The 119413-nt window shown below is 32.5% G+C and overlaps 4 protein-coding genes and 1 long non-coding RNA gene across 5 annotated transcripts; 2 read left to right on the plus strand and 3 right to left on the minus strand.

Annotated features, from left to right (window-relative positions):
• Window positions 1-14578: 14578 nt before the first annotated feature.
• On the minus strand, window positions 14579-25123 carry LOC127739442 (neutral and basic amino acid transport protein rBAT-like). Its single transcript, XM_052251212.1, has 10 exons — window positions 24584-25123; window positions 24139-24324; window positions 23091-23233; window positions 20831-20956; window positions 18747-18866; window positions 17947-18059; window positions 16746-16935; window positions 16102-16284; window positions 15641-15766; window positions 14579-15148 (listed from the first exon to the last, which is right to left on the minus strand). The coding sequence occupies exons 1-10, from the start codon at window positions 25011-25013 to the stop codon at window positions 14801-14803; spliced, it is 1965 nt and encodes a 654-aa protein (XP_052107172.1). The 5' UTR covers window positions 25014-25123; the 3' UTR covers window positions 14579-14800.
• A 21827-nt stretch (window positions 25124-46950) lies between these two features.
• LOC127698173 (nucleic acid dioxygenase ALKBH1-like) lies at window positions 46951-56722 on the minus strand. Its single transcript, XM_052201525.1, has 6 exons — window positions 56589-56722; window positions 51342-51438; window positions 50116-50278; window positions 49363-49444; window positions 48177-48370; window positions 46951-47637 (listed from the first exon to the last, which is right to left on the minus strand). The coding sequence occupies exons 1-6, from the start codon at window positions 56694-56696 to the stop codon at window positions 47124-47126; spliced, it is 1158 nt and encodes a 385-aa protein (XP_052057485.1). The 5' UTR covers window positions 56697-56722; the 3' UTR covers window positions 46951-47123.
• Window positions 56723-69300: 12578 nt separating this feature from the next.
• Window positions 69301-84990, minus strand: LOC127698199 (mediator of RNA polymerase II transcription subunit 29-like). Its single transcript, XM_052201554.1, has 4 exons — window positions 84851-84990; window positions 76526-76584; window positions 74142-74226; window positions 69301-69589 (listed from the first exon to the last, which is right to left on the minus strand). The coding sequence occupies exons 1-4, from the start codon at window positions 84977-84979 to the stop codon at window positions 69380-69382; spliced, it is 483 nt and encodes a 160-aa protein (XP_052057514.1). The 5' UTR covers window positions 84980-84990; the 3' UTR covers window positions 69301-69379.
• Window positions 84991-89198: 4208 nt separating this feature from the next.
• LOC127739451 (RNA polymerase II-associated factor 1 homolog) lies at window positions 89199-117425 on the plus strand. Its single transcript, XM_052251235.1, has 13 exons — window positions 89199-89319; window positions 101232-101324; window positions 102225-102346; window positions 106684-106750; window positions 107623-107724; window positions 108450-108555; window positions 109635-109703; window positions 109968-110071; window positions 111234-111350; window positions 111756-111881; window positions 113098-113200; window positions 114507-114564; window positions 116731-117425. Exons 1-13 carry the CDS (start codon window positions 89255-89257, stop codon window positions 116970-116972), a joined length of 1374 nt encoding a protein of 457 aa, XP_052107195.1. The 5' UTR covers window positions 89199-89254; the 3' UTR covers window positions 116973-117425.
• On the plus strand, window positions 96344-98810 carry LOC127698212 (uncharacterized). The gene is made up of 2 exons (XR_007980753.1): window positions 96344-96790; window positions 97846-98810. It is a non-coding gene; the product is annotated as an uncharacterized LOC127698212 (long non-coding RNA).
• Window positions 117426-119413: the final 1988 nt, after the last annotated feature.

A 119413-nucleotide genomic window follows, 5' to 3' on the forward strand; every position in this document is an offset into this window, starting at 1 on the left:
GGATATAAAAGCACCTAATCCAACTCCGATCACCTTCTTCAAACCATTGAATTCCGACCTCAAAGAAGAGAAGTTGAATGTTAGTCTAGAGAGTCTGGCATCTAAGAGTGAAAAGAAAGATGAAAACTTATCTAACAATCTCAAAATAAATAAAAAAGAAACAGAACCAAAGAAAGACAATGGAGACGCTTTTCCGAAAATTACGGATTCTGTTGAAGATTCAGAAACAACTATGAGAGGTGTAACTGTTTCACTGCAAACAGATGACTACTTGTATTATAATAATGACACGGGTACAAGACCTATTACTAGTCAAAGTAGTCGTCCTGTGAAATATCAAACGGTGAAGGTAATAACACCAACAACCAATAAATTACCTCAAGTGCACGAAAGGAGATCGTTCGCACATCGAGAGACACCAAGAACTTCAAGGAAAGCCTTTCCAAGTTTTCGAAACTCCCATAACAACATTCACGATAATGTAACACGAGCTGTTTCAAAGCAAAAACTTGGAAAGTTGTCAACAAGTCTGCCTCTACTACCGAACACGAAATGAAGCAGCGATTTGACAGTTTAACTGACTTTAAAGAGGCATATTTTGATGATGGAGAAAATAATAATTGTGTTTATGACAGGGATGTAATCGTGGATTTTTAATTAAGCGATGGAGCATGCAAACACTATTCTTCTAAAAATAATTGCACCATAGAACATCATGTAGAGACTGTAGGTAGTAGAGCCTTGATATATTTTATTCATCTTATAAGTGATTATACGATCCCAAACCGTATGTTGTTTTCACTTAAATCGTTAGTCGTAATTAGGATGCGTTGATGTTTCAATATCAGATTTATTTATTTATGCATATACTTAAGGGACGATCATTTAAATTTTTTAGGGTGAGGCAGGAGAATATTTCGCGGACGGAATATTCATGTTAACCTGGTGCTATGCCGGTTTATCCATTTCGTACGACAGAGCCGCTCGAAAAATTTTGCACGACAGAGACGTTTGAAGATTCGTTTTCTCTTTTATATACAATCATTTCCTGCATTTAGCTAGGCTCCTGGCTAGAATATGCAATTCCAAAATTCGCCTCTTCCAGTCCTTCCCCAAGAAAATCAGAAGGTGTGCGAGGAGGAGACGATTTTCCTCTCTACAGTAGTAGTGTAGTCTTTGTTCTGAAACAAGGAGGAAGGAGTTTCCAAACGGAGGTCAAGGAGCTCAAATGTTTCGCATTCAAAACAAATGTTGCTGTCAGGAATATTATACGAGTAGTTAATTGTACAAAGACATCCTTTGAAATATATGACATTTTTTAGCTGCTTGAATTGTCTTATATTATTGACGTCACAACATTCCTGGCACCACATTGTTGGAATGTGATGTATTTGAACTATTTTGGAATCCCCTTTCACTCCTCCATCTTTGTTCCAGGACAAGGACTATTTTGGAATCTCCTTTCACTCCTCCATCTTTGTTCCAGGACAAGGACTATTCTGGAATCTCCTTTCACTCCTCCATCTTTGTTCCAGGACAAGGACTATTTTGGAATCTCCTTTCACTCCTCCATCTTTGTTCCAGTACAAGGACTATTTTGGAATCTCCTTTCACTCCTCCATCTTTGTTCCAGGACAAGGACTATTCTGGAATCTCCTTTCATTCCTCCATCTTTGTTCCAGGACAAGGACTATTTTGGAATCTCCTTTCACTCCTCCATCTTTGTTCCAGGACAAGGACTATTCTGGAATCTCCTTTCACTCCTCCATCTTTGTTCCAGGACAAGGACTATTCTGCTGCTCCCCACACACATGGTCTCGCGTTTTTTTTATCGTTATGTACCTTCATGGTTTGTTCAGATTTTCTAGCTGTACTTTGACTCATTAGATCTTTAAGTTACTTTAGTATACAATCTTGATTATTAAAAACCACAGTTTATCATCGTTTTATATTTGAATCAACATTACCAAAACTGTGTATGTGCTCTTACGTTCGTTGGCTGTTATAGCAGTCCAGAACCGTCTGATCAATAAGGGTAATTATGGGATTTACGGAATAGAGAATAATAGGCAAAACAAATAAAGATTAAAAAAAAAATAGCCGAAAAGATAACAAAGTGGTGCTAAAATAGAGAAAAATGAAAACAAAGATGCTAAAGAATAGAGAAATATGGCATTTAAACATTAACGACTACAAAAGTGAAGATACCCCCATGTAGGCCTTGACCATGGAATTTTATTAAGTATGAAATTGAATGTAATTAATCTATTTACTGCAAGAAGTACATTGTATTTGATTTACTAAAGTAAATATTTTGATTATCTTATATTATGGCATACGACGTAGAATGTATTAAATGACTATTTTTTCACTGAAACTCTTGTAATACTGTAACAACACTTCATAGCTTTTAACCACATTTACATTGTTTGCCAATTAACAGTAAATAAAAAAGTTAGTTCTGTAATAAGTGTTTCGGCCTTTTTTAATATTAGTAAATGTAAACTGTATTGAACGAAGATGTTTGGAACTGTGGAAGAAATTGATTTTTATCTTTAAATATATTGAAAAAATTGTGAATCTGAGACAATAGTAGAAAAGAAGTAGGCCTATATCATTTGTCTTATTTTGTTCCTTAATTTAACTCTTAGTACTTTGGATCTTTTAATGAAGAATGCATAGTTGGCAATCATTTACTGCATAAATTTGGCACAAAAAAGGACCAAATAATGGTTAAAAAATAATGGTACTATGTATATCGTGCGATCTATAAAGAACTACGAAGAACCTATATGATTAACTACTGTAAATATTTTCAGCGTTCATGTTCAGTACAGGATGGAACAAAGAGGTGTATTATATTGATGTGTTGAGACAGTAAGTCCAAGCATGGAAAATTAGGACGAGTTAAAATTCAGTTTTCAGAATTAACTCGCAGAAATGATTGAATTATTTAGTAACTGTAGGGACCTGAATCGTTAGGTTTTCTTTATTCACACAACTTAATCAAATAAATCTATAAAAAAAACATCAATTCTTATAATTATGGATTAAATGAGACATTGACCAATCAACACAATGCTAGAAAAGTGTCCACTGCTCTCCATACCAGCATCCTTTACAATGATTTCATACTGGTTGTAACACACTTCTTGGATAAAACATCCAGCGCTCACTCCAGTTCTAATATAATTTAGAGATTAACCGAACTGGTACTACATATAACCATAATACTTTCCAGTTCAGTTGAGAATGCAGCGAAGAGGAACTTGAATCATTTTAGACTATCTCTACTTAGCACCCTGTCATCAAATACACTTTTGTCTGTTTATAGATATAAGAAGATGTGGTATGAGTGCCAATGAGACAAATCTCCATCCAAGTCACAATTTGTAAAAGTAAACCATTATAGGTCAAAGTACGGCATTCAACACGGAGCCTTGGCTCACACCGAAGAGCAAGCTACAAAGGGCCTCAAAAATGACTAGTGTAAAACCATTCAAACAGGAAAACCAACGGTCTAATCTATATAAAAAACGAGAAATGAGAAACACTTACGAACCACATCAACAAACGACAACCACTGAACACCAGGTTCCTGACTTAGGAAAGGTGCAAACAAATGCAGCGGGTTTAAACGTTTTAATAGGTGCCAACCTTCGCCCTACATGAAACAATAGTGTAGCATCACAACATAGAAAGACACACTATAAAATATCATTTGAAATGGCTTAACTCAATCAAACAACATATTAACAAAAACAAGTGAACATACACTGAACGAATAAATATGATCTATGACACAATGTAAATACAAAATTGATAAAACAAGGGGTTAGTTGTAAAACAATATCAAAAAGACAACCATAACCTTTGACAAAATGATGCCAAATAAAATAACGTACACAGGTAAATAAAAATAATTTTGTTGTAAGGTATACATGGAGTACGGAAATAATTTTTACAAAATAAATAATTTTGTTTTTCCTAGTACCTCCTGTTTATGCCTCCTTTAAATTATCTGCAAACATTAAAGCAACCGAATAGATACTTCTGTTTACTACAAATCCACTGATGTTCACTGTAAAACAGATTTCAGTTTGTCATCTTACGAAAATGTCATACCACTACTTCGTAGTGACAAAAACACGACCATATCGTACTGGCCTATCTCATACATAAGATTACCACTCGCGAGACTCTCCTGCTAAATTTCAAACCTATTGATACCGAAATCCCTATTTTGATCAAGGCAATTCTAATTGCAGCAATTCGTGGGGTGTGGGTCTTTGAATGACAATTTAAGTCCAACCGTATGCAATGTTGAAGCAGCCTATAGGGGGAAGAGACACTGTAGAAGTCGAATGCAATACATACAATTGTAATTACTGAAAATGGAATACTTAGAAGCTCCTTCCATATAATATCACTGTTAAACCTGAGACTACTATAACACTATGTTATAGTATGTGTTATAGTAGTCTCAGGTTAAACTAGATTCAGGTACTAGTATAGGCCATATAGATATGATTGTCAAAGGTTTAATTTTTATTTTTTATTCATCATACTGGCTTCATTTCTCCGTTCTAAAATGCATAACATATATTATCAAAAATTGTTTTCTATAACTCCATATCGATAATTCTTTATAGAACAAGTTTTATTTAAACGACAGTGTATTTTGTTTAGAGTATTAATGTTGAAGTTTTTATGGCATTCTTTCTTTTACATCTGGTTTATTTGCTTTCAAGGTATTCTCCAAATTTGTTTTACATAATGATATGCGCTATCCACAAATTTGATAAACCATAATCTCGATATAGATGCATTATTAACTGATGTGCAGTAAGGGGCTGTTATTTTCATCGGTGTCTACGTGTTTACTATCAATTATTCAATAATGGCTTTTTTCACTATCGACTCGATCCGAAAATGGGGTTAATAACGTCACACATGTATATGCCGTGCACAAGCTCTACCTTGTCCAAATGGTGTAACTTTGCACCAATACTTTCCATCATTATTGAGAAGTCAGTTAAAACAGGTATTTTTCCAGATGACTGGAAAACTGCCCATGTCTCACTTGTATATAAAAATGGTCAAAAATATAATCCTGAAAACTACCGCCCTATATACCTCACATGTATTTTAGGCGAGTGACATTTTTCAAAAAGACGCTTAGTTAAAGACTTTAATGCATCCATCTAACAGTAACACACGGCTGTATTATATGTCATTCGAAAGCTAATTATCTGTTTTTTTTTCTGTTTTGCCCGATCGTAAAAAAATCGTACGGTGCAATTTTCGTTAAATCAAGGTCAAAGGCCAAGAATAAACATTCCAAATTTTTGCAATTATTAAACAAAATGCAATTTTCTAGTTATTTTACGATAAAATTTACCAAAAGATCATATGAACCTTATTGAACAGGATACAGTCATTCCAAAACAACACACATTAAGAGGTTAATTGCGCAATATTTCCCGAAAATTGCAATTCTTAGCAAATCCACCAAGAATGAGAAAAATACTCTAAAAGCAATATATGTCTTGGGGGATCGATATTTGTATGCTCAAAAATCAAATAAATGTATGGTTTTGTTGTCAAGAAATATTTTTTCATATAAATTTTAAGATGCGATTGATATACATAATGTTCTTGGAACAGCTTCTATTGAAGTGTATGCAAATGGCGATAATATTGCTTTTCTATGTTTAGATAGCACATCGCTAATTGTCAATATCAAGGAGGACAATAATTGTCAATAATAAAAGAACGGATATTTAAAGTTCAAAAACAAATATACGAGCTAATTGAGGTAAAAATATGTTTTTTTCGAAGTCGAACTTATTTACCTTTTGCAGTCGTGTTGAAATGCAAACATGCTTTTGCGACTAAATCGGTAGCAACATTGAAATAAGTTAACAGCATTCGGAAACACTTTGTTGTTTTGCGTGATAAAAACGAACCAGAAAAAATGCTGCTGCTTTTTTTAAAACGTTTAGACATGTTAAATGTGTTCAGAAGTTTAATCTCGTTTTATTTCGAATTAATAGGTTCAATATTCGAATTAATAGGTTCCATATTCGAATGAAATCTGTTTTGAATGATTTCACCAAAAGCTTTTAAAACAAAAATGCAGATAATTGTGTATGTAACGAAATTATTAGTAGTTGTGTTATAAAATATACGAAAGGTTGAAAATGAAATAATTCACTTCTTTATGTAGTGTTAATTGTTACATTTCTCTGTTGTGTTTTGTGGACTGTTGTTTGGCTGTTGAATTTTTTTAACAATTGGTCATGGTGTTATCTTAGTTTCTTTGGTTTATGGTTTGAAATTGTTCCCTTGGTATCATTTTACTTTAAAGACAATTAATTGCAGTAGTGACCTGACAGTAAAGTAAAGAGGACTAAACGCAATAAAAAAATATCTGCGAAAATACCGGTAAGTTAAATTGCTCACGGGGATATATAACCAATTCGTAATCATGATAGATTCAACCACAATTTTTAAAATTTTAATCACTAAAAGAGAGGCGAAAGATATCAAATGGACATTCAAAGTCATAAGTTGAAAAAAAAACTGACAAAGCAGGGGCAAAAAAAACGAAAAAAAACACCAGAAGACAAACAACAGTATACAAAACACAACATATAAAATCAAAAACTGAGCAACACAGACCTTACCAAACACTTGGTGTGAACTCATGTGATCTGGAAGGGTAAGTAGATCCTGCTCCTCATGTGGAACCAGTCGAGTGTCTCATGTAAGTACTGCCTGTTGATAGGTCTTATTCGGAAGGTCACATTCGATGCAAAGAGGACAGGATGGTAGTTACGACAATGGGAACATATCCGTCGTCATCTGTGAGTCAGCTATTCCATAAAGGTCAACCAACTAGTCATGGCGTCCATAACATTTTCGAAGGGATGATTTCAGCTTTACAATTTGAATTCTAGTTTAATAGCTTCCTCTATCAAGGAAATCATGAACGTAAATGCAAGCTCTGGAATATCGTATCAACTTGGAAGATATATACTCTATATGCAGGCGCTGATGAAATGTTGCTTCAAAGAAATGGAAAGTTCTCAATTGGGAAACTGATGTCACTCTTTTGTCATATAGGTTTGTTCTCAACCGACCCTCATTGTTAATTTCGAGATGTAAGCCAAGATATGGGACAGATTCAACTATATCTGTTGTATCCTTTTTTCAAGTTCGATGGGATATATACGTTCAAAATAGTGAGAGGACATCATCTATATAGTGGAAAGAGAAGTTGAAAGATAACGATATCTTCTTTTCTTTCTTCATTAGAAGCTCTTGTATACATAAAGGCAGCCTCATATAGATAAAGGAACGAGTCATTAAAGCTATTCTGGAAGTCTAGTTGTAATTAGAGTTATTGCTAGTTCATTGAATTTGTTAAACCAAATTATTCTTTTTTCAATTTTGTGCGTTCGAACTTTTGTTCTTGATTTACCTTCATCGGGAACGCTCATAACCAAAGTGACGAAAGCAAAGGGTGTAAAACTTCTTATAAACGTGCGGAGTAATAGCATAACAAATATATTTGAGGTCAACTATGTTTAAGGGATGTGGGACTTAACTTTCTAAAATAGAGAATTAAAGAAAGATAAGATAAAGAATGAATTCGAAGTCAATGTAACTGCAACATGTCTTGATACTTGACAATTACGTATTATTATAAGGTTTCTTACTAAGAACAAGCATACAGATCATTACAATGTCTAGTATATGATAATTCTAACACCCTTTTCTGTCGTCGATGCATGTATGCATTTAAACAATGAACAATGCAGTTTAAGCAGCCAGAAGACAAGTTTTCTAATTTGTAGAAGTGAATTCTTTGAAATTTCACTTTTCATTAATTGATTTTATATTTATTTGTTTCTGTATTTTTAATACATTTTTTTATAGTTGACATTATATAAATAAAAAGTCTTTTAACTATAAAAATGTTTATGATTAAATTACAAATTAAACAATATGAAAAGTCAATTTTTTCTTTCAGTCTAGCAGTCAATGCACATTGACATATCGAAGTTTCGCCACCTTAATCATGTTAATTACGAGCAATATAATTTTTTTCTGTAAATATTTTCACATTTTTTTAGAATTTTATTTTTTCAATGTTAACTTGACTACATACTATGTTTAAACGGAAGAAGTGATAAAAAGCTGTGTTTCGGCAGATGGCGGTATTTTGTGCAAACGTATGAGTTGTTATGATTTGCTGTTTGATTAGAAGTAAGTTTTGAATGATACATAATTTAGCCGTGTGTTAGGTGGGCGCATTAAAAATGTTATTTCATGGTGGTTAAACACATCCTGTAACATGCAGATAATTACATCTTGTATCCCTATAACATGGATTTCGCAGAGGTCGATCCTGTGAAACACAGTTACTTCAATTTATAGATGATGTTTTGGTTAACCGTTAGGGAATATCTGTTTCACAGGTGACGACGGGTATGTTCCAATTGTCATAACTACAACCCCGTCCTTCCTTTCCCCGAATGTGACCTACCGAATTAATTATCACCAAGTTTGTACTTGCATGAGCAACACGACGGGTAATTCATGTGCAGCAGGATCTGCGTATCCTTCCGGAGCACCTGAGATCACCCCCGGATTTTGGTGGGGTTCGTGTTGCTCAGTCTTTAGTTTTCTATGTTGTGTTTTGTGTACCGTTGTTTGTCTTTCAGTCTTTTTCTTTTTTTGCCATGGCGTTGTCAGTTTATTTTCGACTTATAAGTTTGAATGTCCCTTTGGTATCTTTCGCCTCTCTTTCACTTAACATGGAAAACGGTAAACAAACATATATTTTGGTCATGTATTTCTCAAAAGCATTTGATAATGTTTCACATTATCTTCTCATTAACAAACTTCCCCATTACGGGAAACAGGGGTATTACATTTCTAGATACAAAATTTCTTAATCAGTTGTTCGACGTAGAGAAGGAAATCTGAGTGTGTAAGTCGAATTAGGGGTTCCACAGGGGTCAGTTCTTGAACCAAAATCTTTTCCGTACGACATAAACGATCATGATTCCAACTGGTATTACATCTACCATGCGTTTATTTGCAAATAATCAAATTATGATGCATCTACATTACAAAAAGATCTTGAAAAATTGACACCATGGGAAACTACGTGGAAAATTGCATTCTACCAAGATAAGTGTACTGTTATTTCAGTCACCAGAAATAAAAACCAAGCACATATAACTACACATTTCACAATCGCAACAGCAACAAATCTGGGGTAACCATCAGCTCTAACCTTAAATGTGTCATTACTTGCATTATATTTTATTTCCGTTCACTTATTTTTTCAATTAAAAATTAGTCATATTAATTATTTTATTCATGAAATGAATACACAAAAAAAGCCGGACACACAATTCACTAACACCCCAAAGTTTTTTTTACTGAAAACCCTTGACGATAGACTTTACAAGTGGATCTTAAAAATGCACAACTTAAAAAAAAAAAAATTTTGTGTGTATTATCTAGGGTAATTTCGTCTTTAACCTTTTTCGTTTCCGCACTCAAACTAAGTTTTCTTCATCCGAATTTTATGAAACTCATACACAATGCTAAGAACCAAAACTTGCAGGCAGAGTTCGAATTTGGGCAGTGAGTCACTTACCGTTCTAGAGTTATGCCCCTTTATAACTTGGAAAATTGCATTTTTTTCGTTTCCGCACTCTTACTTAAGTTTGCCTCATCCAATATTTTATAAAACTCATACACAATGCTAAGAACCACAACACGCAGACAGAGTTTAAATTTGGCAGTATATACGGTTCTAGAGTTATGCCCCTTTATAACATGGAAAATTGCAATTTTTTCGTTTCCGCACTCTAACAAGTTTTCCTCATACGAATATTTTGAAACTCATAAACAAGGATAATAACCGAAACTTGCAGGCAGAGTTCGAATTTGGACAGTGAGTCATTAACCGTTCTAGAGTTATGCCTTTTTTTAACATGAAAAAAATGCAATGCTTGAGCGGGGCAATCGTGTCCTCAAACACGTTCTTTTTTTTCTTTCTTTTTTAACTTTCTAAAATTCACCCTCACAACCGATCAGACAATAATTTTAAGTTGACAAAAGGCATAAAAGTACATTACATGATGCTTAATAGCTAGTAGATACATATGTCTTAAAATACAACTGTCATGTAAGAATGATAATAATGCTATGTGGATAAATTTGTCGGTTTTCAAGAGTTAAATTGACAGCGCGTCATCCCTACAATGACTTCCATTTTCGCGATTGAAAAAAAATAGGTGTCGTTATGGGTAGATAATTTTGACGAAGTAGAATCCTGACTGGATGGAATCCTTGAAGAACAACATGAGTATGTTACCCGTGACCGTCTACACGAAAAACATGATTTTTCTCGTTATTTTTTGTACAGCTGATTAACAAAAAAAAACAACCGATAAGCCATCCTTTAATTATTTTTTTTCTCTTTTCTTTGACCTGAAAGAAGAAGAGTTTCAGATTAAAACTCTATCTTTGAATTCATTTTAGCTCATCTGACCCAAAGGCTTTAAGGGCCACTGTGGGCCTTTCTCGTCACTTGGCGTCCGTCGTCGTCCGTTCACTTTTACAAAAATCTTCTCTGAAACTTATGAGCCAAATATAACCAAACTTGGCCACATTCATTACTGGGGTATCTAGTTTAAGATGTGTCCGATAGAACACCGGGGTAAAATGCAAGTTTTGTCTATTTCCCATGAACACTGAGATGGAGAAAATTTGACAAGAGCAAAAAAGTCCAGAATGTTGAGATCTAACTACTGTCTATTTACATAAAAAAATGTCAGACGAGTTCTTGCCCTTAAATGAAGAATTTTATCATTTTTTTTTACGTTTGTCCTTTTATCTTGAAAATTATAATAGACAGATAGAAACTACTTTAAAGAAGAAAATTGACCAGCAAAATTTTCCAAACTATTAGATTAAAACTTTGATGGTTTGGATAAAAAATGTGACCCCTGTTTTGAGAAAACATGTCTTTCTCACTGGCAATTTCAGTGATACATTTTTCCAGTAACACAAGGAACCACGACTGTCGAGGAGTATGGGGAGCTACCAAAAGAGGCAAACATACCTCGTTCTTCACTTCCAATAAAACTTTTGGAGCCAGAATTACTGAAGGAAAGGCATATGCAAACATCCCTTCCAAGAAACGGCAAACACGTCTTTGTTTGGGATCCTTAGTATTGTGAATTATCTCTAGACTATCGAACGATGCCGACTCCATTCCGAGATCATCACAAGAGTTTGCCCCCGGTATAAGCGTTCTGCATGACAGTCAACTTTATCTGGGATATGGGCTGCATGAAGATCAGTATCCTATTCGAGACACAACTGAAACTTCTCAAAAAATAAAGAATAGGCTGGGCGATGCCCCTCTTTGTTTTTTTATGTAAACCACTGCTGTAGAATTGGGACTAGAAAATTCCGACGCTTAACCAACAAGAGCTTTCCAAACTGCTTTCAATCCCAGCCAATGTATGTGTTTCTTGTGATAATGAACTGGATACTGTTCTGAAATATGACCCGAACCTAAATTTCCCCCAATCCCAAGTGTGTCAACAACATCGGAGAATGTTGAGTTTAACTGAAAAGGGTATCCTGTGAGGTTGCCAAAGCAGAAGTCAGGTGATACAACTGTAAAGGGCCCATATACAACAGCGCATGAGGTAGTATGACTAAGTAAGACAACAGAAGTCCTAACAGTTGCAAATGAAGATTTGCTGGAGCCGCATGTTTTTCCCTATTTAGTCTAAATAATTTCATGAATATGATTGAAATGTTCTTCTGAGGGGAGAACTAACCCCTTTTGAAAATCGAACAGTGCCCCCAGATATGAAATCCATATTCAAATCTAACATCATTCACAGAACCATTTGTTGCTGAACTGCTGTGCTTGGCCGTTGACCGTTGAAAAAAATGCTTTTTTTTATTAATCATAAATCATTAATCATTTACACACACATACATAAAATTATATATGCATTTCATGGTTTCTCAACCCTGTATTGCTGTATTAACCTTCTTGAAAACTCTTGGAACAATGTCGTGCGAAAAGGTATAGCTCTGAACTGATGATGAATTTGGTTGACCCAAAACCATTAGGATTTTCTGTGGAATTGAGAGCATTTTTCAATTTAAGACTTGAGGTCAAATATCCTTTTTACATAGCCTGAATTATGGATCTTAATGTTTCCATTCTGAAGCGCGAGTTTTGTAGATGAGCATTGATTTGTTTCAGGTTTTGAATTTAAGACTAGAGGTCAAAAATTCCTTTTGCAGAGCATAAATTATGATCTGAATGTTTCCATCCTGAAGCAAATTTTTAAGATGACTTGTAACTTGGATGGAGAGTTGTCTCATTGGCACTCATACCACATCTTCCAATATCTACTCATCACAATATTTCTTAAGCTCATTTACTTTAAAAAGAATGATGGTAAGAACTTTAGAAAGATGCTTAACCGAACATCATGACAACCCGGCACAAGTGGTAATAAAATGCTTCGCTGAGCGCAGCCAGATACGACCGCAGAGGTATAACCCTGAACAGTTGGGGCAAGTTTGAACACAATATTCAAGCTTGATACTGTCTGAATTTGGATTGTGATCAAATTTTGACATAATATATGTTTTTGACACAAAATAAATGTGGTCAAAGATATTAAAAATTTGAAATGGGACATTTAATTTACCTAGAATGGTCTGATATCCAAAATCTAACAACATGGTTAGATTCAGCATATAAAAAAACACAAAAAAAATAATTTTAGTTGAAATCAAACGAAGTTTAATTTTAGACCCTTCAAACCTTAATATGGACTAATTTGAAAACAGGGCCCAAAATAAAAACTCTAAATGCACAATAAGATTCAGCATATTATACAGCCGCAATAATTCAGTTTTTGATGAAATCAAACAAAGTTTAATTTTGGACCCTTTTGACCTCAATGTAGACCAATTTAAAAATGGGGCCCAATATCCAAAAAAGTAATACAAGGTTAGAACCCCCAGAAATTAAAAACTTTAAATTAATCCCATTGAAATTGGTTAAAAGATTTGTATTTATTTTCAATTGAAGATTTCTTGCTATTGTGCAATACTGGCCAATTGAAGATTTCTTGCTATTGTGCAATACTGTGCAATTGAAGATTTCTTGCTATTGCGCAATACTGTGCAGTTGAAGATTTCTTGCTGTTGCACGATACTGTGCAATTGGGGATATCTTGCTATTGCGCAATTCTGTGCAATTGAAGATTTCTTGCAATTGCCCAATACTGTGCAATTGAAGATTTCTTGCTATTGCCCAATACAGTGCAATTGAAGATTTCTTGCTATTGCTCAATACTGTGCTATTGTGCAATACTGTGCTATTGCGCATTACTGTGAAATTGAAGATTTCTTACTACTGCGCAATACTGTGCTATTGTGCAATTGAAGATTTCTTGCCATTGGAATTTGCCCAATACTGTGTGTGGTATTGAACAATACTGTGCTATTGCGCAATACTGTGCAATCATTTGAAATTTCAAAAATTTTGAAGAAAAAAAATATGAACCCCCAAACTTTATAAACCCCCTCCCCCTTGGAGTAATTACCCCCAAAATTAATCCCAGCCTTCCCTTTGTGGTATGGAACCTTGTAGTACAATTTTAGAGAGATCCATAGACTTAAACACAAGTTACTGTCTGGAAACTAGAAAAATGCTTGTTTTTGGCCCCTTTTTTGCCCCTAATTCCTGAACCGTTGGGGCAATTACCCCTAAACTCAATCCCAGCCTTCCCTTTGTGATATGGAACCTTGTGGTACAATTTCTGAGAGATCTATACACTAACACACAAGTTATTGTCCGGGAACTACAAAAACGTTTGTTTTTGGCCCCTAATTCCTAAACTGTTGTTACCATAACCCCCAAAATCAATCCCAAACTTCCTTTTGTGGTATTGAACCTTCTGGTAAAATTTCTCAGAGATCCATTCCCTTAAACTAAAGTTATTGTCTGGAAACCAAATGTGTCTTCGGACGACTACGACATAGCATTATACGATGCAAAAAATTGTTTGCCGTCGTATAAAAAACTATATACCGGTAATCTAAACCTTCACATCATAATGCACATGTATTAAATTTCTAGTAAATGACTGCAGCTTCATGGTATACTACCATAACCAAAAGCTTTAACATGTGAATATTCTGATTTCACCATCAAATCCATAATTTAGCACACGATTTAAAAAGTTCATATCATGAATGAAGATGTGTACTAGATTTTAAATTATGAGGCCACAACTGCATGATTAACTATCTGGACCAAAAAACTTAATACCAGATACGGGACAGATGAACAGATCAGAAAACATAATGCCTCCAAACTATTGCAGTAGGGGCATTAAAAGACCATGAAGCAGGTTTGTGATTTTTTTTCTTCATATGGTCACGTGAAGATTTAAACTATTATTGGGCAAGCCTTTACTATATATAATAAAAAACAACGACAAAATAAGTTTTGTTATATATTATTAGACCACATCATCAAGCACAAAGCCATCATACATGACCATTATTTTTATGGTATAACAATTGTTAGATTTTCACAAGGACAAAGTCCAAAAAAATTCCTAAAAAAGATTTACATGTTTAAATATCTCTTTAAAAAAAAAAATTACTTCAGAAATTTTTGAAAAAATCAAATTTGAAGAAAAAAATGCTGTTAAAAGAGTTTCTAGTCAAATTTGTAGACATGAACATGTTTTGGGGCAATACTGACTGCCCTCTTGCTGAGGTCCATAGTTCCTTCTATAAGCGTGCCATCTGAATGGAAGACATGCATCAGTGTTTTAGGAATTTTAGCCTCTTTGAAGTTACTAGCAAAGTGTGAATCTCCAAGGTTTATGATTACTAGGTACCCAGAGAATCCTTCAGCTTTTCTAGTCATCCATAAAATGTCATTGTTGTCCTTCAAGATAGATACAACAGTCTTGCCAAACTGTATAGATTCATTACTGGCCAGTACAACTAATTGTTTGAAAGTGTTCATTATACTATATTCACTGTGGTATGCTTTGGCATGCTGAAAAATGAAAATCAAATATGCATTAACTTTAGGAGAAAATTTCATGATATGTCTACTAAATACATTTACACCAGGTACAAGGCATCAATTCAATATAAAATTTAATATGGATACTAATATGTTTCTCAAATAATATACATGTACTAGAGCACTAAATATCATTGTACAAAGACTACTTAATTTAAAGCTTTACTTAAAAAAAAAAATAAGGAGATGTTGTATGATTGCCAATAACACAAGTACATAAAAGGACAAAGATGTGAACAAATTCAGGTCACTATACAGCCTTTGGACAAACTAGCTATCACAAAATAATTTTCTTTTTTGTTTTCATTGTGTTAATATCAAGTAATACATCTCTTAGTTAAAAACACAAGTACAATAAATATATACGACCATGTTGTCACCTGTAGTAACTGAACATGACTTCATCAGAAAACACATACCCGCATAAAAATAAGAAAAATGTGTTATGATTGCCAGACTTACCTGTACATTGTTGGTTTTGTAGTTTGCTCCCAAAGGAATCCATGGCATGAATGTTGGATCAGTGAAACCAGCATTTGGTTGTTCACTACTCCACTGCATTGGCGTACGGAATTGATCTCTGTTTGTCTATAATAATACAAAAATTCTCAATCAATACAGAATTATTGGAATAAATAATCATAACAAAGGAAATTATAAAACTGCAAAATTTAAAGACATAATTCCATATGCCTTTCAAGACCATTACATTTAGAATAAACTTGCCCTATCAAAATATCAACAGTCCAAAACATTTTCAAGTTTGAGTTTTGAAAATAACAACAGTAACAATTGTAAAAATAAAACTGCACTTGTGTTTAGAGATAAGATAGCATTGTATTAAAATTTGTCTCATTTGATCAAATGTTTATTAACAATTCACCTACAATTTTTCATACACTATAATGGAGAATTCCCCCTACCTGTCCAGGTAATTTAGAAACTGGATCCTTGCTTGCTGCTGCTGGAACTCCATTCTTCATAGCAATTTCATCACCATAGTAAGATGATGAGACACCAGGAAGTAAAATCTGTACTGCTAACATAGCTTTCATATACTCATCACCAATCAGACTGGCAATTCTACCATGGTTTTCATTGTCCAACTAGAATAGAAATGTCAAAGAAGATATTTAATTTTTTTATCTTGATATTTTCATTTCTGTAATGTGCAAGCTTTTCTCTTGGGTAATGTATTCTTCATTACAATACATGTACATGTAGCTTTTATCATTCTTGATTTTTTTATTCACCATTAATATCTGATTATTGATCAAAAGATCTTCAATATCAATTCACTCACTCAAAATAAAAATAATGTTTCTCCTTAAATTTCCATTTTGTTTTAGCACTTTTTATATGTTCTGTGGATGATAACTTACACAACGTTAGCTTGATTTCGCAACTTTTCTTGTCCAATTGACCTATAAAGCTGTAATCTGTAGTGAGAGTTGATCCAATCAAAACTTATGACCAGGCAGTTAAAGTTTCAACTATGACATTTATAACTAGTTCTTTTGTTTTTGATAGCTTCCCTATACCCATATTGACATAAAATAAAACTAACCATCCAGATCTTCCTGTGAGCGTCGTCAACAGCAACTTCTTGTATCCTGTCTTTGAGATGAGTTGCAAGTCCATTCTTATTGTAATTTGTGATTGGCGACATTCTGACATAGGTAGCACCATTCTTGCCATTTGTTTCATAGTATTTCATAGTTGTGTTCATATCTGCATTAACAGTTACAATCAATGCCCTGTAATTTTAATTTATAAATTACTCAAAATTGTTAAATAAACCTTCTTTAATTGGGATCAACAAAGGTGCCTATCCATTTTGTACACCATCAGTAGGTGAAATTCTGTCATTTTTGGTCCTTTCTACTGGAGATTCAGACAGCTATTTCAATGGTGTTTTCTATTTCGATTGATTGTTGCTTGATTAACATCAACAGACTATTATTCATGCATAATCATTATGAATTATTCTTTTAAAAGGTACAGATACCCAACAAGTAACAAAGTAAAAGTTACATTAAACATTATGCACATTTATTTATTTTTACTAAAAAAAGACATACAAAAAGAAATACTGAATTTATGACAAACAAAACAGTATGATAGAAATAGGATATAAACATCAAATCCATATTGAAGTAAGAAAACATGGTAGTGCTGCACTTTGCTTCTCCATATCAATCCCAAATTCGCACCATTGCATTTCAGTTTAAAGATTTCAATTAATCTTTGCTTCTTTCTCCTGCTTTATAGCAACAATTTCTGTTTTTAAACATTTAATTTTATGACTCTCTCATGCAATTTTTGAAAGAAGTACTTTTTACAACTAAATAAATAACAAGTATGCTTTTGCAGTAACATTCATGCATCACAACTTTACAAGCAGTATACTACCTTCCTCCTTTGCAAGTGACTTTCCAATTTTTACTATTTTCTCTAATCAGATGTGATCATTCAAACAATTTGTGATATACCCCTGTTATTTCAAACTCTACTATATTAGAATTGGTATTTGTATCTGGCTTGGGACAGCCATATAATAAAAGAACATAACTGGGTAAAAAAAATAATTAAAAAATATTACTTCTTCAAATCTTTTTGAACCCCCCCTCCCCCTGTTGACAGAATAACCATAGACTTACATGAAGGGGTTTGAAATGAAGTCCTGCCAAGAAAATTAACAGGTTGATTACATTACATATTAGAATTTTCTTCAATTTAAAAAAAAACTAAGTGTAAAATTAGCCTACTTTTCCCTTCCTGGTTTATTAGCAGCAGCTTCCAATACAGCTCTCCATTCCTGTAGTAAGTCAAATGATTCAGGCTGGTGTGTTGTATGGTCATGTATCAGACTTTCATAACTCTGTTAAAATAAACATATACTTTATAGCCATACTGCGAAATTATTTTGTTTATTCGAGTAGGGAGAAACCACTACATATATGTATCCAAATGAAAATATGATTGTCTTGAAATCTTTAAAAACATTAAAAAACTTTGCTTCCAAATCCCATACTATTAACAATTACATTATTGTATTGATCTACAATCAATATAATTACTGTGGATCTGATCCTCTACTAACAAATGGTTAATCAGCAATTGTTATGTTCTACAACAGATTTTATTCTTATAAACTCATTGGTAATACCTACAATTTTTAACCAATCCACTAACAGGTTCATCATGAAGTGTTCTATTCTCCAACACTGACCGCCAGATACTGCAGACACTCTGGTAATACCTACCATATTACCAAGTGTAAAGTTTTTCCAGCAAATACTAATCTTACAGACCTGTCAATACCTACCCACTGGCTAGTTCATTACCAAGTGTCAAGTTTTCCATCAGATACTAATCTTACAGACCTGTCAATACCTAACCACTGGCTAGTTCATTACCAAGTGACAAGTTTTCCACCAAATACTAATCTTACAATCTGTTAATACCTATGTGTACCATCACAGATCCACTTCAATAGGTTAGTTCATTACCAAGTGTCAATTTTTCCATCAGATAATCTTACACTCTGATAATACATTGTACCTACCATAACAGATCCACTTCTACTGGCTGATTCATCACCAAGTGTAATGTTCTCTACAAGATATTCTGCATTTCTTACATGGAAACCATCAATTCCTTCTTTCAACCAGAAATTCAACACATCCTGAATAAATTAATTCAGTAATTATGTGGACTGAAATATTCTACTGCAAGATTTTAAATAGATACATCATACTTGATAAAAACTATAATGTTTTCCCCAATGGGAACCCAATGAAAGTTTTCCACAGTGCCATCTCTATCTGGTCAAGGTATTTCAACTTTTGTAAGTTCACTTGCCCCATCAAATGAATACAATAGCTATTGTTCTCTGTGTAGTTTATTCACTGGGACCTTTAAATTTCTTCTAAGAGAAATCTATCAGCATTGATTAATTTACCTGAGTCATGAAAAAAAAATTCTTATATATTTTTTATACTCATTAACTGCCTGTGATGATGTATTTATTCAAAATTGATAACTTATTATCATTTTTTTTCAATATAAACACTGATTTAATCATAGAATTTGATTTCTAAAAAAAGTTTAAGTAATGTTCCCATTGAAATTTGCATTTTTTTATTTTTTTTTAATTATAGAATACATTTAAGTAGGTCTTAATTTGAACATCATAATTTTAAAGTTTTTATTTAATGTCAAACACACAAAAAAACAAATTCTAAAGTTTTGTCAGAAATCAACTTTTATTAATGTTTGAATCACTGTTTACATTCAACAAATTGAAATATCTTATTAATATTGAATAAATACAACATCACATGCAGTTTTGAGTATAAAACATGTATTTTCGTCTATTTAGAAGATTTTTTTTACTCAGGTAAATTAATCAATGAGTGATAGATTTCTCTTACAAGAAATTTAAAGGTCCAAGAGAATAAACTACAGAGAGAACAATAGCTATTGTATTTATTCAATAGGACAGGTGAACTTATAAAAGTTTAAATACCTTGACCATATAGCAATGGCACTGTGGAAAACTTTCATTGGGTTTGCAATAATTTGTAAAATTTCTGTGGAAGAATATATGTGTTACACTATTGCACACACAGGAGACTTAGTTTTAGTATATAAGCATGCATTGATTCAATAATTTGCTTTACATTATAATCACTAGAAACTCCTTTCATATGACATTATCAAAGATCACATGCTTCACTCAAAACTTTTTTTAAAATATGTTTTTGGGTGAGGGTTGTGCTATGAATACCGGTAATATGTTTGCATGTGTGTGTCAAGTGGTTAAGATTTTGTGAAATTAAGCCATTTGAAAAAGATTATTGTCATTTCATGCATGTCAAAGCTGTATATACACAGGAAATCATTTAACCTTAATGATAATACTTTCACTTAATTTAATTATACCAAACATAACAAGATTCAGTGTAATATTACAAATTGAAATTTTTAAAATACCTTTGACTTTAGAGCCAATTTAGTCCAAATTATTCCTTCTGCTTAATTCCAATTTAAAGAAATATGAAATACTAAAAGAAATCCAAAGTGATTCAGCCCACACTGCTTTTGCTGGACTCTTACAGTGGGGGTTAAATTGCATCCTCCAGTACATGCATGCATATGCAAGAATAAGTAGCATATATACATGATCGGGGGAGGATTGGGTGCCGGAAATCATGTTGAAACCCAGTTTGAAATTCAGTGGTTGTCATTTGTTGTTGTATATCACAATTGCTTTTTGTTTTGTATATAGATCAGATCATTAGTTTTCTCATTGGTTTTGTTTTACATTTGTCATGTTGCGTACTTTTAGAGTTTGCTATGTAGCATATATATGGATATTGCTCTTTGTTGAAGGCTGTATGGTGACCTATAGTTGCTGACTTCTACATTATTTGCTCTCTGGTAAAGAGTTGTCTCATTTACAATCATACCACATCTTCTTATTCTTATATGTAAACAATGGCAAATCCAAGAGTGGTGTGGGATTTGAAGTTAAAGGTATTCTTTCTTAAAATGTTCTTGCATCTTTTGTATGAAAAATATGTGTAAAATAGTTTGATATTACAATGGTAGCATTTTCCCAAGAATTTCCATTTCAGAAAAACATACCTTCATTTCTTTTCTAACATCTTCGTTCATTAAGTTGAGATCGGGTTGTTCTTTGAGGAATGTATGGAGATAACACTCACCACGAAGGTCATCATACTCCCATGCACTTCCCCCATAAACACTCAACTGAAAAAAGTACCCTAATGAATTAATCAATGAAGTTGGGTTTTCTTCTAAATAAAATTCAAAAGCTCTATGACTCAGAATCAAATGAAAATGTCCAATAATAAACAGAATATCACTACTTCAGTGACGATAATCATTTTAAAACACTAACAAATTTCAATAAAAAATAAAATGCTCCGCAGGGCGCAGCTTGATACGACCGCAGAGGTCGAACCCTGAACAGTTGGGGCAAGTATGGACACAACATTCAAGCTTGATACAGCTCTGAATTTGGATTGTGATTAAATATTTGACACAGCATAGGTTTCTGACACAGAATGAATGTGGTCTAAGAACTTAAAAATTTTAAATTGGACATTCACCTATTATGGTCCAATATCCAAAATCTAAATACATGGTTAGATTCAGCATATCAAAGAACCCCAAGAATTCAATTTTTGATGAAATCAAACAAAGTTTAATTTTGGACCCTTTTGATCTCAATGTGGACAAAAATGATAACAGGGCCCAAAAATCAAAAATCTAAATACATGGTTAGATTCAGCATATCAAAGAACCCCATATATTCAATTTTTGTTGAAATCAAACAAAGTTGAATTTTGGACCCCGATTTGGACCAACTCGAAAACTGGGCCCATAATCAAAAATCTAAATACATGGTTAGATTCAGCATATCAAAAAACCCCATATATTCAATTTTTGTTGAAATCAAACTAAGTTTAATTTTGGACCCTTTGGACCTTTATGTAGACCAATTTGAAAACAGAACCAAAAATTAAGAATCTAAATACACGGTTAGATTCGGCATATCAAAGAACCCCAATAATTCAATTTTTGATGAAATCAAACAAAGTAAAATTTTGGACCCTTTGGACCTCAATGTGGACCAATTTAAAAACGGGGCCCAAAATCTAAAAACTTAATACACGGTTAGATTCAGCATATTAAAGAACCCCAAGAATTCAAGAATAAAACCCCATTGAAATTGATCAAGAAATAAGCAATTTATACGAAGTATCTTCTTTTGCACAATACTGAGCAATTGATTATTTCTTGCTATTGCGCAATACTGTACAATTGACAATTTCTTGCTATTGCGCAATATTGTGCTATTGGATATTTCTTGCTATTGCGCAATACTGTGCAATTGAAGATTTCTTGCTATTGCGCAATACTGTGCAATTGAAGATTTCTTGCTATTGTGCAATACTGTGCAATTGAAAATTTCTTGCTATTGCACAATACTTATTATATAATAATTTACACATCCTGTTTGGTGTGTATCTCCTACCATATCATTATTATTTGCTTTTAAATATAAATCAGAAATAACCAACTTAAAATGGAAAATTTTAAAAGAAAAAAAAAAAGGAAAAAAAGAAAAAAAAAAGAAAAAAAAAAAAATCCCCCCCCCCCAAAATTTTTTGAACCCCCTTATGATTCATCACCCCCAAACTCAATCTCAGCCTTCCCTTTGTGGTATGGTACCTTGCAGTACAATTTCAGAGAGATCCATACACTTGAACACAAGTTATTGTCTGGAAACTAGAAAAATGCTTATTTTTGGCCCCTTTTTGGCCCCCAATTCCTAAACGTTTCGGGCAATTACCCCCAAACTCAATTCCAGCTTTCCCTTTGTGATATGGAACCTTGTAGTACAATTTCAGAAATATCCAAACACTTACACACAAGTTATTGTCATGAAACTAGAAAAATGCTTGTTTTTTGCCCCTTTTTTGGCCCCTAATTCCTAACATTTTGAGGCAATTACCCCCAAAATCAATTACAGCCTTCCCTTTGTGATATGGAACCTTGTGGTACAATGTCAGAGAGATCCATACACTTACACACAAGTTATTGTCTGGAAGTTACAAAAATGCTTATTGTTGGCCCCTTTTTGGCCCCTAATTCCTTAACTGTTGGTACCATAACCCCCAAAATCAATCCCAACCTTCCTTTCATGGTATTGAACCTTATGGTAAAATTTCATGGAGATCCATTCACTTAAACTAATGTTAGAGTGCGAAAACCAATGTGTCTTCGGACGACGCCGGACGACGACGACGACAACGTCATACCAATATACGACCAAAAAATTTTCAATTTTTGCGGTCGTATAAAAACCTGTCCATACCCAATTGTTTGGCTTTTGTCCACCCTTTGTACATGGTCTCCAAACATAATAGTCTGTATAGGGATCTTGTTTGTTCTGACTAGACACAAACCAGGTGTGATTTCTACTGGTGTGATTTGGAATGAAATCAATAACAAGTCTCACTACAATGATACAGACAATTAATTACTTTTACTACATGTGGTGTAGATTTAAACTTCATATGCACATTAATAATTTATGTATAAGAAAAAGCAATACACACATATAGAAAACATTAGAATGCACCAATGGTAATTGTCTGGACTCTTCTTTCTTCACACAAATTAGTACATGTGCTTAAAAGAACTTTTTGGTACAGGTAGAAACCTAGAAACATGCTTATTGTTAGGTTTATCTGTTACCAAATACAGATCCTGTGTCGTACGTCTTAGTGCACACAGATTTGACAATAATTTGTTCTATTTTCTGTTTGAAGACATTTTGGGATCCCCAGGTATTGACGTATAATAATAATAATAATAATAAATTCTTTATATAAAGAGGGTAACCTCAGTTAGTTACAATAAACTAATCTTCCCTGAGGCCCTCAATAAATGATGCAAGCCTTCAATTTTTTTTTCTGAAGGCTGAAATTTCATTGGCAGATGTAATAATTACAGAAACAGAAAGAAGAACACAAGTGTTGTCAGATCCTTGTAATAAGCAACTGTAGAATCACAACTAAAGTGCACCAATTAAACAAATTTAACTGAGCTTTGTCTTCAAAGATAATAATATATGTTAACTGACCCACAAGTTTAAATAAATTTATACTGTAAACTGAATAGTCTTCATCAATCAGTTATTGGGGGAAATTACAACCACTTTCATGTGATGCAAGTGACATCATGATATTCAGTACATAATAATCTCAGTAGGATAAATAAATATGTTATTTATTATTACATCATCCTATATAACTTGACTACACTTGTGATATATACCAGATGTGAGAACACAAACTAGGACATTAAACCCCCCACCGACAGACAAATTGATAATCATTCATTTGATCACATGTACATACTTTTGTCTTTAGTCTCTTTTCTCAGTTTTCTGATGTCTGCTAGGGTTCCAAGACTTGGTTCAACATCTTTGTAATCCACAACATCCATACCATTGTCAACACCTCCACTCTTATAAAAAGAGTTGATGTACAATGTTTCCACTCCAAGATCTTTGAAATGTCCATCTCCCAGTTCTGAGATTATTCCTGTTTTAAATACATAAATGAATTGAACAACATAAAAATAATATTTAAAATGCATTATTACATGCATATAAAACAGTGGTGGATACAATATAAACATAAGCAACATAAAAAGAGTACAATAAGAGTCTAAAAATGTAAACATAAATCATTAAAAAAATTTAAAAAGTTGTTATTGTTAAGCATAATTTGGGGAGGTTGATTAGAATATTAATAAAAAAAAATAAACAGAAAATTCATTTAAATGATATTTGAATTTTACCTTGTAAATCTCCTACTCCTTCTCCCGGTTCAGCTTTTCCTGGCTTATTGGTGTCTTTGAATGATTTTGGGTAAACTTGGTAAGAAGCTTGTTTGTCATACCACTTGAGATCTGGTCTGTATGGACAACGTGGAGCTAGAACAATGATGACAATAGCAGCTGCCAGCATAGCAATCCATCCAACCCAGAAAAGGATGAACAAGATCACCCGTACTTTCTTCCAAAATGGGTCGTTGGCGTACTGAAGAAGCTCTTCTTTTCCCAATCCAGTGAACGATGCCCCACCAGAGCTCGAGGTCTCAACTTCCACCTTTACGTCTCCTCCATTTGTTAAAAATTTAGCTTTAGAATCGTTGAATTTTGGATCATCTGATTCATCTACTTCAGCTTTTAAATGGGCCTTTTCATCAACTGTACTTTCATCCGCCATAATTTGTGCTTTGTTAGTTAGTTTGCAGTGATTACCACGTCTGTTTCTTCGCAACACTCCTTGTTAGTTCTCCTTTTACGACCTTCAAGGATGATGCAATATAAGATTAAACTGGTTTATTCCGGTTGCGGCGGCGCACAGTCAATTTTAAAAGGGGTGATTATAATAAAAAAAGAATGTTTGTTTTATCTAACAAAATAGTTTATACAAATTATAGTCATGCAGAATTTTATACTTTTGTTATTATTCCAAACACGATAACAACAGAAACAATTATTATTGCTTGAAACTACCCCAATAAATAAAGGAAGAAACCAGATCACCCCAGAGAACAAATACCATAGCACCTGTTACAAACTAGGACAAAGTCGAAATACCGGGAAGTATGAAAAGGTTTAAAAACATTCTTAATAGATAACATAAACACTGAATCGACCTGAACAAACACCTATAAAGTTACCAATATCCTGTTTTATTGTTTGTTAGCATTCAACTGTAAAAGAAAACCAAGACAACTGTCGAGAGTATTTTTTATGTTTATTTTTTTTCTCGAGATTTTTTAAATAGTTTTATAGATACGGGTGAACTTAATCAGCGATTACTTAAGATCACAACACTATTACAGATCAGGAATATATACAAATAAATAAAAAAAAATATTTTATTGGCACAAACTCAATTACAATAATTGGCAACGGCCCATACAACTAGTATACAAGTGGTTATGATGCAACAATTAAACAATACTACTTAACATATTAATAGGCACATTTCGAACAATGAAATTTGCAGTTATATATATATTAATATACATAGGTTAATGTAGAATAGGCTACTGACATACATACATTGTATGTTATAGCTTCATAATGTTCATATTACTCATTTGTCAGGACATTTTTCCTTAATTCAAATGATTGATTAATAAAAGATGATATTAATCTAAGTGTTTTTCTACACTTGCTATTAAGTAGTAGTTTGATATATTCATTCTCAGTTTTGGATTGTTTGTCATAATTTTTAAAATTGGACAATTTTGATATAAGTACATCTCTTTGTGATTCATATTTTGTACAGTGCAAGATAAAATGTTTTTCGTCTTCTATATTATTATTATGACATAATTTGCACAACCTTTCTTCTCTGTTAACTCGCAGGTACCTGACTCTTTCAATTTCCAGATTGTGTGCACTTAGCCGGGTCCCGGTAAAGTGAGAAACGGAACAGAAACGAAACAGAGCGAAACGAAACGAAACATGGCGAAACGAAACAAAACACAGCGAAACGAAACGAAACACGACAAAACGAAACGAAACATGTAAATTGAGAAACGAAACACAACGAAACGAAACAAAATCTGTATTTTGAGGAACCACCTATAGAAAATCTTCCTGACATAGCCGAAGATCAGTGTGGGTTTAGAGGGCACTTTTGATTGATATCATCTAATCGTTTGCTTAAAAATCGTCAAAAAAACAACATTGGTGGTATGTTTATCTTTTTGGACAATTATGCCTCCCCCTTTCCTTAAACTCTGGATCTGTCTCTGCTTTTTTTTTTTATATGTATACAAAAGATTTCGTTTAATCCAAAGAGAACGTGTGATTAACGGTTTATTCGAACACACATTACACACTTGGATTAACTTCACTGATTGCCGCACTAGAAAGAACGCATTACATACCAGTTCTATTGCGCTTTGTATTTTTCTATGCTTTATAGTCCCACACATTGTTATCATTAATAATGTTATGATATATTAGTGTGTATAACTTTTCATTCGATCACGTCTGTTAATATCATTGTATATGCAATAATCTGCAAGGTTTTTATCATTTATTGTTTATGAGTTTGTGCCAAGAAAGGTATTTTATTCATGAATGAAACACTTACATGTACGTATCCCAAGTGAAATAACCATAGCCAAAATATGTAAATGTTATGGACACCTTGCCATACATAACTTTAGGTAGTAGGATCCAAATGTTCAAGTTGGATGCATTCACCCTATATGTGGCTACAACATTGTCAAGTCCGACCTGGGACGTCAAAAAGGGGGGGGGGGTTGACCACGTTGCGACCTGACGTCTCTTTTGAAAGTACATGTGACCTTTAAAATGTTTAAACCGAGAATCAAATCAGTTTAGAACTGAATAGTCTGCTTAAAAGTGACCTGGTGACCCGAGGCAATTTTTAATCGTGACCTTGTGATCTAAAGTGGTACTGGAGCACAGTCACTTTTCTCCTTTTATTCATACAATATTGTATGTTCGACTCGTCATGTTCTACTTTCTTTTTTAAACTTACGGTACCGAATATTGTGTTTTGTTATTCGCCATTTATCTTGATAGACGCGTGTTACTAGGTATAGTATCTACCACATTTTCAAAAGATAAGCTACGAAGTACATACGGCATCTCCATACAGTTGAAGTCGATGGTACCTGTTGTAAGTAGTTTAAAAGGTTAATATGAATTGAACTTGTATTAAACGAGATTATGTCTTGCCTGATTTGCAACAAAATGAAAGAAGAAGAATGTCATCATGGTCATGGACTGCCATAATAAAAAATCTTTGAAACTTAAAAACAAAGAAGAAACGAATAGAAACTAAAATATGTTATAGTGACGAGTTAGAAATGAACATATTGTGTAGACACCTATCTATTGTTGAAATTATACTATATGTTGCCTTCTAGATGTCCTTAGTTTGTTCTTGTCGTTTGGTTGCTGTCTTATTGACATGTAACCTACATTTCATACATTTTTAGTTCCGTTGAGTGTACTTTTGAATCGGTGCATGAAAAATCATAACAAAACTGGTTATTGTGTATAGATTAATTGTCTTTCTTTCCCTCAATAATTCTAGAAAGATGAACCAAATAGAGATGTACACAGACACTTGTTTCTATCAATATATAATACATATGAATAGTCGACCTTCCTGTACCTAAATTAAAAATATTAATATGAAAACAGAAAATAATGTTACACTTTTCAATCTTTAACTTCCCCTCCCTCCATTTTTTTTTACTGTATCAATTTTAAAGACATGTCGCTTCTAAACCAAATCTGATTGATCTGTAGCTTATCCCCCAAACCTGCTTTGATACAAACTTGAATATGTTCCTCATTAAATTCGATCCCAAAACTTAAAAGGCATACATATCTAAATAGTCGTAATTAATTCCATTGAGCACGAAACTATAATCCAAATCAGATTTTATTTATTTGGATATTCTAAAATACATTTCTTTTTCGGCAGAAATTACAAAAAAAAATATTATTATCTGGTTTGACTGGGAAACACTGGTTTCAGATGTACATTGTACACAAAATATTATAAAATATTTTATGTCCCACCCTTTGAGTGGAAAACATATCATGTTTTAGCATAAAATCGTCTATTTTGGAGTGAAAAAAATTAGATGATTTAAATAAATTAGATGTTTTTGATGGTCTTTTGGATTCTGTTGACAGTTTTGACTTTTCTACTCTAATTAAATGGTCGTTTGGTAGATCTGAATGCGAATTTTCTACTCTTTACACTACACCTCCACACAATCTTATCAAACAAAAGTTTTCTTATTTAATTAAATGGTCGTTTGGTAAATCTGAATGCAAATATATTTGCTGCAATTCATTTAAAGCCTTCTTCTCTAATGTGAAAGGTAAATATGCTAGATATACTTACTGGAGGTGGGATGAGATGATTGAAGCTGTTAATTTCCCCTTGATAATATTTATGTACGTTTTGGCAACAAAGTTTATCGACAGGTTGTAGGTATTCCAATGGACACTAATTGCGCCCCTTTAATAGCAGACTTGTTTTTGTACTGTTATGAATCATAGTTTATGACAACACTAAGTAAAGACCCGTCAAAATTGCATTTAACTGATAAATTCAACAACACTTACCTTTATCTTGATGATTTTTTTTCGTTAAAAAATCAAGAATTTTCTAAATATACTGCCGACATTTACGACAAAAGGGACGATTTTTTTGTTCCCGATTGTTATTTTTCCCTTTTTGGATGGTGATGTTCCATTGGCACCATCTTATGGTGTTTGAATTTCACAACTCGTTCGCTATGCCCGTGTCTGTTGTAACGTTTTTGATTTTAACGAACGTAATCTATGTATTACTGGTAAATTATTAAGCCAGGGATTTCGTTACCACAAATTACTTAAAACCTTTACTAAATTCTTCCATAGATATAAAGATTTGGTTTTGAAGTTCAAATGGGATAGCACATCCTAATTTTTATGGAAATGTTGTTTACCGTGCCCGGAAATTTAGAAACGATCCTGGTAAACTTGTCGATCCGTGAAATAAACTTATTCTAAAAGGTTACCAATTCAACACTGTAATTAGATCATTGAAAATTGTTTTATTTGTATCAATATTGATTTTGTTGTCGGTAAATTAAAAGCAAACTAAATACTATTGTTATATAATTCATATGCACATTCATGGATCTACAATCTGTCGATACCTGTATCTTGGCAATACACAAGGTCGTGTTTTTCCTCTGACTGTTTATGACGTCTGTACACTAAATCCATTGGATGTTGGATGTGTACAGATTGATAATTTAGTCTTAGATGCATGATTTTTTTATTACTTGTTAGTGGCTTTGAACTAGCTGCCAGTAACTTCGAGTACTCTCAGATCAGTACTTAGTGTCTTTTTGTTGTTGGGATATACAAGTACCCGGCCACGTCCACTCTGTGTTTTTGTTAGATGTATGTTATTTGTATCCATCTGATGAGTTAAGCCTTTTTCAACTGATTTTTATAGTTCGTTCTTATGTTGTACTGTTACACCACTATCCCAGGTTAGGGGGAGGTTGGGATCCCGCTAACATGTTTAACCCCGCCACATTCTGTATGAATGTGCCTGTCCCAATTCAGGAGCCTGCAATTCAGTGGTTGTCAATTGTTGAAGTGTTACATATTTGTTTTTCGTTCATATTTTGTATATAAATTAGGCCGTTAGTTTTCTCGTTTGAATTGTTTTACATTTGTACGTCATTTCGGGGCCTTTTATAGCTGACTATGCGATATGGGCTTTGCTTATTGTTGAATGCCGTACGGTGACCTATAGTTGTTAATTACTATGTCATTTGGTCACTTGTGGAGAGTTGCCTCATTGGCAATCATATCACATCTTCTTTTTTATATTCGCTACATGTACACTCGGTGATATTTTTAAAATTTTATATGGAATTACACTCCTTTCAAAACCGAGGGTCCGCCCCTAAATGTAAGAGTACTTTTGAACTGTGCAGTATATCTGAGGTAGTTAATACACACCTTTGCTATGCATTATCCAGATTATAGCACAGTAAGAACAAAGAGATTTTACTCATGTCATGTGTTAAGTATCCATAGGACAGTATGACTCGCTTAAAATATCAAATTTTCATGTTCATTGAATCGCAAATTATGGTTCAAATTCCTAATTTGGCATACATTTCAAAAAGAACATTTCATAATGAACATGTGTATAGTTTCAAGTTGACATGAACACAACTTCATTGTAATTTAATCTATCTTAACAAACAGAATAAACCTAGTATTGGACGAACGGACTGACGGACGGCAGCACAGACCAGAAAAGATTATGCCCCACTACCGTAGGCGGTACATAAAAATCCTAGTCACAAAGGTAAGAATGGCCAATTTTGTTTGAGGCTGATATTCAGACGATCCCCAGTAACAGCTATTCTAATTTCAATGTTCCCTAATTGTTGCACGTGACAAGAAACCGTTAGAACAGGCTCTGTAGCATAGTGATGCACCTAAGCCTCACATTTAACAAAACAAGTTGACTAATTGCAACTAATGCACGAAGATACCAATGTAAATGACGAGTAATTTTTTCAAAGTTGAATGGAATATTCGGTATCTTCGGCTGTGCACATATCTCGTCAGGAAGATTTTCTATAGGTGGTTCCTCAAAATACAGATTTTGTTTCATTTCGTTGTGTTTCGTTTCTCAATTTACATGTTTCGTTTCGTTTCGTCGTGTTTCGTTTCGTTTCGCTGTGTTTCGTTTCGTTTCGCTCTGTTTCGTTTCTGTTCCGTTTCTCACTTTACCGGGACCCCACTTAGCCTAAGTTTTGCCAAAGGTGCCCTATCTTTCAACATATTCAAATGATCAACATAGTGTGCACGTTTATTTGAAAAGCAATAATGTCGAAAAAAGGATAATTTTGATAATTCCGTAATATATGAATTCTGTTCCTGTAAAATTTGGTCATGAATTCGTTGTTTTATCTGAGCAAGCATAGGTTTAATAGGTACATGAAGAAAAGATGTTAAATACGAGAAACCCAGATTTTGGATACATTTCTTCATACTACTTGTCCATAGGTTGTTTTCTCTTGTTTTGATAAAAATGTAATGAGCTAAGATCTTGTCAGATGAGATTAAATGATCTAAGAATTTCATGGAAGACAACATAATTTTAGCTTTTAAGGGGAGTCTACCAAGCTCACTGCGACATGCATTGTTGGAAGTTTTACAGTGAACCCCAAGAATTTCTTTCATAAATTTTATATGAAACTTTTCTTCATTCTCAGTATTTTTTAGAATTGATTCAATACCCCAAACTTCACTTCCATATCATAAAATTGGAAGTACCATTGTATCAAAAAGTTTTTCTAAAAGTCTACATGAATTGTTCAGACTATCCGATTTCTTTATTTTGAATAGAGCTTTTCTAGCCTTTTCTATCAATAAATTGGAGGCAAGATTAAATTTACCATTGCATTTTAAAGTTATCCCAAGGTAACAATACTTATCAACTGTCTCAACATAAGATTTATTGATAGTAAAAAAGTTTTGAAATGATTTGCCGTTAGAACTAAATATTAAGATTTTTGATTTTGTAGAATTTAGTTCCAGCTTCCAATCTGTGCAGAACTGAGCTAGAGTGTCAAGACTACATTGTAGTCCTTCTGGACTACTTGACAATAGTACCAAGTCATCGGCATATAACAAACAATGAATCTTATCGTCACCAACTAGCACAGGGTCCGTGCTATTGTTTTTTAAATTTTCAACAATATTATTAATCAAAATATTAAATAGCATGCAAAGGGCTTAGAACATCGCCTTGTTTGACACCTCTATCAGATATAAAAGATGTACTTAAACCATCACTAAATTTTATTCTATTCTTTGTTTTGGTATACATTGAAAAAACTATGTTAAAAATTTTCTTTGGAATACCATGTGTTAATAGTATATGAAATAATCCAATTCTCCATACCGTATCAAAGGCTTTTTTTAAATCAATAAATGCAGCATAAACTTTCCTATGTTTAGTCTTGTATTGTTCAATAATCAATTTCAATGAAAAAATATGATCAGCTGTTCGATCATGTTCCATAAAACCAATTTGGGTTTTGCTTATCAAATTGTTGCATTGGGTAAATTTTAACAATCTGGCATGTATAATCTTGTTAAACACTTTTCCTAGGTTTGAACTGATAGAAATCCCTCGGTAATTTCCAGGGTCAGCCTTACTACCCTTTTTGTGAAGTGGAACAAGAAGACTCTCATTCCATATTTTTGGAACGATACCTTCATTAAAGACAAAATTGAATAGTTTAACAAGAGATTCCATGGTAGAATTTAACTGTACCATTTTTTACCATCTCATTAGAAATAAAATCGATGGATGGACTTTTACCATTTTTTAATGATTTGATATATATTGATATTGTTTATAGATAGATATACTCATCTAATGTGAAACTTTGAGTCGTACATGCATTATAAAAAGACACCTTATATACATATTTTTTTACCAAAAAATGAATTTATATATAATAGCTATATTACGATATTTCATGTAAATAGATTTGACAAATGTATAATGCATTACGACTGTGGTTTTTATCAAATCTTCAATTTATACTAACATATGATTCTGATCAGTAGTTTCAGATACTAAGTCTTATGGTCAGATCATGTTTTCGTACGTCATATGAATTCGTACTATGCATGCTTTTTCAATGGACGTCACAATGCATTCTTCCCATGAGACGAGGATATGATTTAATCAGTAATCTTATCAAATACTTTGTATGTAATCCGAATTTCACGACCTTATCGTATCATAGTTCCAGTGTCAATTTAATTAAAATATAGACTTCGATCGGATTTCGTTATACTCATATGTAGTATAAAGAAATTTTAATTAGATTGTTCCAGTGTCATCCCTACCACTCAGTTGCATAGTAAGTGCCCCCTCCCGAGGTCTGTAAAATAAACCTTGAAACTCCTAGAAGTGGATGATCTCAGTACGCCTTTTATCTTTTATCCATATACATGTATAAATCTATACACCTACGTAACGATAAAACAATAACCGAACTCATAAATAAATCTATGCACTGCAAGCAATGTTTCCTGATTAATCCAAGGAACACCCAAGTGGTGCCCTTGCTTGAGTAAAAAATAGTTAGCTTGAAGGAGGCACCTCTACTGGCCTTTATGTGTCAGACCACCAATTCAAAATCCCTATCTATTCAACCAAATTTTGCAAATTTCACAGCTTTCTAGTCCAAATAATTATGACGTCTTGAAAGCTATTTTATTTTTTTGCTTTGACGCCTTACTGCGCAGAAAAGCGTCAAAGAAAAAAAAAAATCCTTTCAAGACGTCATTATTATTTGGACTAACAGCTTTCTAAATACTTTACCTTAAGTTTAACTTCATAGAAACCAGGTATATCCTGAATTGTACAAGTATCATCTTTCTACATGCCACTTTTCAACATATGTTTAAAGTCTAACTTTGGGAAGACAAGTACTGCTAAAAATAACCCCTGGTTATCTGGAAATCTTAAATAAGTATACTATGGAGCGCATTAATAATCCTCAATTTTTAAAGCAAACTCATGGACAAGTAAATTTTGGCTCAAAATGGTCTACATATTTCTCATCAACAAAAGTTTCATTTCTTCAAATTTGTTGGTTAGTTTAAGTAAAAAATGACATCAAAATACACTATTTTTTGTCAGGGAAGGGCAACTTTTACATACATTCTAAATTGGAGTGGGTGAATTGATGGTCTGTTTTTTTATGAGCAACTATATATAATTGATTCAAAATCAAAAAAAAAATCACCTTTATTGAAATGAGAGAGTACTAGAAACAAGAGGCTCTCAAGAGCCTGAATTTCTCACCTGTAATTTTTTGCTTAAATCTTTCAATGATATATATTAATGAGTGGGTTAAAAATGCCATTTAAATGTTCTTTGTATCTGTCATATTTTCTTCAAAAGCAAAAAAAGGAATTTTACCCCTATGTTCCATTTTAGCCATAGTGGCTATGTTTCTTGACGTACAAGGAAATAAAATACAAAATTTATACAAGATATTCTGAAACTCATTCAGCCCAAGTTTGGCTGAAATTGATTCAGCAGTTTCAAAGGAGAAGATTTTTTTTAAAGTAAGCAAACTAGATTAGATGAACAAATTGTGAAAAATTGTCTTTAAAGGACAATAACTCCTTAAGGGGTCAATTGACAATTTTTGTCATATAAAATCTTATTTGTAGATCTTACTTTGCTAAACATTTTTGCTATTTACAGTTCATCTTTTTCTATAATAATATTCAAGATAATAACCAAAAACTGCAAAATTTCCTTAAAATCATCAATTCAGGGGCAATAACCTAAAAATCAGATACCTGATTTGGCTGATAATTTCAAGGCAGGTAGACCTTGACCTAATGAATACCATAACTTCTTGTCTGATTTGCTCTAAATGCTTTGGTTTTTGAGATATAAGTCAAAAACTGCATTTTACCCTATGTTCTATTTTTAGCCATGGCGGCCATGTTTTCTGAGGAAACAGAAAATAAAACACAAACTTTATTTTAGATAAGAATCATTCAGCTTAAGTTTGGTTTAATTTGGTTCAGTAGTTTCAGAGAAGAAGATTTTTTAAAGTAAGAAAACATGATAAACAACTTGTGTAAAATTTTCCTTAAAGGACAATTACTCCTTAAGGGGTCAATTGACAATTTTGGTCATATAAATTTATTTGTAGATCTTACTTTGCTGAACATTTTTTCTGTTTACAGTTTATCTTTATCTATAATAATATTCAAGATAATAACCCAAAACTGCAAAATTTCCTTATAATTACCAATTAAGTGGCAGCAACCCAACAATGGGTTGTTAGATTCATCTGAAAATTTCAGGGCTGATAGAACTTGACCTAATGAACATTTTTATCCTGTCAGATTTGCTCTAAATGCTTTGGTTTTTGAGATATAAACCAAAAACTGCATTTTACCCCTATGTTCTATTTTTAGCCATGACGGCCATGTTTTTTGACGAAACAGAAAACAAAACACAAACTTTATTCTAGATACCCTAAGGATCATTCAGCTTAAGTTTGGTTGGAATTTGTTCAGTAGTTTCAGAGAAGATGTTTGAAATAGTTTACACCGGACGGACGACGACGACGGACGCAAGTGATGGCAAAAGCTCACCGTTCCGAAAGAACGGTGAGTTAAAAAGCAGTCAATACATTTTTTTTGCAGCTGCTGTGTTAGTTTACCTTTCGAAGGCATTCGACTGCCTATACCTTATGATTGTTTTCTGTTGGAGTTCAAAGCATATGGTATGTCAGAAGATGCTCCCAATATTAAAGTAGATAGTTATTTATCTGATAGAAAACAATGTGTCAGGGTAGGTGTAGATTTTAGTTCTTAAAAAAATATGTAAAGGTGTCCCACTAGGATCTTCTCTGATTAACTGATAAATCAAAACTCTGAAACAGGAAAGTTAAGATCCAATCTAATTACAATATAGATATGCTCATAAGAGATAGATCTGATAATGTTAATCAGATCGGTGCAGATCTTATAAATTGGTTTTCTGATAATCAAATGAAAGCACATACAGGGAAAAATGCATATTCAGAACCTGTATTCAATTCGGATGAAACAAAATGAAATTGAATGTGAAAATGAAGCCAAACTCCGGGTGTGACAATTAATTATCAACTTTATTTGATGCTGATATTTCTGTTTTAAGTCGGAAAGCATCAAGGCAACTGAATGTATAAAAACGCATTGGAAAACATTTATCAAAATTGGGAGGTTAACTATTTATTTCTTATTCATTTATCATGTGTAATTTTAATTATTGTCCAGTAGTTTTGCATTTTTGTGGAGAATACTATACTAAAAACTGGAAAAAATAAAGGAAATGCTTATATAGCGCTTCATTTATATGACGACGGCACAAATACATTTGAAAATCTACTGATTTACCAATATTAAAAATTAGAAGATAAAAAGCTATGACTGTAGAAATGTCAATGTCCTCTGTATCTAAATGACATTATAACATTAGAAATGCTTCTTATTCGTTTAGAAGAGAGATGATATTGCAGAAATCCTCAAGGGAGAACAATTGCATATGACTAACATTCTCCAAGATACACTGGGGCCACACTCTGGAAAGAGTCGCCAAAATGAAACACGTAAACAAACGAATTTAAACCAGTTCAAAGGTCTATGTGTTCATTTTCTTTAGTTTCAGTGGACTCAACGGTAGCTACGGCACTGAAGGTCCTGAATAACTACACCAGGGCCTTTTAAAACCATGGCATTTTATGTCTTTCAAACTTGCCATCCGAGTTTACTAGGCATGATATATATTATCTCTTTACATGTTCTGAAATATGATATAACGTGAATAACATCTTTTAGTATACAAATCCTTACCTCATGGTACATGTACATAAATAAAGAAGAGACTGGCACTGACAATTCAGTAAAGATTAAATGAATTTTTGAAATGTCCCTGTTTTTTGTTTGTTTCATAAATTGCGATTGCTCTTAGATTGGTCTTCAATTTTTTTTTATTCAATTTCGTTTAAACAACACTTTAAAATATGAACCTTAAGAGCAGTTACCTTGTCTTATTTATCCTGCATTTTTTTAGGAGGCATATTTTATCGCAAATTTGTCAGTCCTGACTTTTTATTACAAATTTCCTTTTAGCCCCAGCCCGGGTTCTTAAAAATTATATGGTTGCTCCCTAATGCGGATTTCTCAGATACATGTTCTATTAGTAATATGTTATAAATTGATTTTGATTTAAAAAAATTAATAGTTAAATACATATGTACAGTTACGGTGAGTATGCATGATCCTACATCCTGTTGATACTGCATATTTACTTGTATTTTGGCATTGTACAAGGTCATGCGTTTCTCAGATTGTATATGACGTCTTTAAAGGGAAATCACACTATTTATACTACTAATAATAATTCATTGAAATTTTGCATGTAGACAGATCATACATATTAAGATATTTTAGGCGAAAAAAAAATTAAGGTCACCGATGTTGTTTTCGAGATATGACGTCATCAAAACCTAAAGAATAGCGTTATAACGAAATATAGAAATACCGCTCTAAATTGTTAGAAAAAGACAAACTTATTGAAAAACCATGTTTAACTGGAATAACAAAAACAGTCAAATGTAACTTATACCTTATGAACATTTATTTGTCTCGGTTTCCTTATTTTTGAAGGCATTTGAACATTTCCCGCCATTTTTAATTGCTATTTATAATAGATTTTTCTTGAAATAAAAAAAATCTACTAATGTTTTTCCCTTCAAACTTCTGCATAAGTTGCAGCTTCAGGGAAGATTTTAAAAGCATAAATAAAAAAGGGGGGTCACCGATGTTTTAAATCCGCTAAAACGGAAATAATCTTTATTATTGAATTTTGGCGGGAACTGTAACCTTTTAACGTTATAGAACGACGTTGCTGGCATAACAGCATTTCTTGCAACGCTTAGGTTGAATTAAACCTTTTCACTACAAAATATAATATCATTTTTGAACATTTTTTAAGGTATTTTGATTATTCATTGATATCTTTATCAATCTATCGAATCGTTAAACATAGATACAATACTGAACAGTTTATTATAAAGTAATTGTCAAAGTTGAAGTCATCTCATTTTTTAAACTTAAAAACTTTATGTATTACGTATATTTTATTAACGTTCGATTAATCGCTCAACGTTGGTATGTTATGAGAAATACAATGCATCTGATAATTTAGAGTTAATTGACAATGAAATACACATCGCCATATTGATATCAGGAACATATAATGTTCCCAGTTGATGTATTTAAAAAAATCTTTTAATTTGTCATAAACGGATCTAGTTTTTTTTCTTGTTCTGCTACATCTATCCGTGTTTCTGTGGAAATATCGATATATTTTATCTAACTCTAGTTTTTTGTCGAGCCTTCGACTTTAGTCGAAAAAGCGAGACATAGCGATCCTACATTCCGTCGTCGGCGTCGTCGTCGTCAGCGGCGTCGGCGTCGTCGTCGTCCACAAATATTCACTATGTGGTTAAAGTTTTTGAAGTTTTAATAACTTTCTTAAACTATCCTGGATTTCTACCAAACTTGGACAGAAGCTTGTTTATGATCATAAGATAGTATCCAGAAGTAAATTTTGTAAAAATAAAATTTTTTTTTTTCCATATTTGACTTATAAATGGACTTAGTTTTTCTGCCAGGAAACAATACATTTACTCTGTGGTTAGAGTTTTTAAATTTTTAATAACTTTCTTAAACTATCCTGGATTTGTACCAAACTTTGTCAGAAGCTTGTTTATGATCATAAGATAGTATCCAGAAGTAAATTTTGTAAAAAAAAATCTTTTTTTCCGTATTTTACTTATAAATTGACTTAGTTTTTCTGCCAGGAAACAATACATTCACTCTGTGGTTAAAGTTTTTAAGATTTCAATAACTTTCTTAAACTATCCTGGATATGTACCAAACTTGGACAGAAGCTTGTTTATGATCAAAAGCTTGTATCTCGAAAATTGTCAAAATTTTGTACCTGTTTATCCGTATTTTACTTATAAATGGACTTAGTTTTTCTTCCAGTTAACATTACATACAGTATGCAGTTAAAGTTTTTAAAACATTTATTAGATCCATAAACTATCCTAGATTTAAACCAAACTTGGACAGAAGCTTCTTATAATCAAAAGATAGTATCGAGAGGAATATTTTTATTGATTTTTTTCCTCATTTTTGTTGAGCCTGCGATTAACAGCAAAAGTAGGCGAGACACTGGGTTCCGTGGAACCCTTACGAAAGTTTTTTTATCAGATGACAAATGAGAGTGTAGATAACCTTTGATGTAGAATAAGAATTCGAGTTCCAGCTAAATTTAGAGATAAAGTTCCAGTTTTATTTTTAGTTCGAATGTTTATTCGAGTAAGAGTTCTAGTTAAAGCTCGAGTTCCACTTAGAAACTTCAGAGTTATACTGTAAGATAGAATAAATTCTGGTAAGAGTTAAAATTTTGTGATCTGAGATCGGATGAAATTAAAAGAAAGATTGCAGTTTCTATTTTCTGTTGGTGCACCTCTCTTTCTTGAATTGTATATTCTTTTATCACATTTATGTTTCAGTATGGTATAGCCTTTATACTTTTTTTGCCAAAACTGATTAATGATAGGTAATTTGAAAATAACTGATTGATTGTGTGTGCCACTTTCAGCACTCTGCTATATCATGTTGGCCGTTTTTTTTTTCTAAAGAACCAAGGTATCAAGAGTAAATCAGCTACCTTTGTATTAAACAAATGGTTGTCCTTTACAGTCATGATCGGAATCTGACAATCTCCCTATATCACTGTTTCTTGACAGGCAAGTGATCACATTGAGTGATCTTAACACGAACCTACATCTTAATTACTAGTCTTTGTTTTGTTTTTGTTTTCGTTTTTTTCTTGATTTTTGCAAAACTTTCAGTGGCAATTATTACATGAATATCAGCACAAATTTTTTTTCTATATGAGATGAATACTCTTTCACAAGACGGACCTTAATATGATGGTTACAGATTAGCACTCTGAAAGACATGCTAAAAAAAGTGTTACTAGTAATATCTCTTTTGTTTTACAATATTTTTTCATACAACTAAGAAATCTGCGAGATTAATAGTTATATTATATGAAAATTTAAACTTCATAGTAAAACAAAATGTTTTTCTAAAAAAAAAAAGTTGACCGGACGGATTTCACATTCGCCGATGTACGCTTTGATTATACTGAAATGATCGACAAAAAGTGTTATAAATATCTCTTTTGTTTTTAAATATTTTTTTTCTTCGTGAAACTAAGAAATCTGCGAGATAAACAAAATTGTTAATATATGAAAATATAAACTTTACAGTAAATAAAAAAAGTTTTTCTACAAAAAAAAAGTTGAGCTGACGGATTTCGCTACAAATAATAAAGACCAGATCAACAAAAAATGTTGATATTTCTCATATCTAACAATATTTTTCGGTGAAATTAATAAACCTTTAAGAAAAATAATTGTATAAATGGTATTGTATGTAAATACTAACTCAATAATAATAATAATGATAATAATATCTTTATTTAAAGAGAGTAACTCATTTGAATTAAACCCAATCGTAAGGTAATTCAAGACCATATCAAGACCACTTTCGGCTATTTTTTTGCCATACATTTTGTCCATTTCGAGTAGCATTTTCATTTTTTGCACTTGAATCAACACGTCATTTGCTTTCTCTTGCTTTAATAGTGAACGTCCCTTTGAGCGGGCCGCCATTTTAGAAATTAGCAACCTTTACGACGGACTCGAAACGGCGACGTCATAATACGGTCACGACACTATAACGGCGCCGAGAGCGATGCGTATAAACAATAGTGTGATTTCCCTTTAAACTAAATCTGTTGGATGTGTACTGATTGATACTTTAGATTGAGAGTAAATGATATTAAATAGTTGTAACTGGCTTTGAACTAGCTTTCAGTAACTGCGAGTATACTCTTACATTGGTGCTTTGTGTCTATTGTTTTTTGTGCTTCGTATATATGTGGTATACTGTTGTACTTTTTGAATTCATGGACTTTAATTTCGGTAAGAAATTAGAATCTATAGGACAAATATATCTATAATCGTCTATTGGTTAAAGAGAATTTGGAACAAATAAATCTATATGATCGTCTTTTGGTTCAACATAATCTGGGACAAATACATCTATGATTATCTATTTGTGCAAGAGAATCTGGGACAAAATACGTCTATGATCATCTATTGGTTCAAGAGAACCTGGGACAAATACATCTATGATTATCTATTGGTTCAAGAGAATCTGGGACAAATACATCTATGATCATCTATTGGTTCAAGAGAATCTGGGACAAAATACGTCTATGATCATCTATTGGTTCAAGAGAATCTGGGAAAAATACATCTATAATAATCTATTGGTTCAAACAGAATCTGGGACAAATACATCTATGATCATCTATTGGTTCAAATAAGAATACATGACGCCTTGTCTCCCATGTCATTTAATTGCTGGTCACTTTGGATTGTATTGTACATGTATTCATGCTTAATCATGATCTATGAAATTGGAATTTGTGCATATGAAGTATTTGAAAGTATATATTTAGTGCATTGATTTAGTGGCTAACCATCTACATCCTAGTTGGTGACTGTGATGCCTAAGGAAAGAATTGTAAAAATGGTATTTGAAAAAAGTGTTGGAAATCACTTTGATATAAATACAATGATTGTACCAAATTTTATGCAACTACTTGCACAATCATAAGATACTGATAAAATACTTTCATAATTATCAACTGTCCTAGTAGTACATTAATCCATAAATACCGAGACTACTACAGTGTTATAGTATTCTCAGATAAATAATTTTAATTTTCCAAAGAACTACAACATGTAAATGCAAGTGTATTTATTTACAATTAAGTGGCTCTTCAGCCATTCTTTTTTTAAATTAAGGGCAAATTGTGTCTCAAGTTGGTAGTACATGAATCAAATGGTGCTTTATACCTTCTGCATTACACATCATTGGTTTTATGATTTGCCTTCCATTCACTATTCTGCATTATCTTAAAATCCAGAGTGATCACAGCGACCAAGCTTGCCTGTCAAAAAAATGGGCAAACATCATCATTTTTTTTTTAATTTTCAAGATAACAGCTAAAACTTGAAATTTTCTAAAAATGGACATTTCCAGAGAAAAACTTCAAAATTGGTTGTCTAATTTTTCTGACAATGTCAGGTAGATAGATCTTGACATACAGAATTTGAACAAGTCAGTTTTGCTCTAAATGCTTTACGTTTTAAGATATAAGCTATAAAAAAAACTCAGTTTTACCCCCATGTTGTATTTTTTGCCATGGTGACCATGTTTTTCATTTAATAGAAATGATAATTGCTTATAGAAGTTAATGCCATTAATTATTACTGCCAAGTTTAAAAACATTTGGTTTCAGAGTGGAAGATTTTGTCAAAGATAATGATGAAATACACATCCTAATGAAAGACTCCAAGTAATGTTATTGATTGTATCACCTCACATGGTCCTCAGGGCCAGGTGAGGTGAAAAGTAAAAATAATAACTTCAAATAAACATTACAAAACTCTACTTTACATTTAACCTTAAACTAAAGTAATCTAAAGATTTCAAGGAGCCTGTGTGTGAGATGTTAATAAAAATTGTTTAACTAGAATAAAAGAATGACTAGAGGCCTAGTAGTTGAACAAAAGATGTTGAAAATTTGACTTTCCAAAGAGATTTAATGGGAACCAGTACCAACAATGCTGCAACGTTTGCCACACAATCAACTTTAAAATAAGGGTTGTTTCTTTAGTCTCCCAAGCATCCATCCTGTAAATTTTAAATGTTTTGCCTTGCATTAAATAATATTTGAAAATTGGCCAATCTGAAGGAAAACAAATGCCTCTGGTGGCCATGTTTTTAATTCAACCAGGACCAATCCTGCTAAGTTTGGATAAAACTGGCCATGTTTGAATTAGATTGGTGGTTTAAGAAATTAAAAAAAATACATAAATTTTCTAAAAAAAAAGTGATGACTTACACAGGCAATCAAACTTTTCCCCAAAATCATTTGGAGTTTACTTGTCCATTTAAACTTATAAAATATACTGTCCCATTGAATAAATACGATAGCTATTGTCATTTGGGAGTTCATTCAATGGGACATATAAATTTCTCCCTGAAAAAACAATCATTCATTGATTAATCTGTACAAAAAAATAACTCAGAGTGATGAAAAAATATGTACCAATACTGAATAATGACACATATTGTTAAAGCAAGACATCATAATTACCAAATTATGTCAATAATAGACTATTGAAGAACATATTGTAATTTCATTTGGACAGTACAAAAAAATTACGTGAAGAAGCTGAAGATTTCATTTAAGGTCATTAACCATGTCAAAAATCAAGGGGGAGGAATGGCTTTGTATTTTCACCCAAAATTTGGTAGCAATCCTGTGCTATATTTTTCTAAATTTTTATTTAAAGGGATAGGACCAATTTACCTAAGAATTTTGAATAACTCATAGGGTAAAAATGTGGAATTTGAATAAATATATATATTTAGAAGATTTATAAATAATTGTTCACATTTCCATAAAATCAAAATGGTATTAAGGGCTATATAATTCCTAAAGGGAAAGGGAAAATTTTTGTTTTGTCAAAATTTGGTAGCATCTGAATTTTTATTGGTTATTTTTATTCATTGAATTTTTTGTCCAAGTTACGATTTGTGGTAACAGTGAAAGACATGGTGATTGTGGCCATCAGATATACATGCATGTTTTAATTAAGGTAGATACAGTTCAAAGGGACATTACTTTCAACACGATAATAATGAATGTTCAATGTTCTGTTTTTGCCATTTTTTTATGATGATGTCCAGGGTGATATTCATTTGAAATTAAACAAAAACTCTTTATTAGAGAAGGTAAAAATGGCATATTTGAATTGTTTACATATATGTTTCTATGGGATTTAAAAGTTTAATGTAGGTGTATAATTTAAGATTTTTTGCATCTTTAACATGTGTTTATACTTAAACTATAGTATGGAGCTTCGAGATATTTGTAAACTTTTAAGTTAGACAAATTTTCACAAAACAGTTGATTATGGTAGGTACAAATACATGTGGATCTTTTTGTGCACAAGCATACATTCTGCCAAAAAAATTCCACTGCAAGATAAAAGATTGATCCTTTTAAAGCATTAATTTGCATTTCTGCCCCCGACAACAGTTTTTTTTGAAAAAATCCTAAAAACGGACAATAATCTTATTGAAAAGAGAAAGTCAGGTACATCTTTTTATGATCAGGTGTGTGTGAGTGGACCATTTTGTATTGAAAACATATAAAGCATAAATATTTGATACATCATTTGGATTCAGATTCCGTTGTTCTTATTTATTGAGGAGACATGTTGATATAATAACATTAAAAATTCACAGTACCAAGAAGTGAAGTACATGGGTCGAGTGAAATACCTTTCTAATGAGTCATAACAACAGAGTAGGTATGTTTGAATAACAAAAAAAGCTTTGTGCTCCTACAAATGTTAAAATTTGAAGTGTATTTCTTACTTGTATTCTATTTTATTTTCGTTCACACATTTTTCAAGTAAAATTTAGGCATATGAATTATTTTATTCACGAAATTTACTAATAACAAGAATGTGTCCATAGTACACAGATGCCCCAGTCGCACTATCATTTTCTATGTTCAGTTGACCGTGAAATTGGGGTCAAAACTCTAATTTGGCATTAAAATTAGAAAGACCATATCATAGGGAACATGTGTACTAAGTTTCAAGTTGATTGGACTTCAACTTCATCAAAAACTACCTTGACCAAAAACTTTAACCTGAAGCGGGACAGACGGACGGACAGATGAACAAACGAACGATGGACGCACAGACCGAAAAACATAATGCCCCTCTACTATCATAGGTGGGACATAAAAAAGAAAAAGTTGGACAAACCGTCCACTAACATCCCCTTAAATTTTTACTTAAAGCCCTTAATGCCAGAGTTACTTGTGAATCTTTTTTATGCATAACTTCAAAATGATGTCATTTTTTGTGTGTTATTAGTGAAATTGGTCTTCAACCTCTGAAAATTTTAGGTTGCACTTCAACTGTCATGTAAGGATTGTAATGATGCTATGTTGAATAAATAGCTGCACCATGAGCGCATAATACGCCCATCACTTTTTCAAAGAATAAAGTTCAATAACTTCTCAATGTCATATCAGAAATTTATGAAAAACTAAAGAGAGGTTATCTTAATAGATATAAACCAGTCACCAAAGTTTCATGAAAAAACTGCTCAAATCACTTTATTGTCTGAAAACTGGAAAATCACCCTTTTTTATGAATAAAATCCCATAACTCGGAAACGTAACATCTAAAATTTATAAAAATCGAAAGGGAGCTTACGTCAATAGATATAAACAATTCACCAAAGTTTCATGAAAACTGCTCAAAGCATTGTTGAGTTATTGTCAGAGAACTGGAAAATCCCCCTTTTTTTAATGAATAAAACCCCATAACTAGAAAAAGTAAAATCTAAAATTAATAAAAATTGAAAGGGAGCTCATGTCAATAGATATAAAAAATTCAACAAAGTTTCTTGCAAATTGGTGAAAAGTGTTTTTGAGTTATTGTCCGAAAACTGGAGAATCCCCCTTTTTGAATGAATAAAACCCCATAACTTGGAAGCGTAACATGTTGACGACGGACAACGGTATACTATAATACGTCCCGTAAACGGACGTATAAAAATTTATCGATTTTCAAGAGCTAAATTGACTGTGTCATCCCTACAATTGCATCCATTTTCACAATTGAAAAATCAGGTGGTGTAATGGGGAGATAATTTTAACAAAGTATAATCCAGACCTAAGTCTATGTGCATCTTCAACAATGGACATTCTCCAAAATTGTAGACTAGAATAGATTTCATGACAAAAATCTCTTTTTTTGTTGATCTTGTACTGCTGATAATTTTTTCTGTTTACAGTTTCTCTCTATCATCTTCAGTTTTTTCCCAAAACACAAAAGAAGGTAAAAAAAAATTATCATTTAAGGGCAATCACTCCTATAAATAGTTTATTAACTGTTTCTGCAAACTTTGACTTGTTTGTAGATCTTGTCTTGCTGATCATTTTTGTTGTTTTAAAGTTTCTATCTATCTTTTATATTTTTCAAGATAATAGGCAAAAACATCAAAAATTGCTAAAAACTGTCATTAAAGAGCAAGAAATCTAATAAAAAGTCGACTAACAATTTCTCTCTATCTATTATAGTTTTCAAGATAATAAGCAAAAATGAAAATAAATGGTAAAATTTGTCATTTAAGAGCAACAACTCTGATAAGAAATCTTCTAACAGTTTTGACTTAAATGGACAATAGGTCAATTCTGAACATTTTTGCTCATGTCAGATTTTTCTATCTATTGCAGTTTTAAAAATAATAGAAATAAGATATGGTCCAGAACTCTGGACTAAATCATCAGACCGAAACAAAATTCGAACTTGATCTATAACTTGTCATGATAAAACTATATACCGAATATCAAATCAATATCTTCAAGAACAAAGAAAAAAAGTGTGGAAAGCTGATTTGCCGGACTGACGGATGGACAGATGGACAGAGGGACAGACAGACGGAGTGCAAACCTAAAGTCCCCTTCCACTTCGTCAGTAGGGGACTAAAAACTTACATTTTGCCCCCTATGTTCTATTTTTAGCCACGTCAGCCATCTTGGTTGGAAGACGAGGTCATTGGACACATTTTTTAAACTAGATACCCCAATGATGATTGTGGCAAACTTTGGTAAAATTTGAGTTCAGAGGAGAAGATTTTTGTAAAAGTTAAAGGACTACGACTACGGACTACAACAGACGATGAACACCTAGTGATGGGAAAATCTCACACTGGACCTTTGGGCCAGGTGAGCTAAAAATTATACTATAATACAGCCAAAGAAAAATATCACACTTCCACAGGATCAATTTTTTTAAGCATACATTTGAAGTACTTATAAAATTTTCTTCTTCTTTAACAATACTGTAAGCATAATGTTTTGCCTGCCAGTGATAAGCAATCATGAAAGTTTTACTTTCTTCAATGAAAGTCAGACAAAAACGTTGATTTTTTTCCAGTTTTGACTTTTTTACTAATTTGTATCCAGTTTTATTTTTTTACTCTCAACACTACATGAAAAAACATTTTGATGGTCAGGAAACTGTTCATTTGGTTTTAGAACTTGTCTGACATTGACATTTATCCGTGTACAGTTCAAATAATCACAAAATAGTTGTTCATCTATAGAGAGATCTCTGCTAATTTCTGCAGAATCAGGCTGTCTGTCAAAAAGTCCAAAGACTGGATGTTTATCACAAGACTGTTCTTTTTCTTTGTAGCACATTCTCTTATCTATAACTTTATCACATGACTTTTTATCTTGTATTGAATTAGTTTGTTCACTGCATGACCCATTACATTTGTTGCATGTCAGTATACACTTTTCTATTCTGTTCATTTCAGCTTTCATAATTCTAGGCACAGCATGGTATACAAGTCTTGACTGTTCACTCATTATGCAGATATCACCACTGTGTAACATTATGGCTTCTGGTTTTGTTTCTTTGGTTAGACCTCCAATTAAAAATATGGCATCTTGGCCAAAACTGCAATCAAAAGTTTATTCATCAATTTCAACAAGTCTGATATAAATTATATCTTTTTTAAACTAATTACAGGAAAAATCTCTACAGGGGTTGAAATGCTAGTAGGGATAAAATGGTATAATCTTGATAAAATTGTAGCATTTGAAAAAACAGGATATAGTGTTTAATGAATGCATCAGCAATATGATTATAACCAGATCTTATGTGCTATCATTTACTGACATATATGGTCTGAAAATCTATCAGGGCTGAGTAAGGAGTCACAGAAAGGTGACCTTTAAAAAGTCTTTAGATTAAGATAAGATTCACCAGTAGCATTGTCTGTTATATCAAACATTCCAAACCCAAGGAAAAGTCAATAAAGCATGTTATAACTTACATAATCACCATGAAATGTTTAACTTCTTTGTTATGTAAACATTCTTTTATTAATGGCTATTTGAGTTAGTATTTGTCTAGTTAAATGTAAATTGTAAAATATTATGGATACAATTTTTTAAATAAAGGCAATTTTTCGTAATATTAAGTATTAAGCATACCTAATGGAAATCAATGGTGCATCATGGTCTAATTCTGAATGGTCAGTATGTCCTGCAAGTGTTGAATCCATGTGATAATAATTTACAATGGCAGCCTCTGGAGCATACAAAGGATAGCCTAATACTGATGCTATATATTTACAGAGTCTAGATAGGTCCACTGGAAATTCACTGTGTTTGTCTGTATAATATTTCTGTAATCAAAACTAGAAGAAATTTATCTTGTGATAAAAAAAACACTCCTACCATTCTAATTTTTGTTATAATAATGCATTCCTCAGAACAAAGGTAAAATGAATGAAATGTATTCAATAAACATTCAATTTGATAGTACCAAGAATATAACATACCTTTTTTATATGAGGAACTATTTCAATAACTGCAGGAGTTAATTGAGTATTTTGTACTAAATGGTTGCAATCCTTGAAATCCTATTTAACATTATTTTATACATGAATAAAAAAAAATAGAAATGGGCAATGGTAAATATGGAAAAGAAGTGGCATATTTTACAATGCATGTATTTTAATGAGACAGTGTTTTAATATTCAAGTTGTTAAATATTTAGGACTTTTAAGAAAATTTAAGTTACAGTACAAATGTTTACTCATGTTTTTTTTTTATGGATTGTGAGAATGACACACAGTGGAACAATCAGTTTATGTCTAATCTTATTATTCTAATGGGACGCTCTTTCACCTCATAAAAAAAGCTGTTTTCTATTTCCAATAAAATCTGGGGTACATGTACCCGACCATGTTGAAGTTACAACTGAATTTGCAATGTAAGTTGTATGTTGAATGACACTGAAGATCGAAAGTGACATTTTTTAGGGAGTTGCTTGTTGTGAATTTCATTAAATTGTTAAAAAAAGTAAATGTTTTTGCATTTCTATACTTTAAATCATGTAACACTGCTTAATTTAAAAACATTTTTGCTTCCTAAAATCAAAATGGCTGCCTTTCAAATACGTATAAAAGGTCTGCTTCGAACAAATTCCTTTTAGAATTGAAAGAATATTTTCATGCTCATTTTAACATAGGTAGGCATTATAAATGTGAAAATGTTAGACCTTGATCCCACTCAGTATAAAGATATTTACAAATATAATACCAAACTATGTTAGAATGAGCATAGAACATGATGAAAGAATTATTTCTTTATTCTTGTCATAATGGTCACTAACCTTGTTATCCCAGTCATAATGGTATCCTAGGGTGACCCATCTCAACTTCATCATCAAACTATCTTTGCTTGTTATATCCTTACTGCAATATGAAAATTATTATATCAATTAGGCTTACAAAAAAGAATTTGGTTTGAATAAAAGAAGTTCTACTAAACAGATTTTGTACACTATACTTTTTTATAAATATGACTTTATACAGAACAAGGCATTGCAGCAGTATAATTGATGTTCATAATAAACTTGTATGGCACCTGTAATATGTACATGTATAATACAATTACTGCAATATTAACTGTTATTTTTTTTTTATATATATTGTAATGTTAATTTTTCTACCAATGGGACAAACTGATGATATTCTTATAAGGCTATCAATACAGAGATGTCTTCTTTGCTTTGAACAATGGCATTAAACCAAATTCAGTAAAAACTTCTTCAATGCCAAATTGCATTTTCATTTTTATTACCATTCTATGATCTTATTATTAACCTTGATTCCTAAAAAAATAGTCATTCCATTTACATTTATCCCTATCTCTACTATTGTTGTACTATAAACTACTATGGATTCAGTTATTGAGGATATTTTGTATTTTTGTGGATACTTGTTTTCACGGTTTTAACAAATTCTGTATACAAACCAGTAGAAAATCTAGAGACTAGATGAACACTGAAATTTGTCATTCACCCAAACCAAATGAGTACCTCACCAATAAAAATTAATCATAGTCTGTACATTAATTGACAAACCTATGGTTAGCTTTACTGTACTGCCATACATCATGTTTATCTACTGAAGATAGCTGAGAATCAATATTGGTGATATTTGGTGCCAGTGGATAAGTTTTAATACATTCCTCCATCCAATAACGCTGACCTCCATCTTCAAATGGGTTCAAAATTATTAGGAATCCTACAAGTTACATAGAAAAGCCAGACAGTAAAATGTGTGATTAATTTTGCTGACACAAGATTTTTGCAAACTGATGATCTATAATAAACCCCTTTTAGCTCACCCGGCCGAAAGACCAGTGTGAGCTATTGCCATCACCTGGCATCCATTAACTTTTATACCAATCATCCCCTTAGAAACAATAATTGGAAGATAAAGTGTTGACACAAAGATATGTCTCACCTGATTGAAATTTTGATAGTACATGTACTATGCAAATGTTCAAATTCAAATGGCATCACTAAAACAGGTAGACTATCCAGAACTTTTAAGGTCAATAAACCATGACTGGGGAGGCAGGGCCATATAATCTCAAATGAAATGTGCTCATGCTTATACAACTGCATACTAAATATCACTTAAATCTCATTAGTGGACCCCCTTAAACTGACCTAATCACAAACTTTAACTATGTAAACTATGGAAAAGATGGGGACAAATAATCTCCATGGAAATGAGACGTGCCAATACTAAAACAACTCCATACGAAATATCATTGATTTACTCCTTTAAACTGACCTAAATTGACACATCCACTGAAAACAGCATGCATTAGTCTAGCACCTTTGTGACTTCACCAAGGTGAGACAAAAACTTTGCAACAATCATTCGAAGCATTTTTAATTTTCAAATATATGTGTGATGATCCAGCCTAACAACCAATCTAACAGGGCAACATTGTTCAGAATGTAAAGATCTACCAACTGTCCCTTTTGATCAAAATCGAAACAACTCCTTCTAGGAGCTATTGTCCTTAAATGACGATTTTTACCAGTACTTTGCATTTTTTGTGAAAGCTATAGTCATGATAGTAGATGGTTAGAAACATAAACAGAAAACTAAAGCAAAAAATATCTTCAAATAAGTCAAATGGCTGAAATTGTGGGGTCAACTCTTTACAGGAGTTATTGCCCTAAACTAATGATGTTTGGCCAAGTTTGGTGTTTTTCTTTACCCCATGATAACTGTGTATTCTTTGAATAATCAAAAATACATATATATATATATATATATATATACTAACCTGGGCAACTGTCAAGTGTGTACGCTTTCCATTGATCAACAGGTTTGAGTCCTTTTACAGCTGGATGATCTTGGACTTTAAGAGTAAATAAACTAACCTATCAATTGTTAAAAAAAAGGAAGTCAATGAGCAGTCACAATAAAGAGTATTGAGATAATTACTGTCATTAAATAAAACAACAGCTAACACCTAGAACAAGTTTGGCAAATGTCTGTGTATTTAAACAACACGAACAATCATCAAAATTATATGATCTATCTCTGTCTGTGGAATTACCTTTGATTTTGTTCTAGTTTTTACATTCTTCTTGCAATTATTTTCTTGAAAATTTTGGATTTTTATTTGTAAACATGGTTTGGCAATTCAGCAGACAGCTTATCAAAAAAATTGGCAAATAATATTGAACAGTGAATGGATCTTGTGTAACTTCACAATTTTCCTTTTGATGTTTATCTTTCTTTAACTGTTAGATATTGATAAATAAATCCTTTCTTTCATTCTCAGAATATAACAATCAATTTTGACCAAAGAATTTAAGTGACTTCTTATCACAGTTATTTTATATAGATGGTACATGTATGTCAGTGTAATTTATTATAAAAGTTAAATAGTAATTTTGAATTTTGATTTGAGATTATTGGTCTGTTTACTGAAACTGAGGTCAAGGATATATTCTAAATTTTGACCTATGCTTTTTATCTTCAGAAACAGATATTGATAAACAGATAAAAGGATTTTTCCAAACTGTAACTTGAAACTTGACAAACAAGTGCAATATAAATGTGCATGTACATGTATATGGGTAAAGTAATAAAGCAATATCTTATAATTATAGCTTTCTTCATTTAAAGATTTGAAATAAAGCTTCATATATATGTAATACAGATCTGCAGTCTTTTTATACGCCCGTTTACGGGACGTATTATGGTATACCGTTGTCCGTCCGTCTATCCGTCCGTCTGTCTGTCGTCAACATGTCGGACATTCACTCAAAAATGCCCTAACCAATTTGCATAAAACTTTGGTGGATTGTTTATATCTATTGACGTGAGCTCCATTTCGTTTTTTATAAAATTTAGATTTTACTTTTCCGAGTTATGGGGTTTTATTCATTAATAAAATGCTCCGCAGGGCGCAGCTTGATACGACCGCAGAGGTCGAACCCTGAACAGTTGGGGGAAGTATGGACACAACATTCAAGCTTGATACAGCTTTGGATTTGGATTGTGATTAAATATTTGACACAGCATAGGTTTCTAACACAGATTGAATGTGGTCTAAGAACTTAAAAATTTTAAATTGGACATTCACCTATTATGGTCCAATATCCAAAATCTAAATACATGGTTAGATTCAGCATATCAAAGAACCCCAATAATTCAATTTTTGTTAAAATCAAACTAAGTTTAATTTTGGACCCTTTGGACCTTAATGTAGACCAATTTGAAAACGGAACCAAAAATTAAGAATCTAAATACACAGTTAGATTCGGCATATCAAAGAACCCCAATAATTCAATTTTTGATGAAATCAAACAAAGTTTAATTTTGGACCCTTTTGACCTCAATGTGGACAAAGTTGATAACGGGGCCCAAAAATAAAAAATCTAAATACATGGTTAGATTCAGCATATCAAAGAACCCCATATATTCAATTTTTGTTGAAATCAAACAAAGTTTAATTTTGGACCCCGATTTGGACCAACTTGAAAACTGGGCCCATATTCAAAAATCTAAATACATGTTTAGATTCAGCATATCAAAGAACCCTAAGAATTCATTTTTTGTTAAAATCAAACTAAGTTTAATTTTGGACCCTTTGGACCTTAATGTAGACCAATTTGAAAACGGAACCAAAAATTAAGAATCTAAATACACAGTTAGATTCGGCATATCAAAGAACCCCAATAATTCAATTTTTGATGAAATCAAACAAAGTTTAATTTTGGACCCTTTGGACCTCAATGTGGACCAATTTAAAAACGGGGCCCAAAATCCAAAAACTAAATACACGGTTAGATTCAGCATATTAAAGAACCCCATGAAATCAAGAATAAAACCCCATTGAAATTGGTCAAGAAATAAGCAATTTATAGGAAGTATCTTCTTTTGCACAATCCTGTGCTATTAAATATTTCTTGCTATTGCGCAATACTGTACAATTGACAATTTCTTGCTATTGCGCAATATTGTGCTATTGGATATTTCTTGCTATTGCACAATACTGTGCAATTGAAGATTTCTTGCTATTGCGCAATACTGTGCAATTGAAGATTTCTTGCTATTGTGCAATACTGTGCAATTGAAAATTTCTTGCTATTGCACAATACTTATTATATAATAATTTACACATCCTGTTTGGTGTGTATCTCCTACCATATCATTATTATTTGATTTTAAATATAAATCAGAAATAACCAACTTAAAATGGAAAATTTTAAAAGAAACAAAAAAGGAAAAAAAGAAAAAAAATGAAAAAAAAATAAATCCCCTCCCAAAATTTTTTGAACCCCCATTATGATTCATCACCCCCAAACTCAATCCCAGCCTTCCCTTTGTGGTATGGTACCTTGCAGTACAATTTCAGAGAGATCCATACACTTGAACACAAGTTATTGTCTGGAAACTAGAAAAAAATGTGTTTTTTGGCCCCTTTTTGGCCCCAAATTCCTAAACGTTTAGGGCAATTACCCCCAAACTCAAACCCAGCTTTCCCTTTGTGATATGGAACCTTGTAGTACAATTTCAGAAAGATCCATACACTTACACACAAGTTATTGTCATGAAACTAGAAAAATGCTTGTTTTTTGCCCCTTTTTTGGCCCCTAATTCCTAAAATTTGGAGGCAATTACCCCCAAAATCAATCCCAGCATTCCTTTAGTGATATGGAACCTTGTGGTACAATGTCAGAGAGATCCATACACTAACACACAAGTAATGTCTGGAAGTTACAAAAATGCTTATTTTTGGCCCCTAATTCCTTTACTGTTATTACCATAACCCCCAAAATCAATCCCAACCTTCCTTTTGTGGTATTGAACCTTGTGGTAAAATTTCATAAAGATCCATTCACTTAAACTAAAGTTAGAGTGCGAAAACCAATGTGTCTTCGGACGACGCTGGACGACGACGACGACGATGACAACGCCAACGTCATACCAATATACAACCACAAAAATTTTTTTGCGGTCGTATAAAAAAAGGGGGATTTTCCAGTTTTCGGACAATAAGTCAAAAATGCTTTCACCAACTTGAAAGAAATTGTGGTGAATTGTTTATATCTATTGACATGAGCTCCCTTTCGATTTTTATAAATTTTAGATTTTACTTTTCTGAGTTACAGGGTTTTATTCATAAAAAAAAAGGGGGATTTTCCAGTTTTCTGACAAAAACTCAAAAATGCTTTCAGCATTTCTTATGAAACTTTGGTGAATTGTTTGTATGTATTGATGTAAGCTCCCTTGAGAATTTTATTAATTTTACATTTTACATTTCTGAGTTGTGGGGTTTTATTCATTAAAAAAAGGGGTGATTTTCTAGTTTTCGGAACAATAACTCAAAAATGCTGTCACCAATTCTCATGAAACTTTGGTGAATTGTTTATATCTATTGATGTAAGCTCCCTGTTTATTTTCATAAATTTCTAATATGACATTGAGAATTAATTGAACTTTATTTGTTTATAGTCTGACAACAGATTTACTAAGTATTGCACAACAGCAAGAAATCTTTTTAAGGAATGACAGTAATATTTTTTCTGTCTATGAAGAAATAACATCAAAAATGAGGTGCACACTGAATAACCCGCGTAGCGGGTTATTTTAAAGTGTGCACCACATTTTTTATGTTATTTCGAATAGACAGAAAAAAATATTACAGTCATTTCTTATAATTTAATTCTAAATTCCATTTTAAACCGGAGTAAACCATGAAAAAACGTTGATGACGTCACGGTCACATGACAAAATTATGTCTATGAGCTGATAAACAAAACAACGTCAGCCAATCAGAAGACGTGTTACATCCAAAATTAAATTATAATTGAATATATTATAAATTCAATTCATATAACCAATTTCAAGTTCTTTGACTACATTTATTCAGAAACCTATAATATGTCAAATATTTAATTACAATCCAAATTCAGACCTGAATCAAGCTTGAATATTGTGTCCATTTTTGCCCCAACTGTTCAGGGTTGGACCTCTGCAGGCGTATCTAGCTGCGCTCAGCGAAGCAGTTTATTATTTTTAGATATCATGGCCAAGTCACTAAAATAGAGGTCAATTTTAAATTTCAACTTTTCGTTGTCTACAAATGTAGTCCCTAGTGTGGGACAGTGTAGTGTACAACTTGCAATTTTTTTTCATACACCTTCCACATTTCTTTATATTTTTGCATAGAATAGTAAGAAGGGTTGGGTGGGTTGGGGGGTGGGGGGGGGGGGGGTGATAGTACGTATACATGTCAAAAAATTTGGGACATTAATTTTTAGGTTAAGTAGTGATTTGGTCCAGTTGACATGGTTGAGTAAGGTCATACATTAAAAAAAACCTTAACATAAAATTGTCCATATTTTGTGTTAGAGCTGATAGACTTTTCCATAATTTTGAAATAATTGTTCAAAAAGTAGTATGCTACAATGTAAAAATCTTTTTGGGATAGAGCAAGATTGATTATTAAAATTTTGCATTTGTTGCTCAGGCCATGGAAAAATTAATATTGGTTTCCCCTAAAAAGAGGCAGACAGGAAAATTTTTTTATTCAATCTTATTTTTTTGTGTGAAAAAAACGGTTTCATTCTACAGAGAATGTTGTTGTTAACCTTCACAGTAAATTCTTGTTTTACATTCTATATTGTGGTTAGTCCTATAATATAAGACTTCGTAGGTTCATAACATTTACATTCAACGTTTTTTATTTGATATTTTTTTTTACTATCAATGTTGAACCTAAAAAAACGTTGAATGTAAATGTTAATTTGTTATGAACCTACGAAGTCTTATATTATAGGACTATATTGTGGTATACACGGTATAAGCTACATGTATGTGTCTCTAAAGGAGTGATAATTGACCAATGTTGAAATACTTTTAAGAGATTATCAGACAATTTTAAAAAGCATTATTGAAAATTGTCAATTGAAACCAAAGCAACACTTTTTTTTCATCTCCGTAGGTATATTTTAAAATATGCGTTAACCTTTATAAGTTATAACGCCCATTTCAATGGCATGTTTTAACACACCTTTGATAGAGACTTATCAATGTCTATGACGTCTGAAAAATTTGGAACAGGATTACGCTGTTTATAACGTTTAAATTCGCCTTTGAAATTATCAACTAAATCTGTCATCTCCTCCAGTGATCTCCATTAAAGTGGTGATTTATGACTTTGCAGACCACAGCAAAGAAATAAGGAAAAAATGAACATGTGTCAAAGTATCTAACTTAATGTGTCTCACATAAAAACAAAACCTAGTTAGGAGAGATAATTAAAGATTTTGCGTATTTTTTGTCAAGATTTTATCCCTTTTCCCGAACTTTTCCTAAACGCCTAGCATAAAATGCACACTGTATACTGTTCCTTATTGGTCACACTAAAAAGAGTCTGGCTTATCCTTGGACTTAAAAAACAAGAGACTCTTTAAAAAAAATGCCTGTGTCGCTCACTTGGATCTAACGTATGTGCATCCTCAAAAATGGCCAAAATTATAGTCTTGAATGACAACAACGTTATTGATGATGTTACTGATCATCATCATGGTTGCTGTTTACAGCTTCCGGGAGTCAGATTTTGCAGAAAACGCAATCATCATTTAAGGGCAATTACTTCTTTAGGAGTCATCAAATCATTTGCGGAGATGATTTGCTAATATTGTAAGTTTTGTAGATCTTATATAGCTGATCATTTTTGCTGTTTACAGTTTCCAGTGCCTACCTATCTATTCAAGTAAAGTTTTCGAGATAATTGGCCAAATTATAAAAATTAGTAATAAAAAATAACTCCTATATAATGAGTCATCAAATGTTTTCAGTCATATTGGTATTTTGTAGATCTTGTTATTGTTGAACCTTTCTGTAGTTTACAGTTTCTACCTATCTATTATAGTGTTCGAGACATTTGGCAAAGTAAACACAACAAGTAGTTTAAAACTTGAAAAAAAAATCGTCATTTGTGGGCAATAACTCCTTCAGAGAGCATTCAATAGTTTCGGTTGATCATTTTTCTGTTAACAATTTCACCTATCTATCAATCTTTTCGAACTACTAGTACCTTGAATTGACAATAACACGAAATTATGTCAAAAATCGTCATTTAATAAAGCGGGGCTATATCTCCTTAAGATATCATCTTTTTTTACTTTATTAACCATATTTTAGTGCGAAGTACACATAATAATTGAAAACAAGTTGTTCCAAATTACAAAGGTTCTCTTCAGTTAATATGAATAATCATTATAATACTGTGACACGAGGATCTGGATGGAGTTTACAGAATAGAGAATAATGACAAAAACTTGAAAGTAATTAATAGAGAAAAATGAGCAAAAAATACATGATAAAGAATAGAGAACAATTGGGTGCAACAGAATAAAGAATCACTATGGAAAATAAAAGAATTAGGTAATAAAATAATGATTACAGAAATTAACGATGTATATAATAAAAAAATCATCCAATTACAGAAGAAAATTGATTGTATATTGATTGACTCGTACAGTCTTGAGAATTATATAGAACAAACGTTATTTTTAAAGATAAAGAAAAATGCCCTAAGATTTTAAAGAATACAGAAATGAAAGACCCCATTTATACCCTCATACACATGCATCAGAAATAAATATATAAAGAAATATCTTAAATGTAGAAGCAAAAGTCATTCAATGGTTTCGGTCATACCTGAGACTACTAGCTATAACTCTCAGGTCATACCAAGTTGGCTTTGTTGTAAAACTTGCATTATTGATTATTTTGCTGTTAACAATTTTTATCTATCATTTATAGTTTTCCCGAGAAAATAGGCAAAACTATGGGAATTAGCAAAATCCCTTCATTTAAAGACAATACTTATCTCCTTAAAGACTTTTTCAATGGTATCTGTTAATTGCTTTTTTGTAGATCTTGTATTGCTGATAATTTCTATCATAACAGTTTTCACCTATCTTTAATAGTTTTGAGAGAATAGTAAAAAAAAAACAGGCACTTGTCTCTGCAAAAAAATACTTTAAAGTATATATATTTTTTCATAAATAGTGTCTGTGGGCAAAAACCTGAAAAATAGCCACTTTCGTCATCGACAATATAACTACTTTAATTTTGGTAGTATAACAAGTAGGTAGAAATTTTTATTTTGTTAAGTTTGCCCTGTTAGATTGTTTTTCAAGCTATACCTATGTTCTATTTTTAGCCATGGCGGTCGTGTTTGTAAACTGACCGGAATAAAAAAAAAGTACAAACGTTATACTAGATACCCTAAGGGAGCTACCCAGTGGCGGATCCAGGGGGGGGGGGGGGGGTGTTCCGGGGGTTGGAACCCCCCTTTTTTTTGACGATCAATGCATTTGAATGGGGACATATAGTTGGACCCCCCCCCCCTTTATCCTGGGTTAGGAACCCCCCTTTTATAAAGGGCCAGATCCGCCCCTGCTACCGTTTGATTTTTTATTGGGGGGGGGGGGGCTAGGATGAACAATTTTGTCCTGCATTTTTTTAGTTGTAATTTCTGTCGTGCATTTTTTATTCACTCTATTCGGTCCTGCATTTTTTTTATTAGTTTATTCTGACTTTTTTACATAAATTGTCACCCTGCCTTTTTTTTTGCAAAGTTGCTCATCCTGCCTTTTGTTTTACTCAATACTCCTGTCCTGCCATTTTTCATCAAATATAGTCTGTATACAGTTAAAATGAAGTCTGTATGTATAGTTAAAATGTAATGTGTTCTGACTAATTAAGGCGTTCAAATCTCGTAAATCGATTACACAAAGACAAATCAAGATAACAAACAACAACTGAGCGAATTGCATGCAACTAAGGATCGAGATCGGGTGCGTCGCCAGGGTAAGCGTCTCCTGCAATACATGCCCCAGGCATGATGCATCACCCGCCATACGAATTCACTTAGTCAAAATATCGCAATCGGGAATTGGGCACAATCGGCTAAATACCAGACGACTATACTAATATCTAAAGATATACGACCGCGAAAACAAGTTGCTAGTGGGTTGAGAGACCGATCGACAAATTGTATCGGTTAACCATTTCGTGAAGGAGACCGTAATAATAATAATAATAATAATAAATTCTTTATTTAAAGAGGGTAACTCAATTGGAAGTAGTCTAATTTTCATTGAGGCCCTCAAACAAAATACATGTATACAGTTAACATTCATATATTCATACATTAAAATACAATATATATTACTAGTATATACACAATTCAATCATTCAAACATACAAATGGCAATAATTAGTAAAGTTTTGATTAAATTTTCTTATTCTTACAATAAAAGAAAGAAAACAAATTATTCGACTTGCATAGAATTTTCAAGAAAATGATTATAACAATGTTTCTTAAATAATTCCACATTTCGACAATTTTTTATTTTGAGTGGTAAATTATTCCATACCTTTGTTGCAGAATAAGGAAAAGATTTTTTATAAAAATTTGTATTTGGTCTTGGAACAAATAGATCATTATTAGAGACAGATCGTAAGTTGTGGTGTTGCACATCATTAATATTATTAAGTAATCAGGTGCTAGTCCATTTACAATTTTATACATTAGAATTGATTGTTGGTATTTTATTCTTTTTGTAAAAGATAGCCATTTTAAAGATGAAAACATAAAATTAGATGGAACAGAAATATCGCATTCAAGTATAATTCTTGCTACTCTTTTTTGAAGTTTTATGATTCTATCTGAACCTTTTTGTAATAAATTTCCCCGAACTGAACTACAATAGTCTATATATGGTAGAATCAGATTGTATTATATGTCTCTGGTAGAATATATGCATTTTAAAATAGTTGTCTTGTGTGTATAGGCAAATATACTTTAATTTTAAACAAAAGTGATATTTTAGATGAGATAATCTTGCATATACGATCAACATGATCCTCCCAGCTTAAATTTCGACAATTATGTAGTGTCGATTTCAGACGTTTTTCCTCATAACTCTTTTGGAGCAGTTTTTGTGTATAGAGCACACTACTCTAAACGAAGTCCGTATAGTGTGAACATGCACAAGCGTAACGTACTAACTGAGACATGTAAACGCCATACGATGGAGCAGAGGGTTTTTACTGCTGAGAAAGGGGAAGTTGACAATTGGAAAGACGACATCATTACGTTTGTCATAGACTTTAGTTTGGAGTCGTCCATCTGTATCAATATCGAGGAAAAGATCAATATATGAAGCAGACATTCTACTTTCGGTAGTATCATTAATCTCAAGTTCACTGGGATATATGAGGTGTGGGCACTCATTGAAATGTGAGATTTTGAATGTGAAAAAGTATATCTGAATGTGAAATTAAAAAACTTATCAAGATGTTTCTTCTTTTTGACTTTGAGAAGGTTCTGTATGAATTCTGATTCATATGAGTACAAATACAAGTCGGACAGTAGTGGTGCACAACTAGTTTTCATTGGAATACCGACTGTCTGCTCTGTCTGCTGAAATATCAATACACCTAACTCAACAAATATTTTGCTTATCAAAAAGTCCAGCATTTTTTATAATATCATCTTCAATGCATTTGTTGTGGGAATCAGTGTGGTTTTCGAAAAGTAAATTTTTCACGACGTAAAACTGGGAATTTGTATCTACTTTTTCCCATATTTATAGAAAAAGCTGTTTAATGAAGTCGATCTTTCAATTGAGCATTAGGAATAGCAGTGGAAAGAGTAGAAACATCAAGGTTTTGATATTACTGCAAAATTGTAAAGATTGTGATTGGATATTTTGGAGTAGATCTTTAGAATTTTTAAGAATCCACATCTGATTGACAACGCTGGTTCTAAATACCTCATTGCAATATTTCTTAAGATCATCATTCTATATATGAGGGGCCTGATGGGGGGGGGGGGGTCTCATCACGATTCACGAGTTGATTTTTTTGTCAGTCACGATTCACAGAAAATAAATTTCCATGATCACGGATCACGAAAATATAAAAAAAAATAAATCTGTAGAAAAACGGATCACGATAGCGAAAATGCGCCGATCACGAAGAACGAAAATAAACCATCAGGCCCCTCATATATATCTACAGTAACACACGTGGCTTGTAGAGGGTATATCATTCATGCATCATACATCATAACATGTTTAACTCCGCCACATTCTTTATGTGCCTGTCCCAAGTCAGGAGCCTCAGTGTAGCAAGTTCAGTGGTTGTCGTTGGTTCATGTCTGTCATATCTTTTTTTTTCGTAAACTGTTTTGCTATAAATTAGGCCGTTAGTTTTTGTAGAGAAGATTTTTGAAAATCGGTCAATCAGGATTCGGACTGTCTCTGGCGGTAGCGTTTCCGATCCCATTGATACCAAAGAGGATTATTTGTGGAGGTCCTTCTATATATTATTCCAGCCAAATAATCGTTTACCATTGGCGTAGTGGTTTCAGAGATGAACATGTGATTTTCATGGTTTCAGTTGAAACTATGTGCCACCAACGCAGCTATGTTTACAACTCGAGTAACATTAAACGAGGAAAGTATGTAGAGGGTTTCCCAATCATCAAATCTATGAAATTTCCCATAAATTTGACCTTGAAGTTAGAGGTTTTGACTGCCACGTTTATCTTCTGACCAGAACCAAATGAGGATAATTTGTAAAAGACCTTTGATAAATCAATCCTGCCAAGGTTGGTTAAAATTGGTCGTGTATATAGTTTCATGGAAATTTATAAGATGTGATTTCCTGTAAGATTTCAATTGGAACTATGTACAATAACACTATATAAAAATAAGGAGATGTTTGCCAACAAATCAGAATTAAATGAGAATCACTTGTATTGTAGACGGACTCCCAATAATCTGTCCTGTAACGTTGTAAACAATTCCGCTTGTATTTTCAGAGAAGTTGTTTTGAAAATTGGCGAATCAGAATCAATGTTTGCCTCTTATCCCATCAAAACCAAAATGAGGATAATTTGTAGAGGTACTTTTATATATAATTCCTGTCAAATGTTTTTCACATCAAACCAGGAACATATATATTGACATACTGTTCCCAGATCAAACCTAGTGGTTTCAGAGAAAAAGATGAACGTGATTTTCCAAAGTTTCAATGGAACGGTGTGCTCATATGCTGCCTTGTTTGACATTCGATCATCATTAAATCAGTATAGTTTATTGAGGGGCTCTGAATCATTAATCGAACAAAATTGTCAAAATAGTCTCTGGCAGCCACATTATTCGCCCAATCGGGACCAAAACGAAAATAGTTTGTAGAAACCTTCAATAACATTTAACATACAAAGATTGGAAAACAATTTGCAATGTAGTTCATAGAAAATGTAAAAATGTGATTTCCGAGAGAATTTCAACAGGAACTATAAGCCATCACTGCCACCATGTTTGCAACCAATTAAACAGAACATGAGTCTTCAAATCATCAATCAAAATTGAAAAAAATCATTTTGCCTTGTAGTTTCAAATATGACTTCTGAAAAAATTGCCAATCAAATTTAAAGATTGCCTTCTGTTTGACATGTTTTTGTCTTATTAGAAGCAAGTGGAAGTAATTTGCAGAGGCCTTTTAATACAACAATCCTGCCATACTTGATTTAAAAAAGAGTAACACAATGGACATCACTAGTGAAGCAGAAATTCATGACCCTTTTCGAAGACCTGAGTTTCCCCATCAGTTTTTGGTAGGGTTTGAGTTGCTGAATCCTTAGTTTTCTGTGTAATGTTTTGTCATAGTTTTTTGTCTTATCATTGCTTTTCTTTTTGGCCATGGTGTTGTTTGCTTATATTGGACTATGATTGTTGTTGGTTTTCTTCTACTTTTCAGCTATGGTTTCCATGAGAACTATATGCCACCATGTATATCTGCTTGTTTGAAGATGAGTTTCATACCATTTCACCTTGTAGTTACAGAGACTATTTTTGAAAATTTATCAATTAGAATACAAGTTTGTCTCTGGCAGTCATACTTTTTTGTCCAATCAGAACCAAGTGAGAATAGTTTGAGGACCTTCAATGCATTTTTCCTGATATGTTTGGTTAGTTCATAGAAAATAATGAAAATATAATTTACCATAGGATTTCAACAGGAACTATGTGCCACCAATGCTGATTGATCACGGTTAAAATAGACTTCATATCATCAATTCTGTAAAGTTTCAAATTCTTTAAGCCTTGTAGTTTCAAACTAGAGGCTCTAAAGAGCCTGTGTCGCTCACCTGCATCTTCAACAATCAACACTTCTAGGTAAAAGATCATCATTAAAGGACAATAACTCTTAATAAGGAGCAAACTGATAATTTCATTCATGTTGATGTATTTGTAGATCTTGTCCTGCTGATCATTTTTGCACTTAAAGTTTCTATCTATGTATTAAAAATTTTAAGATAATATGCAGAAACATGGTAAACAAAATCATCATTTAAGGGCAATAACTCTTAAAAGGAGTTCACTGAAAATTTGGCCATGTTCACTTATTTGTTGATCATGTCTTGTTTATCATTTTTAATATTTAGATTTCTATCTATCTATTTACAGTTTTCAAGATAAACAGCAAAATATGCAAAAAAAAAAAAAAAAAAGGTAAAAATTGTCATTTTAATAAGTGCAATAACTGCTAAAAAGAGTCACAAACTATTTCACCATTATCAACTTATTTGTAGATCTTGTCTTGCTGATCATTTTTGCTTTTTAAAGTTTCTATACATCTATTATAGTTTTCAAAATTACAGGCAAAAACACAGAAGATTGGTAAAAATAATCATTTATGGGCAAAAATTCCAATAAGGAGTCAACTGACAATTTCAGCCATATTTGACACGTTTGTAGATCTTGTCTTGCTGATCATTTTTGCTATTTAAAGTTTCTATCTATCTATTATAGTTTTCAACAATGCAAAAACACATACAATTGGTAGACGTCGTAATTAAATGGCAATCACTCCACTCAGAAGTCAACTGACAATTTACACCTTGTTGAATCATTTGTAGATCTTGCCTTGCTGATCGTTTTGCTATTAAAAGTTTCTATCTTTCAAGAAAGTGACAAATATGAAAAAATAAAATGCTTCGCTGAGAGCAGCCTGATACGACCGCAGAGGTCGAGCCCTAAACAGTTGGAGAAAATTTTGATATAATATTCAAGCTTGATACTGTCTGAATTTTGATTGTGATCAAATTTTTGACATAATATAGGTTTCTGACACAAAATAAATGTGGTAAAAGATCTTAAAAATCTATTGCGCAATACTGTTCAATTGAAGATTACTTCTTGAATCTTTTACAAAATTTGAAATTTGAAAATTTTTGAAAAAAACATGAATTCCTTAAAAAAATTGGACCCCCCCCCCACGCGACTTTTGGAATCCCCCATTGGAGCAATTACCCCAAGACTCGATCCAATTCTTTCCTTTGTAGTATGGAACCTTGTAGTACAATTTCAGAGTGATCCATACACATCTAACACAAGTTATTGTTTGGAAACTAGAATAATGCATGTTTTTGGCCCCTTATTCCTACATAATTGAGGCAATTACCCCCAAACTCAATCCCAGCCTTCCCTATGTGATATGGAACCTTATGGTACAATATCAGAGAGATCCATACACTTACACACAAGTTATTGTCTGGAAACTACAAAAATTGTTGTCTTTGGCTCCTTTTAGGCCCTTAATTCCTAAACTGTTTGCCCCATAACCCCTAATATGAATCCCAACCTTCTACCTGTGGTATTAAACATTGTTGTACAATTTCAGAGCAATCGAAATACTTATACTTAAGTTATTATCCTGAAACTAGAAAAATGTTTGTTTTGGGCCCCTAATTCCTAAACGGTTGGGACCATCATCCCCAAAATCAATCCCAACTTTCCTTTTGTGGTATTGAACCTTCTTAAATAAATGTGGATAGTGTCCACATGTGGACACAGATGATTCCCCCGCTTGCATATCCGGATGATATAGTTATAAAGGGACATAACTGAAGAACGGTAAAAGTGACGCTACCCAAATTTAAACTTGATCTGAGTTTTGTGGTACTAAGCATTGTGTGTAAGTCTCATAACATTTGGTTGAGGCTAACTTAAGTAGAGAACAGAAACTAAAAATTCAGGAATTTTTCCATTTGTAAATACGCATAACTCTTGAATGGTTGTGTATAAGTTTTATAACATTTGGTTGAGACAAACTAAAGTTAGAGAACGGAAACGAAAAATTCAGCAATTTTTATGTTTATAAAGGAACATAACTCAAGAATGGTAAAAGTGTCGCCACAAAATTTCGTACTTAATCTGTATTATGTAGTAATACGCATTGTGTATAAGTTTCTTAACATTTGGTTGAGGCAAACTAAAGTTAGAAAACGGAAACAAAACATTAAACTGAGTTTTGTGGTAACAAGCATTATATATACATTTCATTACATTAATTTAAGACAAACTCAAGTTAGAGAACGGAAATGAAAAATTCAGCAATTTTTTCATTTGTAAATGGGCATAACTCTAGAACAGTAATCAAAGTGCTTGTAAGCACGGAATGGTAAAGATTGCTTTAATTTATCAGTAGGAAGTAAAATTGAATATTGCATTGTATAAAGCATTGGTTGTAGTTGATTCAACTACCATTATGCACAAAGAAAGATAACTCCAATTTTCAAAGAAGACTTTAAAATATTTTTAGAAATGAAGGGTAAAAATTGCTTTAATTTTTCAGTGGAAGGTAAAATTAAACATTGCATTGTATAAAGCATTGATTGTAGTAAATTCAACTATAATCATGGACAAAGATAGATAACTCCAATTTTAAAAATACTTGATATTTAGAAAAAAAATGAAAAATTCAGCAATTTTTCCATTTGTAAAGGGCATAACTCTAGAACGGTAAAAGTGACGCCACCAAAATTCAAACTTGATCTGTATTTAGTGGTAATAAGCATTGTGTATAAGTTTCATAACATTTGGTTGAGGCAAACTAAAGTAAGAGAACGGAAACCAACTTTGGGACGTACGTACAGACGGACAAGGGTAAAACTTAATGCCCCCTCCGCTAGGGCGGGGGCATAAAAATTTCATAGAGGTCCATTAACTTAAACTTAAGTTATTGTCTGGAAACCAATGTCTCTAGGGTCGATGACGCAGACGACGACGACATCATACCATTATATGATCGCAAAAAATTTTTTGTGGTCGTATAAAAATTGGTAATTCATCATTTTAGGGCAATAACTCGTACAAGAAGTCATCTGACAGTGTTGATGTAATCAGACAGAAGTTAGATCTTACATTCAGTACATTTTTGCCATCAGATTTTCTTTATCTACAGCAGTTTTCAAGATGATAAGACAAAACTAGCATTTTATCCCTATGTTCTATTTTTAGCCATGTCAGCCAAATTGGTTGGCAGCGGGGTAATGGGACACATTTTTTAAACTAGATACCCCAAGGATGATTGTGACCAATTTTGGTCCAATTGGACCATAGTTTCAGAGGATAAGATTTTTGTAAAAGTTAACAGACGCAAAATGATGAAAAAAGCCGGGTCAGATGAGATAACAAGAGGCTCTCATGAGCCTGAATCGCTCACCTGCATTTCAGAGGAGAAGATTTTTAAATGTTAGCAAACTTGATGAACAAATTGTGTAAAATTGTCTTTAAAGGGCAATAACTCCTTAAGGGGTCAATTGACAATTATGGTCATATTAACTTTTTTGTAGATCTTACTTTGCTGAACATTATTGCTTCTTACAGTTTATATATATCTATAATAATATTCAAAATAATAACAAAAAACTGCAAAATTTTGTTAAAACTACCAATTCGGTGGCAGCAACCCAACAATGGGTTGTTTGATTCGTCTGAAAATTTCAGAGCTGATAGATCTTGACCAACTGAACAATTTTACCCCATGTCAGATTTGCTCTAAAAGCTTTAGTTTTTGAGATATAAGCCAAAAACTGCATTTGACCCCTATGTTCTATTTTTAGCCATGGCGGCCATGTTTGTCGATGGATCAAAACTTCGGATACAATTTATAAACTAGATACCCTAAAGAACATTTAATTAAAGTTTGAAGGTATTTGGCCCAGTAGTCAGAGAAGATTTTTGAAATAGTTTACGACGACAGACGACGACGACAGACGCCGGACGCCAAATGATGGCATAAGCTCACATGGGGCCCTTCGGGCCCCGGTGAGCTAAAAAGGTGATATGGGAAAATCTGCCAATCAGAATTAAAAATTGTCTCTTGCAACCATGTTTTTTCTTTTAATCAGACCAAAATGAGAATTTAGGAGGACCTACAAAGTTGGGTAAATAAACTGTTGACACAGAGATATGTCTCGCCTTTTCGCTATTTTGATAGTATAATGCAAATATTGAGTCCAAATGGCAATATTTAAACATATAGACTTTTTATAAACTATGCAAAACATTCAAAGTCAATGAACCATGACTTAAGGTGCAGGAACAAATAATAGCCATTGAAATGAGAAATGCCAATGCTAATAAAACTGCATACCAAATACCATTGACTTATCAAAAGTGGTTCCCTTAATACTAACCTAAACACAAACTTTAATTTGTAAACAGTGCATAAGTTTCAAAGTCATTGAACCTTGATAGGGGATGGGGCCAAATAATCTCCATGAAAAAGGAGACTTCAAATGCTAATACTATCATTAACTTAACATTAGTTGTTCCTCTTAAACTGATCTAATCACAAATTTAAACATGTAAACTATGCAAACATTCAAAATCAATAGACACTGACTGAGGGGGTGGGACAAAACAATCTCCACGGAAATGTGATGTGCCAATGCTAATACAACTAACTGCATACCAAATACATTGAATAACCACTAGCGGGTCCCTTTGAACTGACCTAATCACAAAATATTACATGTTAAGTAAGCAAAAGTTTTGAAGTCAATAGACCATGACTGAGGGGGTGAGCCAAATAATCTCCAGGGAAATGTGATGTGCTAATGCTAATACAACTGCATACCAAATCATTGACCTACCACTAGTGGTTCCACATAATCTGACCTAATCACAAACTAATACTTTGTGTACAACGCTGCCGCGGGAAACAGCATACCTAAGTGTCGCTTTTTGACTCCTTCAAGGCGAGACAAAATATCCATGTAAATTTCAATGAGAACTATGTCCCTGCAATAAATTAATTAATTCTGCCATATTTGGCCAAACGATTTCAGTGAAGAAAATGAAAATGTGAAAAGTTAATGGATGAGGACAATGGACATCAAGTGTTGGCAATAACTCATATGGTATTACAAACCAGGAGAGCTAATTGTTTATCGTGTGCACAGTATGTGTTTCTGGAATAACTTTCATCAGGTACAATCTAGACCAAAGTTAAGGGAATAAATCTAAAGCATTTTAGAGCATTGAAACCAAATTGACTAAATCAAGAAATTAGATTATCTGATACTATTGTGAGTGCATTCAATATATTACTGATTTATCATTTGTGGTTCTTAATCACAAATTAACATGTAAACTTTGCAAAAGTTGCAAAGTCACTGTAACTTGATGGAGCGGGGGTCTAGTAAGTCCCCTGGAAATACAGCAAACTTATACAAATACTTACAGGTATAAAAGACTAATTCACAAGTGGTCCTTTTCAAAAACTTACACAATTTCTGACACCAGAAATATAACACCTATATCTTACTTTCTGGAATTTTTGCATTTAAAGCAATAAAACCATATACATTTATAAGGAAATTTAGTTAGAATATGAACACAATGTTTTCTTTATTTATGCATTTTATTATGTAAAAATGAAGGAAAATGAAGAATCTAAAACATTCCAAAATATTGTATGATCTCATCTGTCAGTCACCTTCTTCGAAAACTTTAACAAAAGGTCATGAACTTCCTTTGCACAGCTGATCTGTTGTTTTGTAATTTGTAAATATTGTGAATATTGTAAAGATTGTCCCTCGGGAAGCTGGTTGTTGTCTTTGGGTACATTTACTTGCAATGGCAAAAACTTGGAACTGTCAGCATTCTGTTGTACACTTTCTAAATTCAACCTCTGAAAAAAGTTTATACATATTTGAGTCAAAATCCATTTACAGAAAATGTTTTACAACAAACACATTTTCTCTGCTGATATTGTTTAATGGCATATTTATATTTATGCAGTGTCCATTTTGCTCAGTAGAGTCAAAGTTTCAGTTGTTCCTATTTCTTTAATTCAGTACCTAGTGATCAATGGTGATATGAATAGTTTTTATGAATAAAAGGAGATGTGAGATATATATCAATTAGACAGCAACTTATCAACAAAAATTAATAAAATGCTCCGCTGGATGCAGCTTGATACGACCGCAGAGGTCGAACCCTGACCAGTTGGGGCAAGTATGGATACAACATTCAAGCTTGATACAGCTCTGAATTTTGATTGTGATTAAATATTTGACACAGCATAGGTTTCTGACACAGAATGAATGTGGTCACCGTCTAAGAACAGTGTCTCGCCTACTTTTGCTGTTAATCTCGATACACTTTTTTTATTGTAAGAAGCTTCTGTTCAAGTTTGGTAAAAATCCAGGATAGTTTATGAATCTAATAAATGTTTTAAAAAATTTAACTTCAGACTGTATGTAATGTTAACTGGAAGAAAAACTAAGTCCATTTATAAGTAAAATATGGATAAACAAGTACAAAATTTTAACAAAAATTTCCTTCTAGATACTAGCTTTTGATCATAAACAAACTTCTGTCCATGTTTGGTACAAATCCAGGATAGTTTAAGAAAGTTATTAAAATTTTAAAAAACTTTAACCACAGAGTGAATGTAATGTTTCCTGGCAGAAAAACTAAGTCCATTTATAAGTAAAATACGAAAAAACAGGAATTTTTTTTTTACAAAATTTACTTCTGGATACTATCTTATGATCATAAACAAGCTTCAGTCCAAGTTTGGTACAAATCCAGGATAGTTTAAGAAAGTTATTAAAATTTAAAAAAAAAATTAACCACAGAGTGAATGTAATGTTTCCTGGCAGAAAAACTAAGTCCATTTATAAGTAAAATACGGAAAAACAGGATTTTTTTTTTTTAAATTTAATTCTGGATACTATCTTATGATCATAAACAAGCTTCTGTCCAAGTTTGGTAGAAATCCAGGATAGTTTGAGAAACTTATTAAAATTTTAAAAACTTTAACCACAGAGTGAATGTAATGTTAACTGGCAGAAAAACTAAGTCCATTTATAAGTAAAATACGGAAAAACAGGAATTTTTTTTTTAACAAAATTTACTTCTGGATACTTTCTTATGATCATAAACAAGCTTCTGTCCAAGTTTGGTAGAAATCCAGGATAGTTTAAGAAAGTTATTAAAATTTCAAAAACTTTAACCATAGAGTGAATATTTGTGGACGCCGCCGATGCCGACGGAATGTAGGATCGCTATGTCTCACTTTTTCTACAAAAGTCAAAGGCTCGACAAAAATGCTTGTTTTTTGGCCCCTTTTTGGCCCCAAATTCCTAAATGTTTAGGGCAATTACCCCCAAACTCAAACCCAGCTTTCACTCTGTGATATGGAACCTTGTAGTACAATTTCATAAAGATCCATACACTTACACACAAGTTATTGTCCTGAAACTAGAATAAACAGCTGCGCAATGAGCGCATGATACGCCCGTCGTCTTGTGTTTGAATTTTTATGCAATAAGCATAAATAGTTTCTGACATACGGCGTGACATGCGAAAACCCCCTTTTTTTTTCAAAAAACTAAATATCTCTTAAATAAAATTTTGAATCAAAATCAAAAAGTATACAGATCTTTAGATTAATAAAACTAAGAAGTGTGTAAAATTTTAAGCGATAATCATAAATCGTTTTTTGAGATACGGTGCGACATGTGAAAAAACACTTCCCCCTTTTTTTATAAAATACTCAATAACTCAAAAATAAAATTTTGAATCATCACCAAAAAGTATACAGATCTTAAGGTTAATATAACAAAGAAGTGTGTAAAGTTTTAAGCAATAATCATAAACTGTTTTTGAGATACGGCGCGACATGTGAAAATCCCTCCCCCTTTTTTAACAAACTTTTTTAACAAAATACTCAATATCTCTAAAATAAAATTTTGCATCATCACCAAAAAGTACACAGATTTAAGATTAATATAACTAAGAAGTGTGTAAAGTTTTAAGCAATAATCATAAATTGTTTTTGAGATACGGCGCGACATGTGAAAAAAAACACACACCTGTTTTAGTTACTAAGTCCCGTAACTCAAAAAGTTTTAATCATATTTTCACCAAAAAGTATACAGATCGTTTGACCATCATAAGAAACAACTATGTTAAGTTTCATGAAATTTGGATAAGTCATTCTCAAGTTACGGTGCGACATGTTTACGCCGGACAGACAGACGGACGGACACCGGACATTTGTATACCATAATACGTCCCGTTAAAAATTGACGGGCGTATAAAAAGACGGACAGACAGACAAACGGACACTGGACATTTGTATACCATAATACGTCCCGTCAAAAATTGACAGGCGTATAAAAATGCTTGTTTTTTACCCCTTTTTGTCACCTAATTCCTAAAATTTTGAGGCAATTACCCCCAAAATCAATCCCAGCCTTCCCTTTGTGGTATGGTACCTTGCAGTACAATTTCAGAAAGATCCATACACTTGAACACAAGTTATTGTCTGGAAACTAGAAAAATGCTTATTTTTGGCCCCTTATTCCTAAACGTTTTGGGCAATTACTTCCAAACTCAATTCCAGCTTTCCCTTTGTGATATGGAACCTTGTAGTACAATTTCAGAAAGATCCATACACTTACACACAAGTTATTGTCATGAAACTTTTTTGCCCCTTTTTTGGCCCCTAATTACTAAAATTTGGGGCAATTACCCCCAAAATCAATTCCAGCATTCCCTTTGTGATATGGAACCTTATGGTACAATGTCGACGACGACACCGACGTCATACCAATATAATTTTGCGGTCGTATAAAAATGAAATCTTAATGTCAATATACAGTCTTTACAATAGACAGGTGTCTATACAATAAGTCAGGAGTCGGTTTCACAAAAAACTTACGACTAAGATTGATCGTAAGTATACTGAATTGTTCATGACTTATGATTAATCTTAGTCGTAAGTTTTTTTGTGAAACTGACTCCTGGCTCTTAAATGTCCTGAGTCTATAAAGTTGTGAATAAAAAAGAAACAGTCAAAATTGCCATCAACACCAAATTCTCTGAATAACAAATAAAATTTATGACACAAGACAAACACTATTGAGGTTCCTGATTTGGGACAGGCACATAAATACTATATAAAAATAAGCAAATGTGGTATGATTGCCAATGTGACAACTATCCCCCAAAAGTTCAAATAAAGTGGTTGTAAGCAATTATATGCAATAGTAGGGCCTTCGACATTAAGAAAAACCCATACCATATAGTTGGCTATAAAAAGCCCAACATGAGAAAAGTTTTTTTATTTGCATTTACTGACAGCAAGCTCAACATGCTCAAAGCTGACCGACATGCTAGATAGATATTCCAAGATAGAACCTGGTAGAAATTTTAACAAATTCCTGTTTTTCTTTATAATGAGTGTCTATACAAAATGTTCAACTTTAAATCTCCCATTTAAGTCTAGAAAGAATGTGAATAAATTAAAACAGACTATAAAAGATCTTCTGAAGACATCAAATTTATTTAAAAACAAAAGAATTCAGATATAATAGCAGACAATGTTATTCTATGTACTTTTAAGGAAAGGGTTGAGTGGTAAAAAACCCTTTTAATCCTGTCACATGTTTATGTCTCTGTCCCAAGTCAGGACCATTGTAAGAGTTGTCTTTAGGTTAATATTATGATTTGGTCCTACAGCAATTTTTTTGTGTCGATGCTAAGTCTTGATTGTCTGCTAAATCCATTAACAACTTTACAAGGTGTAATACCATCAAATCAGAGTACGTCACATCCGGTTGCATACAAAAATAGGTTGAAAAAAAATATTCCCTTGAATTTGACAGTTGTAGGTAATTAATCCTACATTTCATTGCAGTAAAACATTTCTGGGTCATAAACATATATCTTGGGTATTCAAAAGTACCATTATTTTTTTATTTGGGGTTTCTATAGAATATTTTGAGAACTTGAGGTTACATGCATGGTTACTAAAGCTTGTACACAGGTTAATAAAAGGGGAAAATTTGATTGGTTAACTTCCAGTGATGGTTATTTTCTTGTATGCAATGAAATGTTATGTGAAATTTTTTCTATAGTACTGGACAGGATAAGACTTTACTCATGCCAAGTATTTCTTTATTTGAAAGAGAGATAAATTCTGCACAATTTTTTGAAAAGTGCAAATTTAACAAAGACTAATAGGGGAAAATCAATGGTGGTATTACACCTACAAGATAGACATGATATTGTAATTTGTAATATTTATCATTTATAAATAATATTATATATTTTGTCCTCAGATTTCTCAACAGACATTTAATTGTTATTATAATTGCTTCATTAAAAGTAAAAGTGATTGCTGAATTTTAAGTCAGACAAATAGGTTTCATGAATATTCCACAACTTACTAGATTAACTTCCAATTGATCACATATTGAGTAAAATTCTTCAAGAGTTCTTTCAAGTCTTTGTTGCTGACCTTCTATCGATTTTCTGAAAATTACAAAAAATCATTAAATTAGTTCATACAGTAAACAAGAGGCTGTCAGAGTGACAGCAAACCGGATTTTCCTGCAGAGGTGGAACCCTGAACAGTTGAGCAAGTATGGACACAACATTTAAGCTTAAAACAGCTCTGAATTTGGATTGTGATTGAATATTTGATACAGCATAGGTTTGTGACACAAAATAAATGTGGTCAAAGAACTGAAAAATTTGAAATTGGACATTTACCTATTATGGTCCAATATCCAAAATCTAAGTACGTTGTTAGAATCAAGTTATCAAAGAACCCCAAAAATACAATTTTTGATGAACTACTTATTACTTAAAACAATTTCTGTTCAAAGGGAAATAACTCAATCACATAATAAGTAAATTTCTGGTTTCTAAATGGGTCCAAAATTCAAGAACGAGAAAAGCTGAAGTCGTGAAAATTGAACTTGACCTACATTTAGTCACAGGAAACAACATATCAAAATTTGAAAAATTTCATCAAAGCGTTTTCATGTAAATGAACGGACACTGTTTGGTAGCCACCCGCTTGCTGTACATCCCCAAATCAATAACCGATTTTTCTTTCGAAAACGATTAAATATAAATGTTTTGCACATAAAAGTTCCTAAAATTAGTTTCATCCATTTTCACTGAACTAGTACACATTTTTGTTTAGGGGCCAGCTGACACCTGCCTCCAGGTGCAGGATTTTGTCGCTGTGTTGAAGACCCATTGGTGGCCTTTGGCTGTTTTTCTGCTCTTTGGTCAGGTTGTTGTCTCTTTGACACATTCCCCATTTCCATTCTCAATTTTACCTACTGCATTAATAAGATTTAAAACATAGAGATTAGGTGTTACAGTAGGGACATTAAGTTTTATCCTCCACCTAACAAGATTCTAATAAACTTGAATTTATATTGGTGAACCAACACCTGAAGTAGTAATCGTGCGGTTGGGTAATAGTGGGTGGATACCGAAAGGTATTCACAGTTGTCTTTCACTAGATAAGTAAAAAACACGATAATAAAGACAACACCCATCAATTACCACATGGTAAGAGTTTATTCTGGTCGACATGTTTTGCCATCAAGCATGGCGTCTTCAGGACAATATTACATATGAAATCAAACAGTGAAGTACAAATTCGGCGGTTCATGTGGTTCGCCGGAAGTAATGTTACAATAATGGTTGTTATGATTCTAATAAGTTAGTTGACAACCAAATAAAATGTATTACAGAATTCAATAGTATAATTACTGACCATGCATTTTTTTATTACATCTTAACTTAAGTGATTCATGAATTTGTTAAATGCTATGCATTTCATAATTGTCATTTCTCAATTATTTCCAAAAATAATTGACAGATAATGATTTTATTCAATGGCTTTAATTGGCAAAACAAGATGTGATAGATCTAATACTATATCCTTAACCACCCACAGAAGTTTTAGTCATACAATAGCAATTTTCATCATCATTTTAATTTTTTGTTATTATACTCCCGCTCCAAAATGAGGCGTATACTGTTTTACCCATCTGTCTGTCTGTCCATCTCATTTTTCAAAGGTAATCAGAGCTTTATGTGAGCATGCTGTACTGTTTAATGTGTTTTCAGTTTTATCCTTCATCAACTGCCTGTTCACCGAACACAAAATGGCCACATATGAAATTTTCATCACATTTTTTTAGGAAACTTCAAATAAGAGCTACTTGATTTTTTTCATCAGGATCATGTCAACATGCTTTATTGTGTGAGAGTGTTTCAAATTCACTGCTCATCAGGTTTCTGTTTACCAAATACTTGCATACTCTTAACACATAATGGTCATGAACAGGTATGGAATTTTCTAGCATTTTTCTAAGGAACTACATATAAGAGCTTCCTGAAATTTGTTATCAGGTGTCATGTGAACTTGTTATAATGTGCCCTACATTATCCATTGCTTTTGATCTTCATATTTACAGAATATTTAAAGCAAGGGTATCATTAGTGAGTAATAGCTCATAGTTCTACTTGTTCTCATACAACAGCAAGGGGTTGAGATGTCTTTAGCACAGGGTTTATATTTCTTTTTTTTTTGCGAGGCAATATTAACATGATCAATTGGATACATGTACCTATAATCTTGATTTCTTCATCTTATAGAAGAAGAAAAAAACAGCCAGTGATATATTTCTTTTCAAACATACATGTGCAAATAAGCAATGCAAACTATAGTATATCTATAGTCATACTTAACAATCAACATTTCTTCTACAAACAAATCTGAGATCGATATACAGTGTGTACTTACAAAGAGTCATCTGTGGTGGCATTCTGGTGTAGTAATTGGCCAGCAATTTTCATTAAATTCTGAAAAAAATATATATAAAATGAATAAATAGCCATCTCAGTCATGTTTTAACAAATGAACAGTAATAAAAATGTTCACTTTATACAACTTTTAAACTTGATCATTATTAAAGAACTATGATAGACTTTATTTTTATGCAAACTTAGTGAAACATATATGTTATTTGTGCACTCTATCAGAGATCAGTGCAGTTTTTAGTTACAGCAGGAATTTACTTCTCACAAATTTAATAAAATGCTCCGCAGGGCGCTGCTTGATACGACCGCAGAGGTCGAACCCTGAACAGTTGGGGCAAGTATGGACACAACATTCAAGCTTGATACAGCTCTGAATTTGGATTGTGATTAAATATTTGACACAGCATAGGTTTCTGACACAGAATGAATGTGGTCTAAGAACTTAAAAATTTTTAAATTGGACATTCACCTATTATGGTCCAATATCCAAAATCTAAATACATGGTTAGATTCAGCATATCAAAGAACCCCAAGAATTCAATTTTTGATGAAATCAAACAAAGTTTAATTTTGGACCCTTTTGACCTCAATGTGAACAAAGTTGATAACGGGGCCCAAAAATCAAAAATCTAAATACATGGTTAGATTCAGCATATCAAAGAACCCCATATATTCATTTTTTGTTGAAATCAAACAAAGTTTAATTTTGGACCCCGATTTGGACCAACTTGAAAACTGGGCCCATAATCAAAAATCTAAATACATGTTTAGATTCAGCATATCAAAGCACCCTAAGAATTCAATTTTTGTTAAAATCAAACTAAGTTTAATTTTGGACCCTTTGGACCTTAATGTAGACCAATTTAAACACGGAACCAAAAATTAAGAATCTAAATACACGGTTAGATTCAGCATATCAAAGAACCCCAATAATTCAATTTTTGATGAAATCAAACAAAGTTTAATTTTGGACCCTTTGGACCTCAATGTGGACCAATTTAAAATCGGGGCCCAAAAACCCCATTGAAATTAGTCAAGAAATAAGCAATTTATACGAAGTATCTTTTTTTGCACAATACTGTGCTATTGAATATTTCTTGCTATTGCGCAATACTGTACAATTGACAATTTCTTGATATTGCGCAATATTGTGCTATTGGATATTTCTTGCTATTGCGCAATACTGTGCAATTGAAGATTTCTTGCTATTGCGCAATACTGTGCAATTGAAGATTTCTTGCTATTGTGCAATAATGTGCAGTAGAAAATTTCTTGCTATTGCACAATACTTATTATATAATAATTTACACATCCTGTTTGGAATGTATCTCCTACCATATCATTATTATTTGCTTTTAAATATAAATCAGAAATAACCAACTTAAAATGGAAAATTTTAAAAGAAAAAAAAAAAGGAAAAAAAGAAAAAAAAGGAAAAAAAAAAAAAATCTCCCCCCCCAAATTTTTTGAACCCCCTTATGATTCATCACCCCCTAACTCAATCCCAGCCTTCCCTTTGAGGTATGGTACCTTGCAGTACAATTTCAGAGAGATCCATACACTTGAACACAAGTTATTGTCTGGAAACTAGAAAAATGTGTTTTTTGGCCACTTTTTGGCCCCAAATTCCTAAACTTTTAGGGCAATTACCCCCAAACTCAAACCCAGCTTTCCCTTTGTGATATGGAACCTTGTAGTACAATTTCAGAAAGATCCATACACTTACACACAAGTTATTGTCATGTAACTAGAAAAATGCTTGTTTTTTGCCCCTTTTTTGGTCCCTAATTCCTAATATTTTGAGGCAATTACCCCCAAAATCAATCCCAGCATTCCCTGTGTGATATGGAACCTTGTGGTACAATGTCAGAGAGATCCATACACTAACACACAAGTTATTGTCTTGAAACTAGAAAAATGCTTATTTTTGGCCCCTTTTTGGCCCCTTATTCCTAAACGTTTTGGGCAATTACCCCCAAACTCAATTCCATCTTTCCCTTTGTGATATGGAACCTTGTAGTACAATTTCAGAAAGATCCATACACTTACAAACAAGTTATTGTCATGAAACTAGAAAAATGCTTGTTTTTTGCCCCTTTTTTGGCCCCTAATTCCTAATATTTTGAGGCAATTACCCCCAAAATCAATCCCAGCATTCCCTGTGTGATATGGAACCTTGTGGTACAATGTCAGAGAGATCCATACACTAACACACAAGTTATGTCTGGAAGTTACAAAAATGCTTATTTTTGGCCCCTAATTCCTTAACTGTTGGTACCATAACCCACAAAATCAATCCCAACCTTCCTTTTGTTGTATTGAACCTTATGGTAAAATTTCATACAGATCCATACACTTAAACTAAAGTTAGAGTGCGAAAACCAATGTGTCTTCGGACGACGCCGGAAGACGACGACGACGCCAACGTCATACCAATATACGACCGCAAAAATTTTTGCGGTCGTATAAAAACAAGACTACATGTGTTGTAGTGCTAAGCATACCCCCACTTGTAATTCAAAGTATCAGAATACATGAAGCATGTGTCTGGCAGATCTAAATAGCCCACATACTTTACAACTCATCACTGTTAATCTGCTGACCACAAATAAAGTCCTTCGGTTCAGTTGTTTTTGAGAAAAAGAGAAAAATGTGACAACATTTTTTAAGTTCATTCAACATATTGAACATGTTGAAAAATTCAATGTATCTGCAAACAGGAAGTGGGTAACTGTCAAATGAAAAGTGCTCACACGTTACAACTCATTACTGTCAAGCTGCTGACCAAATACATGTATGAAGTCATTCTGTGTAGCAGTTTCTGAGAAAAGTGTTACTAAAATATTGGTAAATAGGATGAAGGAACCAATGAACAGCCAGACAAAGTGATTGCAATTAAAAAATAAATGGGGAATGTGTCCATGGGACACAGATGATGCCCCCGCTTGCATATAACGTTATAAAGGGCCATAACTCAAGAACTGTAAAAGTGACACTACCCAAATTTGAACTTAATCTGAGTTTTGTGGTAATAAGCATTGTTTACAAGTTTCATAACATTTAGTTGAAGTAAACTTAAATTATAGAACAGAAACAAAAAATTCAGCAATTTTTCCATTTTTAAAGGGGCATAACTCTAGAACAGTAGAAGTGACGCCACCAAAATTCAACCTCTATCTGTGTTTTGTGGTAATTAGCATTGTGCATAAGTTTCATAAAATTTGGTTGAGGCAAACTAAAGTTAGAGAACAGAAACAAATATTTCAGCAATTATGAGATTTGTAAAGGGGCATAACTCTTAGAGCGGTAAAAGTCACGCCAACAAAATTCAGACTGGATCTGAGTATTGTGGTAATTAGCATTGTGCATAAGTTTCATAACATTTGGTTGAGGCAAACTAAATTTAGAGAACAATAAAATGCTTCGCTGAGCGCAGCCTGATACGAACGCAGAGGTATAACCCTGTACAGTTGGGGCAAGTTTGGACACAATATTCAAGCTTGATACTGTCTGAATTTGGATTGTGATCAAATTTTTGACATAATATAGGTTTCTGACATAAAATAAATGCGGTCAAAGATCTTAAATATTTGAAGTGATCCATTTAATTTACCTAGAACGGTCTGATATCCAAAATCTAACAACATGGTTAGATTTAGCATATAAAAAATCACCAAAAATTTAATTTTAGTTGAAATCAAACAACTCAGTTTAATTTTGAACCCTTCAAACCAGAATATGGACTAATTTGAAAACAGGGCCCCAAAAAAAATAATCTAAATGCACAATAAGATTCAGCATATCATACAGCCGCAATAATTCAGTTTTTGATGAAATCAAACAAAGTTTAATTTTTGACCCTTTTGACCTCTGTAGACCAATTTAAAAATGGGGCCCGATATCCAAAAAAGTAATACAAGGTTAGAACCCCCAAAAATTAAAGACTTTAAATTAATCCCATTGAAATTGGTTAAAAGATTGTTAAAAGATTTGTATTTATTCGGGATGTCAACTCTGTGAAGATTTACTAATCGAGTACTTGTTGGATTTACCGAGCGATACTCGAGTACTCGATTGGAAAAACATCTACAAAATGGAAACACAAAATTATACCCATTTTACGTATTGTGGGACGTTGTCTTATGGATGTAAACCCTCAATTTTATTACCCAGGACTAGATAGTAGTCCTAGGACATTTATACCATATACTTATTATGTAAGCTGGCAATGATCTAATCAATTAATTAATAAACATCTATAGAAAAAAAGATTACTCAAACAATAGTAATTGGGAATGCTTGTTTTTTTGCCCATTTTTGGCCCCTAATTCCTAAACTGTTGGTACCATAACCCCTAAAATCAATCCCAACCTTCCTTTAGAAGTATTGAACCTTTTGGTAAAATTTCATAGAGATCCATTCACTTAAACTAAAGTTATTGTCCGGAAACCAATTGTGTCTTCAGATGACGACTGCATCATAGCATTATACGACACAAAAAAATTTTTGCGGTCGTATAAAAACTAATATTTCAGCAATTTTTCCATTTGTAAAGGGGCACAACTTAAGAACGGTGAAAGTGACACCACCAAAACTCAAACTTGATCTGTGTTTTGTGGTAATAAACATTGTGGATAAGTTTCATAATATTTTGGTGAGGCAAACTAAAGTTAGAGAACGGAAACCAATTTTGGGACGTACGGACGTACAGACAGACAAGGGTAAAACTTAATGCACCCTCCGCTACGGCGGGGGCATAATGAATATACATCAATGCAGAACCTGATTTTATCAACTTAATATGGTTGTTTCTTGTTTGGTTTTATACTGAGGGTCCATCGAACAGGCTGATGATCAATTTCAATAAAACTGTAACTCTGACAACAGTAATAGGCATGTCCTACACCATTTTGTAGATAATTTAATGTAGAGTAACGAAATAACAAGATTAGTTGGATGGACAACTGCAGAATCAATATGTTACGAAAGTTCATATATCAATATCTCAATGAGCAATTGGGTTCCTTGTGTTAAATTAAGGTAAATAGGTTATTTTTTCAGAGACAAGTGCTAAGGGGGTCTGATAAAATCAAAGTAATGGAAATCACTCATGGAAAGATTGGGAGAGTAGTTTGAATAATTTCAAATCATAGGTATGGTGTGGACAAATAAGAACATTAATATAACACTATTGTTTACAATTGCATTACCTGCAGGTCGTCAGAAGGATAAGCACTTTTTCAGTCGATAAAATGAACTAAATGTGAATCAATGATAGCTGGTCCCTTAATTTGCACAACAATTTTGTTTAAACTATAATTTCATATCTTAACCAAATAATCTTCCCTGTTGCATGTTTCACCTTTCACGTTTTATCTTTAGAAACAGAAGGAATTACCAAATATAGATTCTTCTAATAAAGTTTATCAATTATCCTTGTAGGACATGGGACCAACAGATAGACTTGAAACTAAGATCTATATTGTCTCCAAAATTAATCTAAAAAAGATTGTGTAGGGCATTTTGTAAGTTGAAACATAGGTATACTATTTTTCTCCTCTAAGAATTGCTTATTGATTTTGAAAACAATTATCATGATTATATGTCACTGAAGATAAAATTGTAGAGTGTATTTGAATTCAATTTATAATTTAATTTTTTTCCAGAAAAGGGCATTGGAAATGTACTTTTTCAACATAAACAAATTAAAAAACATATGTTATTGAAATGGGGATTCATTCTTTATTGCAATAATACACTTCCCATAGTCAAATGACTAATATTGTTAAAAGACATTTGATGGGGAATAAACTAAAACAAATTCTGATTGCTCAGGTTAAGAGTTTTTTAATTTTACTTACTGTTTCAAGCCAATAACTGATTAGTGTAACCTTAATTATTTATTAATCACAGATGAGGATTGCACAGATTTATCAAGTAAAATATAGACTTTTACACATTGTGACTTGGATGGAGAGTTGTCTCATTGGCACTCATACCACATCTTCTTATTTCTATTTAATGATGAATACCTTTTTTATATCTAGATTTCAGATTTTTTCTTTACTTTTGAAAAAAAAAGATCTTGTAAATCCTTAATCATTTATCTATTAGACATAATTTATAGAATCACTTTATGTAGTTTAGATCAAAAGTAATAGGCAGTGAATAAATCTATCATTTCTATATATGTATACATTTGTGTATTCAACCAGAGGCTCTCAAGAGCCTGTGTCGCTCACCTGATTCTACTTTGGTTTTGGAAATCATGTAAAAATAGATTAAAATCATAACAGATACCCTAATAATGAGTGAGGCCAAATTTGGTTTAATATTGGTCCTGTAATTTAATAAAAAATCCTGGTGGCCATCTTGAACAGTAAATCGGCAACAAAGTAGCAACACTTCATCAGCACCTCATAAGAAACATTTATGCCATGTTTTGGTTTCATTCCATTCAGTGCACCTCTAGAAGAAGCATTTGTATGTATTTCCCATAGGGTCTTATGTTAAAGGAAGTCCCCCCATTGGCGGCCATCATGGATGAAGGATCAGCTTCAAAGTAACAAAACTTAGTCAGCACCTCATAAGGAACATTCTTGCCATGTTTGGTTTCAATCCATTCAGTATGTGGTTCTCTAAAAGAAGACATTTGTATGTATTGTCCATAGGGTCCTTTGTTAAACATTGTCCCCATCTGGCAGCCATCATGGATGAAGGATCAGCTTCAAAGTAACAACACTCGGTCAGCACCTCAAAAGGAACATGCATGCCATGTTTGGTTTCATTCCATATAATGGTTCTCTAAAAGAAAACATTTGTATGTATTTCTTATAGGGTCCTATGTTAAACTAAGTCCTCCGCTGGGGGCCATCTTAGATTATGGATCGGCTTCATAGTAACAACACTTGGTCAGCACCTCATAAGGAACATTCCTGCCATGTTTGGTTTCATTCCATTCAGTGGTTCTCTAAAAGAAGACGTTTGTATGTATTTCCCATAGGGTCCCATGTTAAACTAAGTCCCCCGCTGGCGGCCATCTTGGATTATGGATCAGCTTCAAAGTAACAACACTTGGTCAGCACCTCATAAGGAACATTCATACCATGTTTGGTTTCATTCCATTCAGTGGTTCTCTAAAAGAAGACATTTGTATGTATTTCCCATAGGGTCCTATGTTAAACTAAGTCCCCCGCTGGCGGCCATCTTGGATAATGGATCAGCTTCAAAGTAACAACACTTGGTCAGCACCTCATAAGGAACATTCATGCCATGTTTGGTTTCATTTCAATCAGTGGTTCTCTAAAAGAAGACATTTGTATACATTTCCCATAGGGTCCTATGTTAAACTAAGTCCCCCGCTGGCGGCCATCTTGGATGATGGATCCACTACAAAGTAACAACACTTGGTCAGTACCTCATAAGGAACATTCATGCCATGTTTGGTTTCATTCCATTCAGTGGTTCTCTAGAAGAAGTTCAAAATGTAAAAAGTTAACGACGATGACGGACGATGATGACGGACGACGGACGCCAAGTGATGAGAAAAGCTCACTTGGCCCTTCGGCCCAGGTGAGCTAAAAATGAGGTCTAGTATTTATGTATTGAGACCTATAATGAAGGGTCTGTTTAATTATGTAAGACTGAGGATGATTAGTAATTTGATCAATATGATCAAGGTGGTATGTTGTAATTAAGGCCCCATCTTTTCTCTAATTGTTTGGTGATCATGGCAGTTGTCAATCATACTCGCGGTATTCATGGTATTGTATCATTAATCTTACCCGATTAAAATAGCCTGCAAATTTACAAAACTTTTAAAGACTTACATATTTCAATGAACTGCTTCAAAGATGTGACCGACATGTTTCACAGTTCATATGTCATGTATTTGCATATGTACACAGACATGAGAATTATAGGAACTATATTTCAGTGTGTATACACTTTGTAGATTTAGTAGCTAACATGTGCTTCTTCTTGTTTGGGAGGCCGGTGCCTAAGGAAAGACATGGTACAATATAGTTCTAATCTTTCCAAAAACACCTACAGTAGTCTGTTTACATTAGGTAATTATCATGATTATGTATGATTTTCTGAGCAAAAATGCATGGCACACGTTATTACACTCTTTTTGAAAGTCATGAGTCATTTCTTGAGCTTGTCAAAAATGAAAATGATACCTGGTTTTGGGTAAAATAGCATTTGTGAGGATTTTCCCTAACCTACTAGAATTTAGAAATTAGAATGTTTCAAAAATAAGTCATCACACTCATTTATTGGCAAACATTTGCTTTATAATACATACAGCTAGTGACTCTCTCAACTGAGGGATAAGTTGTTTATTGTGTATTGCATCTAAATCACTTGGTTGGGGTGGCTGCTGATGTTGACTAATTTGTTGAGATTGCAGTGACAGTGTGACATTTGAAGCCATGTTAATTTTAATTTATTTTAACCACAAACCAGCAAAACACTGTTGAAAATATAGCGCAACAACGGCCTTATATTCTTCTTCTGGTATATATACAGCTTCAACTTTTTAGCATTAGAGATTACGTACTGTTTGCATGCGTAGGGATTGTTAATAAAAAATATATCTGATTTTTTTTCTCAAAATAATCATTTCATTGAAGTATTTAAAAACAACAGAACGCTATTCTGGTAATCAAATCAAATATTTATTATTAAATTGATTAGCCCCTCCTTAATTACTGAAGGAGAATTTTCAATATGAAAATGTTCGGCCAAATTATCAGTTACGTCAAAGACATATATATATATATATGTACATATATATATATATATATACCATTGTGGCTAAAAATAGAACATATGGGTCAAATAATGTGTTTTGCTTTGGGACTAATAGATAAATTGATATATTAGTCCAAGGTTTTACTAGTACATTAAGGTACAGCAGACGGACAATCGATTAATTCGACATCAGTTGAATTCATATTGTCTATTCAATCAATTCGTAAAAAATTGTAAAAAATCCCATTCATCACGAATGACACGATCAATAACGATTGAATAATAGCTGTCTATTCAATCGACTCATCTAATAGACCACTTTCGAGTTCATCCTTCACCGGAAAAAAAATCGTCAATTATGCGCGCCTTAATGACGTCATTTACCAGATAGAGGGGATCGCCTGTATCCCTGCACTATTAACGTTCATCAAGCGTCTTAGTGATCGTCATTGTGCAGGATAAACTAGAAATAACGTTTGTTTTGTAAGTACTTAATCACAATTCACTAATGACAGCAGTGCTGAATGTCAATTATGAGAATTTAATTTGCCGAATAATTCGTGCAATACATGATAACATTATAGTTTTCCAACCACTCGCTCAACATTGGAACGGAAGTGACGATGCCCTAAACGCACGAATGATGTTCACTAAAACCAGAGTTTTTGACGGAAATGCATCGAACTCGAAAGTTGTCTACGAGACACAATAGACAACTTTCGAGTTCGTTGCATTTCCGTCAAAAACTTTGGTTTTAGTGAATATCATTGACAATCAGCACTGCTGTCATTGGGAAATTGTGATTAAGTACCTACGGAACAAACATTATTTCTAGTTTATCCTGCACAATGACGATGACTAAGACGTTTGATAAACGTTGATAGTGCTGGGATACGGGCGATCCCCTCTATCTGGTAAATGACGTCATAAAGGCGCTCATAATTGCCGCATTTTTCCGGTGAAGGACATAACTCGAAAGTGGTCTATTGATTATAATTGAGCATCAGCTGTCGATTCTATCAACTCTTCAAAATAATATGGAAGGCGCGATCGTAACGTTCGATAAGAGCAATCACGATTCAACATCAGTTGTCGATTCAATCAACTCTTCAAAAAATAATATGGAAGGCATGATCGATCTCTATTGAGCATATGCTGTCGATTCAATCAACTCCTAACTAATATGGAAGGCACGATCGATCACGATTGAAAATCGGTTGTCGATTCAATCAACTCTTCACTAATATGGAAGGCACGATTGATCGCGATTGAATATCGGCTGTCGATTCAATCAACTCTTCAATAATATAGAAGACACGATCATTACAATCGACACATTAGAGAAAAAAATTGAACATCAGCTGTCGATGCAATTAACTGTTCAATATAATATGAAAGGCTATTCCATTCATCCAACTCTTCAAATCAATACAGAAACAAACAAAAAAAGACTTAACCATTTCATTCCATTTCATTTTCAAACCAGAAAGTAATAGAATAAATTGAGTTGATCAATTGTGGTGCGATCATATCGATTGATGCGATCGTGCCCCTAAAATAAATAAAGTAGTAGAACCGATTGAGTTGATCAACTGTGCCACGATTGAATACGATCGAATGAAACGATCGCGTGCTCCTAGTAAATCGAAGTAATATAATTGATTGAGTTAACAGTATAGAACTATTTGTAAACAATTGATTGAGTAGATAAATAGAGTTAAAAACAAGTGGTAGCAAATACACCCCCAAACAAGATCAAGTAAAAAAAAAATTGTAGGGTTCAGAAATGGAAAGGCCAAAATCATGCAATCTTAGTATCACTTTTCGCTACTTAAGGTCAAGGAACAGTAAATGTACATAAATTTCCGTTTTAATAATATCAAAAAATCATATGGTCACTGACTTCGTTTCTGGTGTATTAACCAATCTGTTGCCTTGTTGGTCAGTAGTGAAACACGTAATAAAATCGACGTTTTATACGGCCTACAACGCGATGACGTTACCTTTATTTCGACGTTTAGTGCGGTATTTTTTCACCTAGTACATCACTTTGATTGATGTATACCGTTAAAACGAAGTCGGAGACCTTATTATTATTTAACATCATCAAAAAGGAAGTTTATGTACCAACAACATATAGTTTTTTAAGAAAAAATCTATGTATTAAAAAACTGGAAATTTTAGGATTTTAAGACAAATTTAAGAACGTTTATCCCCGATTTTATGTGCTTTCGATACAAATGTTAACCTATTTTGAAAGAATTCAATCAGTAATATTTCAGAAAAATAGATAAATGCATTATTTTTTTTCTATTTTCAGTTAAAGTTTAACGATCCAAAGGGGTATGCAAAATTTTAAGAAAAATCTGTGACATAGCCCATCATGGGGATTGACCTCGAGTCAATTAGTATAACTCATTCATAGCAAAAAACTCGAAATTGTTCTATATAGTTACCATATCTGTATTGCAATTTTTTACTTTTCAAAACAACTTCCTCGTGCCTATTTATCTGTCTTGTACAATCCAATTCAATTTTAAATTCAATTCAAAGTTTTATTTTAAGTCGATATTCAATAAACGACATAAACACAAGCTCAGTAGTGAGCTTTTCAAATCCACTGAATAACAAAAAATATACACACTTATATGGTCATGAAACACCATAATTTTAAACATACAGTACATGGTAAGATAATATAGATGACATATAAAAATTGAATTCACTGTTTAAGTCATTTCAAGGATTTGTATAGTTAGATCTACCTATACAAATCCTTGAACTATACAAATCCTTGGTCATTTCAAGTTTTAGGAAATGTGCAATATAAAGTATATATCGTAAAACATAGCATAAGCCATAATATTAAACACAGCAGATAATAGCAACTAAAAAAAAAGCTATACAAATCAAGCAGTCAAACAAAATAGAAAATAATAAAGCACGCATCATTAAGCACTATATGCATGCACTGCACTGGCATGATAAGTTGTTATTTGTATCCCATGTTTGTACACTTTCTTGCACTGTTGTGTTGTCGTATTTAGTATTGAATATGCTTTTAGGCTATGGCAAGCCGTTTTACTATTTATTCTAACTTCAAGATATCTCATATAATATATAAGATATCTCATATAGTTTATAAGATATCTTCATACTTTATAAGATATCTTCTAAAGTTTATAAGATATCTTATAAATATTTTTTATATAAGATATATCATATACTTTATAAGATATCTTATAAATATTTTTTTATATAAGATATCTTACATACTTTATAAGATATCTCATATAGTTCATAAGATATCTCATATAGTTTATAAGATATTTTATATAGTTTTTAAGATATCTTATATAATTTATAAGATATCTCATATAATTTATAAGATATATTATAAAGAAAATTATATGAGACTTCTTATAAATTTTATGAGATATCTTACAAACTATATAAGATCTCTTATGAACTATATAAGATATCTTATAAACTAAATGAGATATCTTATAAAGTTTATGAGATATCTTATAAAGTTTATTAGATATCTTGAAGTTAGAATAAACAGTAAAACGGCTTGTCATATTTGGCTGTCCCTTTTTAAGCGTGGGAATAGCATACTGTCAATATAGTATGTCCAAGTTTAAACTAAAAGACTGATTCGTGTTTATTTATTATCGTACTTCGTGGTTTAAACTTATTCTTTAACTTTTCGGTTATAAGATTATTTATGATATACACCAGAATAAAAAAGAAAAAATACTTTATAATGATGACACAGTATTTTTATTCAATAGAATATGAAAAAAATGATCTAGTTAACACTTTTTTAGTTAATTGTGTAACTTGTAATATCTGGAGGAATATGCTTTATATAATTTTATGCTGAAACTCAAAATTACTTTGTCAACTTCCTTTTCCAGACTCAAAGACATGCGAGTGATAAAAAAGTACTAAAATGCCTCCCACTATTCAGTCAGGGAGTAGAGAAGATCGAGATAGAAAACGGGGTGGAGAGAAGAGGTAATAAACGTTATCGTTTTCTGAAGACTTTACTGACAGTAAAATTAATAAGAGGCAGGAGCTACTCGATCAGTTCCCTACGTTTATTTTTATTTTTGCAAGTTTTTTTTTTACTTGTTTGAATGTTTCACTTTTTTATATACTTGATTTTTTGTTGTTATTTTAACAGGTGTCTGAGATAGATTATTTGAAATCATGCCATCTCAACATAAATATGAGTACACATGATACAATGTACAAATTTACTAAAAGTAAAGTGTCACATTCAGTTGATTTAAATAGAATAGAGAATGGAAACGGGGAATGTGTCAAAGAGACAACAACCCACAACCGGGTCCGGTCGCCCAAAAACATGTTCGCGCCCATTCACGTTCGCCCCTTTTCACTTTGCACCCTACACATGCGCACCCAAAGTCCGTTTGCACCCTACAGGTACGCACCCTTTTTATTGGTTTTGTGTTTAATAATTTTGTAATTGAGTTTTGGTAAGTGTATTGCTGTAAATTTTTTTTTTTTCATTGTTTCAAAATAAAGTGAGATTCTGACAACATTTTTTTGTGTTGAATAAATCTTAATCATGTTTTGGTTAGTGTATTGCTATAAAAAAAAATTTCATTGTTTCTAAATAAAGTGAGATTCTCATAACATTTGTTTTTTTGTGTTGAATAAATCTTAATCATCTTTTGGTTAGTGTATTGCTATAAATTAATTTTTTCATTGTTTCAAGATAAAGTGAGATTCTCACGTTGGTTTTTTTTTGTGCTGAATAAATCTTAATTATGTTTCGGTTAGTGTTGTGATAAAAAAAAAATTTCTTTGTTTCAAAATAAAGTGAGATCAAAGGAGCCAAGCTGTTAAAATCAATTATCTTTCGTGTTTTTCTTTTAAAATCTTCAATGTTTTACTCATACCAAGCTAAATACATGCAGTATTTACATCAAAGCAAGTTAAAACAACAATCATGATTTTTAAACACACAACAATAATACCAAATTTAGCTGTGTAAATACCAATTAGCAGTAATCATACATTTGTACATAATTACCATTTATTAATTAATCATCAAATTGATAAAAAAAAAAACATTCATATAATAATTCCCCAATTTTTATTCAGGAAAATATATTTCTTTTGGTATATACATATACAAAAATATCTAATAATTCAACGTGAATTTGAATAAAAATTGGGGGCGAACGTGTAGGGTGCGAACGGACCTAGGGGGCGAACATGTGGGATGTGAACGTGTAGGGTGCGAACGTGTATTGGGTGCGAACGGACCTGATACCCAACAACCCGACCAAAGAGCAGAAAACAGCCTAAGGCCACCAATGGTTCTTCAACACAGGGAGTAAATTCTGCACCCGGTAGCAGGCTTCAGCTAGCCCCTAAACAATAATGTGTAATACTAGTTCAGCGAAATGGATGCCACACTAAACTTAGAAACATGAGAATAAAGCCAATTTGAATTAAATTGAGATTTTTCATCAATTTTCTGAAATTGTCCTGCCCTGATTTTTTTCATTTTGAAAAATTTACGATTTCCTGATTTTGTTCATTTCTGTTGCCAGTAATTGCTGATAATTCCGTTTCATTCAAAGATCCCTGTTTCAAATTTCGGTTTCATGTTTCTTCGAGTAATTTAAGTCAACATATTCTGCTCAATGATGACAACATTATCTTCCGAGAATAGAGATTGATTACTAGAAGGGCATGAAATATTAGGGTTACGAGTAAAAGGCGGTGTCCAAGAACACTATTAATAGCTGTATGTCACAAATTTCAGTGATTAGAAAACCATGGATTTTTGTCGAGACTGCGACTTTTGTCGCAAAAGCGAGACATAGCGATCCTACATTCTGTCATTGGCGGCGGCGTCCACAAATATTCACTCTGTGGTTAAAGTTCTTAAAATTTTGATAACTTTCTTAAACTATCCTGGATTTCTACCAAACTTGGACAGAAGCTTGTTTATGATCATAAGATAGTATCCAGAAGTAAATTTTGTAAAAAAAAAAATCCTTTTATCCGTATTTTACTTATAAATTGACTTAGTTTTTCTGCCAGTTAACATTACATTCACTCTGTGGTTAAAGTTCTTAAAATTTTAATAACTTTCTTAAACTATCCTGGATTTCTACCAAACTTGGACAGAAGCTTGTTTATGATCATAAGATAGTATCCAGAAGTAAATTTTGGAAAAAAAAAATCGTTTTTATCCGTATTTTACTTATAAATGGACTTACTTTTTCTGCCAGTTAACATTACCAAATGATTACATTCACTCTGTGGTTAAAGTTTTTAAAATTTTAATAACTTTCTTAAACTATCTTGGATTTGAACTAAACTTGCACAGAAGCTTGTTTATTATCAAAAACCAGTATCTAGAAGGAAATTTCATAAAAAAAATTTCCTGTTTTTCCATATATTACTTATAAATGGACTTAGTTATTCTTCCAGTTAACATTACATACAGTTTGCAGTTAAAAGATTTTAAAGCATTTATTAGATTCATAAACCATCCTGGATTTTTACCAAACTTGGATAGAAGCTTCTTCCAATCAAAAGATAGTATCTAGAGAAAATTTTTAATAATTTTTTCCCCATTTTTGTTGAGCCTGCAACTAACAGCAAAAGTAGGCGAGACACTGGGTTCCATGGAACCCCTACGAATTTTTATACGACCGCAAAAAAATTTTGCGGTCGTATATATATTGGTATGACGTTGGCGTCGTCGTCAAAGTCATCGTCCGAAGACACATTGGTTTTCGCACTTTAAACTTTAGTTTAAGTGAATGGATCTCTATGAAATTTTACCATAAGGTTCAATACCACAAAAGGAAGGTTGGGATTGATTTTGGGGGTTATGGTACCAACAGTTAAGGAATTAGGGGCCAAAAATAAGCATTTTTGTAACTTCCAGACATAACTTGTGTGTTAGTGTCATATCACAAAGGGAATGCTGGGATTGATTTTTGGGGTAATTGCCTCAAAATTTTAGGAATTAGGGGCAAAAAAAGGGGCAAAAAACAAGCATTTTTCTAGTTTCATGACAATAACTTGTGTGTAAGTGTATGGATCTTTCTGAAATTGTACTACAAGGTTCCATATCACAAAGGGAAAGCTGGAATTGAGTTTAGAGGTATTTGCCCAAAACGTTTTGGAAAAAGGGGCCAAAAAGGGGCCAAAAATAAGCATTTTTCTAGTTTCCAGACAATAACTTGTGTTCAAGTGTATGGATCTCTCTGAAATTGTACTGCAAGGTACCATACCACTAAGGGAAGGCTGGGATTGATTTTGGGGGTAATTGCCTCAAAATTTAAGGATTTAGGGGCCAAAAAGGGGCAAAAAACAAGCATTATTCTAGTTTCAGGACAATAACTTGTGTGTAAGTGTATGGATCTTTATGAAATTGTACTACAAGGTTCCATATCACAAAGGGAAAGCTGGGTTTGAGTTTGGGGGTAATTGCCCAAAACGTTTAGGAATTTGGGGCCAAAAAGGGGCCAAAAAACAAGCATTTTTCTAGCTTCCAGACAATAACTTGTGTTCAAGTGTATGGATCTCTCTGAAATTGTACTGCAAGGTACCATACCACAAAGGGAAGGCTGGGATTGAGTTTTGGATTGATGAATCATAAGGGGGTTCAAAAAATTTGGGGGGGGGATTTTTTTTCCTTTTTTTTTCTTTAAAATTTTCCATTTTAAATTGGTTATTTCTGATTTATATATAAAAGCAAATAATAATGATATGGTTTGAATAGGTGAATTAAAAATTTTTAAGTTCTTAGACCACATTCATTCTATGTCAGAAACCTATGCTGTGTCAAATATTTAATCACAATCCAAATTCAGAGCTGTATCAAGCTTAAATGTTGTGTCCATACTTGCCTCAACTGTTCAGGGTTTCAACCTCTGCGGTCATATCAAGCTGCACCCCAGCAGAGCATTTTATTTTATTTATACAATGACTTTGTGTCAGGAAATTTGGACTGTGAATGATATCCAAAGCGCAAGAATTGTGGAACACATTGGTACAAAAACATGACTGGAATAAAGAAGTTGACACAAGCAAGAACTTGTGTGATTTATGACCGTAAATTGAGTACAAAGAGTCGGCCAACGTACAAAATGTATTATAGCAAGCCCTTAGATTTACCCCAAGGCTGTCGTTTTTTGTTGACTAACAGCAAACACCCTCTGTCCCCAGCCCCTCAATAGAGTCATTAAACAACAACTTTTTTTTGGTTCAGTTCATGTTTTACATTGTAATTTTATTTGCATCTTACATAAGAATCTTTAAAGCATCAACCATAGTATTTTCAACACAGTTTGAGTTTTTATTTCACTCTGTACTCATAATATTTGTGTTGCGTACCAATGCATATATGCTTCATTTTATGGGCACTAAAAATCATAGCTTAGAAAGCAAAATAAATTTGACCTATGTAGTCTAAAAGAGAACATTTCTCAACATTTTTATACACAGCAAAAAAAATTTGGCGTCGTATATTTGGAATGACATTGGCGTAGTTGTCATCGTCGTCCGAAGACACATTGGTTTTCGCACTCTAACTTTAGTTTAAGTGAATGGATCTCTATGAAATTTTACCATAAGGTTCAATTACACAAAAGGAAGGTTGGGATTGATTTTGGGGGTTATGGTACCAACAGTTAAGGAATTAGGGGCCAAAAAGGGGCCAAAAATAAGCATTTTCTAGTTTCCAGACAATAACTTGTGTGTTAGTGTATGGATCTCTCTGAAATTATACCACAAGTTTCCATACCACAAAGGGATGGTTAGGATTTGCTTTGGGGGGTTATCGCTCAAACCGCTTAGGAATTAGGGGCAAAAAAGGGGGAAAAAACAAAGTTTTCCTGGTTAATGAACAAATACTTTAGTACAAAACATGATTTAAAGCAGTGTAAGGGAGATAAATCAAATACAATATTTGAATTACCTCCCTTACACTACTTTTAAATTATGTATAAAGTAATGGTTAATGAACAATTAAGACAATTTAAAATAGTGTAAGGGAGGTAGTCCAAATACAATGTTTTGATTACTTCCCTTACACTGCTTTTAAATTATGTTTAAAGAAATGCATATTTATAAAGGAAGACCAGTAAAAATATCTGAAAATGTTGCATCTTTTTTTTTTTACAAAAAAATCCATATGAAAGATTTGACACCATATTTTAAATTCTATTATAAAATAGATAAAGTTAGCACTATGGTAAATTTAAATGGGTAATTGGAAATTTGAATTGCGATTATGACCATATCTTGAGGGAAAGATTTTTTTTGGGGAAAAAGGGAGGGCGGGTGTGGTAAAAAGAAATTGTGGGGGGTAAACTTTTTTCATTTAAGATTTCAGAAATTAAAAAGAATTATTCTTCAAATATTATTTTATTTTCAAATTTCAAATATTGAAAAATTTCAAGAAGTTATCTTTAATTGCACAGAATGGCACATTAGATTTGTAAAATCTTTGACCACATTTATTTATTGTTATATATATATGCCGAATCTAACCGTGTATTTAAATTTTTTTAATTTTGGGTCCAGTTTTCAAATTGGTCTACATTAAGGTCCAAAGGATATATGAATATATGGGGTTCTTTGATATGCTGAATCTAAACATGAACATGTATTTAGATTTTTGATTTTGGGCCCAGTTTTCAAGTTGGTCCAAATTTGGGTCCAAAATTAAACTTTGTTTGATTTCAACAAAAATTGAATATATGGGGTTCTTTGATATGCTGAATCTAACCATGTATTTAGATTTTTTATTTGTGGGCCCCGCTATCAAATTGGTTCATATTGAGGTCAAAAGGGTCCAAAATTAAACTTTGTTTGATTTCATCAAAAATTGAATTATTGGGGTTTTATGATATGCCAAATCTAACCCTGTATTTAGATTTTTAATTTTGGGTCCCGTTTTTATACGACCGCAAAAAAATTTTTGTGGTAGTATATTGGTTTGACGTTGGCGTCGTCTATGTCGTCGTTGTCGTCGTCGTCGTCCGGCGTCGTCGTCCGAAGACGCATTAGTTTTCGCACTCTAACTTTAGTTTAAGTGAATGGATCTCTATGAAATTTTACCATAAGGTTCAATACCACAAAAGGAAGGTGGGGATTGATTTTGGGGGTTATGGTACCAACAGTTAAGGAATTAGGGGCCAAAAAGGGGCCAAAAATAAGCATTTTCTAGTTTCCAGACAATAACTGTGGAATGGTGTATGGATCTCTCTGAAATTATACTACAAGTTTCCATACCACAAAGGGATGGTTAGGATTTGCTTTGAGGGGTTATGGCTCAAACCGTTTAAGAATTAGGGGCAAAAAAGGGTGAAAAACAAGGTTGTCCTGGTTAATGGACAAATACTTTAGTACAAAACATAATTTAAAGCAGTGTAAGGGAGATAAATCAAATACATCATTGAAATTATCTCACTTACACTGCTTTTAAATTATGTATAAAGTAATGGTTAATGAACAATAAAGATAATTTAAAACAGTGTAAGGGAGGTAATCCAAATACAACGTTTTGGTTACTTCCCTTACACTGCTTTTAAATTATGTTTAAAGAAATGCATATTTATAAAGGAAGACCAGTAAAAATATCTGCAAATGTTGCATCTTTTTTTTTTTACAAAAAAATCCATATGAAAGATTTGACACTATATTTTAAATTCTATTATAAAATAGATTAAGTTAGCACTATGGTAAATTTAAATGGGTAATTATGGTTGCAAACTCCATTGGAAATTTGAATTGAGATTATGACCATATCTTGAGGGAAAGAATTTTTTTGGGGAAAAAAAGGGGGGGGGGGGGGTAAAAAGAAATTGTGGGGGGTCAATTTCAGATTTCAAAAATTAAAAAGAATTATTCTTCAAATATTATTTTTTTTTCAAATTTCAAATATTGAAAAATTTCAAGAAGTAATCTTTAATTGCACAGTATGGCGCATTACATTTGTAAGATCTTTGACCACATTTATTTATTTGTTATGCATATTCTAACCGTGTATTTAGATTTTTAATTTTGGGTCCAGTTTTCAAATTGGTCTACATTAAGGTCCAAAGGGTCCAAAATTAAACTTTGTTTGATTTTAACAAAAATTGAGTATATGGGGTTCTTTGATATGCTGAATCTAAACATGTATTTAGATTTTAGATTTTTGGCCCAGTTTTCAAGTTGGTCCAAGTTGGGGTCCAAAATTAAACTTTGTTTGATTTCAACAAAAATTGAATATATGGGGTTCTTTGATATGCTGAATCTAAACATGTATTTAGATTTTAGATTTTTGGCCCAGTTTTCAAGTTGGTCCAAATTGGGGTCCAAAATTAAACTTTGTTTGATTTCAACAAAAATTGAATTATTGGGGTTCTTTGATATGCCAAATCTAACCGTGTTTTTAGATTTTTAATTTTGGGTCCCATTTTTTAAATTGGTCTACATTAAGGTCCAAAGGGTCCAAAATTTAACTTAGTTTGATTTTAACAAAAATTGAATTCTTGGGGTACTTTGTTATACCGAATCTAACCGTGTATTTATATTTTTAATTTTGGGTCCAGTTTTCAAATTGGTCTACATTAAGGTCCAAAGGGTCCAAAATTAAACTTTGTTTGATTTTAACAAAAATTGAATATATGGGGTTCTTTGATATGCTGAATCTAAACATGTATTTAGATTTTTGATTTTTGGCCCAGTTTTCAAGTTGGTCCATATTGGGGTCCAAAATTAAACTTTGTTTGATTTCAACAAAAATTGAATATATTGGGTTCTTTGATATGTTGAATCTAAACATCTATTTAGATTTTTTATTTGTGGACCCCGCTATCAAATTGGTCCATATTGAGGTCAAAAGGGTCCAAAATTAAACTTTGTTTGATTTCATCAAAAATTGAATTATTGGGGTTCTTTGATATGCCAAATCTAGCCGTGTATTTAGATTTTTAATTTTGGGTCTTGTTGTTTTAAATTAGTCTACATTAAGGTCCAAAGGGTCCAAAATTTAACTTAGTTTGATTTTAACAAAAATTGAATTCTTGGGGTTCTTTGATATGCTGAATCTAAACATGTGGTTAGATTTTTGATTTTTGGCCCAGTTTTCAAGTTGGTCCAAGTTGGGGTCAAATTAAACTTTGTTTGATTTCAACAAAAATTGAATATATGGGGTTCTTTGATATGCTGAATCTTAACATGTATTTAGATTTTAGATTTTTGGCCCAGTTTTCAAGTTGGTCCAAATTGGGGTCCAAAATTAAACTTTGTTTGATTTCAACAAAAATTGAATATATGGGGTTATTTGATATGCTGAATCTTACCATGTATTTAGATTTTTTATTTGTGGGCCCGCTATCAAATTGGTTCATATTGAGGTCAAAAGGGTCCAAAATTAGACTTTGTTTGATTTCCCAAAAAATTGAATTATTGGGGTTCTTTGATATGCCAAATCTAACCGTGTTTTTAGATTTTTAATTTTGGGTCCCATTTTTTAAATCGGTCTACATTAAGGTCCAAAGGGTCCAAAATTAAACTTAGTTTGATTTTAACAAAAATTGAATTCTTGGGGTTCTTTGATATGCTGAATCTAAACATGTGTTTAGATTTTTGATTATGGGCCCAGTTTTCAAGTTGGTCCAAGTTGGGGTCCAAAATTAAACTTTGTTTGATTTCAACAAAAATTGAATATATGGGGATCTTTGATATGCTGAATCTTAACATGTATTTAGATTTTAGATTTTTGGCCCAGTTTTCAAGTTGGTCCAAATTGGGGTCCAAAATTAAACTTTGTTTGATTTCAACAAAAATTGAATATATGGGGTTCTTTGATATGCTGAATCTTACCATGTATTTAGATTTTTTATTTGTGGGCCCGCTATCAAATTGGTTCATATTGAGGTCAAAAGGGTCCAAAATTAGACTTTGTTTGATTTCATCAAAAATTGAATTATTGGGGTTCTTTGATATGCCAAATCTAACCGTGTTTTTAGATTTTTAATTTTGGGTCCCATTTTTTAAATTGGTCTACATAAAGGTCCAAAGGGTCCAAAATTAAATTTTGTTTGATTTTAACAAAAATTGAATTCTTGGGGTACTTTGATATGCTGAATCTAAACATGTGTTTAGATTTTTGATTATAGGACCAGTTTTCAAGTTTGTCCAAGTTGGGGTCCAAAATTAAACTTTGTTTGATTTCAACAAAAATTGAATATATGGGGTTCTTTGATATGCTGAATCTAACCATGTATTTTGATTTTGGACATTGGTCCATAATAGGTAAATTAAAAAAATTGAAGTTCTTAGACCACATTCTTTCTGTATCAGAAACCTATGCTGTGTCAAATATTTAATCACAATCCAAATTCAGAGCTGTATCAAGCTTGAATGTTGTGTCCATACTTGCCCCAACTGTTCAGGGTTCGACCTCTGCGGTCGTATCAAGCTGCGCCCAGCGAAGCATTTTATTTAAAATTGGTCTACATTAAGGTCCAAAGAGTCCAAAATTAAACTTAGTTTGATTTTAAATAAAATTGAATTCTTGGGGTTCTTTGATATGCTGAATCTAAACATGTGTTAAGATTTTTGATTATGGGCCAAGTTTTCAGGTTGGTCCAAATTGGGGTATAAAATTAAACTTTGTTTGATTTCAACAAAAATTGAATATATGGGGTTCTTTGATATGCTGAATCTAACCATGTATTTTGATTTTTGGGCCCCGTTATCAAATTGGTCCACATTGAGGTCAAAAGGGTCCAAAATTAAACTTTGTTTGATTTCATCTAAAATTGAATTCTTTGGATTCTTTGATGTGCTGAATCTAACCATGTATTTAGATTTTGGATATTGGACCATAATAGGTAAATTAAAAATTTTTAAGTTCTTAGACCACATTCATTCTGTGTCAGAAACCTATGCTGTGTCAAATATTTAATCACAATCCAAATTCAGAGCTGTATCAAGCTTGAATGTTTGTGTCCATACTTGCCCCAACTGTTCAGGGTTCGACCTCTGCGGTCGTATCAAGCTGCGCCCAGCGGAGCATTTTATTGCAATTTACATGTACTAAAAATAGGTTTCTTAAAGCGGCAATTACATGTAGAACAGTGGTTGCCAATCAGAAATATTAATTTGGAAAATAATGTAGAATTCCTTATATATACATGATATAAGTTAAATTACCCTTGTATATGAGCAACACATCACAAAAGGGTTTAGGAGAAAATAAAAAATCAGATCCTCCCACCCACCCCATTTTAAAAAAAAATCTGGATGAAAATCTGCTAATTAATTTTAGTTGGCCTAAACCAAAATTTAAAAAGCACATAAGAATAACAACATGAACAAAGGCTAGAGATTCCTTACGTAGGACAGGTGAAAAAATGGCAGGGTTAAACATGTTTTGTGAGATCTCAACCCTCCCGCCAATGTGGAATAAAAAAACAGCAATACCCACAGTAAAACTCAGTTTAAAAGAACATGAAGATGTCTGAGTCCAATGTTAGAATAGGTTACAGAAGAAACTAAGCAAAATGACAATGATCAACATAAATTAACAAATGACTACTAGTAGTAACTGAGCTTTCTGCTTTGTATCGATCTGATGAGTTAACTTAAGCCCTTTTCAACTGATATAGTTTGTTCTTATGTTGTGCTGTTACACCACTGTCCCAGGTAAGGGGGAGGGTTGAGCGCTCACAAACATGTTTAATCCCGCCACATTCTTTATGTGCCTGTCCCAAGTTAGGAGCCTGTAGTTCAGTGGTTTTTTGTTGGTTCATGTCTGTCATATTTGTTTTTCATAAATTGTTTTGTTATGAATTAGGCCGTTAGTTTTCTCAATTGAATTGTTTCATATTTTTCATGTCAGCCTATTATAGCAGCTATCTGTATGGGTTTTTGTCATTGTTGAAGGCCGTCTGGTTGCCTATAATTGATTACATCCACTTCATTTGAACTCTGGTGGATAGTTGTCTCATTGGAAATCATACCACATCTCCTTATTTTTTTTTTTATATTGGCAGCTTCAGACCTCAATTAAACTGATCAAAAGATTACATGTATGTCTTTGTCATATGAAAATCAACAACAATCCCTCCGGTTAGGAATTAAGTATCATGCCATCATAAATTATATGAAAAGAACATAACCTGTATCATGCCAACAACTGGTTTTAGAATAAATGTGCTTATTTCAGATGCAAAGACCATATGAGTAAATCAATATTAATTAAGAATAAGCCATCTTTCATGACTTATAATTTGTTTCAACAGCAAAGCATATTGATTAGGTGACGTATTGAACAATTATCAAATTTGTGCAACCGCAGCATACCTCCAGGTATCCATCCTGATTACTCTCTACCAGCCTGTACCGTTAGAAAGTGTTGGTTCACTCGATGCAACCTTAATTATCAAATTTGTTAATATAATTTTGTATAAAAAAAAAACACACAATGATATCTTCTCCTCTTAAACCACTAGATCAAACACAATCATCAATTAACATGATTAAGTGTTTAGATTTAAAATAATCTTATATTCCTGCAAACTGATACCTTTTGGAATTCTGTGTCCAGAGTGATTTTCTGATTTGGCTGCCCTCAGAATCTCTTATCAAGTCCTACATGTACATGTTTTATGTCTATTCAGTGAAAATTTTGCCAAATGCCTCACCTCGGACCAGTTCTTTTTTAGGCCTACAGCACTATATAACAATCATCTTCCTATTTGTATAAATATAAGTTGTAATTTCTAGTTTCAGTTGAGGGGATTATAAAAGGGATTTAAAAAAACACAGATCACCCTTAAAATGTGCTGATAAAATTACATGTGTACTTTGGAAGAAAATGGTATCTTATGCTTGAAATAGGAATTGAATTTGTTGACTTTTTTTTCCAGGTCGGATCTAGTTGCAAGAGTTAAATATAACAATACATTGCCAGACATACCATTTGATCCTAAATTCATCACATATCCTTTTGAGTCAAATAGGTAAGTACATACAAATATTATGCATATAAAATGAAGTTCATAGCCTAATTAATTGGAGATGAAGATTTTGTTTATCTGATTATTCAATTTAAAATATTAATGTTCATAATTTATTCTCCCTAGTATTTTCATATAGCACCATGGAATTAGAAATATCACTGTTTTACAGAACTCATATGACATGCAGGAACATTTTTTAACCAATAAATCAGTTAAGCATGTTCAGTTGATCACTGATTTAATCATGTTAGTAATGTGGACAGATAATATAACATCCTTTAGAGTCCACCTTTCTATAGGTTATAAGTCATTTATTTTCTGTCATATATACATTTTGTAAGAGTCATGCATGTTGATGTTAAAATTATAATGGTTTATTTTCTGGAAATAACACTGAGGTGAAAGATGTTTCTTAAAAAGAAAACTTCTTATCATAATTGTTAAAAAAATATGAATAAATCCAACTAAGCTAGACCTAACTTGTTATAGATTAAAAAAATTCAAGGCATACAGGGGCTAAAATAGATGCAAGTCTAAGGTCTTTGACTAGTTAATTTTAATAAAAGGACCATAGATGGAAGATTGAAGAGATTTACAGACCTTTTTACCAAACTCCAATTGTAAGAAATACAATGAGCAAACATATTTATGTTACATTCTACAGGCTGATCATGATAAGAAGGACTTATATGAATCAATGTAGATAAGACGTTTAACCAACAGAAAAGGTTATAAATTCCTGAGCATATGTAACTCATTTCACACAAAAAATCTTATGAGAAAAAATACGGGTAAGTCATGAATGTTTCAGTATAACTTACAATTAATTTTAGACGTAAGATTTTTTTGTGATATACATACATACCACAGTTTCAGTATGTCAAAATTTATGACTTTCAGATTTATAGAATATAAAGCAACATCACTTGAGAGAGCGTACAAATATGAACTACTTACAGAACATGACCTTGGTGTGACGATAGATCTTATCAATCCTGATACTTACCAAATAGACCCTAATGGTCAGTCATCGGTATTTATTGATATTTTATTGATTTAAAGTTAGAGTAAATTATGATTAGAAGCAAACATGTGCGACAGGTTTTAAAAAAAAAACTATTTTGAGATTCATTAAATTGAGATGTCCTGTAAAAAATTATTAAAACGAAAGCTATATTTCCAGAGTATGGAATATCTAGGATATGGCTTTTGGTGGGGGATTAATTCAGAAATGTACATTACATTTGTATGTAGAAGCAAGAATACGTAACAAGTCATATTAAACTATAGTTATGTTTAGAAATAATCTAATGTTTCTGGTAACCTGACTTACAACTTTATCATAACCCTCAGCTCATTTCTATTATACATGTATTGCCTATTATATAAAAAAATATATAACATCCAACTGTCTAAACATGGATTTTTTGTGATTAATTTTTTACCTGATTTTTTGAAGTTCAATGACAACACATTGTGTTTTGCCTTTTTTTTATTAACTTGATTAACCATGATAGTCAAGGACAATAGAAATGCATTTGAAAGAATGAACTTTGAATCCATTCTTCATAATTCCATTATATTCACTACTATACACATTGACATATGTCTAATGTTGAAGGTGGTTTTTGTCCTCTAGATGTCTTTTGGTTAATTTTGTCAAAGGGTGGCATTCTAATGATCTCTAATTGATGTATACCTAACATCTCCTTTTATTTCACATCTATGCTGCATCAGTTCAAATTGAAAATTGAGCATATAGTCCTAATAACCAATCTTTCTCAATTTTTTATACGACCGCAAAAAAATTTTTGTGGTCGTATATTGGTATGACGTTGGCGTCGTCGTCGTCCGGCGTCGTCGTCGTCCGGCGTCGTCCGAAGACACATTGGTTTTCGCACTCTAACTTTAGTTTAAGTGAATGGATCTTTATGAAATTTTACCACAAGGTTCAATACCACAAAAGGAAGGTTGGGATTGATTTTGGGGGTTATGGTAATAACAGTAAAGGAATTAGGGGCCAAAAAGGGGCCAAAAATAAGCATTTTTGTAACTTCCAGACATAACTTGTGTGTTAGTGTATGGATCTCTCTGACATTGTACCACAAGGTTCCATATCACTAAAGGAATGCTGGGATTGATTTTGGGGGTAATTGCCTCCAAATTTTAGGAATTAGGGGCCAAAAAAGGAGCAAAAAACAAGCATTTTTCTAGTTTCATGACAATAACTTGTGTGTAAGTGTATGGATCTTTCTGAAATTGTACTTCAAGGTTCCATATCACAAAGGGAAAGCTGGGTTTGAGTTTGGGGGTAATTGCCCTAAAAGTTTAGGAATTTGGGGCCAAAAAGGGGCCAAAAAACACATTTTTTTCTAGTTTCCAGACAATAACTTGTGTTCAAGTGTATGGATCTCTCTGAAATTGTACTGCAAGGTACCATACCACAAAGGGAAGGCTGGGATTGAGTTTGGGGGTGATGAATCATAATGGGGGTTCAAAAAATTTTGGGGGGGGATTTATTTTTTTTTCATTTTTTTTCTTTTTTTCATTTTTTGTTTCTTTTAAAATTTTCCATTTTAAGTTGGTTATTTCTGATTTATATTTAAAAGCAAATAATAATGATATGGTAGGAGATACACACCAAACAGGATGTGAAAATTATTATATAATAAGTATTGTGCAATAGCAAGAAATTTTCAATTGCACAGTATTGCACAATAGCAAGAAATCTTCAATTGCACAGTATTGCGCAATAGCAAGAAATATTCAATTGCACAGTATTGCACAATAGCAAGAAATATCCAATAGCACAATATTTCGCAATAGCAAGAAATTGTCAATTGTACAGTATTGCGCAATAGCAAGAAATATTTAATTGCACAGTATTGTACAAAAGAAGATACTTTGTATAAATTGCTTATTTCTTGACCAATTTCAATGGGGTTTTATTCTTGAATTCTTGGGGTTCTTTAATATGCTGAATCTAACCATGTATTTAGTTTTTGGATTTTGGGCCCCGTTTTTAAATTGGTCCACATTGAGGTCCAAAGGGTCCAAAATTAAACTTTGTTTGATTTCAACAAAAATTGAATTCTTAGGGTTCTTTGATATGCTGAATCTAAACATGTATTTAGATTTTTGATTATGGGCCCAGTTTTCAAGTTGGTCCAAATCGGGGTCCAAAATTAAACTTTGTTTGATTTCAACAAAAATTGAATATATGGAGTTCTTTGATATGCTGAATCTAACCATGTATTTAGATTTTTGATTTTTGGGCCCCGTTATCAACTTTGTCCACATTGAGGTCAAAAGGGTCCAAAATTAAACTTTGTTTGATTTCATCAAAAATTGAATTCTTGGGGTTCTTTGATATGCCGAATCTAACCGTGTATTTAGATTCTTAATTTTTGGTTCCGTTTTGAAATTGGTCTACATTAAGGTCCAAAATGTCCAAAATTAAACTTAGTTTGATTTTAACAAAAATTGAATTCTTAGGGTTCTTTGATATGCTGAATCTAAACATGTATTTAGATTTTTGATTATGGGCCCAGTTTTCAAGTTGGTCCAAATCGGGGTCCAAAATTAAACTTTGTTTGATTTCAACAAAAATTGAATATATGGAGTTCTTTGATATGCTGAATCTAACCATGTATTTAGATTTTTGATTTTTGGGCCCCGTTATCAACTTTGTCCACATTGAGGTCAAAAGGGTCCAAAATTAAACTTTGTTTGATTTCATCAAAAATTGAATTCTTGGGGTTCTTTGATATGCTGAATCTAACCATGTATTTAGATTTTGGATATTGGACCATAATAGGTGAATGTCCAATTTAAAATTTTTAAGTTCTTAGACCACATTAATTCTGTGTCAGAAACCTATGCTGTGTCAAATATTAATCACAATCCAAATGCAAAGCTGTATCAAGCTTGAATGTTGTGTCCATACTTGCCCCAACTGTTCAGGGTTCGACCTCTGCAGTCGTATCAAGCTGCGCCCTGCGGAGCATTTTATTTAAATTGGTCTTCATTGAGGTCCAAAGGGTCCAAAATTAAACTTAGTTTGATTTTAACAAAAATTGAATTCTTGGGGTTCTTTGATATGCTTAATCTAGATTTTTGATTATGGGCCCAGTTTTCAAGTTGGTCCAAGATAGGGTCCAGTATTTAAACTTTGTTTGATTTCAACAAAAATTGAATATATGGGGTTCTTTGATATGCTGAATCTAACCATGAATTTAGATTTTTTATTTGTGGGCCCCGCTATCAAATTGGTTCATATTGAGGTCAAAAGGGTCCAAAGTTAAACTTTGTTTGATTTCATCAAAAATTGAATTATTGGGGTTCTTTGATATTCCAAATCTAACCGTGTATTTAGATTTTTAATTTTAAGTCCCGTTTTTTAAATTGGTCTACATTAAGGTCCAAAGGGTCCAAAATTAAACTTAGTTTGATTTTAGCAAAAATTGAATTATTGGGGTTCTTTGATATGCTGAATCTAAACATGTGTTTAGATTTTTGATTATGGGCCCAGTTTTCAAGTTTGTCCAAGTTGGGGTCCAAAATTAAACTTTGTTTGATTTCAACAAAAATTGAAAATATGGGGTTCTTTGATATGCTGAATCTAACCATGTATTTTGATTTTGGACATTGGACCATAATAGGTAAATTAAAAAAATTCAAGTTCTTAGACCACATTCTTTCTGTGTCAGAAACCTATGCAGTGTCAAATATTTAATAACAATCCAAATTCAGAGCTGTATCAAGCTTGAATGTTGTGTCCATACTTGCCCCAACTGTTCAGGGTTCGACCTCTGCGGTCGTATCAAGCTGCGCCCCAGCGAAGCATTTTATTTAATTTAAAATTCAGAAACAAGACTTATTATTATTTTGCCTTACTATTCTGCGAAAAAATGACTACTGTAAAAAATTGTTGGAAATAGTATATCTGTGAGCGAACAAATGACAACAAACAATGTAAAATTCAAGCAAAGAATGAAAGCATTGTGTTAGTTTACAGCAAACAAAATAGAAAAATCACTCAAAGAACGAAAGCATTGTGTTAGTTTACAGCAAACAAAATATAAAAATCACTCAAAGAACAAAAGTATTGTGTTAGTTTACAGCAAACAGAATATAAAAATCACTCAAACAATAAATGAAGTCTCTGAACTAACAAAAATCAATATAGAAAAGAAAAAGCAGAATATTCATGTTGTTAACAGGCAACAAACAATATAAAATAAAAAAAAAAAAAGCAGGATATGTTGTTAACAGGCAACAAACAATATAAAAATCAAAACGATGGTATAAAATTGCATGATAACAGCTATTCGAAATATTTGAATGTTTTCTCCTTCAGCCTATCCAGATCCAGAAGATGAACGTCTGCTGGAGGAAGATCACAGTTCACATTCAGATTCTAAACGGTATCTATTAAAATGTTTGGCCATCTGTCTATCAAAGTCAAAGGTTCAGTTTACACCATGGTTTATAACATAGTAAATCATAAGTCTTACTTCTATAAGATTTTTAACAACAGTAAAATATTTTATCATAAGATATTTTTTTATTCATTAAGTTTTACCCTTGTCTGTACGTACGTACGTACGTCACAAAGTTTGTTTCCGTTCTCTAACTTTAGTTTGCCTCAGCCGAATGTTATGAAACTTATACACAATTCTTATTACCACAAAACACAGATCAAGTTTGAATTTTGGTGGTGTCACTTTAACCGTTCTAGAGTTATGCCCCTTTCAAATGGAAAAATTGCTGAATTTTTTGTTTCCGTTCTCTAATTTAAGTTAGCCTCAACCAAATGTTATGAAACTTATACACAATGCTTATTACCACAAAATAAAGATCAAGTTTGAATTTTGGTGGCGTCACTTTTACCGTTCTAGAGTTATGCCCCTTTACAAATGGAAAAATTGCTGAATTTTTCGTTTCTGTTCTCTTACTTTAGTTTGCCTCAACCAAATGTTATGAAACTTATACACAATGCTTATTACCACAAAACTCAGATCAAGTACAAATTTGGGTAGCGTCACTTTTACAGTTTTTGAGTTATGTCCCTTTATAACATTAAATGCAAGTGGGGGCATCATCTGTGTCCCATGGACACATTCCCCATTTATTTAGTAATAACTTTCTTGGTAAAGTTTTAAAGGTTTACATTTAGAATGTAACAAGAGTCTTGAAATAAATATAATACATGATAACATGGACATTATATTTTCTTAAATTGTCATGATTGTGATGATTTTATTACAATGTGTTACTCTAATTAAATAATCCACAGATCAAGACACCATAACATGAATGTATCCTGGTTGAGAAAAACAGAATACATCTCCACAGAATATAACAGATTCACACAGAAAACTGGAGATTCAGAAAGAAGGTAAAATATATAATGTTAATAATAGTTGTAGGAAGTGCAGGGTTTGATAGGCTATAAAATCTGTAAAATATTTTAAAGTATCAGTTGATATAGTATATACACTCTGAGTGAAAATATGCAAATATAAGCCTAATTAGCTGAAATCTTCCTACAAAGCATGAGTTGCCATACATAGTCCCCCAAACTCTCCCCTGTGTGCTATAGATAGTCATCTCAACAAACACTTAAATGATGGAATTGTTTTAGAATAACTTATTCTGCCTTAAGAGATTCAAGCCTATTAAAGGTCAATTTAGGCAAAATTGATACCAGTTGAGTAATAACATACCATTGTAATGGACAACTGGATATGATTAAAAGAAGATGTGGGGTGTACTTCAATGAGACAGTAACCCAATAATATAATATAAGTTATTGATGAAGATGGCTAGGAAAGATTTAAAACTAATAATATGTACCAGTTTGTAGGTGCATTTAGAAGGTAAAAAATGCAGATTTCATAAATTGTTTTAGTAGGATATTATGATAGAAAGGGCATGGAATAAGTTATAATAATTATAAGAATGATTTACTGGAAGTATTGTTTTGTAGAAGAAAACTATCTCTTTACATTAAGGTAAATAACAGAAATATCACATTGACATGTTGTATCTGATAGTAGCAATGAGCTTAAATATGCACAATAGGTAGCAGATTTTTATAAATTCTATATTATAAAATTGCAGAGTTGGATTTAAAATAAAACAGATTATGAAGGATGAAGATGTTTACAAAGACAGAGAGAGTCAAATTGAGGCTATTGAGAAAACATTTGAGGGTGCTAAAGAACCAGTATGTAGTTTGAAATGCTCAAAATTCAGTTAAGAGTATCAGTGGTTTAGATACATCTTGTCACAGATACACTTTAAATCCTTGTTATAATGAGTCCTCTATTCTATGGTATATGAACAAGTCTACAGACATAGCTATTAATAAAAGGAAAGATGGGTATATTCATCAATGAGACAGGAGCCCAAACACACACATATTCAAAAGACATCAAGGCAATATTTTGTATATTAGACATATGTAGCCACTATTTCGTTGCATTTTATCTTTCATTCTTATCTAATTCAAACAGGTTGTGTTTTTATAATTTAACTTTTTAACATCCAGAATAACTTTTTTCTCTTAGGCCACTTAGAATTTATTCTCTGGTTATCAAGCTTTTTAAAAAAAATTACCAGATGGAAGTAGAGAAGGGGGGCATTAAGTGTTACCCTTGCCCATCCATATGTACATCCCAAAATTAGTTTCAGTTCTCTAACTTTAGTTTGCCTCAACCAAATGTTATGAAACTTATACACAATGCACAATGCTTATTACCACAAAACACAGATCAAGTTCGAATTTGGGTGGCGTCACTTTTACCATTCTAGAGTTATGCCCTTTTATAACGTTATATGCAAGTAGGTGCATCATCTGTGTCCCATGGACACATTCTCCATTTATTGCCTTATATCTTGTCTATGTCAAAAAGATTTTAAACTTGATGCATACAAAAAATTGTATGTACAATGTCCCAATATTAATTTAATTTTGTAACCAATTAAATAGATATGATGTTGCAAGACTTGGAGTTTTTACATGTTTTTAGCCTAATTGACTTTGTTAAACATTGAACAGATACTACTGTTCATCTTTTTTTTAAATGTTCACAACTGTTTTGTTTGCATGCTCATTTTTGAGTCAATAGAAAAAAATGTTTGAAGTTTGAAATTTTGCCATGTTTGACTTTACTGATTTTAAGTGGCTGTAATATAATAATTTTTAAGAACACATGTACTTTTAACTTATTATACATTTATTTGTAGATCATGAAACATCACAAGTACTTTAACTTAATGTACTTTTATTTTGTTATTTTGTAGATCACCAAACATTACAGTAAACCAGGAGTTAAACCATTGGAAATTTTACCTATATTTCCTGATTTCGATGTATGTAATAATCTCACTATTGCCATTATAAAACTTTATTAAGCAAAACTGAACAAAAAAAGATGATAATACCCTAATAACTGTATTGAGCTGTTAAATTATACTGAAATACGTTTTCTTTTTCTACTACCTCAACCATGGATGATAATTATAAAAACTTTATTTGTAAGCAATACAGCTTATAGAATATTCATTAAACAAATATGCACAGCACAATATAATATCTTCATTGAAAGCAATTTAAATGTAATATTGTTATTTCAGTTATGGAAACATCCATTTGCTCAAGTGATATTTGATTCCGATCCTGCTCCTAAAGGAAGATTAGCACCTAATGCCATGGAAGAAATGAGCCAGGCTATGATCAGGTGCGTAAAATGAATTATCATTGAATTCAGCAGTACTTATATTTTCAATTGAAATATAACGTCATCAACTTTTTTTCATGATTTACTCCTTAAAAACGGAATTGAAAAACTGAATTGAAAAATGGAACTCCTAAAAAACTAGAATTGAATTATAAGGAAAGACTGCAATATTTTTTTCTGTCTATTCGAAATAACCTAAAAAATGTGGTGCACACTTTTAAATAACAACCTACGGGGGTTATTCAGTGTGCATCACATTTTTGAGGTTATTTCTTCATTGACCGAAAAAATATTACAATCACTCCTTAAATAAATTGTATTTTGCTAAAATGTAGTAGAGGGTTTCCTTACTTGTAAACCAGTTAAACAGATAAAAGACGTGATAATGTTTGTGCAACATACAATTACTGGTATGGCCCGTAGAAAAGGTGAATATCCCAAATTTTCAACCCTAACAGGATAGTTCATTGAGAATTCTGTCTTAAGGAAATAAATTTTAACGGGTTTTCAATTTTGGATATTCACAGCTTCTAAGGGCCACAATTGTTTAATTTTATCAAACTTAAAGTGGAAAGGCTTTTCTAACCATCGAAGATACCTGTCAAAGAAGCACCCATGTCTTCCTAAAATAACAGATTGTCAAAACTCTTAGGTCAGAAAATCATTTTGTGTTTAAGAATGCCTTGTATCATGTACAACTAAGGAAAACTCTTTCATTAGAAATATTTACGATCATTATAGATTGATAGAAACTTTAAAAAGGAAAAATGATGAGCAGGATAAGGTCTACAAATATACCAACATGACTGAGTGACACTCTAAAAAGTGAATTCTTATCTCCCAATCGGAAAATTGCATGTATGCCTAACATTCATCATTGGATCACATATCTTTTTTTCTATTTTATTGGTTTACAAATTGATTAAATTTTAGCACCTTTGAAAACAACATTGATTCCATGTGATAATAACATCTCTCTCTCTAACAGAACTACAGTGATTTCCTAGGCAGAATGTATTAATTTATTTTTGAAAACAGAAGGTTTCAAATATTCGGATAGTCTTCATTGTTTAAGTTTTTATTTTTTGTGACCATTAGAATAGAAGACTCTTGAAATGATTGGTTCAACTATGTCTGAATTTAATTATAATTGTAATTGTAGAGGTGCTGTAGATGAAAGTGGGGAACAGTTTGTAGCTTACTTCCTTCCCAATGAAGAAACACTGGGTAAAAGGAAGAGAGATGCCGAAGAACAAGTAGATTATGTTCCTGATGAAGAGTAAGTATAGTTTCATTTATAAATAGGATTTGTCTTTAGAAAATTTATAGTGCACTAAATCTTGCCAACTGATGTACTTTAGCTAGGGTTTGTATTTTTTAAAGTTTTTTTTTATAAATGATAAAAATTTAAAAAAAGTAAAGGTTTTAAACAAAATTGAAATGCTAATTCTTCAAACATAAAAGTTGTTCACAAATCATTTTAGTAAACAATACTTGCAATATTTAAACGTAAAAGTTTTTTTTTTAACTTTTTATTCTTTAAAAAAATTAACTATAGACAGATTTAGATTTCATTTAAACTTAATTGTTTTTTAAATCTTATGACTTGCAGAATGACATTGGAAAAGTATCACATGATTTTTATTCCAATATTTAATATATACCTATATTTAATTGATTTCAGATACCAGTATATGCTAGCACGTGAATACAATTGGAATGTTAAAAACAAATTATCAAGAGGATATGAAGAGACTTATTTCTTTGTCTTCAGAGATGATGGTGTATACTATAATGAGCTAGAAACCAGGTATTAAATACACTTTTTTATAGACTTAGATTCAGGGTTACAGGTCTATTGTCAGAGATATTGTGGGAAACTTAATCCTGGTATCTATGATGAGTTTAATTATTAACACCCATTCTGGATGTTTTAGAGTTAGATTGTTGTGTAATTGACACATACCTTACACTTCCTTTTATTTATTCTTGTTGAGCAAAAATCTGTTTTCTAATTTGTGTGTGTGCCCAAGATAAATGCAGTTCTGTACACATGTCTGACTTATATATAAGTGTGATTTTTTAATTAATGTGTATTCATTATTATTTCTTGTGTACTAACTTTCGTAGATTTTCGTGTGTAAAGGTGAACCCCTTATTCAAGTGTTTAATGTTAGGACAGTTTTAAAAGGTTTTTAGTTTTATATCACAATATAATACTCAATACTTCAGATTGAGAAGATGAAAATCGCCTTGATCTCAGCGAATTGACAAAGTCTATAACTGGTGATTGTTTCATTTTCTCTGGTGTCTCAGAAAACTCTGGAGTGTTTCAATTTGAGATGATTAAGCATGTTACTTGTATTATACATTAATTCTAATCACATTATTTGCGTCTTACCATTCTTGAGTCAGCATTTCGTTTAAAGTATGACAAAGCATTAAAAGATGGAGATGGCATATTTACATATAGGTCTACGCAATAGTAAATTAAAGTAAAATAATGAAGTAAATCGTAAAATTTAATCAGCTTACAACTGTTCCCAATACATGTACACTAATTATGTTTACTTTTGATTTTGCCCCGAGCTGATAGACAAGTTGTCATTGTGTTAATTAATTTGGTAAAATTGGAGTGTTTTCAAGGTTAACAACAGTAATCAATATACTGTACAATTGATCTGTCAAATTAATTACCAAGACTATCATTTTAAAAATTAATTAATGATTTCAATACACATTTATATCAAATCTGGCGGTTTATTGCAATACACATTTGGAGTCGGGACTTCAAAATAGTTTGGTATTCTGTGGTGACAGTGTATAGTCTACACAGTGTAAATTACAATACACAAATAGGGAAATAAAACGGGATTTTGAAATAAGTTCAGTTAAGTGTGAAATTTTGTCAGGGTTTGGTTTAAATAGTTTTCACTGTATATGGCTTTTCAAATTACAAATCATAAGTATTACAATTTACAACCCTTGCATTTGAATCTTTGATCCCATTTTCCTATCTTTTCTAGAGTGCGGTTGAGTAAAAGAAGAAAGATAGGTGGAGTGGAAGTACCAAAATCAAGACTTGTTGTCAAACACAGAGATCTGAATACTAAAGAAATACAAGCTCAGGTAAACACAAAATAACTATTTTATGTACTGGGTAGGTTTTAATATCAAAGAATATTCTCAGATACAAATGACATTCTGTACTGAAAACTGTCTTGTATTCTTTTCTTTTTTTTTTAAACATGTACATGAAGTGTATTACTTTTGTATTAATTTAAAAAAAAAGTTCAGATGCTACATTAAAATATGGAAAATTCTTAAATTTTATTTTAGTGCTGGCCTGGAAATCCCCTTGAAATTTACCAAAAAAGGGGGAAGCTGAGGAAAAAAATTGGAACATTTTAGAGAGTAATTTGAAATTGAAGTAATTTCCCTTTCAAATTAAGCATCTGATTATAAATTTCTGGTATAGCCTTTGAACTTTTGTAAGAAGATGCATTATTATGATGAGTATGTATGTCAGAACATTTATTTAATATTTGACTGTGTATATCCACATTCAAATCTGTTTTAAACATTTGCATACAGAGATCTGCATGACTACCCTGACAGGTTGAAAAATACTGAACTCATGTGAAAGCTTGTCAGTTGTTTTGGTTTGTTTGTTTTTTGGGTAAAGATTGCTTGAAATGCAATCAAAACCCTATGTACTGACTTGATATCTAAATCCACCAAGGTTTATCACTACCTTTGAGATACACAAAATATAGTGCATTGATCATAACATTCTATACACCCTATCCCTGAACATTTCCAGAAATTTATCAATGTAATATATGCTCAGATATTCAAGTCACAAAATGATGTTATACTTGTCAAGGTGCAGGAATCTATTATCTGTTCTAAAAATATCGATGATGTCATTGTTAAAGTCATCTTTAAAAATTGGAGTGATCTTCCTTTGTCTGGAATTGTAGTTGAATCAACTACAACCAATGCTTTATACAATGCAACATTTAATTTTACTTCCCACTGATAAAATTGTTTGTATATGTTTGAATTTTTAATAGTAAACAGATAATTTGTTATCTATTGATATCATTGTAATTTTCACAATCAACTGGAATAGCTTTGTGTGTTAGAACATTTTTGTTCAAAAGGATTTCTTTACATAGAGGCTTGTCCAAAGTTCTTACAGTCAAAAATAACTTATGAATTCTTCATTTAAAGTCTTCTGTTAACATCCTTGAGAAATCAATAAAAAAAAAAGCTAGCAGTTTTTGTTAAAATAAAGTTTGACCCTTGTTTTGTAAACCTAAATTCCTATATACAAATTCATATGTAATGCATATTTGTATTGATAAAAAAATGTCCTGATGTTAATATGAATAAAAGGAAATCTGTATTTTGACACTACTTATTATTTTAGGACACACGACTGATGATGTTAGAGCCTCCACAGGAGGAGGAAGAAGAAGAAGAGCAATGTAAGATTATATATAGTTTATAGTGTTGTACTTAAATGGATATTTTGTAGTTTATATGAGACTTTTTTTCACAGATATTTCCATATACAATATTAAGTCAATGTGAAAAAAGTATCAACCTTTTTTGTATGAGGCTTAGAAACCGGGAAAGAGCAAGGTTTATCAAGCCCTTCAACAGTTTCATCCTGAATTCAAAAAAAGTTGATATTTTTCTGACATTGATCTAAGTTGCTTGAAATTGATTCAATTATACTTATGTAAATGTTAACACAAAAATATCCTTAAATGAACCCCAGATTGTGAAGAAAAGTGACGTGACATGAAATTGACATTGCACGAAATATCCCAAAGAGAAAAACTGCATTTTATTTAACATTGATAGTAATGTCACATTTTTAACCCCATTGAATTTAAGTCATTAAACTTTTCTGTCAATTTTCATTTATTAGATGATCACAACACTCAAATCTGACAAGTATTAAGAATATACCATTTAAATTTTCTTCTGACATATTTATTTTCGAATGTGGTGCTTACTTTAGTTATTAAGAACAAAAATGATTAATTAATTTTATTATTAATGTTTGATATGAGCAGCAGCCGTATCCCAAAAATATTTTCCTTCAAGTTATCTTTTTCAAAGATACTGTTGCGCTCATGTACCTTTTGAAAGGACCGCCAAAATTTTTTGCGTCGTACAATGCTATGATGATGTCGGCATCGGCATCGTCGTCCGAAAACACATTTTGTTTCCGGACAATAACCTTAGTTTAAGTGAATGCATCTCTAAGAAATTTTACCAGAAGGTTCAATACCACAAAAGGAAAGTTGGGATTGATTTTGGGGGTTATGGTACCAACAGTTTAGGAATGAATTAGAGGCCAAAAACAAGCATTTTTGTAGTTTCCAGACAATAACTGGTGTGGTCTCTCTGAAATTGTACCACAAGGTTCCATATCACAAAGGGAAGGCTGGGATTGAGTTAGGGGGTAATTACTCCAAGAGGGGGGGTTGAAAAAGTTTGGGGGGATCTTTTTTTCCAATTTTTTTTTGCACAGTATTGCGCAATAGCAAGAAATCTACAATTGCACAGTATTGCGCAACAGCAAGAAATCTTCAATTGCACAGTATTGTGCAATAGCAAGAAATCTTCAATTGTACAGTATTGCGCAATAGCAAGAAATCTTCAATTGCACAATATTGCGCAATAGCACAGTATTGCGCAACAACACAGTATTGTGCAATAGCACAGTATTGCTCAATAGAAAGAAATCTTCAATTGCACAGTATTTCACAATAGCAAGAAATCTTCAATTGCACAGTATTGCGAAATAGCAAGAAAACTTCAATTGAAAATAAATACAAATCTTTTAACCATTTTCAGTGGGATTAATTTAAAGTCTTTAATTTTTGGGGGTTCTAACCTTGTATTACTTTTTTGGGTATTGGGCCCCATTTTTTAATTGGTCTACATTGAGGTCAAAAGGGTCCAAAATTAAACTTTGTTTGATTTCATCAAAAACTGAATTGTTGAAGCTGTATGATATTCTGAATCTTATTATGCATTTAGATTTTTTTTATTTTGGGCCCTGTTTTCAAATTAGTCCATATTAAGGTTTGAAGGGTCCAAAATTAAACTTTGTTTGATTTCAACTAAAATTAAATTTTTGGTGTTTTTTTTGTATGCTGAATCTAACCATGTTGTTAGATTTTGGATATCAGACCATTCTAGGTAAATTAAATGTCCCATTTCAAATTTTTAAGATCTTTGACCACATTTATTTTGTGTCAGAAACCTATATTATGTCAAAAATTTGATCACAATCCAAATTCAGACAGTATCAAGCTTGAAAATTGTGTCCAAACTTGCCCGAACTGTTCAGGGATCCACCTCTGCGGTCGTATCAGGCTGCGCTCAGGGAAGCATTTTATTGGAACATGAAATGGCAATTTTTAGTCAACATGTCAATTATGACATGCTTATAACTTCATTATGGTCATAATGAGGTCATAATTGACATTTTTGTCTTGAAATTACCAGATTTTACTATTCATTTGTTTGGTAATAATTAATAAATGATTTTGGAATCTTTTAAGACTTTTGGGGCAAATTTTCTTGTTTTTCAATAAAATAATGCATCCATTGAATTTTGTTTCTTCTCACAGTTGGCAGTGAGGCAGAAGGCAGTGTCAGATCAGGCGGAAGTAAACGAAGTAGGAGTAGAAGTCGAAGTCGTAGCGGCAGTCGTAGTAGGTCATCTAGCAGGAGTCGAAGCCGTAGCAGAAGCAGGACTCCATCACGAAGCGGAAGTGAAAAAGGAAGTGGAAGTGAAAGTGAGGCTGAAAGTGAACATGCAAAGAAAGATGAGGAAGAAATCTTTGGATCGGCTAGTTCTGATGAAGATTAATCTTGTATACTATAAAATGTTGTATACTTCAAATGAAAAAAAAATACTGTGACTTGAACTATGTTGGATAATGCACAATCAGAAAATAGTTCTGTTATTATACCAATTACAGCAGACAATATTATTTTCTGGATTTAACCAGACTCATTTTTCAGACAATATTATGATTATTTCATAATGTAAGTTCAAGTAGTTTTCTTGGATGTGACATTTCTAATAATACTTTAATGCATTTTTAATGGTATAAAAGTTCAGAGTTGAGTTTGAATTTTTAAGGTAGATGAGATCAGAGATTTGATGAAATCTTCTGATCCTTGAAAACATTTTCAGAAATCATGAAACACATTGTCAAATCATTGTTATTTGTAAAAAACTATTTTGCAGCCATTTCAGTTCACCTTTGTATTTTCATGTCATCATGAAATTTCGTTGCAAAATAAATTTAAAGATGTATACTCCATTTGAACATTATTTAAAGTTGAAACCATATTTATTAGTCCCCTACCGACGAAGTGGAAGGGGACTTTAGGTTTGCACTCCGTCTGTCTGTCTGTCTGTCTGTCTGTCTGTCTGTCCACCTGTCAGTCAAGCAAATCAGTTTTCTGCACTTTTTTCTTCTGCTTGAAAATATTGATTTGATATTTGGTGTATTGTTTTATCATGACAAGTTACAGATCAAGTTTAAATTTTGTTCCGGTCTGATGATTTTGTGTAAAGTTATGGCCCTTGGACTTGTCATGCTTGAAGATATTGATTAGATAATTGGTATATAATTTTATAATGACAAGTTACAGATCAATTTCGAATTTTGTTCTGGTCTGATGATTTTGTGCTGATTTTGTGTGTATGATGAGTCCTTAGACTTAGAAAATTCACTTAAATAATCAGTTTTCCACACTTTTTTTCGTCATACTTGAAGATATTGACTTGATATTTGATATATAGTTTACACCATGACAAGTTATAGATCAAGTTAGCATTTTGTTCCAGTACAATGAATTTTTAACCGGTAGGGGACTAACTATTGTATGCAATACTCTCAGAATGCTTGTTTTATTTATTAATATGATTTAGTACAGAATTCCTTATTTAATGCCGGCTGGTTATTCTTTTATTTTGACATTATGTCAGAAAAATGCTGACTTTCCTGACGAAGGATTGATTGTTGATTGCTTAACATCCAATGGCAAATATTTTATGCATGTTCGTGACAAGAACAAATTAACAATATATACAGAATTTCCTTGCAGTAATCCAGGATGTTGTTGTCTTTTTATAGTTTTAATATGTACAATAGGTAGGTCTTGTAATAGAGGTCAACCGAGATAAAATACGGGGTGGGAGATGTGGACTGCTACCTAAAAATGATGGTATAATTGATAGGGACAGAAATTTAGCCTTGCAACAGGCCACCTACAGACTGGCAAAAGAGTTGTTTTAACATGCTGAGAGCATGGCACTCTTTCTACGTGAGGCATCAGAATTAACATCCCCATTCTGACAGGACTTGGCATCCGTCGTCGTCAACTTTTACAAAAATCTTCTCCTCTGAAACAACTGGGCCAAACTTAACCAAACTTGCCCACTATCATCATTGGGGTATTTAGTTTAAAAATTGTGTCCAATGACCGGGCCTGCCAACCAAGATGGCCGACATGGCAAAAAATAGAACATAAGGGTAAAATGCAAGTTTTGTCTATTATTTTGAAAACCATAATAAATAGAGAGAATCTGACAAAAGCTCAAATGTTCAGAATGTTGAGCTCTACCATTTGTCCATATACGTCAAAACTGTCAGACGACTTCTTATAGGAGTTATTGCCCTTAAATAGCAAATTTTACCATTTTTAGCTCACCTGTCCCTTTCTCATCACTAGGCGTCCGTCGTCTTCGTCGTCTGTTAACTTTTACAAAAATCTTCTCCTCTGAAACTACTGGGCCAAATTTAACCAAACTTGGCCACAATCATTATTAAGGTATCTAGTTAAAAAAAATGTGTCCGATGATCCTGCCCGACAACCAAGATGGCAGACATGGCTAAAAATAGAACATAGGGGTAAAATGCAGTTTTTGGCTTATATCTCTGAAACTAATGCATTTAGAGCAAATCTGACTGGGATGAAAATGTTCATCAGGTTTAGATCTATCTGCCAAGAAATTTTCAAACGAATCAGACAACCCATTGTTTGGTTGCTGCCCCTGAATTGGTAATTTTAAGGAAATTTTGCAGTTTTTTGGTTATTATCTTGAATATTATTATAGATAGAGATAAACTGTAAACAGCAATAATGTTCAGCAAAGTAAGATCTACAAATAAGTCAACATGACCAAAATTGTCAATTGACCCCTTAAGGAGTTATTGCCCTTTATAGTCAATTTTTAACAATTTTTCGTAAATTTTTGTAATCTTTTACAAAAATCTTCTCCTCTGAAACTACTGG

This window comes from Mytilus californianus, unplaced genomic scaffold (genome assembly GCF_021869535.1).
Source record: "Mytilus californianus isolate M0D057914Y unplaced genomic scaffold, xbMytCali1.0.p SCAF_4, whole genome shotgun sequence".
Taxonomy (NCBI): Eukaryota; Metazoa; Mollusca; class Bivalvia; order Mytilida; family Mytilidae; genus Mytilus; species Mytilus californianus.

Bases quoted from the DNA above. Each gene is read 5' to 3' on its own strand.
- LOC127739442 (XM_052251212.1), bottom strand. From the start codon at position 25,013: ATGGCGGATGAAAGTACAGTTGATGAAAAGGCCCATTTAAAAGCTGAA. The intron at 23,234-24,138 runs GTATGTACATGT...GTATCATTGTAG, and splicing joins AAAAGAGACTAAAGACAAAA to TGAGACTTGTTATTGATTTC. The intron at 15,149-15,640 runs GTAAGTCTGGCA...TTCATTTTTCAG, and splicing joins ACAAAACCAACAATGTACAG to CATGCCAAAGCATACCACAG.
- LOC127739451 (XM_052251235.1), top strand. From the start codon at position 89,255: ATGCCTCCCACTATTCAGTCAGGGAGTAGAGAAGATCGAGATAGAAAA. The intron at 89,320-101,231 runs GTAATAAACGTT...TTTTTTTTCCAG, and splicing joins AAACGGGGTGGAGAGAAGAG to GTCGGATCTAGTTGCAAGAG. The intron at 111,351-111,755 runs GTAAGTATAGTT...AATTGATTTCAG, and splicing joins GATTATGTTCCTGATGAAGA to ATACCAGTATATGCTAGCAC.
- LOC127698173 (XM_052201525.1), bottom strand. From the start codon at position 56,696: ATGACAGATTTAGTTGATAATTTCAAAGGCGAATTTAAACGTTATAAA. The intron at 49,445-50,115 runs GTTTGTCAATTA...TTCATATTGCAG, and splicing joins TACAGTAAAGCTAACCATAG to TAAGGATATAACAAGCAAAG. The intron at 47,638-48,176 runs GTATGCTTAATA...TTTTGATTGCAG, and splicing joins GCACCATTGATTTCCATTAG to TTTTGGCCAAGATGCCATAT.
- LOC127698199 (XM_052201554.1), bottom strand. From the start codon at position 84,979: ATGGCTTCAAATGTCACACTGTCACTGCAATCTCAACAAATTAGTCAA. The intron at 74,227-76,525 runs GTAAGTACACAC...TGTAATTTTCAG, and splicing joins GCCACCACAGATGACTCTTT to AAAATCGATAGAAGGTCAGC. The intron at 69,590-74,141 runs GTAAGTTGTGGA...AACTTTTTTCAG, and splicing joins ATCAATTGGAAGTTAATCTA to AGGTTGAATTTAGAAAGTGT.